This window comes from Lepus europaeus, chromosome 7, assembly GCF_033115175.1.
Source record: "Lepus europaeus isolate LE1 chromosome 7, mLepTim1.pri, whole genome shotgun sequence".
In the NCBI taxonomy this organism is placed as follows: Eukaryota; Metazoa; Chordata; class Mammalia; order Lagomorpha; family Leporidae; genus Lepus; species Lepus europaeus.
This window is the reverse complement of record NC_084833.1, coordinates 119,325,472-119,469,650: the sequence shown is the minus strand read 5'-3', so window position 1 is coordinate 119,469,650 and position 144,179 is coordinate 119,325,472.

Sequence of the window (144,179 nt, the reverse complement as noted above, 5' to 3'; positions counted from 1 at the left end):
TACACTGACTTTTTTTGACAGGCAGAGTGGACAGTGAAAGAGAGAGACAGAGAGAAAGGTCTTCCTTTGCCATTGGTTCACCCTCCAATGGCCGCTGCGGCCGGTGTGCTGCGGCCAGCATACCGCGCTGATCTGAAGCCAGGAGCCAGGTGCTTCTCCTGGTCTCCCATGGGGTGCAGGGCCCAAGCACTTGGGCCATCCTCCACTGCATTCCCAGGCCACAGCAGAGAGCTGGCCTGGAAGAGGGGCAATTGGGACAGAATCCGGCACCCTGACCAGAACTAGAACCTGGTGTGCTGGCGCCGCTAGGCAGAGGACTGACTTTTTAATAGAAGTAAGGAGCAGGTGCAAAGACATCCCTGCTCATGGAGCTCTTACCTACACTCCTGTTTTCTCTCCTAGAAAACAAAAACAAAAAGAGGAGCAGAACAGTTGTCAGATCACTGAACAAGGAAAAGCCTGCTCTAGGTGGTGGTGTGGGCAGGGGGGAGAAAATTAGAAGGAAAGTAACAGTGGAAGCATTAACACACCCCCCAGAGTCTAGCTATTTCCAGCTGCCTTTCAATCTCTGGTTGCCAAGGGAGGGGGGGAGGGAGGACTCCTATCCAGTCTCGGGCACTTCCTGCGGCTGAATTCCTTCACCAGGCGGCCTCCCCGGGCTTCTGAGCAACTCTGATAGGAACTGCTGCAAAGGGATGCTGGGTCTCAACCTAGTCCCAGAGTTTCAGGGGTAATTCTGTGTTAGGCTGACGGTGGAAAGTTCGCCTTCCAAATGTGTGCCGGGCTCCTGTCTCCCCCATGCTCCTGCAAGGTCTGAGGAGCCGGGAGATCTCTTCCCATGTTCTACAAAGTTCCACGCCTGGTCTTCTGCAGAAAGTTTGCCGTTCATTATCTTTGAGTATTTTTCTTTCTCTGTATTCTCTTTGGAACTGAGCAATGTAGGTTCCTTCCTGAAAAAAATTTTGTTTACTTATTTGAGAGGCAGCGATACACAGATGAGAGAGGGAAAGAGAATGCCTACCCACTGGCCCACTCCCCAGATGCCTGAAAGGGCTGCGGCTGGGCCAGGCCTAAGCTGGGAGCCAGGATCTCACACTGGGACTCTAATGTGGGCGGGAATTCGGTTACTGGAGTCACCTTCCAGGAGCCTGAAATCGAATCCAGGTGCTGTGATGTGGAATGTAGGCTTCCTAAACAGGCATTTTAGCCACCACACTAAATGCCTACCCCTTTACTTTCTTTTAGGAGTCCACCTACATCTCATTTTAAAAGAATTTTTAAAATAAGATTTATTTATTTAATTGAAAGGCCAAGGGAGACACACACACACACACACACACGGGGGTGGGGGGAGAGAGAAGCGATTTTCCACCTGCTGGTTCACTCCCCAAATTGTCACAATAGTCAAGGCTGGGCCAGGCAGAAGCCAGGAGCAGGAACTTCATGTGGGTCTCCCACGTGGGTGGTGAGGGCTCAGGGACTACTTTCCTGGGCCATTAGCAGGGAGCTGGATAGCAAGGGAACCCACCGTGCCACAACCCCGCCCATCACGTCTCATTTTTCAGTCTCAGGTTCTTTGTGTCTCTTTTTCACCACGTGGCCTCGGAAAGACCTTGTCCAGAGTTGACCAGACTGGATTGGATTGAGTCGGGAACGCTCACACTGTTCTGAGCCCAGGGCTTTCTGCACTCCTGAAATCTCAAACCTTTGCTAAAAGCAAAAAACCTCTGCAAAAGGCATTTTATGCATAAAAGTCTGGCTATCTAGCTCGTCCTGAAAAAACTGTCAGCTGTGGTCAGTCACCCAGGGGCTGTTCTCTGTCACCTGCGTGGCGGCCGTTCCCGTCGGGACTTGACACCCCAGGCCCACAACACACAGCGGGCGTCTCTGATCTGCAGTCTGTCTAGATTTTCTCTCTTTTGTCACCTTCCCGACCCCTTACCTCCAGTTTTATGCAGAACAGAAGCAAATTTCTCCAAAGGTTTGGGGTAAGGAATTATAATCCTTTTTGGACCAATGCCTGTACTTTTTGTGGCTGCCTAAACCCAGGTTTGGAATCTGCCAATGGTCACCTCCTTCAACCATTTGTGGTGAGCGCCTCCAGACACCAGGGACCCTAGGAATGAGGGAAACGCTGGTTGGCATTTCAGTTATTTTCAGTTTAATGCTGTGCCTTTCGTTCCATTTGCAAGGTCTTCAGTGACGAGGTGCGTTGGTATGTCAGACACTATAGACCAGCAAGCCCACTTTTTGTTGTTCTTGGAAGGAAGACATGTTTGCGGACACAGACTTGCTTCCCTGGAGTGCTGTTAGGAGAGAAGCAGACATTGCCCGAGACTGTGAGAGTTCAACACCTGAAACACCCAGGAATTAAAATAATCCTTCATTAAAACCATTGTTTTAGACGCACAAATCTGGAAGGAGCAGAAAGAAGCGATGGCAGTTCTCCAGGGAAGGAAGTGGGAAAGAAGTTTTAAAAGGAAAATGTTTACTGTGTGTGTGTGTGTGCACACGCGTATGCATTAGTTAACCTGTTTGCAGGAATGTGCCTGGATGAGGGATTGCTAAAAAGTTCCTGGGAAAATGAGTATTCAGCAAAAAAACTATGTGTGTGAATTTCATCCATTTTTTGCACCCAAATGAGCTTACCTTTTTTTTTTTAAAGATTTATTTATGTATTTGAAAGTCAGAGTTACACAGAGAGAGTAGGAGAGGCAGGGAGAGAGAGAGAGAGAGAGAGAGACAGAGAGAGAAACAGAGAGAGAGAGACACAGAGAGGTCTTCTGTCCAATGGTTCACTCCCCAGAGGGCCGCAATGGCCAGAGCTGTGCCGATCTGAAGCCAGGAGCCAGGAGCTTCTTCCAGGTCTCCCACTGCTGGTGCAGGGGCCCAAGGACTTGGCCATCTTCTACTGCTTTCCCAGGCCAAAGCAGAGAGCTGGATTGGAAGAGGAGCAGCAGGGACTAGAACCAGCACCCATATGGGATGCTGGCGCTTCAGGCCAGGGCTTTAACCCACTGCACCGCAGCGCCGGCCCCATAAGCTTAAATTTTAACTCAATTTCCCACCAAGTTTGTGAATACCCTTGCGTGAGCGCTTGTGTATGAGGAAGGGAGATTGTGTGTTTGGGTGCCATGGTCAGGAGACTTCTTTGCGTCCCCTGTTGGACATTTACAGGAGGTGGAATGGTGGATGAAGGACTTCCAACAGCGTCATCAGTCAAGTTTTGATTGTTCACTAAAGCACTGACCTGGTTTTTCCACTCAGTTCTCCATCGTTGTCCACTCAGGAAAGATTTACTCAATCAGAGTTTGTTGAGATCCTGTTATGTGCCTGGACTTTCTGTGCACACTGGAGCTGGCAAAGGCAGAGGCCCCCGACGAGAGCGAGCTTGGGAAGCGAGCTTGGGAAGGTTGGGAGTGGAAAGCCCAGGAGACTGGGGGGCGGACTAGAAGGCACATGGTGCAGTGCGAAGCCGTGGAAGCACTTTAAGCAGCAGTGACAGAACTGGATTTATGTCACTGCCCCTGTGGGGGTAGTCACAAGGGAGAGAAGGCGTATGGTACTTTTGTTTATGGGTTAGAAATTGAGACCCAAGAACTGAAAATGTGCTAGTTAAATAAGAATAAAAACAAGGTGATCGTTTAGCCTAGCATCTGATGCTTGCGTATCATGTTGGAGTACCTGGGTTCAATTCCCAGCTGTGGCTCCTCAATCTATTATTCTGTTAATGTGCGCTCTGGGAAGCAGTGGTGATGGCTGCAGTAATTGGGTTCCTGCCACCCACATGGAAGACCTAGATTGAATTTCCAAACTCCCAGCTTTGGACTGGCCCAGTTCTGGCTGTTGTGGGCATTTGGCAAGGGAATCAGCTGATGGAAGCTCTGTTTGTCTGTCTTTCTCTCTCTCTCTTCTCTGTCGCTCAAATAAATAAATATTTTAAAAATATATCAGAGGGCCGGCTAGGTTAATCCTCTGCCTGCAGTGCCAGCACCCCATATGGGCGGTGGTTCTAGTCTTGGTTGCTCCTCTTCCAGTCCAGCTCTCTGCTGTGGCCCGGGAGGGCAGTGGAGGATGGTCCAAGTCCTTGGGCTCCTGCACCCACATGGGAGACCAGGAGGAGGCACCTGGCTCCTGGCTCCTGGCTTCAGATCAGCGAAGCTCCAGCTGCAGAGGCCATTTGGGAAGTGAACCAATGGAAAGAAGAACTTTTTCTCTGTCTCTCTCCCTCTCACTGTCTGTAACTCTACCTGTCAAATAAATTAATAAACATCTTTAAATATATATATATATCAGCAAAAAAATCAGCAAAATTTATTATATGTTCCATAAATAAAAAGCTATATTTTCCAAAGACATTTTTTGTGAGGAAAGAAGCATTGTTCTACATTTTGAAACTCCTACTGATGTTTGACTTAGGATAAGACAATTGGGGTGGGTGTTCTGGTGCAGCAGGTTAAGCCACTGCTGGGGATGCCCATATCCTATATTGAGGGCTGGAGTGAGTCTCAATCCAGCTTCCAGCTAACTCTTCTGGGAGGTGGTGTATAATGGCTCAAGGGCTTATGCCCCTGCTACCCATGGGAGAGAACTGGATGGAGCTCCTGGCTTTGGCTTGGTGGAGGCCCGGCTGTTGCAGGCATTTGGGGAGTGAACCAGCAGATGGATGATATTTCTCTGTCTCTCCCTCTCTGTCACTCCTTTTCTGTCTGTCTGTCTGTCTCTCTCTGTCATTCTTTTAAATAAAATAAATGAGCTTGTTTCTTTCTGAATAAAGTGTGTTGGGATGTGTTGTTCCAGCTGAAATGTGTGGAGAAAATCTGACTTCATGCTTACATGTAGTTGGAAAGGGAGAAGTGTGTAGTAGATAATGGTGAATATTTTTCTACATGAAAGATCGACAGGGAGTAATTTCTCAAACGTTAGTTGCAGCATTGGGTCTCAAACCATGTCCATGAACTTCATGCTCTGTTACATAAAAGTCCCTTGGCCAGTCTTGCACTTGAATGAAACGTTTATGTATGAATGATTTTGTAACATCATGGATTGGTAATTTAGAAAATAATGACTCACTGAGTAATGTAGATCTTCCAAATGTTTACCAATTTCACTGTATAAGATGAAAACCATCACATTTGTTAGTAACGCCTCTGATCTCACTGGAGAAGTCTTTAAGGTGAGGGAGGTCAGGTTTATAGTGGTAGGAACAAGTTTTTCAAATTGTCATTTTTGCTGAAAGATCAAATTTTCTCATAAATGGTAAGTATTGCCAATTGTCTTTATTGAAATAGTAACCTCCATTTGTGTATCATTCATGGGTTCAATTCCCAGCTGTGGCTCCTCAATCTATTTTTCTGTTAATGTGCGCTCTGGGAAGCAGTGGTGATGGCTGCAGTAATTGGGTTCCTGCCACCCACATGGAAGGATTTGTGTATCTCTGTACAAATATCACTAACTATCCGTGAACAAATCAGCATCGTCAGCTTATTAGTCCCTTAGCTAAAAATAGTGTTCTAAGAAGAAGGAGACTAGTTTAGGTTGTAGTTCAAATCATCACACAATCTTGGCAGCTACTGTGCTATATGCAGCCACGTGCTTTGGTGAGGTTTGTGATTTTTTTAAAAGATAGATAAAAATAAAATTAATTCTTAACCATTTCATCAAGGACATTCTTAAGTGAAATTGCCTTGGCTTTTCCCTCCCTCCCTCCCTCCCTCCTTCCCTTCCTTTCTTCCTTCTTCCCTTCCTACCTTCCCTCCCTCAAGCCAGCCCTCTCTACAGGCTTGAAAAATTAACCAATTCTTCAGCATTTCCAATGTTTCTGGGAATCTAAGTTCCTTGGTGGGACAGAATTTAGTTTAGGGAAAGAGTCTGAATCTGAGCTTTGAGGGGATAAGGAAAAGTGACCATGGTAGGTTTTCATAGGGACAACAGTGGAGCAGGCAAAACAGTCCCATGAGGATTCCAGGCCAGGCATGAACCTGGGGCAGATGTTTGGCACAGCTGTTAAGATGCTTGGGTGGGAGTCCCAGCTCCACTTCCAACGCGAGCTTCCTACCAGTGTGCACTGTGGGACACAGCAGCTGATGATTCAGCGTTTGGATCCCTGCCATCTACGTGGGAAACTTCACTGAATTCAGGGCTCCTGGCTTTGGATTGGTCCAGCCCTGTTTGTGGGCATCTGGAGATGAACCAGCAGATGGAAGCTCTCTCCCTGTCTGTTTTTGAATCTCTACTGTTTTTTTTTTAAGATTTATTTTATTTATTTGAAAGACAGAGTTACGGTGAGAGGCACAGACAAAGAGAGAGGTCTTCCATCCACTGGTTCACTCCTCAGATGGCCGCAACAGCCAGAGCTGTGCTGATCCAAAGCCAGGAGCCAGGAGCTTCTTCCGGGTCTCCCACCCTGGGTACAGGGGCCCAAGGACTTGGGCCATCTTCTACTGCTTTTCCAGGCCACAGCAGAGAGCTAGATTGGAAGTGGAGCAGCCAGGACTTGAACTGGTGCCCATATGGGATGTTGGCACTGCAGGTGGTGGCTCTACCTGCTATGCCACAGTGCTGGCCCTCCCTAATCATCTCTTAAAGGTCACCCAGTCAGCACTTTTGCTGAGGGATTGAGTTTCCATCCTAGGAACCTTGGCAGACACGTTCAAACCGAGGCAACAAGTGTGGGGACGCCATTGCAGAAAGCTGCGGGTGGGGGGCGGTTAGAGGTAATGTCTAGGGGGATGGGAAGAAGTGAAATTGGCTGTTGGTTGAGATGGAGGAGTGGCTAAGGAGGGAGGCCGGGTGGTTGGGAGGGGCTGATGTTGTTCAGGAGCCTGACCTCAACCTTAAGGACCGAAGGCACTATTGGAAGGCTGCAGGGAAGGGATGGGGGGAAGAACGTTCCGGCTGCCGTGGGGAATGGAGCAGGGCCATAGGCAAGGACACCAGTCAGGAGTGGCTGTGCTCCTCCAGGGAGAGGTGATGTGGACTGTTGTGGTGTGAAGACAATCACAGGGAGCTGAAGGTCAAGTGTTCACGAGGAAGTACGACTGGAGTTTAGCCAAAGGACACAAGGGGTGTATTTTCCCAATCTATGGCTCTATTGGCAAACAAGCAAAATGAATGATGTGTGTTCCTTTCAAGCCACAGAGATAGGGTAGAGTGGGACTTGCTTCCACTGAGACCTCCTCCCCCTTTGAATCTGATTGCGCACCTGTGTGGACAGGTTGACTGGAGAGACCTGCCACTCTCCCTCCAGGGACTTGTTGCTTCCTAACACACTGTGGCACCTGCAGCCTTGCTGAAGAGAGCTGAACCTCCAGCTGGCCAGTTATCGCAGCCCTGGAATAACGCGATGATGTCAATTTCCAGGGAATGCCTGCAAGTCTCAACTCCAGCCGAGAAACATTCTCTTCTGTGATCTGTCGATTTTTTTGCAATCCAGCTGTTTCTTCTAGAGACAGTGACAGAGCCTTGAATTTTCAGATCTGGCTGTTCTCATCTCACAGCCCTGCCAGGTTCACGAGCTTCCACTGTGCGTTGGCTGCTGGGGCTGTCTCCCCTCTCCTTGCCTTCTTCCTGTCCGTTACCACTACATAGGAGTGACAGCGGTGCAAATGGCGCAAAGAAGTGTGCTTGTTGCTGAATGCCTTCTTGCCTTAGAACTGTACAGAATTTGCAGAGTTCATGTCTGAAAAACATTTGCCATAACCTCACCCATTGGTGACTTCCACAGAAATATTTGTTGAGGGCCTGCTGTGTGTCGGGCACTGTTCTAGGTTCATGGACTACCGGTTAATAACACAGGGGTTCCTTCTCTTAGTGTGGGAGATGGCAAATGAGCAAGAAATACATTATTTCAAGTCTTTTGGAGGACTTGGGTTCTGGATTCATACCACTCCATTGTAGCAAGAGAGCCAGGCCTTGTCGAGAGCGCTGCCTCCAGGAGCGGACGCGCTGTGGTAGAGACCCCCATTTTTTTGTTTGTTCGTTTTGTTTTTCTCCCAGAAACCTTTTATTTAAGGAATGCAAACTTCAACATTTCATAATTACAGCTTTAGTAACATGTCACTCTTCCCATCATACCTGCCTCCTACCCCCCTCACACCCATCTTTCTCCTCCCTCTCCTATTCTCATTCTTATTTTTTGCTAAGATCTATTTTCAATTAACTTTATACACGTACTATTAACTGCATGTTAAGTAAAGAGTTCAACAAATAGCATGGGAAAAAAACTTCCTCAACAGTGGAGACAAGGGCTGTTCCAAGTCACTGCAAGTGTCAATTACACTTCTATAGATTACCTTTTAGGTGCTCTATTAGTTATCTCAGGTTGAGGAGAACATATGGTATTTGTTTCTTTATCCAGTCTGCAGTTGACAGCATTTGAGTTGATTCCACATTCTAGCTATTGTGAATGGAGCTGCAATAAACATGGGGTACATGAGATAACTCTTTCATATGCTGATTTCATTTCTCTTGGGTAAACTCCCGAGAGAGGGATGGCTGAGACCCCCGTTCTGTTCATCACCCGAGTAGAAAGAAATCAGAGCCAATGGGCACATGGAGTAATGGATGCAGTGTGGGATGCAATATGAGGAAGATGGAAAACAGAGCAGAGGAACAGCAGAGTAGATATCAATCCGCGTCTCCAGTTATCTATAAAGTTTTATTAGAGGCCTTTCAGATTTGGTCCAGACAAGTGTGGCTCGGAGTTTAAGAGCTTGGATGATTGCCCCAAGGTTAGGCAGTGCTACTTGGAAAGGAAAGATGGAGAGGGTACCAGCTGAAGCGGTGCTTGGCTCTTCCAGGATTCAGGTCCCCTTATTTTTTGCTTCCCTGATTAAAAACCTAGGGAGAAGCTGTGAGGTCCTCCAGAGGAACTTCTAGAAGCCTCTAGAAAATTCTCAGGTAGAATGGGCTGAGCCTGGGCTGAGTCACGTGGGCAAAGTCCAGTGCGTCAGGTGGGTTCTTTGCGACCTGACCTTTTGCTTCCTGGGATGTCAATGCCTAGTTCATTGTCCATGAAGCCGGAGTCAGGGGCTCTTACTAAACCTCTCCCTGTGTTTGCTAATAGTTATCGCCCAGGTCATCATGGGCCTAGAAGTGCTCACACTTCCTTTAATTAATTTGTCCTGCATTAATGATTGGGTATTTTGTTTTATGCAGGTGATGACTAACCCAGCCCGGCAGGTTCAGAACTGCCGTGCTTGACTGACGAGGGCTTGGTCTCCCGGGCCAGCCCCATTCATTCAGGAGCATGCATCATTCTCTCTTGACACCAGGCGTGGCAAGGGGGCCCATGCTTGCCAGGGAACCTGGCCTCCCGGCAGAGAGCTTGTGGGAGCCGCTGTCAGGGAGGTCAGTTGTGTTCATGACCGGCAAGGTGGCGAGCAGGGCGGGGTGGGGGGAGCTGGGAGACCCTTAGGGGAGGGCTTTCAAGGTGAAGTGTGGGGTAACATGTAGGCTGGAGGCTGCTCTGACGCACCCCTCTAACACTCAATATAGGAGGGCCTGGAACATTCTGGAACAGAGCTGGAAGGTGCTCCATGGATTGTGAAGGACATTTATACTCAGTTTTTTTTTTTCTGTTTTTTTTTTTTTGGTGTGTTTTCCATTTGAGTCCTTTCCTCAAACTGCATTTTATCCTTTTGAGCCTCTCTCTCTCTCTCTCTCTCTCTCTCTCTCTCTCTCACACACACACACACACAGTTGCATTCCCCACTGCTCCTGGACTGTCTGTGTTTTTGTTCCCATCTTATTCTCAACTCCTACTTGAAATCCTATGGAGTCCAGGGTGGCTGAACTCAGTCCAGTGAGATGGACGCTGACCTTGTGCAATGCAGACGTGCAGGCCCCTCCTCCGCCCCTCCCGGCACAGCCGGCCTCCCCTGGCCCACGCTGCTGGGCACTGATCCCAGAGTCCAGTCTGGTGGTGTCACTGCCCTCCCTGAAGACCCCCCCCACTCCCCGCACCGTGGAGTCCCGCCACCTAACAGCAAACCTGCAGCTCTAGCTTGGGAACAGAGCTCTCTCTCCTCTTGGCCCCACCCCTCCTCCTCCTGCCTCAGCTCCTGCCACCCTCCCATTATTCCTGGTAATGGAGCCGTTTGGGGGAACTTTGGGAACACACGATGAGGTTTCGGCCCCACGCTTTGCACATTTTTCCCCCCACTCCCTGGGCTATCCGGTTCTCAAATCACCAGCTTCCTGAGGTCCTTTTGAGCTTGCGAAAATATTTCTGCCTCCATGAAGCCTTCCTGACTCACACCAGCCCCAGGTCATTCCAATTCATTTCCCCACATGCTGGCTCCTCGCTCTTGGATTGTGTCCCTTTTTTTTCCCTTTTCCTAAATTATCTTTTAAAACGATTATTTTTTTTTGTTTGTTTATTTGAAAATCAGAGTTACAGAGAGAGGAGGAGGAGAAGGGAGAGAGAGAGAGAGAGAGAGAGAGAGAGAGAGAGAGAGAGAGAGAATATCTTCCATCTGCTGGTTTAGTCCCCAAATAGCTGCAACTGCCAGGGCTGAGCCTGGCTGAAGCCAGGAGCCTAGAACTCCATCTGGGTCTCCCACATGGGTAGCAGGGGCCCAAGGACTTGGATCATTTTCCACTGCCCTCCTAGGCTCCTTAGCAAGAAGCGGGACAGCTGGGACTTGAACTGGTGTTCTGAAATGGGATGCTGGTGTTGCAAGCAGCGGCTTAACCCACTGCGCCACCACCCCAGCCCTGGATCACGCCCTTTTTGAGGCCAGGACCAGCATTATTTATTGTCATAATCCCAGGCCTCCCAAGAGCTTTGCACATAGGAGGAAATGAATGACAACTTCTGTTTTTTTTTTTTAAATCATTTTTTCTCTTTATTTTCTTTGTTCTTATTATTCATCTTATTATTTTTTTCCAAGATTTATTTAATCTATTTTCAAGTCACAGTTACAGAGAGAGAAAGCTAAATGGGGGTGAGGAGAGAGAGAGAGAGAGAGAGAGAGAGAGAGAGAGAGAGAGATCTTCCATTGGTTGAATGGTCGCAATGGCCAGGGCTGGGCTGGACTGAAGCCAGGAACCTGGAGCTTCTTCCAAGTCTCCCATGTAGGTGCAGGAGCCCAAGCACTTGGGCCATCTTCCGTTGCTTTCCCAGGCAGATTAGCAGGGAGCTAATTAGCAGGGAGCAAATTCCGCCACTTTCCCAGGCAGATTAGCAGGACTGGAAGTGGAGCAGTGGAGACTCGAACCAGCGCCCATATGGGATGCTGGCACTGCATGCAAGTGGAGGCTTTCCTGCTACACCACAGTGCCGGCCCCTGAGTGACTATTTCTTAAAGACCATCTTGACCATCTAAATGAACAGATGACGTAATGGCAAAAGCAGGAAATTCAATAATCCATTTTTTGTTCCGATAAAGATGTACCTTACCCAAGAACAATGTCTCAGTTTTTAAAACCTACAGCCTCTTTTGAAAAACGTGCCAATCTTTCTGGGCAGGCATTTGGTGCGGCAGTTAACATGCCACTTAGGACATCTGTATCCCACATCAGAGTGCCTGGGTTTGAATCCTGATTCTGCTTCCAGTTCCAGCTTGCTGCTAAGGTACACCCTGTGTAGCAGCAGTGATGGTCCAACTCCTTGAGTCCCTGCCATGCATGTGGGGAGACCTGGATGGAGTTCCCCATCTCCTGGCTTTGGCTAGGTATAACCCCAGCTGTGGAAGGCATTTGGGGAGTGAACTAGCAGATGAGAGATCTCTGTCTCCGTCTCTGCCTTTCAAGTAAATAAACAAATAAATTTGGAAATAAAAACCCTGGAGTGTAGGTAACAGCAGAATGTAATTACAGGGAAGGTTAGCACAGATTTTAAAAGTTAAAAAGAAAATCTTGGGGCCGGCGCTGTGGCGTGGTGGGTAAAGCTGCTGCCTGCAGTGCCAGCATCCCATGCGGGTGTTGGTTCAAGTCCTGGCTGCTCCACTTCTGATTCAGCTTTCTGCTACAGCCTGGGAAAGCAGTAGAAGATGGTCCAAGCCCTTGGGCCCCTGCACCCATGTGGGAGACTTGGAAGAAGCTCCTGGCTCCTGGCTTTGGATCGGCACAGCTCTGGCTGTTGCAGCCATCTGGGGAGTGAACCAGCACATGGAAGACCTCTCTCTCTCTCTCTCTCTGTGTGTGTGTGTGTGTGTAACTCTGACTTTCCAATAAATAAATAAATAAATAAATCTTTAAAAAAACTTTTCCCTGTTTTAATGCTATTGAAATTTCAAAATAAATCAAATATTGTTATTAAGCTGTCTGAAAAGGTGGAAGAAAACCCTCCTGCCCCAGACTGGTAGGAGTTCATGTGGGTGCAGGCAGCCTGTAGAGCGCCTCGCTTTCCACACTTGACCACATCCCAGTTATATGTGTGTGTGGGGCTGGGTTGGTGACGCAAGGTGTCCCATATGCCTGGGGTCATTTATTTATTTATTTAGTTGAGATTTATTTATTTATTTATTTGAAAGCCAGAGTAACACATGGAGAGAAGGAGAGGCAGAGAGAGAGAGAGAGAGAGAGAGAGAGAAAGAGAGAGAGAGAGAAAGAGAGAGAAAGAGAGGCAGAGAGAGAGAGAGAGAGAGAGAGGCCTTCCATCCCCTGGTTCACTCCCCAGTTGGCCACAAGGGAGCTGCACTGATCCAAAGCCAGGAGCCAGGAGCTTCTTCAGGGTCTCCCACGTGGATGCAGGGGCTCAAGGACTTGGGCCATCTTCTACTGCTTTCCCAGGCCATAGCAGAGAGCTGAATCAGAAGTGGAGCAGCCAGGACTCGAACCGGTGCCCACATGGGATTCCGGCACTGGAGGCAGAGGCTTTACTAGCTACCCCAGAGCGCTGCCCCCACGGGTCACTTTAAATGGACCAGATATGAAGTCGAGGGTGGGGAGAAGAGGGAGCGAGCTCTGAAATGGAAGCCGACAAGGTGAGTAGGATGGAAAGCACTGGGACTGGGCCACGAGGGGCAGCCTCGAGGCAGGTGGTGGCGGAGGAGGGGCTGAGCGTGGGGCTGACACTAAGCTGAGCCGAGATGAGCGGTGTTCTCACAGAACAGGTGGGAGAGATTCCTGCTCGGCAGAGGGCAGCCCCAGGTGGTGGGAATTTGGGGGAAGAGGGTGGGACATGTGGAAACGAGCCGCCGGGCCAGTCAGCATCGTGCAGCAGGCAGGGGCACTTCTGCAGAGGCACCTCTTCCAGAGCGGACCTGACGTTCCACACTCTTCATTTTCTAGAAAGTTCTTTCTGTCGGATCCTACCAAGACGCTCCCATCGTCCGTCCCCAGTGGCGTTGGAGAAGCCCTGGTCTTTGGGCAATATTTTGCACCCAGGCCCCCAGCTTTCATCCTTGCAGAACTCCTGGATCCAGCCACAAGCGCTGCCCCAGTCCTGCCGGGCCTCGACTTCCCCTTCTGCAACGTGGACCCCACGCTGGCTCGTCCCCTCTGGAGCTGCCCAGCAGATTCCCGCCCTGAGTTCAGAGGCAGGGCAGTGCCCTGCAGCTCTGCAGGGTGCATCAGCTCCAGTTTTACAACCTCACTCACCCTTCCCGTTCCCTCCCTCGCTACACGTATGGAGCCCTCCCCTCCGGCCCAGATGCACACCTGCAGGAGAGATTGGCATTGGCTGCTGCCCATCTGTCACCGCCTCCAACAGCTTGAGTGTGCTGATGACAGATAAAGTAATTGCAGAGAGAGCGAATGACTTAATATTTGATGTGTTAGAATAATTTTTTAATGCGCCGCATTTGTATAATTTATAGCTGGAATCCACCGTTTTCATCTTGCTTCCTGCCTCTCAATCTTCCGTCGGAGTGGCAGGCACTTGGCTCCGTGGACCCGTGTATTGTGCTTAGAGGGAATTCATAACAACAGCAATGACACCCATTGATTTCTAAATCTCCAGAGCTTCATTCAGTTCTTAGCTTGTTGAGGTGCTTACGACTATTCGATGAGTAGTTGGGGATTCATCCAGCAAATATTTACAGAGAGCTTGTGTGTGCCAGCCACCGTCCGGGCAATAGAACACCAGTGAGTGGGGCAGACAAGGCCCGTGCCCCTGAGCAGTTGGCAATGGACTGAGGAAGATGGGCAGTGAGTGAGGAGAGACAGGAAGGGGATGGCAAGAGTTTCAGCAGGAAGGTGACACGATCAGATGTTCCGAAAGGAAAGAAGATTCCTATGCTGACTCTCAGCGGCACGCCGATGGCCACGTGATGGGCGGTCTCGGAATGAGACCAGCATTAGGAGGTGGAGGGCTCCATCACTTTGACCTCCAGAGCTCCTCCTGGCTCCGGTGGTGGCTTGGCAGGGGACAGCAAGCCAATGGAAGAAATCAGGCTGCTCTCTTTACAACGGGTTCTGGAGCGAGGACAAATATTCTCAGCCAGCAAACTTTTGCCCCCGGCCCTTCCTCCTGACCTCTCTGACTTAAACGTCTTATCACCTACGTGTTTGGGATGCTTGCACCCATATCAGTGCCTGGGTTCGAGTCCCAGCTCTGCTCCCAGTTCTGGCTTCCTGTTGGTGCACACCGCAAGAAGTAGCAGATGATGGCTGAAGTAACTGGGTCGCTGTCACCCATGGGGAGACCTCAATGTAGTTCCTAGCTTCAGCGTGGCGTGGCCTCTGCTGTTGGGGGCATTTGGGACATGAATCGGTGGATGGGAGATCTCTGTCTCTGTCTCTCTGTCTCTCTTCCTTTCAAGGAAATAAAACCTAAATGAGACACAAAGCCAAAGAGTATGCTGTGGAACTTGGGCAGCCGCCTTATCTCTTTCCTGTTCATCGTATCTCTCCATTGCACCCGTTTCTCTTGTGCCTGGTTTAATCTCTTGTTGCTTTATCATGGGCATGAGATCAATAGATTTTAACATATATATACTCACCGTACAGTCTAGGTGTGTGTTAGGCTATGCCGTGTATGTTTGTGTAAATGTGGTTTATGATGTTTGCACAATAAAGAAATCCCCTGGCCATGTGTTTCTCAGATCGTGTCCCCACCCTCAGTGACACATGCCTGTGGTTTCGCTGATTTCTTTCCATTCTGGAAGGTGGTGGTGTGATGGGAGCATTCTGGATACAGGGGTCCAAGGCCTGGGCCTGGATAGTTGCTTTCCCCCTTCCCAGCCGTGCAACCTTGTCTTCCAAGTTCCATATTCCTTGTTTTCCAGTGGGGGTGGCGATGACGCCTGGCTGGGGCTGTTCTGAGGGTGGTGCATGGGAACTTCTAGTAGGCGTCACTTCCTCTTCATCCTGACCCTTCCTAGATCTTGAGTGAAGTCCATGTGTTTATAAGGGGACACACAATCCAAATTTGCCCACACTGACCTGGGAACAATGCCAAGGGCAAGATCCACATATCAACCTTGGTGATGGTCGAAGGAGAGTTGGCTGTCTTCAGTGCAGGAGGCTGTCTCGTGGTCTCTGAGAATGGTCTGAGCATGGAGGACTGCTCAGGACTGCATGGAAGATTGGGTGAGTATGACAGGACTGGTGTTTCCTTGTTGCTCTCTTGGCCCTTGCGTACCAACAGGATCACTTGTCCTGCAGGGGGCTGTCCTTTATAAGCTTTGACTGCAGAGGAAGAGGGAGTGCAATGGGCCTTACAACTCCCAAGCTAAGGAGTTGTTGCGGGCTTGTGGTCATCTCTAGCCCAGGTAAGGACTGACACATGCTCAGGGGTAGTATGGCCCCCTTGTCCCCAAAACCACCTCACCTGTCTTTCCTGGAGCAAATAGTTCATTTCTTAATGGGTTCTCAGAGTGTCACAAAGCAATGTATCATCAGAGAATGATAGGTGATGCCCTTTATCTTACTAGTTATCTTTTGCCACCCAGTGAGTGGATAAAAGTGGGAAAAGTGTCTCATGACAAGACTCCTAGGGGGCTGGCGCTGCAGTGTAATGGGTTAAAGCCCTGCCTGCAGCGCTGGCATCCCTTATGGGTGCCAGTTTGAGTCCTTGCTGGTGCACTTCTGATCCAGCTCTCTGTATGGCCTGGGAAAGCAGTAGAAGATGGCCCAAGCCCTTGGGCCCCTGCACCCACCTGGGAGACCTGGAAGAAGCTCCTGGTTCCTGGCTTTGGATCAGCCCAGCTCCGGCTGCTGCTGCCATTTGAGGAGTGAACCAGTGGATGGAAGATCTCTCTCTCTCTCTCTCTGTAACTCTGTTAAATAAATAAAATAAATCTTTAAAATAAAAAAAGACTCCTTGGCACTCTCATCCCAGACATCACTGCCATCCCTTATCTTGTTCCTTCTTGGTTTCCTTCCAAGACCCCCATTTTTCTTCTAGGACACCCATCCCCATGTGATGAAGTAGATTCTTGGTCTGCGGTGCCTGCATCACCGTTGTCAGCTGGATGACAGCATGGTCCTTGCCTACCTAAGCTCTGTAGGACTCAGAAGGGAGCCAGGGTGGGTAGGAGAGTGGTGGCTGGTCCGACCTCTTGGTGGGAGTTGCGTGAGGGAGGTAGGCATCTACACAGCCCTGAAAGAGCCAAACCAGACACAATGAGGGTAGATTCTGTTCTGACCGCTGCAAGGAAAGGTCAGAGGGCATGGGGGCAGAGAAAAGGGCGTGGTAGGACTGGGCAGCTGGGGGCATACAATCTTCCTGCAGGCAACAGGGGATGCAGGCAAGAAATCCACAGAGGAACACCAAGAGACAGCCAAGAGGTGAAAATATACCCAGCCTGACCTATAATCAAAAAATGCTGATTAAAATGGCATAACAAGAATGCTAAGATACTCATCTATGGAAAAACAGAAGTACAGCACGCAGCATGCACAAAGAAGTTTATTGCCGTGTTGTTTGCGGTAGCAAATTACCTGGAAGCACATGGACACCAGTCGGGGAATGAGCCGGTTTATTATGGTTCGTCTAGCCAACGAGTACTACAACAGACACAGAGCCTTACGTTTCCTGAAAAGGGAGAATGCTCTTGCTGTGTTAAAAAAGCAAAGTGCTGAAGAATTTGATAACTATGTCTCCGTGTGTATATAAGAACCCTAGGTGGAGGCCGGCACCATGGCTTAACAGGCTAATCCTCCGCCTTGCGGCACCGGCATACCGGGTTCTAGTCCCGGTTGGGGCGCCGGATTCTATCCCGGTTGCCCCTCTTCCAGGCCAGCTCTCTGCTATGGCCCGGGAGTGCAGTGGAGGATGGCCCAGGTCCTTGGGCCCTGCACCCCATGGGAGACCAGGAGAAGCACCTGGCTCCTGGCTTCAGATCAGCACGATGTGCCGGCCGCAGCGGCCATTGGAGGGTGAACCAACGGCAAAAAGGAAGACCTTTCTCTCTCTCTCTCTCTCACTATCCACTCTGCCTGTCAAAAAAAAAAAAAAAAAAAAAAAAAAACAAAAACAAAAACAAAAAACAAACAAAAAAAACCTAGGTGGAGTGGCGTGTGCACACGCATGTATGTGCAAGCGTGTAGAGTGGATGGAAACAGAGTGAGCGGCCATCAAGAGTGGGTCCATCTGGGCAGTGAGATTAAGGAGGAGAGTGTGGGGGCAGCTGTGAGCGCCTCCTAAGCGTGGGTTTCAAACTTCTTTTGCACCAAAATAAACTCACCTTTTAGTTCCATTTTCCACAAGCCTTATGAAGTACCCTGGTGTCCTGGAACATGGTCAGGCTGGGGCAGGTGGGAAAGAGTGTGTGGTCGGGACACAGGGCCTGCAGATCCTACCTGGCGAGGCGGAGCGTGACGTCAGCTGAGTTCCCCAGGGCGACCCAGCGTGGGGTCCAAGGGGTCTGTGAGAGGAGGCCCAGTCATCCCAAGGCCTAGGAAGGTGTGCAGTGGCACATGGAGGCCTTCGATCCCAGGGACAGTGTTCCCACCTGGCAACAGGTGCTTGTCTGTTTTTGAGGAAAGAATGAGAGAGGCCAAGACCAGATGCCAGTTTGAGGGGAACCAGGATTCCCTGGAGGAGCCAGTACATGAGGAGAGCGTGGAGAAAACGAGAGAGCACCAGGCCACAGCAGGACAGCAGGAGCAAGGCCCAGGGGCCCAGGCAGGCCACTGTCCACCATGACTGGAGCGAGGGTGACTCAGTCCTTCCCCCACTGGGCTCAGACGTTCCCCAGGGGCAGGGTTGGGAGCTCACCTTTAAGGAGGAGGCAGGTGGCCCCAGCTGTGGGGAGGCAGGGCTGCGGGGCCTGGGAGGAGGCAGAGCTACAGGTAATGACGGCCACAAGTGGACACTGGATGCCCTGTACCTCCTCGATCTGAGCTGCCTGGAGCTGGAGCCGGCCGGGCCCCCTTCTGAATGGGGTGCGTGCATGAAACCCATTCCCTTCGTCTGCAGACAGGCTCTGGGCAGGGCCTGGCCGGTGAGCCCTGCCCACTGGCTCCAGTGCTGGACACTACATACTGCACTGCCCGCGCTGGAGAACGTGACCCTGAGGCTGTGACCTCCAGGAGGCGGCTGCCAGCTCTGCCTCTTCTTCGCTGCCCTCTGCCCATTGTGTCCCAAGCCGCAGGCCTGCAGGAGTCAGCTGAGTGGAAAGTCAATAAAACAGGCTGGCCTTTCTGCCCCTGGTGCCCTGGGAACCCTTATCACAGGGACAGGACGGGGACAAGGTCCAGGAGACTCCGTCAGGAGTGGGCGCTCCTGCTGCTGGCCGCTGCCCAGTGTCCTGCCTCGCAAGTGCTGGCACCTGGCTGGGCGAGGCGGGAGGTGTGGGGGCTGCAGTGACAGGGGCGTCTCTGGGTGAGTCCCCTCCCTGCTCCAGCCCTCCACACAGCTGCTCTCTTCTCCCTGTCACGTGGAGCTGCAGAACAGGCAGGAGAGAGCACTGTGGGATGAGTCAGAAGACAGATTGGGTGTCTTGGTGTGGCTGCTGCCACCTGTGTGGCCCTGGGCAGGTCACTAACTTTTCTGATCCTCACTGTAAATGCAGACTGGAAGCCCATCTGTGTCTAGGGGTTGCTGGGAAGGGCGGCAGGGATCCCTGATGTTAGCTGATGCTTCTGGGGTGCGAGGCGTGGAGGCTGCACCTGCTGCGCTCAGCTCTGTTCACAGTATTCAGCACCTTGTCACTGTGGTTCAGCACGCTTTGTCTTTTTAAAAAGATTTTATTTATTTATTTGAGAGGCAGTGTTACAGACAGAGAGAGGGAGAGACAGAGAGAGAGGTCTTCCATCCACTGGTTTACTCCCCAAATGGCTGCAACGGCTGGTGCTGTGCCGATCCAAAACCAGGAGCCAGGAGCTTCTTGTGGGTCTCCCACGTGGGGGCCAAAGCTGGGAGCCAGGTGCTTCTCCTGGTCTCCCATGTGGGTGCAGGGCCCAAGCACTTGGGCCATCCTCCACTGTACTCCCGGGCCACAGCAGAGAGCTGGCCTGGAAGAGGGGCAACCGGGACAGAATCTGGCGCCCTGACTGGGACTAGAACCTGGTGTGCCGGTGCCGCAGGCAGAGGATTAGCCTATTGAGCCGTGGCGCCGGTGAGCCATCTTCTACTGCTTTTCCAGGCCATAGCAGGGAGCTGGATTGGAAGTAGAGTAGCCGGGACTCAAACCATTGCCCATTTGGGATGCCGGCACCTCAGGTGGAGGATTAACCTACTGAGCCACATTACTGGCTCCCACACATGTTTAATATCTCAGTTCTCTGTCTCCCCGACTGGAAAGTTTCATGAATACACTGCTTTGGGATAATTTATTCAGCACATCCAGAGTAGTTTCTGGCCTAGTGTAGACTCTCACAATGATTTGTCGAGTTGAGTGAATGAATGAATGAACGGGTGTCGGAGTTACCCCAAACCATCCTATGAGATGTGTGTCACCAGCATTTCCAGGGTATACCTGGGAAATCTGAGACTCACAGAAAGAATTGCACAAATTCATAGAAGGGCCGGTGGCCAGATGAGGCGTTTTAACTCCAGTATCTGAGCTATTCAGTGCTCTAGAGAGGACGCTGTGCCCGGACACGTTGCATCACTGCCAACAGCTGTAGAAATCCAAGTGTTAGAACTGCACTTTCAGGAGCCAGCATTGTGGCTCAGTGGGTTAATCTGCTGCCTGCGATTCCGGCATGGCATGTGAGCCTGGGCTTGAGTCCCTGCTGCTCCACTTCTGATCCAGCTCCCTGCTAATGCGCCTGGGAAAACAGTGGGAGACTGACTGCTTTGGCCCCTGACACCTTGTGGGAGACCTGGACCTGGATGGAGTTGCTGCTGTGGTCTTTGGGGCCCTTTGGAGAATGAACCAGCAGATGAAAGATCTCTCTTTTCCCCCCGTCTCTGTAATCTTGCCTTTCAAATAAATAAAATAAATCTTTACAAAATTAATTAATTGCACCTTCACTTACCCGGTGGTGCAGTGTCTTATAGCTTCCTCTCTCAGCCCTCTGCACCCCCCGTGCTGGGTGGCACAGGCAAATGTCAACTTCCTTGTATATTACCCATGGCCAATCTTTAATCCAAGGCTGATTTACTCAGACCACCCTGCACATTCTCTGCCACCTCCCTCCACCGTCAGCTGGTGGCGACTGTGCTCAGAAGGTTACCGCTGCACTTCAGCACCGGCCCAAAGTGAACTTTCTCAGGGGGTGGAGGTCCGGCCAGAAGCATGCTGGATTCCAAAGCCAAAGAGTTTTGTCTTGTTAACATTGTGTGTATTTAGGAGAGAGAGAGAGAGAGAGAGAGAGAGAGAGCAAGTGAGAGTGAGTGAGTGCAGGTGAGGGCAAGAGTGAGAGCGAGAGAGAGAGAGAATGAGAGAGAGAGAGTGAGAGAGCGAGAGCGAGAGAGAGAGAGAGAGCAAGTGAGAGTGAGTGAGTGCAGGTGAGAGCGAGAGCGAGAGAGAGAGAGAGTGAGAGCAAGTGAGAGTGAGTGAGTGCAGGCGAGAGTGAGAGCGAGAGTGAGAGAGAGAGAGAGCAAGTGAGAGTGAGTGAGTGCAGGCGAGAGTGAGAGCGAGAGTGAGAGAGTGAGAGAGAGAGAGAGAGAGAGAGAGAAACGCTGTCATTTTCTGGTTTATTCTCCATATGCTCGCAGTGGCTGGAAATGGAGCCCAGCCCTACATGGGTGGCAGGAGCTCAATTATTTGAGCCATCAACTGCTACCTCCCAGGGTCCACATTGGCAGGCAGCTGGAGTCAGGATCTGGAAGTGGGCATTGGACCCAGGTTCTCCAGTGTAGGATGTGGGCATCTCAACCAGTGTCTTGGCCACTAGACCAGAATTCCCACCCCCAGAGTTTTGAGGTTGCTGAAATATATAAGGTTGTTGCAAAAAGCTCATGGAAATTGAAATCAAGAGATATATTTATTTGGTGCCAGCAGCGTTTGAAATCCTTGCACTTTTTTTTATAGTATACATTCTCTACAAATTTTTTGAAGACCCTCCCCCACCCGGCCCCAGTCTCTCCTAATTATCGTTGAGAATGAGTTGGAAAATCTTTGAGACATGTTGCAAGGGGCCTCTGTTTTTGTCCCACTATTCACGTCCACTTGGCCTTGCCCTGTGTTTTCTCTCTCTGTGTCCCCAGGCTGCCCCTGTGTGTCTCTCACTGTCTCTGTGTCCCACACACAGCAGCCAGACATGGATGTCCTGGTTGGGAACAGTGGGGTTGAGGGAGGAGGGTTGGGTTGGGGGTGGTGGATCAGGAACCTGGGAGAACACACAGGAGGTAGAAGAGGCAAAGAGTGCGGCAGCTCCCTCCCTCCTGGTCAGAGAACAAGCCGCTGGTCAGAGAACAAGGCTTTTCCCCAGCTGAAGGACTCAGGTGGATGGCAGAGAGGGGTGCAGAACCAGAGTGCATCCTTCGTGCCAGAGTGTGGGTGTGTGGGAGCAGCCGAGCAGCCCTTGGGGGTCTGTGGCTTCTGAGATCAAGGAGGGAAGAGGAAAGGCGGGCCTAGGGAGCCAGCCTGGCTTTGAACGCCGACTCCATCGGCTCCCAGGTGCACGCTGTTGAGCCTCTGTTGCCGATCTGTAAAATCACCGTGCTCAGCTGTGCGGCTCGCAGGCTATGGCTCTCTGACAACGTGCGTTTGAAGGTATTCCACCTGTCACAAAATCTCCATTTAGTTTAGGTCTCAGAATTTCCCTTCGGAGGAGATAGCTGGTTGTTTTGGGGGAAAAGGCTTTAATCTGTGCCTTGGACCAGAAGCCGAAGGTTAAGGGCTGTGGCAGGGGTACACAGCGCAGGCAAGGGGAGGTTTGTCCTAACTGTGGAGTTGCATCCACTGAAGTGGGAATGGCTGTGGGGTACTTGAAGCGACTGTTGTACAGCAACTCCCCTGCGTTCAGTTTCTCTGCCTTCACAAGACACTTGCACGTTAAGTGTGTTTTTGGTGCTCATCAGGGGCCGGGAGATATCTGGGTTTTTAACAAAATTTATTTGAGAGATAGGTAGAGATGGAGAGACAGAGAGATTGATTTCCCATCCCTTGGTTCACTCCCAAAATGCCCACAAGGACAGGAGATGGGCCAAGCCAATACTGAGATGGAGGAACTCAACGCAGGTCTCCCACAGGGGAGGCAGGGACCCATCTTAAGTGCTAGGCCAAACGTCTGTCCTGGGTGACGTGTGGACTGATCCGGGCAGAGCAGAGGTAGCAAGCACGCACGTGTTACCTGAATGTGGGAACGTCATGAAGCAAGCACAGGAATTCAAAGGAAGTAGGGGAAGGAGCTGGGACTCAGATCAAGGTTAACCTAGGTTTTGTGAGTTAGAGAGTTCTAACAGGTATCGTGTAACTTCCCAGGCTGACACCACTGTCACCGGCATCCCCTTCTTCGGCACCTTGTTTTAGTAGGGAGAGAGAAGCAGGTTCGGATGGAGTGCTTTGCTCCGTCAAGGTCACATGGCACCAACAGGGAAAAAACTGGTTTTAAATTCCCTGTTGACTGCTTCTCCCGTCCATGGCTGCTCCTCTGAACCAGACCACCTGTCCATCATGGAAGGCTGTGGGCTAAGGTAACAGATGAAGAAATTAATCTGGAAGGGATTGCACAATCTGCCCAAGGTCACCCCTGAGCCTCATACAGGGTGCTCAGAGCAGGCAGGAGGTGCCAGCCGGGAGCAGGCCACTGGCGGGGACTTCAGGGCCAGGGGAGCTGTTTTCCTTTCAGACAAATTACATCGCTTATCTGGGATGATCACCCTTACTAATCCTGTCTGCTAATTGTACCAAAGTTTCCCCTCTCTGCGAGTGGATTAAGGAGTTGCAGTGACAGGACTGGGCACAGGACCCTGGAGTCCTGCCCTCACACCCTTGCGTTGACTTCGCTCGCTGCACCTGTTTCATTCTCGTGGCGCCTGGTTTCATCTGGTCACACTTCAAAGCATAAACTCACATAAAAAGGCTAAGTTTAGCCCTAATCGAATAATTGCTGCGTGCTAAATCGTCACGTGATCATTACCAGCTCCAATTATTGATGACTAAGGAGCAATGCCCTGGGAAGAGTGACCAGTTACATAATTGAAGCCTCATGGAGGTTTTAAGTGATAATCCTGTGTGTGTACAATTGCCTTCTTACTTCAGAGAGCTCAGCACCTGTGTCAGATGTCCCCTGAGAAGCCGTGGAAACCCCATTGGCCATGGAGATAAGCAGGCCGACCAGATTGGTTATGGGGAGCCGCATGTAATGAGGTCCTAGTACCAGGGTAGGGATTGTTCCTTGCCTTCTAGACCAGCATTTCTTTATCCAAATTATGCTGCCAAATGGTCACAAACTAAACAAGGGATGAGGAGGGAGAACACAATATGAGGAGGTCCTATTCAAAAGCTCCCTCTAAAGTGAGGTGAACAATAGAGGGGGAGGGAAGATGGCAGGGCAACAGTCTTGCTGGCAGGTGCATTTTTTGTAGAGAACTTGATGGCAAGCTTCTAGTGTGTTGATGGGAATGACTGACTGATTGCCAAATACCCACGTGCCTCCCTTAGCATCTTTGTCATTAAGACTGATGTCAGTCTGGTTGGGTTGGACCTGGGTTCCCTATTGGAGGCTGCTTGAGGTTTTCTTACTCTGCTATCAACCCTTAATACAGGAGTTTAAGAGAGTGACTGGAGGGTTTGTGGAGAACACCTAAGCCTGCTGTCTGTACTGAGTGTCTGCAGGCGGAGGTGAGCTGGAGTGGCTTACGGTCATTCACAGGAGCCCCCTGTGCACATCTCTTCCCAGCTCTGTATCTGGTGACACCGGCCATGGTGGCTTTAAAAGTTATTTCTATTTTCCCTAACTTTGTCACAGTATAAGAGACAAATTGTCTATCATTAAGGCGTTCAACATGGTGACTTGATGCCTGTATGTTTGATTGCCATAGTCAAGCTAATGATCACATCCTTCACCTTGCTTACTTTTCCTTTGTGACACACACACACACACACAGAGAGAGAGAGAGAGAGAGAGAGAGAGATCCTCCACTTGCTGGTTCACTCCCCAGATGGCTTCAGCAGCCAGATCTGGACCAGGCCAAAGCCAGGAGGAGGAGGTGCCCCCACCCTCTTCCCCCAGACACATTAGCAGGAAGCTGGACCAGAAGTGGAGTAGCTGGGACTCGAACTGGCACTCTGACATGAGATGCCTGCATTGTAGGCAGTGGCTTAACCCACTGCACCACAATACTGGCTCCAATAACCATAACTTTTTGATAGTAACGATAGTGAGAGGATACCGCATTATGGTATTAGTTTGTGTTTCCCTGATGGCTAGTGATACTGAGCATTTTTTCATATATTTGTAGGCCATTTGTATTTGTTTTTTTCTTTTTAAATAATTTTATTTAGTTATTTGAGAGGTAGAGTTAGAGAGAGAGAGAGAGAGAGAGAGAGAGAAAGTCTTTCATCCACTGGTTCACTCCCTAAGTGGCTGTAACAGCCAGAGCTGGGCTGACCTGAAGCCAGGAGCCAGGAGCTTCTTCCAGTTCTCCCACATGGGTACAGGGGCCCAAGCACTTGGGCCATCTTCTACTGCTTTCCCAGGCCATAGCAGAGAGCTGGGTTAGAAGAGGAGCAGCTGGGATTCAAACCGGCACCTATATGGGTTATGGGTGCTGCCGAAAGAGGCTTAGCTCACTAAGCCATGATGCCAGCCCCTGGTTCTTCTGAGAAATTTCTATTCAAAGCCTTTGAACCTGTGGATGGAAGCTTTCTCTATCTCTCCTTCCCCCTCTGTTACTCTGCCTTACAAAGCATGTATCAGCAAAACAATGATCTACCTTTGAACATCTATGAGTACGGCTAAAATCCAACACTGACGGCGATGTGGAGCCACAGGAACTCTTATCCCTGGCCCGTGGTAATACAAAATGATCTAGTCACTTTATTTTATTTTTTAAAAGATTTATTTATTTTATTTGAAAGTCAGAGTTACACAGAGAGAAGGAGAGGCAGAGAGAGAGAGAGAGAGAGCGCAAGCGAGCGAGCTTCCATCTGCTGGTTCACTCCCCAATTGGCTGCAGTGGCCAAACTGTGCTGATCAGAAGCCAGGAGCCGTGAACTTCTTCCGGGTCTCCTATGCAGGTGCGGGGACCCAAGGCCTTGGGCCATCTTCCGCTGCTTTGCCAGGCCGTAGCAGAGAGCTGGATCAGAAGTGGAGCAGCCGGGACTTGAACCAGCGCCCATATGGGATGGCGGCACTGCAACCCACGGCAGGCAGAGGTTTTACCCACTATGCCACAGCATCGGCTCCAGTCACTTTATTTTTAAAACTGAAATGGGGAGGAAGAGAGAGGGAGAAAGGGAGAGAGGGAGAGAAGGAGAGAAGGAGAGAGGGAGAGAGAGAGAGAGAGAGAGAGAGAGAGAGAGAGAGAGAGAAATCTTTCATCTATTAGTTCACTCCCCAAATGCCTACAACAGCCAGGACTCAACCCTCAAACCCAGGCAGTCCAATATGGAATGTGGCTATCCCAAGCAATGTCTTAATGGCTGTGCCAAGTGCCTGCCCTGGTACAGCCACTTTAGAAGATAACTGGACAGCATCTCACCAAAGTTACCATCTATGTGACCCAGCAATCATTCTCCTTGGTGTTTACTCTTAGGAGCTGAAAACTTGCATCCTGTGTACATGCAAATGTCTATAACAACCTCAATCCTAATGCTCCAGACTGGAAGTGTATAAAATGAACCTCAGTAGATGGGTGGATAAACAAACGAGGGTGCATCCACACAATGGAACAAGATTCAGAGACAAAAGGAAAGAAGCCACTGAGCCAGAGGGAGACATGGAGGAGCCTTAACTGCGACCTGCTGAGTGAAAGGAGCCCTTCTGAAAAAGACTACACACTGTGCGCATCTAAATAGGAGGGGATTTCAAGAAGGCTGTGGCAAAGCGGAATGGAGAGGCGTAAGTTAACACCTTAAGATCTTATATACACAGGGTTTTCAAAAAGTTCCTGGAAATGTGTTTTATGAAGAGACAAGGCATAAGCTTCAAAAATTGCACCAAAATAAATTCAACTTTTAATTCCTCATTTCTAAAAACTTTTTGAAGTGTTTATGGCATTCTGGAAAAAAGTGAAACTTTGGGAAAGTATGAGCATCAGAGGTAATGGATAATAAAATGAGCTCTCATTCTTGCAAAAATAAGAAGAATTTGGGGCCTGTATTGTGGCATAGCAGGTTAAACCACCACCCGCAATGCTTGCATCCCATATGGGTGCTGGTTTAAGTCCCAGTTGCCCTACTTCCAATCCAGCTCCCTGCTAATGGCCTAAGTGCTTGGGCCCCTGCACTCACATGGGGGATGCGGAAGAACCTCCTGGCTCCTGGCCCAGCCGCATCTATTGCAGCCATTTGGGGAGTGAACCAGCAAATGGAAGACCTCTCTCTCTCTCTCAAACCCTGCCTTTCAAATAAATAATTTTTTTTAAAATTCATGGAATAGTGGAATTAAAAGATACAATCATTCAAGAAAACAAAAACCTCCCTCTTGCCTCAACCTCTTTGAATATGCCCAGAATTTATTGTGACACAAGGTTCTGCTATTCCCATTGTGTGTTCTGCTGTCCCTAAGTAAGTAGCGTTATTCTTTAAAGAATCTACCTCTGGTTGCTTTCTTAAATTTCCGAGAAACTCAGAAACCTCTGAAGTGCAAGGCTGGTCAGCTCCTTGACTGCAGAGAAGGGACAGAGGCCAGACCACAGTGGACCCAGAGCATAAGAAACAGCCAGGAGCCAGGAGCAGGCTTCAGGGCAAAGGGAGCCAACAGGTGCTTGGTGCTGTGGGCAGGCTGCTCAGAGCTAGTGGGGAGGGTCATCCAGAGGGGCTGACTTGGACCCAGGAGCCCAGCAAAGAGACCCAAACCGGACACCTGCTCTCCCAGGGTCCCCAAAGCTTCCCTCCTCCAACTCTAGAGAAGCCACGCATAGAATTCTGAATAGAAAAAAAGGAAAGAAAATAGTTAGGATTCTACCCATAGCCCCCCTACCTCACTGTGGGTCACCCAGCCTGAGGAGGCAGAAAGCATTGAATCAGAAACTGACGCTTAGATCATTTAAAGGACTTGACTTTTGAGTGCCTCCAAGCAAGAGCTAACCAAGAGGATCCAAGAGCAATAAGTAGACTTATTAGGGGACTTCAAAAATCTTGCAGAAGCATAGAATTAAAAGATATTTTTATTTTGGTGAAAAAATTTGCAATTCATGCATGACTTTTTTCCTAAAGAAACCAAGAGCCAGGAGCTTCCTGTGGGTCCCCCGTGCCGGTACTGGAGCCCAAGGACTTGGGCCATCTTCCACTACTTTCCAGGCCATAGCAGAGAGCTGGATCAGAAGAGGAGCAGCCGGGACCAGAACAAGCATCCACATGGGAGGCTGGTGCTGTAAATGGAACATTAACCTACTACACCAGAGCGCTGGCCCCAATGACTCTTTCGTAATACAAATTTTCCATGAACTTCCCTAAGAGCTTTCAAGTATACAAGCCCCCAAATTTTTATACCAAAATATAACTAATTTTTTAACAACTTATTTATTTATTTGAAAGTCAGAGTTACACACAGAGAGGCAGAGAGAGAGAGAGAGAGAGAGAGACAGAGAGAGAGAGAGAGAGAGGTCTTCCATCCGCTGGTTTACTCCCCAGTTGACCGCAACAGCTGGAGCTGCGCCGATCGGAAGCCAGAAGCTCCAGGCTCAAGGACTTGAGCCATCTTCTACTGCTTTCCCAGGCCACAGCAGAGATATGGATCAGAAGTGGAGCAGTTGGGACTTGAACCAGCATCCATATGGGATGCTGGCACTGCAAGTGGTGGCTTTACCTGCAATACTACAGCGCCAGCCCCAGAACTAATCTTTTAATTCCATTTTTTTCCATGAACTTTTGGAAGTATCCCATAGTACTCAGATCTTAGTTTCTAAACACCATTCTCCACTGAAAGGAGCCAGGACACTTTGAATAAGTGACTGAGCCCATGGGTGTGGAGAGGAGAGCACCGGGAGATCCTGGAATATTGTGTCACATGATGAGTTGGGAAGTGCCAGGAGAATGATGGACGTGGGGTGGGCATTGCGATGCAGCAGGTTAACCCCCCGGCCCCCTGCTCGGATGTCTATGTCTCATCCATCAGAGTGCCGGGTGGAATCCCAGCACCTCTGCTTCTCAACTAGCTTCCTGCTAAAATGCATCCTGGGAGGCAGTGGATGATGGCCTGAATACCTGGGCCCCTGCCACCCACATGGGAGACCGGGAAAGAGTTCCAGGTTCCCGGCTTTGGTCTGGTTGTTGTGGGCTTTTGGGGAGTGAATCTGAGGATGGAAGACTCTCTCTCTCTCCTCTCATCATGCCTTTCATATAGATAATAGATAACAATAAATGTACATTTTAAAAAATGGTGGAGACATGTCTAAATGACACAAGGGCCAACTTGACGGGGTTCTCAGGAAACAAACCTGATACAATTTGAATATTAAAGTGAACACTGTTAGTAATGGATTCTACCCCACTAAATAAAATAGGATCCATGGGTCTGTGTCAATATAAATATGTAAGTGAATAAATAAATGAAGAGAACAGAAGGCTTTTCCTTACAGTAGAATGCCAATCCATAGACATGGAAGGAATGATGTATTAGAAATGGATTTAAAGATCACCATGGCAACCCTCATAGTAGATACTCCATCCAAGAAACATTAAGCAATGTTAGGATTGATGGGTGAATGAGTGATGAGGATTGGAGTATTTTCTTAGTCTCACACAGTCTCAGACCTACTAAGAGAAAAAGAGCAACTTCACAGTGGGGAGGTCTGGCAGACAGCCCCTCGGTCAAGTGCTCTGAGTTGACATCAGTGGGTATCAGGCACCCTGCGATGGTTGGTGGACCATGCAAATAGACAAGGCACCGTCACTAGCCAAATCATGAGGGAGCCTCTGACAAACACAAAGGAAGGAACATTCTACAAAGTCCCTGTTATATAACCCTCAGAGGCCCCTGGTCATGGGAGTCAGGGCCCAAGGGAGTTACTTCCGGATTAAAGGGGGCCGAGGAGAGGGGATAATCAGATGCAACATGGAGCCCTGGATGTTACTGGAACCATTAAACCTTGAATGGGCATGGGGGTTAGATGACAGTAATGTGAATTGGTTAAGTTCCTGATTTTTGTGTTGTTGTGTTACTATGGCAGGACACGCCCTTGCTTGTAGAAAAATACATATTAAGATATGAGTGATTAAAAAAAAAGATATGAGTGCTGTTGTTGGGATTGAACTTGACTTGATCCCCTCCTGTTTCTAGTCTCACAGCATCTCTGGCCCCCTAGAGGAAGCCTGGTCATCCATTCTCTACACAAGATTCTCTGCAGGTCCCTGGGTAAACGTCCCAACTCTAACGCAGGTGCCAATCAATATCTGAAGAACAGTGTGAGTAGGAAGTGAAGCAACTGAACTTTGTTCTATGCCTGGGACTTTCCCTATTCTTGCTGGGGTGTGGAAACCAGGAAACTGATTAATGATATCTGTAACACATCAACATATGCATCAATAGTAATGTTTCATGGGGAAATATTAATTTGTTAATCGTCGTTGGGACTTCCCCACTGCCACTTGGCAGGGTTGGAAGACGATTAAGGCTACAGTTTGCACATGCAAGTACTCAGTGAGCAGACCCTCACTTCTTAAAGCTGTCAAAAGCAAGTCCTCTCTGTTTGGTATTTATAAATTCTTTCATAATATTTAAAAAATAAGCACCCAGTATCCAATTCCATAAGCTGGAATATGCTGAGCCCTGCCTTCTCCACACAAGCCTCCCCCTTACTGCCCTGCACTTAACATTTATCACTTTTCCTCTATGAACAGCAGTGAACTTGGGGCTCTTAGAAAACAGTTTGGGCTCCACCATCCTAGTGTGTATGCTGTGCAGTCCAATCAGACTGACAGCCCTTTGCAAGCCTCCCTGGGGTTTTTAACTGGATGGGACTGGGACATTGTGGTGCTGTGTCCAGATCCTGGATGTGACCTGTTGCTTGGTGACAGAGCTGGGACTAGAACTCTTGGACTGATGTACATGCCACCGAATCACCCCTTCTGCCAGTGCCTATGGGGTGCCCCAGCCTGTTTCTCATCCTGTACGAGACGAAACTGTTTTCATTTCCAACCTTAGGAGGGCTCCCTACAGTCAAGGCTTTGTGAAAGATGATAATATATGCCTACTTAGCAAATCGCATGTCAAAAATCCCTCTTAATGAGCAAAAGCGGATGATGGTGAGGGTGACAGGCAAGAGGAGAGCCCAGCGCCCTGGGGCAGAGGACTAACCCCATCATTCAAGTGAGCTGATCCAGAGCCAAGAGAGATGAATTGGGGATTGTGCATCTCTCTGGCTGTGAACCCCTTTCTCCTCTCCTCCCCAGCCCCTCTCCCTATAAAAAGTGATTTGGGATAATTGCTGGTAAACAGCCCGTGTGTGTTTGGGTAGAGACATTTTTCATGACATAATGATTTTGGATACAATCCCGCCAAGTTGTTGCCCCGTGGCTGTTTTTTCCATTAAGGTATTTCGCAATCTGTGCTCCTCTTTGGGAGAAAGAAAGAAACTCAGTCCTGGGGCCCGCGAGGGGTGATGGATGGGAACTGAGTTTCTGTTCTCTTTCAGCACCTTAGATACTGGTTCCTCCTTCATCCAGGAGATCTTTGGCTTGGCTCTGCCATTTGGAGTAGGCCCGGGCTCTGAGCAAGGCAGTTCTGGATGTAAGACAAGAGAGATGTGTAACAGAAAGCAGAACCTTAGCAGTCTGGATAAGCCGTAGCTAAGCTGTTGCTATAGCACATGCCACTAGCTGAAGGGGTGGAAAACATGAAGTTCACTAGGCTCCCAGGGCTTTATTCAGCTGTTATGGTTTGGCTGTAAAGTATGACCAAGATCTTCCTCCTATCTTGAGGCTGGCCCTGGAGAGAGTGGGACCCCAGCAATATGGGCCAGGAGTCCCCTAGGAGGGCCTGAGATGTTTCTTCATGGTTGGCCTGGACACCACAGGGGTTGAAGGGAGAGGCCATCAGAGTGTCCCACGGGATAAAGAGGGAGTGGTCAACCTACAAAGAACAAGGGCCAGAGGACAGGGGAGACCTCTGCCTCCCTAACATGGTAACAATAGCTCAGGGTGCTTCCTTCGTGCATTGTGGTTGACAAAGCACTTTGGACATTGTGGCATCCACAAACTCCTAGTGAGGTAAGCAGGGCAGATGTAAGGATCTCTGGTTGGCAGATGAACTCGAGGTTCACAGACGCTAAGTGCTCTGTGTAAAGCCACCCAGTAAACAAGTGGCAGAGCCAGGGCTGGGTCTCGGCTGTCATGGCCCAGGGTTCTATGGAGTTGCTGTGTTTGGAGATCAAAAAAAGATTTATTTATGTATTTGAAAGTCATAGTTTCACAGAGAGAGAGGAGAGGTAGAGAGAGAGAGAGGAAGAGAGAGAGAGAGAGAGAGGTCTTCCATCTGCTGGTTCACTCTCCAATTGGTGGCAATGGCCGGAGCTGCGCTGATCTGAAGCCAGGAGCCAGGAGCTTCCTCTGGGTTTCCCATGTGGGTGCAGGGGCCCAAGGACTTGGCTCACCTTCTACTGCTTTCCTAGGCCATATCAGAGAGCTGGATCTGAAGAGGAGCAGCCGGGACTTGAACCGGCGCCTATATGGGATGCTGGTACTGCAGGTGGCGGCTTTACCCATTACGCCACAGCGCTGGCCCCGGACAAGATTGCTCTTTAGGACTGTGAGTAGGCCTGCCTGGACAGTGGGCTGCACCTCCACTGCCCTTTCGTGGAGCCACCATGGACTCCCTCTTTTGGGCTAAGGCACCGTCTGCAGCTAGGTCCCAATGAGAGGTAAAATGTTGGTATACGATTTGTCGATTTCATGAGTCTTTGGCTCATGGCTGAGGGATGTCAGTGCCGTCTATGCTCTGTTGTGGTGGCAGAGGAGCAAACACGTGTCTGCTCCCCAATTTCTTGATTCCTCACTGAATTCTCTCAAAGCTGCACATAGAAGTCCCATATGGTCCCTTGTTTTTTGGCCAACGTGGACTACCTACCCCATGCCTTTGTTGGAGCATTTTCTATTGCCTTCTTGAAACTCCATCTGGGTCTTCCTCATAGAGAGCAGGGGCTCAACTACTTGAACCCTCATGGTCTGCTTTCCCAGGCACTTCAGCAGGGAGCTGGATCAGAAGCAGAGCAGCTGGGATCCAAACCAGCACTCTGAAATTGGATGCAGGCATGGTAAGCAACACGGGTTCCGTGATGCACAATTTGTGCATTGTCTATGTTACCTACACTCCAACCTGTGATTCTGTGTGGTAGCCTGGAGCTGCTTCTGCCATGTTGGGGGTGTATCTGACATATAGTGAGCTCCAACAGCTGGTGGAAAAGGACAAGATATTGTCAGTGATTCCTTACAGGACGCTGCCAGGGTAATGTCAAGTTGCCATTTACCCTCCCTTCGTCCTGTCCCCTTCACTGAGAGCAAAGGTCTCATCTCCAGCACTGCAGACACTATAAAGTATCCACCATTTTCTAGAAAATTCTAAGCCACAACTCATGGGTGGTAGCCCATGTCAAGGGCTTAGCAGGGAGACTGGCACAAGGAAGTATTCAATCTAAATGCTATTAGGAAGGAGTCAGGGCTGTGGGGCAGAGGGGTACCGCACAGCCACATCTTGTGCACCAGCCGTCTTCCTGCCTACAAAGCGAGGAGGGGCTGACTTGTAGGGCTGGCCTTGACCTTGTGCTAGTCCATCACCAAACTGCCTTGAGAAGCCAGACTCAGGAAAGTGGATTCAGGCTGCGTCCCCAGCTGGGCACAGGAGGGGTGTCTCTGAAGACCGTTGTAGAGACAGAGGACCGCACAGACGGGGCAGCAACACACCCTCGTATCTACTCGGCGCTCTGCAGCTTGCAGCCATCGTCTGCGTTTGTCATCTCACGCAATCCCTGCCACAGCCCTGTGAGGGTTGGACGATGGGATCCTGAGACTGGAAGAGGTAGCAGGGCGGGGACTCAAGCCGGAGCCCCTGACGATGCCGGACGTCTGGAACCACGGCCTCTCTCATGGCTTTCCCAAGAGGGCCAGTTCCTAGCGCTGCCTGGTGCTGGTGTGCAGTCTCCTCTCACTGAGGTTCCCTGGCTGCCCCGCCGACAGCCCCCACCTCCCCTCCATTTGAGCCCCATGAATACACGGAGTCTTTACTGAAGGCCAAATGCGATTACTGACGAGTCGGGGCTTAAACTGGACACTAAGGGAACAAACTAGGCATCAACAGAACAACAGAAGAGCCACTAGAGGGCACTAAGGAGCAAGAGTAAGTCAGACACGGGGATGGGGGAGGGAATCGTCAGGCTGCTTTAATCTAGGAGAACTTCCTGGAGGAGGCAGTATGACTCACTTGTAATTCACAAGAGGGAAAAATGTAGTAGCTGAGGCTGGAAGAATCAAGACATCTAGGGAGCCTGCCCCCCCCCATCCTCCCCACCTTGCTTCCTGTAGATCTGATAGTCCTGCTCAGGTAAACTGAGGCACAGTTCAGTGTCAGAAGCCAGAAAGAGGTCCTTGGACACTTGATGTCCCTAGTTGGGGGCCGGGAGGAAGAGGGGGCTGTCCCCCCGCCCCCCGACTTCAGCACGCATCGCGTTCGACTACTCCTGCCAAATGGGGGTTGTGAGAATGAGTGTGTGCAGGTCCCCGAGCGCCGCAGAAGAAAGAGGCAGTGTGTGTGTGCAGCTCCCTGGAGCGCCTGCTGCTCAGCTGTGCACTGCCATTCATGCCCGGAACCTGGAGGTTGGGCATGACCGCCACGCCCCCCGAGCCTCCGCAGGGGCGTGCTGTGGCAGGGAGGTGGACCCGCGCCAACCACCTCCAGGTTACAGTGCAAGAGATGATGGAAGACCAATTAATTTTTTACAACGGGAGAAATAGCTAAAAGATTAACAAGCATTAATTATTTATTGAATGGCTGCCTGTGCAAAAAAAAAAAAAAAAAAAAGCAGTGGTGAGAGGGGGGAAATGGGGAAATGGTTCTGTATGGGGAAATTAACCTCTTCCGTCATCTCAGCTCTTGTTGCTATCTGCCTTTGCTTGGAGGTCAGGTCCACCGTCTGCAGGCCGTGCATGGCAGGACTGGAAGCAGGAAAGAACTTTCCTGTCTTTTCCAGAGTGACCAACAACGTGCTGAAGAATCCAGAGGTTTGCACTTCCTGTCCGTTCAGTTCCTCCCAGGTCTGACGTTCTGACCTCCACGAGGAGCTAGAGGAGACAACGCAGTGTGACTCCCCCGAGGAGCCCTGCAGCCAGCAAGCCCCGGGTGGGCTCCAGGTAGGGGCCGGGAGGCACGTGGGGTTCCTCTTTTGCCCCAGCACAAGCCTGTCGGTTGAGTGTCATACGTTGTGAAGAGCTCCAGCCTTGCCCCCTGCACTCACCCCTGCGTCTGTGCCTCTCCCACTCCCCTCTGCGGCACAGTTAGAAGCAGGGCTGCCCCGCCAGGCTAGAGTTTCTAAAGCATCCCTTTGCGTAGGAGGACTCACTGAGACAGGCAGGCGGAGTGGCGAGCTGGGTCTGTGACCTTCCTGGTCCGTGGCTGGGTGAATGAGGGCTCAGAAGGGGACAGGGCAGGAGGAGCAGATCGTGGCTTCCCGTGCCCTCCCCTCCTCCCCTCCTCCATCTCTGGGCTCTGAGTCTCTCAGGTGCCTCCTCCCCACTCCAGCCTCTCTGCCACGTGCTGTTTGCAACCTTCCTTGTCCCTTGCTTGGGCTGAGCCGATGCCGCCTGCCTCTGGATGAAGCTGGCAAAGAAATCCTCGGGAGTCAGGTACTCTGTTTACAACCCTGCCTGCACCTCCCAGCCTGGCCCCGCTTGGGATTCTGCAACCTACAGTGGAGCCTTTCTGGGGCCTGCATCCACTCTCCCACTCCCACGGGCCCCTGCTCCTGCTCCAACATCACAAACGCTGAAGCCTGCTGCTGCCCCTCCCTCCCTGCCCCAAGCTCTGATCTTTTTTTTTTCCAATTTATTTGAGAGGTAGAGTTATTGATAGTGAGAGGGAGAGACAGAGAGAAAGGTCTTCCTTCTGTTAGTTCACACCCCAGATGGCTGCAACAGCCGGAGCTGTGCCGATCTGAAGCCAGGAGCCAGATGCTTCTTCCAGGTCTCCCATGCAGATGCAGGGCCCAAGGACTTGGGCCATCTTCTACTGCTTTCCCAGGCCACAGAGAGAGCTGGACTGGAAGAGGAGCAGCCAGGACTAGAACCAGCGCCCATATGGGATGCCGGGGGCTGCAGGTGAGGATTAACCTACTGCACCAGGGCGTCAGCCCCCAAGCTCTGATCTTTCCTGCTGCTTCATATGCAGACATCTGCCCCTCCTCTCCAATGCCTGGAATTCTTACCTTCTCTCCAAGACTGCTCACCCCCTCCCCCTAGTCTTCTCTGACTTGCTAGGGTGTAAGCCATGGCTATCTTATCAGGTACTGCAATAAAACGTCTTATAACAGTGCATTTCAACAAGTGCAGTGATTACTCTATCTCCCCAACTTGACTGTGAACTGTGCATGAGAAGAGACAGCATTTCGTTCATCTCTGTGCCCCCAGTCCTACGTTGAGGGCCTGGCATCCACTCAGTCACTCCTTCATTCTGGTCGGCTATTCGCTGTTGACCTGTGCTCTCCCTAGGGGACGCAGACAATGAACAGTGCACACGCCCAGCCAGAGGGCCAGGGCTGCAGAGCCAGGGAGCCGTGGGTGCACCTGGGTGGGGCAGGAGCCGAGCTGCTGGGCTGGTGCTGACTGAGTCCTGGCCCAGGGCACTGCACACCTGTGGAGCTCTGAGCTGGCACCTGGCTGAAAAGCAAGTCCCCGCACTGCAGAGCCTACTGCTCTGCTGGTCCCTGCTGTGGCCCAGGGCCTGGGTCTCTCTTGAGGCTGAGGGGGGCTGGTGCAACAGAGCTGGGAGGCCTGAGCTGCAGTCCTGGGCCTGAGATTCGGAGTTAGGCGACTTCTGTGCATCCTTTCTAAAACTACATCCTGAGCCCAGATGCTGTGCTGCAGGCAGAGGTTTTATGCTACCCTAAAGTCTTTCTCCCTGGAGAGAGGAACTCTGCAGTGACTATGTAACCACGGCCGGGAAAGAGAAATAGCAGTGTTGCCACCCCTTGCAGCAGGAAGGCTCCAACAGTCTAGAGGCCAAATGAGCTCCTGCTTGGGGAGTCACATCAATTTGGGGTCCTTTAGGCCTGAGTTCAATTCCCTGGTGGGGAATCCTACTGCTTAAATTCTCAGATCCCACCATCTTGCAGAGAGCCCCTGTGACCACAAGGGGGCCTGTGTGAGACTTGCCTGCCCCCACCACCCCCCCCCTCCGGCACCTCCCTCCTAAGAAAATTTGCAACGTGCTTGCTTTTCTTCTGCAGCGTCCAGGAGCCAACCCTGGCCCCAGAGGTCAAAACCATCTTGAGGATACAGGGCACCGGGCACTCTGCAGATGGGGAGCAGGGAGCGGGCAGTCCTCAATGTGTTCGCGGAGCCTCTGCTATGTCTGCATCCCACTGGGGTTGCTCGCTGCTTCCTTTAGTTCCCCTTGCGAGCCCCTAGGGAGCTGTTTTCCCACAGGCTGGGTCTGAAGGTGCAAAGTGAGGTAGAACTGGAACTCTCTGGGGCTCCATTTCAAGCTACTCACCCCAGCACCAAAGCCCCGAGGGATAGTCCATCCCCCCTCTCAGGCCGCCGTGCCGTCCCCTTCCCCGTGGCCACACAGAAAGCCCCTATGTCCACGGTGGGCCAGGGAAGAACAGAACGGAGAAGGTTCCATCCAAACCCGCTCTCAGCTGTTGGCAAAGTGGGTGATTTGAGAAACACTCAGGAGGTTCAGCAGAACCGAGGTCCCTGCCTTACCCGGATCCAATCGCACCCCAGTCTCCGTGGTTGGAAATTTATCAAGTCAGCCGAGGCCAGGGAGTCCCCGCTCTCCAAGGCACGCTTGCCTTGCCGCTCTGCAGAGCCGATTTCTCTTCCCCTGGAAATGGAAATGACTTGCATAAGCTTATCGGTCCAGGCTGCCCGCCTCTCGGTTCAATGTCCCCTCCCTCATCTTGTGACTTGTACTGTGCAGGTGCCCTGATAGAGAATGAATTTGAGCCATGCAGCACGAGACAAGTGGCCAGTCCACTGGGGGGGACAGGGGTGGGCGTTGAGGGTCTGAAGATGAGAAAGCACACGTTGGAAGGGAGCCCAGGTGTTGGAGACAACCCTCCAATCTCAGGATGTGTGTGTGTGCATGCATGCACATGAACGCTGTCTGTAGTGTGTGCACCAAGGGTCCCTGTGTTGGAGACTTGGTCCTCAGTGTGGCGACGTAGGGAGGTGGGGACCTTTGGTAGGTGGGGCTACCGGGAGTTGTTAGGTCATTGGAGGCACTGCCCTGGGGAGGGACTCAGATGGTTCTCGTGGGACGTGAGTTAGTTCCCACGAGACTGAGTTGTGATAAAAGCCCTGGGCTCTAGCTTCCTGTCCTGCTCTGTGATTCTTCCTCTTGAACGTGCTGCTGCCATGACGTTGCTAGTACCAGGGAACACGGTCAGACCCCAGCCCTCGCAATGTCTGGGCCTTGCTATTTGCACTTTCGGCAAAACCAAATAAACCTGTTTTCTTTGTAAGTCCCTCAGCTCAGGTATTTCATTATTGTAGCAGAAACAGACAAGTACAATAAGTTGTCACACGTTGTGGTTCTGTGAATGTGACAAAGGGCAGCCACGTTTCCAATGCTTTCTGGGGCCACAGCCTGTGAGCCGTGGTCTGTTACCTTGTTTAGCGAGGTTGGGGTGATGTCTGATGCCCATCGGGCTGGGATGCCCAGCTGTCTGTCCTCAGCTTCAGAGAGTACACGCACTGTCTTCTTTTCACTCTGAGCAATGATGCTGGCTCCCCGATGCACCGTGGGGTGTTTCTAGGATTCCTAAGTAGGGGTGAAGGAGTCATTGTACTCCCAGCCTATACCATGGAGGTCGGAGGGAGCAGCCTCTGGTTTGGAACAGCTGGCACCTTGCAGACGCCTTTGGTGCAGAGACTGCCCAGAAGGGGTGGGGATGGGCTGAGTGCTGTCAGATCTCCAACAAGGCCCAGGCCCCGCCCTCCAGGAGGTCATGATGTCCGAGGGTCCTAGTGACATTGCTGGCCCTCCCTGGGCCTCTCTGCCCCGGACGGTGGCACTGTTCACTGTGACAATGAGGCAGTGACTCTCTTTATTTAGGGAGGGTAAGAGGATGGCTTGGCGGGGGGCGGTCACAAGACTTGCATCCAGTCCCTGATCCAACACGAAGGCAGTGTGTGATCTTGGGCACGTGTTCTGGCCTCAGTAAGTCTCGGTTTTCTTAACTGAGAAATAGACAGGATAACACCACGCTCAAGTTTGTTCTGAGGTTGAAGTGAGAAAGCATTCTGAGGATCACGGAAAGCAGTGCCTCCCTTCTTTCTCCACTTGCTCCTTTCCGGTGTGTGCTGCCAGGGCCCAGCGTGTGTCTATCCTGTGACCCAGGGAGGCCTGGCCCCTGCATTGTGACCTGCCCTTTACCCTTCTCTCTCTTGAAACCCACCTGTTCTCTGCTTAAGTCTTTTAGATTCTGTGCCTTTCATTATTCATCCTTGTAGCAAATGCTTAATGAGTGCCTTGCAGAAAGAATATGACCTTGAATCTTTTGCCTTATCCTCTACTAGCAGTGTTACCCTAGGCAAGCCTTCTGAGGTTCAGTTACCTAAAATATCAAATGGAGAGGACACCTGGTTTACCAGGATAATGCCTGAAGCAACCACTTATAAGGGAGGGGGTTTATTTCCATTCACAGTTTTGGTGGTTCACAGGCTGAGATCTGGCCAGCCCTACTGGTTCAGCCATCTGCTGATGGTAGCAGCTGAGTTTATGCAGAGGAGTGATTCCATGGTGATCATGTGGTGAGCCAGGAAAGAGAGAGAGGGAGGGAGAGAGGGAGGGAAAAGGAGGGAAGGAGAGAGGAAGGGAAAGAGGGAGAGAGGGGGAGAGGGAGAGAGAGAGGAAGAGAGGGAGAGAAGGGGAGAGGGAGAGAGGGAGTGAGGGAATGAGGGAGGGGGGAGGGAGAGAGAGAGAGGAAGAGAGACAGAGAGAGGAAGCGTGATCCGACTTAACTTTTACAAGCAACCACTCCTGAGAACTACTCTCCAAGGGCGTGCTTCCCCTCCATAACTCAAGGACCTGCCACCAGGCCCATCTCCCAAACATCATAGTTGGATTGTTGGATACTGTATCCACCCTCAATACCGTTAACTGATGGCTTTAGGGACTAAACATTCGTATGACCTTGAGAGCCTTATCCTATTCATATTACAGCCGCAGAGTTGTTAGGAGAATGATGAGGTGTGAACTACACAAAAACGAAAGCTACAGTGCCCAGGCCTGCCTGCTTGCTGCCAATCAAACTGCCAATCAAACTGACCAACTAACAAGGAGCAATGGGACGACAGGGACTTACTGTGTTTTTCTTACACACACACATACACCAGAGGGAGACATGTATAGAGTTCCAGGTTCCCGGCTTCTGGCTGACCCAGCCCTGGCCATTGTGGTCATTTGGGGAGTGCATTCGCAGATGGAAAAATCTATTTCTCTAACTGTCATTCTGCCTTTCAAATAAGATAGGTAGATAGATAGATAGATAGATAGATAGGTAGGTAGGTAGATAGACAGACCTTAACAAAAAGGTTCAAGTGAGGGAGGCACTGGCCACTTGAGACTCAGGCACATACAACCTTAATTGCTGAGTTAGATGTTTGCCCTGTTCCTTTTTTTTTTTTTTTTGACAGGCAGAGTGGAGAGCGAGAGAGAGAGAGACAGAGAGAAAGGTCTTCCTTGGCCGGCGCTGTGGCTCACTAGGCTAATCCTCCGCCTTGCGGCGCCGGCACACCTGGTTCTAGTCCTGGTCGGGGCACCGGATTCTGTCCCGGTTGCCCCTCTTCCAGGCGCTCTCTGCTGTGGCCAGGGAGTGCAGTGGAGGATGGCCCAAGTGCTTGGGCCCTGCACCCCATGGGAGAGCAGGAGAAGCACCTGGCTCCTGCCATCGGATCAGCACGGTACGCTGGCCTCAGCGCGCCAACCACGGCGGCCATTGGACGGTGAACCAAGAGCAAAAGGAAGACCTTTCTCTCTGTCTCTCTCTCTCACTGTCCACTCTGCCTGTCAAAAAAAAAAAAAAAAAAGAAAGGTCTTCCGTTTTGCCATTGGTTCACCCTCCAATGGCCGCTGCAGCCGGCACATCTCGCTGATCCGAAGCCAGGAGCCAGGTGCTTCTCCTGGTCTCCCATGTGGGTGCAGGGCCCAAGGACTTGGGCCATCCTCCACTGCCTTCCCGGGCCACAGCAGAGAGCTGGCCTGGAAGAGGGGCAACCGGGACAGAATCCGGCGCCCCAACCGGGACTAGAACCCGGTGTGCCGGCGCCGCAAGGCGGAGGATTAGCCTATTAAGCCACGGCGCCGGCTGTTTGCCCTGTTCTTATCAACACCAATGCTGTGATGTGAAGCCCTTTCCAACTTGAAAGACAAATCCTCTTCATCCAGCAGGGGTCCAGGATGGGGACCTTCGGAGCCTGGGAGGGGTCTAGGTTTAGACACCCTATTTTCCTGGGGAGGGGGTAAATTTCCAAAGTGCATGCGTCATCATTCGGTCCATTTCCTGCCGCTCTGGGAGTGGGATCTAGAAAGATGAGAAAGCCTACAGCACATGTGCACATTGAAGAGGTTCCTTTAGCCAGGGATTCAGCAAACAGTGAAGTCCGGTCCCCTCTGGATGCTGGGATACATCAGTGAACAAAACAGACCACATCTGTGTCCTTGTGGTGCTGGATGGGTGGAAGAGGCAGGTCATAAACAGGACAACACATGGCAAAGGAGCAAGTTAAAGAGTAAGTCAACAGGTGGGAAGTGTTAGATTTAAATAACTAGGGGTTCTGGCTTTTTGTAGCCCCCCAAAAGGAGACAGAAGAAAGATTTGGCTTGGCTTTATTGAAGCAAAGAGGTGGCAGCAGTCTCCAAACCAGAGACTTCTCACGGGGTGTATGGAGGGCTGGGTTTTTACCTGGCCTGGTTGCCCAGGAACTTGCCACCAGGGGCTCTCCAGAAGCCAGATTGTCCCTTGGGAAGTACTGAGAGGGAACGACAGTGGAGCTGGGGACAGTGGGTAGGGCGTCAGCAGGTGAGGCTGGTGGGCTAAGTATCTGCAGGATGGTCGGAGCCACTGAGACTGAGGAGGAGAGGGGGCTAGTGACACTGATGTTGGGGCAGGGACCTGCAGTGTGGTGGAGGGGAGGGGCATTGAGAGAAGGAAGGGAGCTGGGACAGGTTCTGGGGTGGTGGGAGGCGGATCATGCAGCACCTTGCTTTCGCTGAGAAAAAAGTGGTTTTTGAGGACAGGTGGGATTTGCCAGGGGGAACTGTCCCAGTCCCGGCTCCGCTGGGCACTGACTGTGAGGCTTCATGCAAATCAGGTCCCCTGGCTGCACTGCCCTTGCCTTAGGGCGGAGGTGAGAGGCTTGGCTTGGTTATTCCAAAGGTGCAGTCTAAACCCTGGGTGCTAGGTGCTGACCAAGGCAGGCAGACAGGCTGTCTGTTTCCCCATCTACTGAAGACAGCACTGGGCTCCTTGGCAAGCCATCTCTTTCCCTGGCTGTCCTTTCCCGGTTTGCCGCACAGGCAAACCCAGGTCATCAGGTGCATCTGGAAGCGAGAGGCAGTGGCACCAGTCAAGGCAGCGGCATTCCTGGCCACTCCCCTGGGAGCTGAGTGCAGCTCTTTCCAAGGCAATTAATTCTCCTGGCTGGCACCGACGGCAGCGCAGCTTCCCACGGCAAGGCGAGCCCATGGCCTCCCCCCAGCAGCCCTGCTGGGCTGGGGGATTAGGATAGGGAGAAGGAAAGCAGGGACAAGCTGGGACGGGTCCCTCTGCGAGGGGAACAGGAGGTGACAGGCGCTGTCCTGTGCAGCTCCAGTGGTGGCTGTGAGAGGAAGGCTGGGGCCAGGCCTGCCTCTTTGCAGAACGGCTCGCATTCTGTCACACACCAGCCCCTCGGCCAGGAGAGAGGGCGACCTCCACGCCGGATTGCAGGAAGCAGCTGCCAAACGCTCTTTTGATGCAGGGCTGTCTGGAAAGATTGTACAACTGTCACCACCGTCTATTTCCAAACCTTTCATCACTCAAACAGAAGCTCTGTGCCCATTAAGCAATAACTCCCCGGTCCACCTCCCCACAACTCGTGGGTGCTTCTACTCTACTCTCTGTCTCTATGGATTCGCATTTTAGAGAGTCCATGTAGGTGGGATGGTGGAGTGTTTGTCCTTTTGTTCGGGTTATTTCATTTAGCAGAAAGTTTATGCTGTTTATCCATATTGTAGCATGCATCAGAACTTCATTCCTTTTTGTGGTTGAATAATGTTCTATAGCTTGTATCTCACATATCTTCTTTATTCAGTCATCCATTGGTGGATATTTAAGCCTGTTCCAACTTTTGGCTAAGAACATTGCATACAATTATTTGTTTGAGTCTTTTTTTTTTTTTTTTAATTATATTGAGTGTTACTACCAGGTTATGTGGCAATCCTATGTTTAACTTTTTAAAGTTAAAAAAATTATTTATTTAGTTATTTTATTCATTCAAAAGGCAGAGAGACAGAAGGAAAGATCCAGCAAGCAGGAGCTATAGAAAGACAGAGAGAGAGAGAGGGAGAGAGAGAGGGAGAGGGAGAGGGAGAGGGAGAGGGAGAGGGAGAGGGAGTGGGAGAGGGAGAGGGAGAGGGAGGGAGGGAGAGAGATACACACAGGCACACACTGGGAGATTTTCCATCTTCTGGTTCACTCCCTTGATGCCACAATAGCCAGGCCTGGGCAGACTGAAGCCAGGAGCCAGGAACCCAATCCAGAGCTCCCAGTAGTTGGCTCCTTGCCAACTACTTGAACCATCATCGCCTGCTGGTCTGCGGATGCTCATCAGCAGGAAGTTGGAATCTGGAGTGGAGCCAGGCAGGACTCCAACCCAGGGACTCCAACCCAGCATGTGGGCATCCCAAGTGACATCCTCACTGCGGGGCCAAGCCCCCCCCCCCCCCCCCCCGCCCTGTGTTTAACTTCTATACTGGTCCCATTGCAGAGGCACCATTTTTCTCATAAAAGCAGGGCACTGGATCTCCAGTTTCTAATCATCCCTCACAATAATTGTTACTTTACATTAAAAAAATGTTTTAGCGACTAGGCATGAAGTGGTATCTCATTGTGTTTTCTGATCGCATCCTGCTGAATAATCTAATGATGCTGAATATCCTTACCACCTACCTACCTCTTTTTTTTTTTTTTTTTTAGAAGCACTTATTTAAGTTGTTAGCTCATTTTTGAATTAGGCATTTTTTTGGGCTGTTATTGAATTGCAATTCTTTTTATGTTATGGACATTAAATTCTAATCACATATGTGATTTGTAAATATCTTCCCCTACTCTATTGATTGTGCTTTCAGTCTCTTGATAGTGTCCTTTAGTGCACAAAAGTTTTTAATTTTGATGGAATCTGCTTTGCTATCTTCTTTTCCTCATGTAGTGTGGGCTTTGGATGCCATTTCCAGAAAACATGGTGTTTTTTCTCCCTATGTTTTCCTCTGAGAGATTTATCACTTAAGTTGTTACGTTTAGGACTTTGATCCATTTTGAGTTAGCTTTTTTATATGGTGATAGGCAACGATCCAATTTCATTCTTTTTATGTTTATATACAGTTTCCCTAGAACCATTTCTTGGAAATGGTCTTGGCACCCTTGTTGAGAATCATTTTGCCAAATACATAAAGGTTTATTTTTGGGCTCTCTGTTTATTCCATTGGTCCATGTATCTATCTCTTTGTGCCAGTACTACACTGTTCTCATTACCACAGCTTTGAGTTTTGAAATCAGGAAGTGGGAAACCTTTAATTTTATTCTTACTTTTCAAGATTGTTTTGGCTATTTGAGGTCCCTTGAGATTATACATGAGTTTTAGATGATTTTTTTTACAACTGAATAAACATTGAGATTTTGATAGAGATTTCATTGAACCTGTGGACTGTACAATACAGTCTGGAGCAGTGGGGTACGGTTATGGGCCCCCAGGTCCCATGAGGTGAACTCAGGTAGCTCTGTAGAATGATGCTCCTACAGTCCCAGTTTCAGAACTGTAGAACTTACCTATGTCCCACAGGTTGATCACAGGTGGTTGGAGATTGTGTACTAGCAGGTGCAAAAGTGAATCTGTGAGATGCTGACGGGGCCATCCCCAGGCCCCAAGGATGAGCACAGATGTCCCTGGGACTTCTAGAACTAAGAGTCCCATTTCCAGAGCTGCAGGATGTAGTAGGGTCCTTATGCAGGTCTTCTGGATCACCCAGGGTAAGGGAGCATGGCTCCAGGGCTTTTCCCAGCAGTCCCACAGCTGTAGGAGACAGAGGGGCCTGGGTCGGGGTACCTTCTGGTGTTGACTGGCTTCCTGTTGCACCCTGATGCAGAACAGAGTTTCACAGCAGCTGAGCTGCATCAGCTCAGGTCTGGGGCTTTGGAGTTGGGGAGAGGCAGTGTAGGTTCCTTTTTAGGAGTAAAGTAACTACTAGGACCCCAGTCAGCTTTCTAGACTGAATTTAAAGCCAGAGAGGACTCTGTGGATCTCCTGTGGTCAGGGCTGTGTGCAACACTGGTGGGGTCACAGATCTTCCCATGTACTTTTTCCAAGCACAGTAGAGTCCTCCTTGCTGAGAATCTGGAGTGGTAGCTGTGGCGTGCTTTCCCCCTCTCCTCTTGCTAGCTTTCTGCATCTGTGTGCTGTTTAGAGTTCCTGTGACTTCTTTACTAAAGTCTTGCCCTGGTCAGTCATCTGCAAACATTGTCATTCCTTTGTTGTTCTGGCTCTTTGTGTCAGAGGCAAGTGTAGGGCTCACTTATTCAGTCATCTTTGGGCTCTCTCTCCCTGTATTCTTTGAGAGTTTTTATCTGGAAGGAATATTGCTTTATTAAAGGCTGTTTTCTGCATCTATTGAGATGATCATATGATTTTGTCTTTTAATCCATTAATGTGCGGTATCATGTTTATTCATTTACGTACGTTGAACCATCCTTGCATCCTGGGATAAATCCCACTTGATCTTTTTGATGGAGGCTGGTATTTTTTTAACTTTTATTTAATAAATATAAATTTCCAAAGTACAACTTTTGGATTATAGCAGCTTTTTCCCCTCATAACCTCCCTCCCACCTGCAACCATCCCATCTCCCACTCCCTCTCCCATCCCATTCACATCAAGATTCATTTTCAATTATCTTTATATACAGAATATCAATTTAGTATATACTAAGTAAAGATTTCAACAGTTTGCACCCACACAGAAACACAAAGTATAAAGTACTGTTTGAGTACTAGTTATAGCATTAATTCACATAGTACAACATATTAAGGACAGAGATCCTACATGGGGAGTAGGTGCACAGTGACTCCTATTGTTGACTTAACAAATTGACACTCTTATTTATGACGTCAGTAATCACCCTAGGCTCTTGTCATGAGCTGCCAAGGCTATGAAAGCCTCTTGAGTTCACAAATTTCGACCTTATTTAGACAAGGCCATAGTCAAAGTGGAAGTTCTCTCCTCCCTTCAGAGAAAGGTACCTCCTTCTTTGATGGCCCATTCTTTCTGCTGGGATCTCACTCACAGAGATCTTTCATTTAGGTCATTTTTTTTTTCTTTGCCAGAGTGTCTTGGCTTTCCATGCCTAAAATACTCTCATGGGCTCTTCAGCCATATCTGAATGCCTTAAGGGCTGATTCTGAGGCCAGAGTGATGTTTAGGACATCTGCCAATCTATGAGTCTGCTGTGTATCCCGCTTCCCATGTTGGATTGTTCTCTCCTTTTTAATTCTATCAGTTAGTATTAGCAGACACTAGTCTTGTTTATGTGATCCCTTTGACTCTTAGACCTATTATCATGATCAATTATGAACTGAAACTGATCACTTTGACTAGTGAGATGGCATTGGTACATGCCACCTTGATGGGATTGAATTGGAATCCCCTGGCACATTTCTAACTCTACCATTAAGGGTAAGTTCGATTGAACATGTCCCAAATTGTACATCTCCTCCCTCTCTTATTCCCACTCTTATATTTAATGGGGATCACTTTTCAGTTAAATTTAAACACCTAAGAATAATTGTGTGTTAATTAAAGAGTTCAACCAATGGTATTAAGTAGAACAAAAATACTAAAGGGAATAAAGTAGTATGTTGTTCCTCGACAGTCAGGACAAGGGCTGTTCAAGTCATTGTTTCTCACAGTGTCAGTTTCACTTCAACAGGTTTCCTTTTTGGTGCTCAGTTAGTTGTCACAGATCAGGGAGAACATGTGATATTTGTCCCTTTGGGACTGGCTTATTTCACTCAGCATGATGTTTTCCAGATTCCTTCATTTTGTTGCAAATGACCGGATTTCATTTTTTCCCCTGCTGTGTAGTATTCTATAGAGTACATACCCCATAATTTCTTTATCCAATCTTCTGTTGATGGGCATGTCTTAGCTATTGTGAATTGAGCTGCAATAAACATTGAGGTGAGGACAGCTCTTTTATTTGCAATTTAATTTTCTTTGGGTAAATTCCCAGGAGTGGCATGGCTGGATAGTGTGGTAGGGTTATATTCAGGTTTCTGAGGACTCTCCAAACTGACTTCCATAGTGGCTTTACCAGTTTGCATTCCCACCAACAGTGGGTTAGTGTACCTTTTTGCCTACATCCTTGCCGGCATCTGTTGTTGGTAGATTTCTGTACATAAGCCATTCTAACCGGGGTGAGGTGAAACCTCATTGTGGTTTTGATTTGCTTTTCCCTGATTGCTAGTGATCCTGAACATTTTTTCATGTGTCTGTTGACCATTTGGATTTCCTCTTTTGAAAAATGTCTATTGAGGTCTTTGGCCCATCTCTTAAGTGGGTTGTTTGTTTTGTTGTTGTGGAGTTTCTTGATCTCTTTGATTTTTTCTTTGACTATTGATAATCCAAGAGCATGTTGTTTAGTCTCCAAGTATTGGACAATTTCTAAAATTCTGCTTGTTGCTGATTTCTTGTCTTATCCATTGTGAGCAGGGAAGATACATAATAAGATTTTGATTTTATTGAATTTGTTGAGACTTGTTTGGTGGACTAACATGCGGTCTTTCCTGGAGAATGACCCATGTGGTGATGAGAAGAATGTGAATTCAGCAGGCATTGGGTGAAATGTTCTGTACATGTGTGTTAGGTGCATTTGGTCTATAGTATGCTGTAGCTATTTACAGTAGAGTTGGGTTTGTGAGGTTGCAACCATTCGTTCAAGGGTGGAATGATTGTAGGGCTCCAGAGATGGGAAGACGCAGAGGCTTCTGTCCCCTGGGGTAGTGTGTGTTCCAACAGACGCTCTGTTCTCAAGGTGGCACTGTGCCTTAGCAGCTTGGGCTCTAGGAGGGTAACGGGGGCAGTAATGTGTGAGCTCCTCCTCTGACTCTGGACAGCTACCGTCACTGTGCTCTGAGCCATGATGACCGTGGGACTCTCCTATAGCTAGTGTTGCCAGTCGCGACAGTGACGAAGTCCACTGGGACTCTCCCACTCAGCCCTTACCCCACAGTTGGGAATCCCTCTGACCAGGGTGCCGGGCTACAGTTGCTGTGCACTTCACTCCTCTCCCTGCGCCGCTTCCTCAAGTCTCCATGTCTTAGGATTCCCACCTCTCCCTTGCTGAGTCCCAGTGCTCCTCCTCAGTCCCTTACCCTAGAACACAGTTCATTCATTTGTGGCTTTGATTCTTGTTTACAGAGGAGGTGAGTGTTGGGTGCTTCTGTGTGGGCATCTTGAAACCCAGCTGTGTAATTCTTTTAATATACAACTGTGTTTGGTTTGCTAGTATTTTGTTGAGGACAATGATCTTTAGTTTTATTTTTATATAGTGTCTTTGTCAGGCTCTGGAATCTGGCAAATCTGATCTAATAGAATGAGTTAGAAAGCATTCTCTTTTCAATTTTTTGGTAAGAGTTTTAGAAAAATTGATGTTAGTTTTCCTTCCTTCCTTCCTTCCTTCCTTCCTTCCTTCCTTCCTTCCTTCCTCCCTTTCTTTCTTTCTTTCTTTCTTTCTTTCTTTCTTTCTTTCTTTCTTTCTTTCTTTCTTTTTCTTTTTGACAGGCATAGTTAGATAGAGAGAGAGACAGAGAGAAAGGTCTTCCTTTTTCCGTTGGTTCACCCCCCAAGTGGCTGCTACGGCCGGCGCGCTGCGCTGATCTGAAGTCAGAAGCCAGCTGCTTCCTCCTGGTCTCCTATGCAGGTGCAGGGCCCAAGGACCCTCCCGGGCCACAGCAGAGAGCTGGACTGGAAGAGGAGCAACCAGAACAGAATCTGGTGCTCCGACCGGGACTAGAACCCGGGGTGCCGGTGCCGCAGGCGGAGCATTAGCCTAGTGAGCCGCGGCGCTGTCGATGTTAGTTTTTCTTGACTGTTTGGTGTAATTCACCAGAGACACCATTAGGATTTGGTATGCTGTGTTTCTCCTTTCATTTTTTTCTGAAGTTATTTTCTAATTTTCCTGTGATTTCTTTTCTGATCCATTGTTACTTCTGTTATGGGTTTCTGATGCATTACATTATGATTGGAAAACCTATTTTGTATGATCTTGATCTTTTAACAGTTAACAGTAGGAGCTGGCATGGTGGCATAGCAAGTAAAGCCACTGCCTGCAGCACTGGCATCCCATATGGGCACTGATTCGAGTCCTGGCTGCTCCACTTCCGATCCAGCTCTCTGCTATGGCCTGGGAAAGCGGTAGAAGATGGCCCAAGTCCTTGGGCCCCTGCACCCATATGGGAGATGTGGAAGAAGCTCCTGGCTTCTGGCTTTGGATTGGCCTTGCTCCAGCCATTGTGGTCATTTGGGGAGTGAACCAATGGATGGAGGTCCTCAATCTCTCTCTCTCTCTGTGCCTCTGCCTCTCTGTAACTCTGCCTTTCAAATAAGTAAGTAAATCTTCTTTTTAAAGTTAATAGTAGTTGTTTGTGGCCTAAATAAATCAATCCTGGAGAATGTTTCATGCACATTTGAGAAAAATGTGTATTATGCTGTGTTGGTTGGCTTATTCTATGTCTGTTAGGTTTAATTAATGTGTGGTGCTATTCAAGTTCTTGATTTTCACATTGATTATCTGTTTTATTCATTATTGAAAGTATAATTTTTAAAAGATTTTATTCTTATTTATTTGAAAGGCAGAGTCTCTCTCTCTCTCTTTCTCTCTCTCTCTCTCTGTCTCTCTCATACACACACACAGAGAGAGAGAGAGAGAGCGAGCTATCTTCCATCTATAGGTTTATTCCCTAGATGGTCCCATCAGCTGTTGCTGTGCTAGTTTTAAGCCAGAAGCCAGAAACTTCATACGGGTCTCCCATGTGGGTGTCAGGAACTCAAGTACTTGAGCCATCATCCATTGCTTCCCAGGTGCATTAGCAGGGAACTGGATCAAGAAGTGCAGTAGCCAAGTTGGCCATATTGGATGTGGGCATCCCAAGCCACAGCGCTTCCACTGCAGTACTGGCTTTTATCACTACTATGTAGGTACCTTCACCAGCATTCTATTTTTAAAAATTTATTTATGGCTGTGAGTTGCTGCCTAATGTCCTTTCATTTCAGCCTGAGGAACTCTCTTTGGTGCATCTATTAGTAACCAATCTCCTAAACTTTTGTTTATCTGGGAATGCCTTGAGTTATCTTCTATTTTTGAAGGATAGTTTTGACAGATATGAAATTCCTGTTTGACATTTGTTTTTGTTTTTTCAGTTTTATAAATATGTCATCTCACTACCTTCTGGCCTCCCTGGTTTTTGATAAGAAATCATCTGTTAACTTTATGAGGGTAACTATGTGATGAGCTACTTTTCTCCTGTTGTTTTCCAGATTGTCTCTATCACTTTTGTTTAAACAGTTGGACCATAGTGTGTCTTATTGTGTAGCTCTTTGAGTTTGTCCTATGTGTAGTCCACCTAGCTTCTTGGGTGTGTATTTTTTTCATGTCTCTTATCGTTTGGGGGAGTTTTTGACCCTTATTTCTGCAAACAACATCTCAACTCCTTTGTTCCTCTCTCTGCCTCTTGGACTGCCATGACACACATATTGATGTGGTTGAGGTGTCTCACTGGTCCCTCAGATTCTTTTATTTTTATTTACTCTTTTACCTACGCAGGTTGAATAATTTAAATTGCCTTAATTTCATATTTGTGATTCTTTTTCCTGTCTGCTCAGAATATGCTGTTAAGTAACCTTAGTGAGTTTTTAATTTCATTTATTATACTTTCCAGCTCCAGAATTATTTGATCCATTTTAATAATGTCTGTCTCTTTATTGGCATTCCCTATTTGCTTATATGTTGTTTTCCCGATTTCCTTTAGTTTCCTTTTTGTCTATGGTTTCCTTTAGCCTCTGAGCATATATTTAACACTGTTCACTTAACATCCTTAACCAGTAATTCCAGTGTCTGGCCTTCTACAGAATAGTGGCTGCTAAGTAAGTCCCACCCTCCCTTCCTTCCTTCTTTCCTCCCTCCCTCCCTCCCTCCTTTCTTTCTTTCTTTCTTTCTCTCTTTTATTTTGAATGAGCCATATTTTTCTGTCTTTTATGTTTTGTAATTTTCTTATTGTTGATACTGAATTTTTTAATAATATAATGTGAAACTATAGAAATCTGATTCCCCATTCTCTGGGATTGATTTTGAAGCTGCAGTCACTCATTTGTCTAGTGACTTTTCCAACCTATTTCTGAAAATCTCTTTTTCTTTTGTGTGGCCACTGCAATTTCCAGTCCCTTAGCTCTGAAGTTTGCCTGTCCTGGTAGAGATTATCTTTATATAAGAGGAATTAATAAGTCAAGAATGTAATTATAAGTCAAGAGAATGAAGTATTTCCAATTTTCCTTCTAAACTCTTTAACCAATTTAGTTTTCTTCCAGTAGGCTACCAATACTCATTTTCCCATCCCAATGCCAAGTACTATTTTATTTAAAAATTTAAATGATATTTTATTGTTTTAATTTTGTTATTTGTTCAATAGTAAGTTATATTGTATTCTTTGGTCTCTGGAATTCCTTTATTGCTAATAATTGCTAATTCATGTCTTTGCCCAGTTTGGGTCTCCCTCTCTCTCTTTTCTCCCTCTATTTAGTTATTTGTGAATAATAGGTTATTTATTAACAACAGTATTGGGAAGACCCACATTCCCTATGGCAAATGATTGATTTTAATTCTTATTTTAAGTCATATAGAAACCTAAAGCTTCTATATGGGATAAATGACTAAGTGGAAATGATCTAACTACAAAGACAATGAAAGAAAATCTAAAAGAATACCATTATATCATTTCAATGCTGAGGTGGAGGAAGGAGTCCTAGGGCAGTACATAAAGGGGACAACTGATTTATTTGAATATATTAACATGAAAGAGCTTGCCCAACAAAGGATGGCCTGACACAGTGACAGGAACCTGATAAACCAGAGGATATTTGCAATGACCATGAGCACTAACCAGGATTACTATCTGGCATGTCAGCAAGCAAAAAATTAACCCCCAAGAGGAAAGTGGGTAAGGGATGTAAGGAGGCATTGCACAGGAAAGAAAACATGACTGGCTAATAGGTATATGGAAATATACTTAATATTACTAATAATCCAAGAAATGAAAGCTTTTACAAAAAGGTTTGATTGATACTTAGCACCAATCTGATTGTCAAAAATCTAAGAAGCCCATAACATTAAGTGCTGGCAAGGATGGGAGAAACGGGAGCCACCATGCACTGCTGGGAGGAGAGTTCACTGGTGCAGGCACTTCGGGAGGTTGACTTTATTGGACCCAATCTCTGCCTACCCGCTAGGACAAGCAATTGCACAGCAGACATCAAAAACACACGAATTACAGCACTGACTGTGGCAGCAAAGGGATGGAAGTGTCTTAGCGGCCTATCGTCAGGGAACCTGGTAGTGGTGAAACGGATTATACACAAGTTATGGAATACTGTCCAGCATCTGTAAGGCATAAATTTGAGATATATATAATCATATGAGTAGGTCTCAAAATTGTACCTTCAAATAAACAAAGGATGGAATGAGACAAAATGAGGTCTCCCATAATCAGTGATGGCAGTACTGCAAAAAGAAAGAATATGATTTGCTTTAAAGAATGCACTAGAGGGGAAATAGACAATTTGGACAGAAATACATACGTATGAATAGTGGAGTTGGAGATGCTGGTGCGAGTGTGTATGGTGGGTGTTTGTGTTAGCCTGACATCAGATTGAGGGGAAGATGAGGAAGGTTTTACATGCTAGAGATTCATACAATGTCAGATGGCATATTTGACACCTCCGTACTCAAAGGATCATTTTGCTGACTAGCCATTTGGAGATTCATGCAAATAAGTTACTGTCTTAAAAGCTCTCTTATCGCCTTGCACAGTGTAGTAGGTTGAATCACAGTCTCACTGTAGAAACTGGGAATGCGACCTAGTTTGGGAAAAGAGTCTTCGAGATGTAATTAAGTTAAGGATCCTTAGATAAAATCATCCTAGGTTTAGAGCCCAAAATTCAGTGAGACTTATCTTTCTATGGGGCACATAGAGGAGCTGGCATTGTAGCATAGTGGGTTAATCACCCCCTGTGACTCCAGCATCCCGTATGGGTGCTGGTTAGAATCCCAGCTGCTCCACTTCTCATCCAGCTCCCTGCTAATGCACCCAGGAAAGCAGCAGAAGATGCCCCAAGTTCTTGGGTCCCTGCACCCATGTGGGAAACCCAGATGGAGTTCCAGGCCAATATGGCCATTTGGAGAGTGAACCAGCAGATGAAAGATTCTCTCTCTCTCTCTCTCTCTCTCTCTCTCTGTCTCCTCTTTCTTTCTCTCTCTCTTTTGGATAAACAAATCAATAATAAATACTTGAATATTTAGAAAGAAAAATAAGAGGCACGCAGAGCAGAGACAAGGAAGAAACTGACAAAGGCCGTGTCGATGCCTGCATATCAGGATGACTGAGCTTGGAGCCCGCAGCAGGTGGAGGGGACGAGGAAGGCTTCTGCGGCAGAGACGCTGGGGGAGCACAGGCCTGCCAATATCTCAGTGTTTGGGCTTCCGCTCCCCAGAACTGTGTGAGAATAACTTTCTCTTATTTAAAGCCTGGTTGGGATGATTTATTACAGTGACGCTAGGACACTGGTACACCCATTCTCCTCTTCTCTCTCTATAACTTCTCATCGCTCTCTCGGGACGAGCAAGCTCAGTTCAGTCTTAGTGTCCCGCGCAGAGGCTTTTCCATTTGTTGTGTGTACAGGGCCTCCCTCCGTTTCAGTCCATTCATGCTGCTAGAACTGCTATAAGCCGAAGGCTGGGTGGCTTATACACAGCAGAATTTGTCCTTATTGTCCTGAAGGGGGAAAGTCCCAGATCAAAGGCCCAGCAGATCTGGTGTCCTGGTGTACGGATGGGCTCTTCTTGCTGCACCCTCACACGCTGGGAGTGCTGAGGGAGCTTTCTTGTTCTCTTTTACCCGGGCACTAATGTCACTCATGAGGACTCCAGCCTGCATTGCACCTAATCACCTGCCAGGGGCCCCACCTCCTAACACCAGCACACTGGGTGTGAGCGGTTTTTTTTTTTTTTTTTTTTACTTTTTTAAAAAATTTATTTGACAGAGTTATAGACAGTGAGCGAGAGAGAGACACCCCCCAAATGGCCACTACAGCCGGCGCTGTGCCGATCCGAAGCCAGGAGCCAGGTGCTTCCTCCTGGTCTCCCGTGTGGGTGCAGGGGCCCAAGCACTTGGGCCATCCTCCACTGTACTCCCGGACCACAGCAGAGAGCTGGCCTGGAAGAGGAGCAACTGGGACTAGAACGGGTGCCCATATGGGATGCCAGCGCCTCAGGCGGAGCATTAACCAAGTGAGCCATGGCGCTGGCCCCGGGTGTTAGGGTTTTAACATACAAATTGGGAGCTGGAGGGCATAAGGATGTGGTCTACAGCATTTAAAGAGAGATATTTGTGGTGATGCAAGGACACAACTTTAAATTAAGTCAGATCACACAATACACTCCACTAGTAAAGTTAACTAGTCAAACATAAGGACTTTTTGTTTTGTGAGAGAAGCAATATAACATCGAACACTTACCAATCTCCTTTTTTTTATTTGAAAGGCAGAGCTACATAGAGGTAGAGGCAGAGGCAGAGAGAGAAAGAGAGAGAGAGAGACAGAGACAGAGAGAGAGAGAGAGAGAGAGAGAGAGAGGTCTTCCATCTGCTGGTTTGCTCCCCAAATGGCTGCAATGGCTGGAGCAGAACCAATCTGAAGCCAGGAGCCAGGAGCTTCTTCTGGGTCTCCCATGTTGGTGCAGAGGCCCAAGGACTTGGGCCATCTTCTACTGCTTTCTCAGGTCATAGCAGAGAGCAAGATCAGAAGTGGAGCAGCCGGACTCAAACTGGCGCCCATATGGGATGTCGGCACTGCAGGCAGCAGCTTTACCTGCTACCACACAGCGCCAGCCCTGCCAATCTCCTTTTTAATGAAAGACAAAGAAGGCTTTAGCCTTGGCTCTCTAAACATTAGCAACAGTATCTGTAAGATATTAATAACATTATTTTGGTTTCACTGAATTTATTTTTATACTTAGTAGTTTCCTTTTTATTGTAAGTGATGCCAATTTTTTCTTTTAGGCTTACGATAGCAAGATTTCTTTTTAAGCCAATGAATCTGAATTAAAAGATGAGTTATTTTAAGGATACAAATTAAATAAATAATAGTAGAGATAATATAAAGATACGGAGAAGTTGGTGAAGGTAGGAAACACTATCCTACACCCAGAAGTTCATCAGAGTATTTTTAAATGTTTATTTATTTTCATCTACTTGAAAGGCAAAGAGAGAGAGAACACTCTTGCATCTGCTGCTTTACACCCCCAAATGCCTGAAACAGCCAAAGCCCGGAGCTGGAACTCCATCAGGGTCTCCCACTTGGGCCATCACCTGCTCTCTCCCAGGATGTGTTAGCAGGAAGTTGATTCAGAAGCAGGGGAACCAGCACTGGAACTGGTGCTCATACGGGATGTCCGTGTCCCAAGCTGCAGCTTTGTCTGCTGTACTACAATGCTCACTCCCTCTAATTTTTGCAAATTTTTATTTTATTTGAAAGGTAAAGACACAGAGATGAGAGAGAGAGAGAGAGAGAGAGAGAGAGAGAGAGAGATTCCATCCACCGATTCACTCCTCAAAAATCCACAACAGCCAGGATGAGCCAGGCCAAAGCCAGGAGCCCAAAACTCAATTTGGTTTTTCCATGTTAGTGGCAGCAACCCAAGTACCAGAGCCACCGCTTGCTGTCTCATAGGGGTGTACATTAGCAGAAAGCTGGGTAAGAAGCAGAAGAGTTGGGACTCAAACCATTATGTGAGGAGACAGGCACTTGAATCCATATAGGATGCAGGCATGTGGTCCAATCTGATACATGTTGTGTGTTATCAGCAGGTGTATCCTATAAATGTCATTTAGGTCAAGTTAGTTGGTAGTGCTGTACAAATCTATATTCTTCCTGATTTTATACTTGTTCTAGCAGTTATTGGAAAGAGGTGCTGAAATCACCAAGTATAATTGTAGGTTTGCCGGTTTCTCTTAAGACTTAATCCTTTTTTTTTCCTCCTGATTTTGAAGCTGTTGTTAGGGCATAAACATTTAGGATTTCATATAATTTTTATGAAGTAGCCCCCCCCCTTACTACTTTGAAATGATCCTTTGAAATCTATTTTGTCTGATATAATATAGCCACTTTATTTTGATTAGTGTCAGCTTGGCATATTGTTTGTTATTATTTACTTCTGACTCATTAATATCTTTACATTTAAAGTAGATTTATTTTTTTAAAAAAAGGTTTAGTTATTTATTTGAAAGTCAGAGAGAGAGAGAGAGAGAGAGAGAGAGAAAGAGAGAGAGGGAGAGAGAGAGAAATATCTTCCATCTGCTGGTTCACTCCCCAGATGGCTACCATAGCCCGGGCTGAGCCAGTTTGAAGCCAGGAGCCAGGAGCTTCATCCAGTTCTCCCACATGGGTCCTGCGGTCCAAACACTTGAGCCATCTTCCACAGCTTTCCCCAGGTCATTAGCAGGGAGCTGGATTGGAAGTGTAGCAGCTGGGACGTGAACTGGTGCCCATATGGGATGCAAGCATCGCAGACGGTGGCTTTACCTGCTGTGCCGTTATGCTGGCCCCTAACGTAGACATCTTGTGAACAGCATATGCTCGGATGTGCCTTTTTCATTCAACTACCTCTGTCTTCTAATGGTTGTTTAGACTACTTACATTTTATGTATTGATTTTGATGTGGTTGGGTTGAAACCTGTCATATTACTATTTGTTTTCTTTTTCTTTTTTTAAACACTTATTTAATTTATTTGAAAGAGTTAAAGAGAGAAGTGGAGACAGAGAGAGAGGTCTTTCATCCACTGGTTTACTCCCCAGATGGCTGCAATGGCCGGAGCTGCGTGGATCCAAAGCCAGGAGCCAGGAGCTTCTTCCGGGTCTTCCACATGGGTGCAGGGGCCCTAGGGCTGGAACCATCTTCCACTGCTTTCCTAGGCCATAGCAGAGAGCTGGATCAGAGGAGGAGCAGCCGGGACTAGAACCGGCACCCATATAGGATGCTGAAGCTTCAGGCCAGGGCTTTAACCTGCTGCGCCACAGCGCCAGCCCCTATTTGTTTTCTATTCATCCATTTCTTGTTTCCACTTTATTTTTGTCTTCTTATGGATTACTATATGACTCCATTTTATTTCTTTGTTGGCTTATTAGCTATAACTATTTGTTGTATTATTGAATTTCCTAGTTCTCAGCAAATACATATTCAGAATTCAACTTCTTCTCCATTCCCTTTATTCTTTTAAAAAAATTTTTTTTTTTTTTAATTTTTGACAGACAGAGTGGACAGTGAGAGAGAGACAGACAGAAAGGTCTTCCTTTGCCGTTGGTTCACCCTCCAATGGCCGCCGCGGTAGGCGCGCTGCGGCCGGCGCACCGCGCTGATCGGATGGCAGGAGCCAGGTGCTTCTCCTGGTCTCCCATGGGGTGCAGGGCCCAAGGACTTGGGCCATCCTCCACTGCCTTTCCGGGCCACAGCAGAGAACTGGCCTGGAAGAGGGCAACCGGGACAGGATCGGTGCCCCGACCGGGACTAGAACCGGGTGTGCCGGCGCCGCAAGGCAGAGGATTAGCCTAGTGAGCCGCGGCGCCGGCCCATTCCCTTATTTTTTCCTTCTGGGATCCAGAGGCGGTAAAGTGCATGTTTCCGGCAGCACTGTGAAGTGCATTGTTTCGTCCAGCTGACCCTATTTTGTTAACCAAGACAGTCTTGATAAAAGAAGCAAGGCATTGTTTTAAATTCTGCACAAGGCTGGCGCCGTGGCTCACTAGGCTAATCCTCCGCCTTGCGGTGCCGGCACACCTGGTTCTAGTCCCGGTCGGGGCACCGATCCTGTCCCGGTTGCCCCTCTTCCAGGCCAGCTCTCTGCTGTGGCCAGGGAGTGCAGTGGAGGATGGCCCAAGTGCTTGGGCCCTGCACCCCATGGGAGACCAGGAGAAGCACCTGGCTCCGGCCTTCGGATCAGCGCCTCCGCGCCGGCCGCAGCGCGCCTACCGCGGCGGCCATTGGAGGGTGAACCAACGGCAAAGGAAGACCTTTCTGTCTGTCTCTCTCTCACTGTCCACTCTGCCTGTCAAAAAATAAAATAAATAAATAAATAAAAAAATTAAAAAAAAAATAAAAATAAATTCTGCACAAGTCCCTTAGCTCATGGTGGACTGGTGCTTTGTGCTCTACAATTTTAGATGTCACAGAAGTAGGCACAGGATATGGTTCTGTTTTGGCAGGGCCAGCAAAGCCTGCTGTCCCACTTAGGCTGAGCCCTCAAACACGGCTGGCTGCCTATTGGGTAGGTGGCATAGAGTTTTACATTTCTGGCGGTCAGGTTCCTTGTCTTATTCTTCTTGACATCCTCAGGACAACACCTGTCACATAATGAGAACTCAGTGAACTCTGGTAGAGTTGAGCAGAACACACTGGGGAGTAATACGTCGAAGTGTCAAAGTAAGAGATCCAGGTGTCCCCTGGGGACTGCAAGTATGGCCTGAAAGATGGGGCCAGAGAAAGTATTTGGAATCAGATGGGAAAGGCCTTGTTAGACCTGGTCCTAAAAATCACAGAGAGACATTTGAAGGCTTTCAAGTATGGTATTATCAGACTGATATTTTGGAAGCTTGCTCCAAGCACACTGGAAAGGGTGGATCGCAGTGTGCTATCCCGAAGGCAGACAGACAGACAGGAGGCTTTTGCACTAGCCCCCAGGGAATGTGATGGGACCCTGAGCTAAGATCAGGCCATCACCACGGAGCAGTCATTTCTGTCTCCAGGCATTGACTCAGTGGGGGATTCTTTAGCTCTGCTCCCCACAGGGACACTCAAGGGTATGAGGTAGCATCCAGTGCGTTTCTCCTCCCAGACCCAGGGAGTGCATGCCTGCCTAGTCTTGGATGTTTGCCCCTGGAGAGTGAACGTGCTCGAATCTGGGCATAGAGGAGGAGATGGCATCAGCTCACCACGCCCTACTGCCATTCCCGCTGCTGGGAATCAGAGCCCAAGACAGTGCTCCAGACAAAAGAAAGACTGCTCCCAGACAAAATGAAAGACAGCCAGCACTTCCCCTTCCCAGAGTTCTTTCTGGGCACAGAAGTTATCCTGTCCCCAAACACCTCAGCAGAGAATTAGAAGCCGTTCTTCCTTCTCTACACCCTGGAGAACCCCTCACTCCTCATTCCCTACTCTCAACTTTCACAGAACTGCAAGAGGCAAATCTCATGAACAAATCCCCTTGCTACAATGCCTGTTATTTCTTTATTACTGTCATGGCAAGTAAATAACACCATTTTGTTAGTTTCTTTTCAATACTCTATTGTAAAAAAATCATTAAAATTCTTTCAAGGGTGCTGAAAAATCATTAAATTATAAGTGTTCACTTAAAATAGAATCAATGTAATTTATACCAGCTATTACCATCTGTTGATAGTTATATTTTTCTTCAAAAGAACACGTTTTTCATTCTAAAAAGACGTGATCACTTCAATGAGTTTACTTCCATTGCTGTTCATGAGATTTAAACCATTTATTTTATTATTTATTTATTTATTTATTTATTTTGACAGGCAGAGTAGACAGTGAGAGAGACCGAGAGAAAGGTCTTCCTTTTCCGTTGGTTCATCCTCCAACCATTTGTTAACAAATATTCGATTAAGTAGACCAACTCATTTATACTGAACAAAGATCAACCAAAAGCAGAGATAAGCCAAACCCCCACAATGTACTTACACCAAACAAAGATAAACCATGAAACAAAAGGAAGGCAAAACCCTCCAATGCAAAGCAAGGTCTGACGTGAAGGTGGTGACAGCTCTCAACGTGGAACCAGCTGACTTTGTTTCCACTCTGGGAGAACATGCTGCCTTCTGAAGCAGCCGGAAGGAAGATGAACAACAGTCTGTTCACAGAGCTCACAGGAGACAGCAAGTGAAGGGCAAATTGTACCAACAGGGATAGTAACAGTGAAAAAGACAGCAGGCAGGAGGAAAGTTGCCTAACATCAATATATAACAGCGAAATGTGTGTGTGCGTGTGTAGCTTTAGTGACACACAGGTGGGGAAGCTATAGATACACACAGATGGTGCAATGCCTCATCTAGCTGAATAAATGACTCCCGGGCAAATTTCCCCATCATGGATAACAAACAAATCCAAATTTACGTGAAGTCCTCTGATAGCACCATCTTCCCGAAGTTCTTCTGAGATTTAAGAAAGATAGAGACAGAAATAGAGAGGCATGGGATGGAGGCGGGGAAGAGCGTCATTAATCTTGTCCTGGTAGATATGCATTTCCGGCTCACTAGGCTAATCCTCCGCCTGTGACGCTGGCACTCCGGGTTCTAGTCCCGGTTGGGGCGCCGGATTCTATCCCGGTTGCCCCTCTTCCAGGCCAGCTCTCTGCTGTGGCCCAGGAAGGCAGTAGAGGATGGCCCAAGTGCTTGGGCCCTGCACTCGCATGGGAGACCAGGAAGCACCTGGCTCCTGGCTTCGGATCGGCGCAGCACGCAGGCCATGGCAGCCATTTGGGGGTGAACCAGCGGAAGGAAGACCTTTCTCTCTGTCTCTCTCTCTCACTGTCTAACTCTGCCTGTCAAAAAAAAATGCCAAAAAAAAAATTCTAGCACAGATTTTCAGTTGGCTAGCTGAAGTTGCCTCATGTGATGGGTTTCCAGTTACAAGGTAATCCCCCTTGATAAATGAATTGACTATTATATTCAAATAACATTAAATTTTCCCACTGTAGAGAATGGTACCATCCAATAGAAACAGAAAACAAGCCTTATTCATAATTTAAATATTTCTGGCACCCTCATTAAAAGAGTAAAAGGAAAAATTAATTTTAATGCCATATTTTGTTTAACACAATATTAGAAGCTATGTCAACATGTAATAACTTAAAATTATACAATTAAATTATAAGACAATTGATATATTTTATACTAATAAATCTGGTGTGTATTTTGTGTTTATAGCACATCTCAAGTAGGACTGGCCACACTCCAGGGCTTTAACAGACGCATCTGGAGAGCAGCTACCATATTGGAAAGTGCAACTCTACGGTTTCTCTGTTATTTAACTTCTTCCAGGAGTCCTTTGTTGTGAACTGGGGAACCAGAGCCTACTCTACTAGGGCTGTTTTCAGTATGTACACACACACTTCTAGTGGGGCAAGGGCAGGGAAAAGGCAAGACGAAAAAAGGTGGTAGGGATACTGAGCCTAATGCATCCATTACCCAGTGATGTGCTGGTGTCAGCTGCAAACTACCCTGATGAGTTCCTGTTGTCGCAAGTGCCACTGAGCTGCTGAGCTAAGATCATTAGGAAAAGGAAGCCTGGGTCGCAATGGGCCAATGAGGCCGAATTACAGTCCCTCTCAGGTGAATGCTTCCTGCACGTTGTCTGTAATGTCCTTAAGAAGAATGAACAGCCCCATAGATGCCGAGAGCGAGGAGGGGCTTTAGAGGGGTTTGATGGCATTTGGAGAGCTAGAGTCTCCAAAGCTTGCCAGGATGCCCATAGCCGGATAGAAGTTGAGGTCTCTCAGCCTTGTGAATTCCAGGCTGACGTCCTTTCTCCGCACCAGACAGAAACAAGTATGTGCTCAGCTGGAGCAATCTACGACAAATGCCCTCAGGGCTTCGTCTTCTTTTTTCCATGTTTTTATTCTAAGTCCTGTGTTCTAACCGAGCTGGAGAACAATGTGGAGTGATTTAAAGAAATCATCTTTTAACGTTTTTTTCCTTGATTCCTTTATTTAAGTGAATAATTCTTCACAAGTAGCTACCAACTTCAGCTCTTCCATTTTCTTTCTTTCTTTCTTTCTTTTTTTTTTATTTTGACAGGCAGAGCGGACAGTGAGAGAGAGACAGAGAGAAAGGTCTTCCTTTGCTGTTGGTTCACCTTCCAATGGCCGCCGCGGCCAGCGTGCCGCGCTAAACTGAAGCCAGGAGCCAGGTGCTTCTCCTGGTCTCCCATGTGGGTGCAGGGCCCAAGCACTTGAGCCATCCTCTACTGCACTCCCTGGCCACAGCAGAGAGCTGGCCTGGAAGAGGGGCAACCGGGATAGAATCCGGCGCCCCAACCGGGACTAGAACCTGGTGTGCCGGCGCCGCAAGGTGGAGGATTAGCCTATTGAGCCGCGGCGCTGGCCCATTTTCTTTTTAAAAATTTATATAAGATGAAAACATTTCATGTATTTCATAGATACAGATTTAATAGCACAATGATTCTTCTCAGCCTACCTTCCCTCACACTCATGATCCCACCCTCCCTCCTCTTCCTTTCTTATACTTTAAAAATTTTTTTACAATAACATGATTTCAGGTAAGTTTATAATCATAAGCTTAACACTCCACTAAGTAAATAATTCAACAAATAGTAAGAAGAAGAAAAAAACACTGTTCCTCAACAGTAGAGACAATAATCAAATCTCAAAATGTCAATTTTACTCACACATTACATTTTTTTGTCCTGTGTTAGTTACCACAAATCAGGGAAAATACACGATATTTGTCTTTTTGGGACTGGCTTACTTCACTAAGTATAATGATTTCCAGTTGCATCCATTTTGTTGCAAAGATAGGATTTCATTCCTGTTTATGGCTGTGTAGTCTTCCATAGTATATATACTACATTTTCTTTTTATTTATTTATTTATGTATGTATTTATTTATTTTTATTTATTTTTTGGATAGGCAGAGTTACACAGTGAGAGAGAGAGAGAGAGACAGAGAGAAAGGTCTTCCTTTTTCCGTTGGTTCACCCCCAAGTGGCCTCTACGGCTGGCGCCTTGCAGCTGCCGTGTTGCACCAATCCGAATCCAGGAGCCAGGTGCTTCCTTCTGGTCTCCCATGCGGGTGCAGGGCCCAAGGACCTGGGCCATCCTCCACTGCACTCCCAGGCCACAGCAGAGAGCTGGACTGGAAGAGGAGCAACAGGGACAGAATCCAGCGCCCCAACCAGTACTAGAACCCGGAGTGCCAGCGCCACAGGCAAAGGATTAGCCTAGTGAGCCGCGGCGCTGACCATATACCACATTTTCATTATGCAATCATTGTTGGTTGGATATATAAGTTGATTCCATATCTTAGTTATTGCAAACTAGCTGCAATAAACATGAAGGTACAGATAACTCTTTCATGTGCTGATTTGACTTCATTGGATAAGTTCCCAGGATTGAGATGGCTGGGTCAAATAGTAGATCTATTTTCAGATTTCTGAGGAATCTCCATACTGCATTCCACAATGATTGTACAAGTTTACATTCCCATCAACAGTATCTTAGGGTACCGTTTCTCCATTTCCTTACCAATATTTATTGTTTTTTTTTTTAATTTCTACACGATACCCATTTTAACTGGGGTGCAGTATAATCTCATTGTTGTTATTATTTGCATTTCTATGTTGTCTAGTGATCCAGCATTTCAAATACTGGCCATTTTAATATCAGCTTTTGAAAAGTGTGTTCAAGTCCTTTGCCCATTTCTTAACTGGGTTGTTTGTTATTGTTGAGTTTCTTGAGCTCTTTATATATTATGGATATTAATTATTTATCAGCAGCATAGTTTGCAAGAATTTTCTACTATTCTGTAAGTTGCCTCTTCACTTTGCTTAGTATTTCTTTTGCAGTGCAAAAGCTTCTCAGCTTGATGTAATTACATTTGTCTATTTTTGCATTTATTGCCTTTCAACTGGGACTTTTCCAAGAAGTCTTTGCCTATGCCAGTGTCTTGCAGAGTTTCCACAGTATTCTCTAGTAATTTGATGATATAAGGTCATAGATTTAGATCCTTGATCCATTTTGAGTTGATTTTTGTATAAGATATAAGATAGGGGTCTTGTTTCATATTTCTGAACGCAGAAATCCAATTTTTCCAGCACCATTTTGTTGAAATTATCCTTTCTCCAGGGATTGATTTTAGTTCCTTTGTCAAATATTAGTTGGTTGCATTTGTGTGGATTGGTTTCCAGGGATTCTATTCTGTTCCATTGGTCTACATGTCTATTTTTGTGCCAGTATCAGTTTTGATTATAACTGCCCTGTAGTATGTCTTGAAATCTGGTACTGTGATGCCTCCAGCTTTGCTTTTGTTGTTTAAGATTGCTTTAGCTATTTGGGTCTGCTCTGTTTCCATATGAATTTTAGTATCATTTATTCTAGATCTGTGAGGAGGAGTGTCATTGGTATTTTGATTGGGATTGCATTGAATCTGTAATTTGCTTTAGATAGTATGGATGTTTTGATGATATCAATTCTTACAGTCCATGAACATGGAAGATTCCTCCATTTTTGTGTGTGTCTTCTATTTCTTTCTTTAATGTTTTATAACATTCATTGTAGAGATCTTTCACAGCCTTGGTTAAATTTATTCCAAGGTATTTAAAATTTTTGGTATCTATTGTGAATTAGACTGATCTTAGAAATCCTTTCTCAGCCATTGTCTGTGTATACAAAGGCTATTGACTTTTGTGTGTTGATTTTATATCCTGCCACTTTATCAAACTCTCTCGAGTTCCAATAGTCTCTTGGTGGAGGCTTTTGGTTCCCATACATATAGAATCATGTCATCTGCAAAGAAGGATAATTTGACATCCTCTTTTCCAATTTGTATGCCTTTGATTTCTTTATCTTGCCTAATGGCTCTGACTAAACCTTCCAAGACTATGTTGAATAGCAATAGTGAGAGTGGGCATCCTAGTCTGGTTTCTGATCATATTGAAAATGCTTCCAACTTTTCCTATTCAAAATGAGGCTAGCTGTGGGTTTGTGTATATTGGCTTGATTGTGTTGAGGGATGTTCCTTCTATACCCAGTGTTCCTAAGGTTTTTACCATGAAAGGTTGTTATATTTTATCAAATGCTTTCTCTGAATCTATTGAGATAATGATATGGTTTATAGTCTTCAAGTTGTTATTGTGATGCATCACTTTCATTGATATATGTATGTTGAACCATCCCTGGGTACCAGGGATAAATCCCACTTGTTCTGGGAGAATGATCATTCTGATGTGTTGTTGGGTTTAATTAGCTACTATTTTGTTGAGGATTTTTGCAACTATGTTCATCAGTAATATTGATCTACAGTTCTCTTTATTTGTTGTAACTTTTTCTGGTTTTGGAATTAAGGTGATGCTGGCCTCATATAAGGAGTTTGGGAGGATTTCCTCCCTTTCAATTGTTTTGAATATTTGGAAAAGAATTTGAATTAGCTTTCCTTTAAAGGTCTGGAAGCATTCAATAGTGAAGCCATCATACCTGGGCTTTTCTTTGTTGGGAGGGTTTTTATTACTAATTCTATCTCCTTCTTGGTTATTGGTCTGTTTAGATTTTCAGTGTCTTCATGTCTCAATTTTGGTAGATTGTATGTGTCCAGGAATCTATTGATTTCTTCTAGATTTTCCAACTTGTTGGCATATAACTGTTTGTAGTAACTCCTGATGATTCAGTATATTTCTGTGGTACCCTTTGTTTCATTTCCTTTTTCATCTCTATCTCTTTTTATTGATTTATTAATTTTTATTTGTTTGGTTGGTTATTTGGGTCTATGGTGTATCAACTTTGTTTATTGTTTTCAAAAAACCAGCTCTTCATTTCACTGATCTTTTGTATTTCTCTGCTTCAATTTTGTTTATTTCTTCTCTAATTTTAATTATTTATCTCCTCCCCCTAATTTTGGATTTGGTTTATTCTTGTTTTTCTAGGTCCTTGAGATGTATGGATAGCTCATTTATTTGGTCCTTTTCCAATTTCTTCATGTAGGCACCAATTACTATAAACTTTCCTCTTAACACTGTTTTTGTTGCATCCCATAAGTTTTGATATGTTGTATTGTCATCTTAATTTGATTCCAGAAATTTTTTGAGTTCTCTTTTGATTTCTCCTATGACCCACTGTTCATTTAAGAGCATGTTGTTCAATCTCCATGTGTTTGCATATGTTCTTGAGGTTCTTAAGTTGTTGATTTCCAACTTTATTCCATTGTGGTCTTAGAAAGTGCATGGTATGATTTCGATTTTTTTGAATTTGCTGAGACTTGTTTTATGGCCTAGCATGTGGTCTATCCTGGAGAAAGTTCCATGTACTAATGACAAGAATGTGTATTTTGCAACTGAGGGATGAAAGGTTCTGTAGATATCAGTTAGGTCCATTTAGTCCATAGTGTAGATTAGTTCTGTTGTTTGTTGATTTTCTGTCTAGTTGATCTGTCCATTGGTTAAACTGGAGTGTTGAGGTCCCCCATGACTACTGTTTGGAGTCTTTTGATTCATTAGCATTTCTCTTACGTAGCCAGGCACCCTGGCATTGGATGCAAATGCATTTATTTAGTCACACCATCTTGCTGAATTGATCCTTGGTCATTACATAATCCCCTTCTTTGTCTATTTTAACAGTGTTTGTGTTAAAGTCTATTTTGTCTGATACTAAAATGGCTACACCTGCTTATTTTTGCTTTCTGTTACCATGGGCTATATTTTTCATACTTTCACTGTTAGTCTACATATGTCTTTGTTGGTGAGATGTGCTTTTTGCAGGCAGCAAATAGATGGGTCTTGTCTTTAATTCATTCATCCAGTCTATGTCTTTTAAATGGAGAATTTAGACTATTTATGACCAAGGTTGGTATTGATAATTTGGTCCTATCATTTTTCCATAAATATTCCTATTGTTAAATTTGGATTTCCTTTGTACTTTCGCTAGGAGATCTTATGCCTTCATGTTTTTTTTTTTTAATGTGTTACTTTTTAAAAAAACCTTTTATTTAAGAAATATAAATTTCCAAAGTACAGCTTTTGGATTACAGTGGCTTCCCCCCACCATAACTTCCCTCCCACCCGCAACCCTCCCATCTTTCACTCCCTCTCCCATTCCATTCACATCAAGATTCATTTTCAATTATCTTTATATACAGAAGATCAACTTAGTATATACTAAGTAAAGCTTTCAACAGTTTGCACCCACACAGAAACACATGTGCACATGTAAGTGCACAGTGACTCCTGTTGTTGACTTCACAAATTGACACTCTTTTTTATGACGTCAGTATCACCCGAGGCTCTTGTCATGAGCTGCCAAGGCTATGGAAGCCTCTTGAGTTCGACAACTCTGATCTTATTTAGACAAGGCCATAGTCAAAGTGGAAGTTCTCTAGTCCCTTCAGAGAAAGGTACCTCCTTCTTTGATAGCCCATTCTTTCCACTGGTATCTCACTCGCAGAGATCTTTCATTGAGGTTTTTTTTTTTTTTTTTTTTTTTTTGCTAGAGTGTCTTAGCTTTCCATGCCTACAATACTCTCAAGGGCTCTTCAGCCAGATCTGAATGCCTTAAGGGATGATTCTGAGGCTGGAGTGCTGTTTAGGACATCTACCATTCTATGAGTCTGCTGTGTATCCTGCCTCCCATGTTGGATCATTCTCTCATTTTTAATTCTATCAGTTAGTATTAGCAGACACTAGTCTTGTTTATGTGATCCCTTTGACTCTTAAACCTATTATTATGATCAATTGTGACCTGAAACTGATCACTTGGACTAGTGAGATGGCATTGGTACATGCCACCTTGATGGGATTGAATTGGAATCCCCTGGCACGTTTCTAACTCTACCATTTGGGGCAAGTCCGATTGAGCATGTCCCAAATTGTACATCTCCTCTGTCTCTTATTTTCACTCTTATATTTAACAGGGATCACTTTTCAGTTAAATTTAAACACCTAAGAATAATTGTGTGTTAATTAAATGCCTTCATGTTTTTTTTAATAATGATGACTAAGATTCTCTGTTTCTGTGTATAGCACATCCTTAAGAATCATTTGTAAGGCTGGACAAGTGGTGACAAATTCTTTCCATTTCTGTTTGTTTTGAAATGTCTTTACTTCACTGTCATTCATAAATGATAGCTTTGCAGAGTACAGTATTATGGGTTGACAGTTTCTTTCTTTTAGGACTTGTACTGTGTCTCTCCATTCTCTCCTGGTCTCTAGGGTTTCTGATGAGAAAGCAGCCATTAGTTTGATTGGGGTTCCTCCAAAAGTAATCTGATGTTTCTCTTGTACACATTTTAGCATCTTTTCTTTATGTTTTACTGTTGAAATTTGGACTATAATGTGTCATGGTAAAGATCTTTTCTGATCACATCTGTTAGGAGTTCTATGTGCTTCTTGTAGTTAGTTGTCCCTTTCTCCAAGTTAGGAAGTTTTCTTCTATTGTTTTGCTGAATAGGCCTTCTAATCCATTCTCTCTTTCCACACCTTATGAACACATATGTTTGGTCATTTGATAGTATCCCATAAATCTTGGACACTATTTTCAGTTTTTCTAATTTTTCTTGTTTTTTTTTTTTCTTGCTATTTCCAAGGATTTGTCTTCTAGCTTGGATATTCTTCCTTCTATCTCATCAAGTGTGTTTTTGAGACTTCTGCTGTATTTTCTATTTGACATATTGATTTCTTCATTTCTTTTTTTTTTTCTAATAGTTCTGTTTGATTTCTCTTCAATGCCTCAATCTCTTGGCAATTTTTTCATCAGCATTGTTTATGGATTTCTTTATCTCATCAATTTGTTTATCTGTTTTTTTCCATAATTTTATGATCATTCTTTTGAATTTCTTTTCAGACATTTCATGAATCTCTTTGTCTTCACATTATTTTATTTTATTTTATTTTATTTTTGACAGGCAGAGTGGACAGTGAGAGAGAGAGACAGAGAGAAAGGTCTTCCTTTTTGCCGTTGGTTCACCCTCCAATGGCCGCCGCGGTCGGCGTGCTGTGGCTGGCGCACCGTGCTGATCCGATGGCAGGAGCCAGGTGCTTCTCCTGGTCTCCCATGGGGTGCAGGGCCCAAGCAACTGGGCCATCCTCCACTGCACTCCCTGGCCACAGAGGAGAGCTGGCCTGGAAGAGGGGCAACCGGGACAGAATCCGGCGCCCCGACCGGGACTAGAACCCGGTGTGCCGGTGCCGCAAGGTGGAGGATTAGCTTAGTGAACCGCGGCGCTGGCCTGTTTTCACATTCTAATACTGTGGTTTTGTTGTGTTCCTTTTGGGGAGATATGTTGTCTTACTTGTTCTTGTTGTATTTCTGCATTTGTTTTTGGCATTTATGTAAACACCTGTTGGTTTTCTCCTATGACGGGTTTTATCTTTGAAGTATGCCTCTGTGGCTTAGTGGAGTGTCGACTCCTTCATTGGATATCCTCAGATGTGTGCTGGGTAGGGTCATGGAGCTCTGCTCAGTGCTCAAGGGTGCGGTGAGAATCCAGGGTGACACCCAAGTTAGTTGTGGTAGATCTCCTCTATTGTCAGCAAGGGAAAGGATATGATCATGGCTTTTGAGTAACCATACCCCACTTCCCCTCTTCCAAGGTGATCAATGCCCAGGGTCAGCCAACAATGGGTACAACCCACACCCATACAGGTGCATGGACCACACAGATCCATGAACCCTCTGCCATGACCCACCCTAGACAGTCAGGGAGCTCTGAGACTCTGATGCCAGACAAAGTGATTGCCCAGAGATCCAGCTACACCCTATGCCCTGTTGTGCAGTCAGAATTCCCACAGTCACAGCATGCAAGGTTCTTTCTCAACCCTGTGAGCCTGCCCTGTCCATGGAGAGAGCAGAGACATTCCCAGAGCCAGCTGCCAGTGGGTTCTCTATTGTGATAGGTTGAGAGGATGAAATCACTTCGCAGTAATAAGTGCTAGGTGCCCAGCACCTGCCAAACTCAAAGTCAGTGGAGAATGTGGTTATTTTCCTGGCAAAATCCCCTGGTCACATGTTCACGCTGGAGCCACTGCAGACTCTATTGGCATCAAGATGGTGCCTTCCCCCACCTGATTGCCAGGTATACTTGTAGGGGTGCTGGGAGAAAGAAATGTGTTTTTCCTTCACTGGATTTAGCAGGTATCCTGTCCCCTGCTGGGGCTGCAGGCTGGACTCAATATCAGGGTGATCTGCAAGGTGCTCCCTCAGGCAATGTTACCAGCGACATGGGCTGGCATAGTCTGCTCTCACCTCACTGTCAGAAGTTGGTGTCTCCCCCACCCCCAGCTGTGGCAGTCATGGGTAGTGTCCCACTCACAGCTATGCATCCACACTTTCTCACTGCTTCACAGTGTCCCTCTTCCTTTTGTAGAATTTTCACTACAAACTTCTTTCCAACTATCCCCTTTGATTGCACCTCCTCTGTTTTTCTTCTGCCATCTTCCCCTGGCCAAAGTCAGCAAGTCTGTTCCCTACTCAGCCATTTTGGAATCTCCTCTCTCTAGGGCTTCTAAGGCCCAGTGTATCCAGGAAAAGAAACACCAGTCCTTAGTGCAGGTGAGATACATACATTTAGAGAAATTTTGAGGGTAAAAAGCAGGTTCTATGAACACTGATGTGGCAACCAAGAAGATGAGCCAGTATGGGGAAAAAGCGACTTTCACTGTCTTTTATCCATGGCCCACTGGCCAAAGGTCTGAACAGCATAAATAAAAGGCAAGTTGTGAGACTTCTTAAAATAGTAAGACTTGGACTGGTATTTTTGGGTAGTGGATAAAGCCACTGACTCTGAGGCTAGCATCATATATGGGCACCAGTTCAAGTCCTGGCTGCTCCACTTCCTGTCCAATTCCCTGCTGATGCACCTAGGAAAGCAGTGGAAGATGACTCAAGTGCTTGGGCCCCTGCATCCACATGGGAGACCCAGAAGAAGCTCCTGGGTCCTGGTCCTGGCTTCAGCCTGGCCTAGCTCTTGTTGCTCTGGCCATTTATAGAGTGAGCCAGAGGATGGAAGAATCTGTCTCTCCCTCTCTCTCTGTAACTCTGCCTTTCAAATAAATAAAATAAATATAATACAAATATAATTAAACTAAGATTAAAAGTAAAAAGATTGGAAAATATATACCATGCAAATACTAATCATTAGAGTCCTGGATGGCTATATTAATAACAGAAAAAGTAAATTTCAGGACAGGAATATGATTAGGGATGGAAAGATATATTTCATATTATTAATGGAGTAAGTTAATCAAAATGAACAATTCTAAATGTTGATGCACAGTTTCTAAATGCATTAGGCAAAAACCTGAGAGACAAAAAAGAGAAATAGATTAACGTATTATTATGGTTGGAAATTGAAAAAATCCTCTCTTGGTAACTAAGAGAATGAGTAAACAGAAAAATCACTAAAAATTAGAGAAGTCCTGAAAACATTATTTTTTTTTTTAGTTTAGTTTTCTTTTTTTTTTTTTAACTTTTATTTAATGAATAGAAATTTCCAAAGTATAGCCCATGGGTTACAATGGCTTCCCCCCTCCCATAACTTCCCTCCCGCCCGCAATCCTCCCCCTTCCCGCTCCCTTTCCCCTTCCATTCATGTAAAGATTCATTTTCAATTCTCTTTGTATACAGAAGATCAGTTTAGTATATATTAGGTAAAGATTTCAACATTTTGCCCATATAGCAACATAAAGTGAAAAAACTACCATTGGATTACTAATTATAGCATTAAATAGCAATGTACAGCACATTAAAGACAGAGATCCTACATAATTTTTTTTTCAAATTAATTAATTTTCTATGCCATTTCCATTTTAACACCAGGTTGTTTTTTTTTCATTTCCAATTCCCTTTATATACAGAAGATCACTTCAGTATATAATTAGTAAAGACCTCATCAGTTTGTGCCCACACAGAAACGCAAAGTATAAAAATACTGTTTCAGTACTAGTTATAGCATCACTTGGCTTTAGACGACACATTAGGGACAGATCCCACATGGGGTGTAAGTACACAGTGACTCCTGTTGCTGATTTAACAATTTGACACTCCTGTTCATGGCGTCAGTAATCTCCCTAGGCTCTAGTCATGAGTTGCAAGGGCTATGGAAGCCTTTAGAGTTCGCTGACTTTGATCTTATTCCGATAGGGTCATAGTCAAAGTGGAAGTTCTCTCCTCCCTTCGGAGAAGGGTACCTCCTTCTCTGATGGCCCCGTTCTTTCCACTGGGATCTCACTCACAGAGATCATTCATTTAGGTCTTTTTTTTTTTTTTCCATGATATCTTGGCTTTCCATGCCTGCTATACTCTCATGGGCTCTTCAGCCAGATCCGAATGCCTTGAGGGCTGATTCTGAGGCCAGAGTGTTGTTTAGGACATCTGCCATCCTATGAGTCTGCTGTGTATCCCACTTCCCATGTTGGATCTTTCTCTCCCTTTTTGATTCTATCAGTTAGTATTAGCAGATACTTGTCTTGTTTGTGTGATCTCTTTGACTCTTAGACCTATCAGAACTATCAATTGTGAGCTGAAATTGATCACTTGGACTAGTGCGATGGCATTGGTACATGCCATCTTGATGGGATTGTGTTGGAATCCCCTGGCACATTTCTAACTCCACCATTTGCGGCCAGTCCGATTGAGCATGTTCCAAATTGTTCGTCTCCTCCCTCTCTTTTTCCACTCTTAGATTTAACAGGGATCACTTTTCAGTTAAAATGTAAACACCTAAGAATAATTGTGTGTTAATTACTGAGTTCAACCAATAGTACTAGAACCACAACAACAACAACAAATACTAAAAAGGATAAAGTATTACATTGTACATCTAAAGTCAGGACAGGAGCTGATCAGTTCATTGTTGCTTATAGTGTCCATTTCACTTAACAGGTTTCCCCTTTGGCGCTCAGTTGTCACCGATCAGGGAATACAAATGATATTTTTCTCTTTGGGACTGGCTTAATTCACTCAGCATGATGTTTTCCAGATTGCTCCATCTTGTTGCAAATGACTGGGTTTCGTTGTTTCTTACTGCTGTATAGTATTCTATGGAGTACATGTCCCATAATTTCTTTATCCAGTCTACTGTTGATGGGCATTTGGGTTGGTTCCAGGTCTTAGCTATTGTGAATTGAGCTGCAATAAACATTAATGTGCAGATGGCTTTTTTATTTGCCAAATTAATTTCCTTTGGGTAAATTCCAAGGAGTGGAATGGCTGGGTTGTATGGTAGGGTTATGTTCAGGTTTCTGAGGAATCTCCAGACTGACTTCCATAGTGGCTTAACCAGTTTGCATTCCCACCAACAGTGGGTTAGTGTCCCTTTTTCCCCACATCCTCTCCAGCATTTGTTGTTGGTCGATTTCTGAATGTGAGCCATTCTCACCGGGGTGAGATGGAACCTCATTGTGGTTTTGATTTGCATTTCTCTGATTGCTAGTGATTTTGAACATTTTTTCATGTGTCTGTTGGCCATTTGGATTTCCTCTTTCGAAAAATGTCTGTTGAGGTCCTTGGCCCATCTCTTAAGTGGGTTGTTTGTTTTGTTGTTGTGGATTTTCTTGATTTCTTTGTAGATTCTGGTTATCAATCCTTTATCTGTAGTATAGTTTGCGAATATTTTTTCCCATTCTGTTGGTTGCCTCTTCACTTTCCTGACTGTTTCTTTTGAAGTACAGAAACTTCTCAATCTGATGCAATCCCAAATGTTAATTTTGGTTTTGACTGCCTGTGCTGTTGGAGTATTTTCCAGGAAGTCTTTGCCTGTGCCTATATCTTGCAGGGTTTCTCCAATGCTCTCTAATAATTTGATGGTTTCGGGTCGTAGATTTAAGTCTTTAATCCATGTTGAGTGAATTTTTGTGTAAGGAATAACCAAGACAGATTATATGCTGTACAATAAAATAATTCTGGGTACATCTCAAAGGACTCAAATTGTATATCTGGCTTTTGTATGATTAGAATTTAAATTCAATAATGAAAAGGCTTTTGGAAAATTCTTCTAATATTTAAAAATTAAATAACATACTCATAAATAATCCATAGGTTAAAAAAAGGAAAAGAGGAAATTAAATTGGCAAGTAAAAGAGCTATCTGCACCTCAATGTTTATTGCAGCTCAATTCACAAAAGCTAAGACCTGGAATCAACCTAAATGTCCATCAACAGTAGACTGGATAAAGAAATTACGGGACATGTACTCTATAGAATACTATACAGCAGTTAAAAAAAAAGAAATCTGGTCATTTGCAACAAAATGGATGACTCTGGAAAACATCATGCTGAGTGAAATAAGCCAGTCCCAAGGGGAGAAATATCATATGTTCTGCCTGATCAGTGACAACTAACTGAGCACCTAAAAGGAAATCTGTAGAAGTGAAATGGACACTATGAGAAACAGTGACTTGATCAGCCCTTGTCCTGACTGTTGAGGAATAACTTACTACTTTATTCCTTTTAGAATTTTTTGGTTCTACTTAATACCATTGGTTGAACTCTTTAATTAACACACAATTATTCTTAGACATTTAAAATTAACTGAAAAGTGATCCCCGTTAAATATAAGAGTGGGAATAAGAGAGGGAGGAGATGTACAGTTCGGTACATGCTCACTCGGACTTACCCCTAATGGTAGAGCTAGAAATGTGCCAAGCGATTCCAATTCAATTCCATCAAAGTGGCATGTACCAATGCCATCTTACTTCTTAAAGTGATCAGTTCATAATTGATCAAAAAGATAGGATTAAGTGTCAAAGGGATTACATAATTAAGACCAGTGTCTGCAAATAATTATTGATTGAATTAAAAAGGAGAGCATGATCCTACATGGGAAGCAGGATACACAGCAGACTCATAGAATGGCAGATGTCCTAAACAGCACTCTGGCCTCAGAATCAGACTTTAAGGCATTTAGATCTGGCTAAAAAGCCCACGAAAGTTTCGCAGGCAGACCTATATGAAATATCTCTGCGAGTGAAATCCCAGTGGAAAGAATGGCCATCAAAGAAGGAGGTACCTTTCTCTGAAAGGAGGAGAAAACTTCCACTTTGACTATGACCTTGTCTAAATAAAATCAGAGTTGGCGAACTCAAGAGGCTTCCATAGCCTCGGCAACTCATGACAAGAGCCTCAGGTGATTACTGACGCCATAAACAAGAGTGTCAATTGTTAAATCAACAACAGGAGTCACTGTGCACCTACTCCCCATGTAGGATCTCTGTTCTTAATGTGTTGTACTATGCAAATTAGCAGTAAAACTATTACTCAAACAGTACTCTATACTTTGTGTGTCTGCAGTCTGTTGAAATCTTTACATAGTATGTACTAAGTTGATCTTCTGTATATAAAGATAATTGAAAATGAATGTTAATGAAGAATGGGATGGGAGAGGGAGTGGGAGATGGGATGGTTGCAGGTGGGAGGGAGGTTATGGGGGAAAAGCCACTATAATTTAAAAGTTGTACTTTGGAAATTTATATTTATTAAATAAATGTTGAAAAAAAATAAAAAATAAAATAAATGGACAAAAAAGTCACAAGGAAAATTAGAATTTTTTTCACTAAGCTAAAATAAAAATACAGCATGTAAGATTTTGTGGGGTGTCAGTGCAGCACTGCTTCCAAATGCACCATTGCTGTGTATGTTGTATTAGGGAAAAATGTATAAAATGACTAAATCATTCAACTTCAGATGGGAATTAGACCAGGTACTGCGATACAGCATGTGGGCATCCTGAGTGGTGGCTTAACCAGCTGCTACAATACCGGCCTCTCAACCTCAATTACCTGTCAGCTCACTAATGGTGTCTTTAGCTGTGTGTGATCAACTACATATTTTTAAAAACTCAGGTATGAAGAGTTAGACTGACATTAACAGTTGGTCCATTATAATTTTTCATTAATTCATGCATAGCTTTTTAAAAAATTTCTTCATAAATATTATGTATTCACTAGTAACAAAAAATATGAAGAGCTGGATTATTAATAATTTATGTCTACCTATATCTTCTCCTTCTTATTCCAATGCTTCTTCCTTTTTTAAAAAAAATTTATTTATTTTAGAGGCAGAGTTACAGACTGAGAGAGGGAGAGACAGAGAGAGAGGTCTTCCATCTGCTGGTTCACTCCCCAAATGGCCACAATGATCGGAGCTGGGCTGATCCAAAGCCAGGAGCCTGGAATTTCTTTCAGGTCTCAGACATGGGTTCAGGGATCAAGCACTTGGGCCATCTTCCACTGCTTTCCCAGGCCATAGCAGAGAGCTGGATGTGAAGAGGAGCAGCCGGGACTAGAACCAGCGCCCGTATGGGATGCTGGTGCTGCAGGGACAGGTTTAACCTATTGCGCCACTGTGCCAGCTCCATGAATGCTCAGTTTTTCTTCCTTCCTTCCTTCCTTCCTTCCTTCCTTCCTTCCTTCCTTCCTTCCTTCCTTCCTTCCTTCCTTCCCTCCCTCCCCCCCTCCCTCCCTCCCTCCCTCCCCCCCTCCCTCCCTCCCTCCTTCTTTCTTTCTTTCTTTCTTTCTTTCTTTCTTTCTTTCTTTCTTTCTTTCTTTCTTTCCTTCTTTCCTTCTTTCCTTCTTAACTTTTATTTAATGAATATAAATTTCCAAAGTACAGCTTATGGATTACAGTGGCTTTTTCCCCCCCATAACTTCCCTCCCACTCACACCCTCCCCTTCCCACTCCCTCTCCCTTTCCATTCACATCAAGATTCATTTTCAATTCTCTTTATATACAGAAGATCAATTTAGTATATATTAAGTAAAGATTTCATCAGTTTGCACCCACACAGAAACACAAAGTGTAAAGTACTGCTTGAGTACTAGTTATAGCATTAATTCACACACACAGTGACTCCTGTTGTTGACGTAACAATTGGCAATCTTGTTTATGGCATCAGTGATCACCCGAGGCTCTTGTCATGAGCTGCCAAGGCTATGAAAGCCTTTTGAATTCACCAACTCCAATCTTATTTTGACAAGATCATAGTCAAAGTGGAAGTTCTCTCCTCCCTTCAGAGAAAGGTACCTCCTTCTTTGATGGCCTGTTCTTTCCACTGGGATCTCACTCGCAGAGATCTTTCATTTAGGTCTTTTTTTTTGCCAGAGTGTCTTGGCTTTCCATTCTTAGAATACCCTCATGGGATCCTCACCCAGATCTGAATGCTTTAAGGGCTGATTCTGAGGCCAGAGTGCTATTTAGGACGTCTGCCATTCTATGAGTCTACTGTATATCCCGCTTCCCATGTTGGATCGTTCTCTCCTTTTTAATTCTATCAGTTAGTATTAGCAGACAGTAGTCTTGTTTATGTGATCTTTTTGACTCTTTTTTTTTAACTTTTATTTAATGAATACAAATTTCCAAAGTACAGATCATGGATTACAATGGCTTTTCCCCCATTAACTTCCCTCCCACATGCAACCATCCCCCTCCCACTCCCTCTCCCTTTCCATTCACATCAAGATTCATTTTCAATTCTCTTTATATACAGAAGATCAATTTAGCATATATTAAGTAAAGATTTCATCAGTTTGCACCCACACAGAAACACAAAGTGTAAAGTACTGCTTGAGTACTAGTTATAGCATTAATTCACACACACAGTGACTCCTGTTGTTGACGTAACAATTGGCAATCTTGTTTATGGCATCAGTGATCACCCGAGGCTCTTGTCATGAGCTGCCAAGGCTATGAAAGCCTTTTGAATTCACCAACTCCAATCTTATTTTGACAAGATCATAGTCAAAGTGGAAGTTCTCTCCTCCCTTCAGAGAAAGGTACCTCCTTCTTTGATGGCCTGTTCTTTCCACTGGGATCTCACTCGCAGAGATCTTTCATTTAGGTCTTTTTTTTTGCCAGAGTGTCTTGGCTTTCCATGCTTAGAATACCCTCATGGGATCCTCACCCAGATCTGAATGCTTTAAGGGCTGATTCTGAGGCCAGAGTGCTATTTAGGACGTCTGCCATTCTATGAGTCTACTGTATATCCCGCTTCCCATGTTGGATCGTTCTCTCCTTTTTAATTCTATCAGTTAGTATTAGCAGACAGTAGCCTTGTTTATGTGATCTTTTTGACTCTTTTTTTTTAACTTTTATTTAATGAATACAAATTTCCAAAGTACAGATCATGGATTACAATGGCTTTTCCCCCATTAACTTCCCTCCCACATGCAACCATCCCCCTCCCACTCCCTCTCCCTTTCCATTCACATCAAGATTCATTTTCAATTCTCTTTATATACAGAAGATCAATTTAGCACATATTAAGTAAAGATTTCATCAGTTTGCACCCACACAGAAACACAAAGTGTAAAATACTGTTTGAGTACTAGTTATAACATTAAATCACAATGTACAGCACATTTAGGACAGAGATCCTACATGAGGAGTAAGTACACAGTGACTCCTGTTGTTGACTTAACAAACTGACACTCTTGTTTATGGCATCAGTAATCACCCAAGGCTCTTGTCATGAGTTGCCAAGGCTATGGAGGCCTTTTGAGTTCGCCAACTCTGATCTTATTTAGACAAGGCCACAGTCAAAGTGGAAGTTCTCTAGTCCCTTCAGAGAAAGGTACCTCCTTCTTTGATGACCTGTTCTTTCCACTGGGATCTCACTTGCAGAGATCTTTCATTTAGGTTTTTTTTTTCCCCAGAGTGTCTTGGCTTTCCATGCCTAAAATACTCTCAAGGGCTCTTCAGCCAGATCTGAATGCCTCAAGGGCTGACTGAGGCCAGAGTGCTGTTTAGGACATCTGCCATTCTATGAGTCTGCTGTGTATCCCGCTTCCCATGTTGGATCATTTTCTCCCTTTTTTATTCTATCAGTTAGTATTTGAGAAACTAGTCTTGTTTATGTGATGCCTTTGACTCTTAGACCTATCATTATGATCAATTGTGACCTGAAATTGATCACTTGGACTAGTGAGATGGCATTAGTACATGCCACCTTGATGGGATTGAATTGGAATCACCTGGCACGTTTCTAACTCTGCCGTTTGGGGCAAGTCCGATTGAGCATGTCCCAAATTGTACATCTCCTCCCTCTCTTTTTCCCACTCTTATATTTAACAGGGACCACTTTTCAGTTAAGTTTCAACACTTAAGAATAATTGTGTATTAATTACAGAGTTCAATCAATAGTACTAAGTAGAACAAAAAAATACTAAAAGGGATAAAGTATTAAGTTGTTCATCAACATTCAGGACAAGGGCTGATCATAGTGTCCATTTCACTTCAACAGGTTTCCCCTTTGGTGCTCAGTTAGTTGTCGCCGATCAGGGAGAACATATGATATTTGTCCCCTTGGGACTGGCTTATTTCACTCAGCATGATGTTTTCCAGATTCTTCCATTTTGTTGCAAATGACCAGATTTCTTTTTTTTAACTGCTGTATAGTATTCTATAGAGTACATGTCCCATAATTTCTTTATCCAGTCTACTGTTGATGGGCATTTAGGTTGATTCCAGGTCTTAGCTATTGTGAATTGAGCTGCAATAAACATTAAGGTGCAGACCGCTTTTTTGCCAATTTAATTTCCTTTGGGTAAATTCCAAGGAGTGGGATGGCTGGGTTGTATGGTAGGGTTGTATTCAGGTTTCTGAGGAATCTCCAGACTGACTTCCACAGTGGAACGCTCAGCTTTTCAAGAACGGTGTTGCCCTCTCATCCTAACGCACCTGCCCACCCAGTTAAACGGTCAGTGACCGTGCTTCTCACTGGTAAACGTGTTATGTCGCTGCTTAGCCAGTTTGCTTCTACTTTTCTCAAGTGCCTTCTTTTGTCATTGTAGTTTCACTTCCTTTATTCTGTTTACATTTTCATAACAGTTCTCAGATTGTGTAAATATCTCCAGTTCTCAAGGTACTTGTTCGGTTTGTTACCTCTGCTTAATTCCAAGGTACTCTCTCCTACCCATGGTTGTTTTTTCGTGTGGTTTATATTTTTTGATTGTGAGTTTATCTTCAGTATAACCTTTTTTGCTTTGGGGAATTCTGGGTCCTCTAAGCACTTTGGGCAAGTTACTTTTCAATTGCCTCTGCTTCAGCCACAGGGACGTCAATGGTTTTAGGATGTGAGTTGATTTAGTAGTCTTGGTTTGGGGTTCCTGTATGTATATACAGCATACATGTGGAACCCACACCTTCACAAAGTATAGGCCTAGAGATTTGCCTTTTCATAATGGCTTTTCTTTTCTGTCTTTTTAAAAAAGGTTTAATTAATTTATTTGAAAGCCTGAGTTACAGAGAGAGGGGCGGGGGAAGATAGAGAGATCTTCCATCCACTGGTCCATTCCTCAAATAGCTGCAATGGCCAGGGCTGGGCCAGGCTGGATCCAGAAACCAGGAGTTTAATCCAAGTCTCCCACATGGGTTTAGGAGTCCAAGCACCTGGGTCATCTTCCGCTGCTTTCCCAGGCTATGAGCAGGGAGCTGTATAGGAAGTGGAGCAACTGGGATATGAACTGGTGCCCATACAGGATGCTGGCATTGTAGGTGGCGGCTTAACCTGTTATGTCATGACACTAGCTCCAGACTTTTATCTTGTTTTAACTTCATCAAAGCCTCAAGTGGATGTCAAGACTCCTTTCCACTTCCATAAGCTGGAGGATGAAGTTATCTGAATTCGTTTTCTGGGGACTCAGAATCTCCTCCACGGATCTCTGGGCTTTATGAAGAACATTTAACCACAGTTTCCAAATTTATGCATGCCGCAAAGCAGTTATTCTAAGATGACCCTTAGTTAATTTTTAAAAAAAATATTTATTTTCCTTTTATTGAAAGGAAGAAAGAGAATGATAAAGAGGAAGAGAGTGAGAGTGAGTAAGAGTGAGTGAGAGATCATTTATACATTTTTTCTTTACTCCTTTTTAATGGTTTACAAAATACATTTACAATTCATCCAAGTCCCCTTTCAAGTAAGACTATGTTGTTTCATAGATATTATGTGTTCCTTATGATAACAAAATAATCCTTTTATAAAAGATTCATTTATTTATTTGAAAGTAGAAGTTATACAGAGGAGAAGCAGAGAGAGAGAGAGAGGTCTTCCATCCACTGGTCCACTCTCCAGTTGGTCGCAATGGCTGGAGCTGTGCTGATCTGAAGCCAGGAGCCTCTTCCAGGTCTCCCATGTGGGTGCAGGGGCCCAAGCACCTGGGCCATCCTCCACTGCTTTCCCAGACCACAGCAGAGAACTGGATTGGAAGTGGAGCAGCCAGGACTCGAACCGGTGCCCAAATGGGATGCCGGCACTGCAGGTGGGAGCTTTACTCGCTATGCAACAGCGCCAGGCCTGACAAAACATTCTTAATGCCTCTTTCCTGTCCCTTGTACCATTGCTGTCATTCATTTCACTCCTGTATAGGGATACACAAGCATACATGTAGACACACAGCCCACACACACACACACATAAGCATGCACAATCAGACACCTTGCTGCTGTTATTGTGAACAAACTGTAATCTGTTGGATCAGTTGTGAACAAGAATAAGAAAGTTTATTTAACCTGCATTTATTCTTTCTTTGAGGCCTTCCCTTCATTACATAGCTTCTGAGTTCCTGACCTATTTTGATGCTTTTCTCTCTAAGGAATTCTGTGAGCATTTCCTGCAAGGCAGGCCCGTGGGCAACACATTTCCCTTTGAAGGTTAAATTTTCAGGGTACAGAATTCTGGGTTGGTGGCTCTCCCTACCCTGATACTTTAAGTAACTTTCACTTCCTCTCTCTCTACTTGCTTGCTTATTTTTGTTCCTCTGTAGGTAAGGTGCTTTTTCCCCCCTCTGGCTTCTTTCAGGATTTTACTTTTTTTTTTTTTTTATGTTTTTGTGGTTTCATGATAGGATGCCTAGGTTTAGGCTCTTGCTTGTTCTGCATTTATCCTGGCCCTGTTCTCTGAGCTCCTGAATTCGTGGTTTGGTGTCTGATATGAGCTTGAGGGAAATTATCAGTCACTATTATTATTTCAAGTATATCTTATGCTCCTTTCTCTCCTTGTCTTCCCTCCGGTGTGCTCATAATCTGTACATTACCTGCTCTTTCGTTGTCCTCCAGTTCTTGGTACTCTGTTCTGTTTCAGTCTTTCTTTCTGTTTGACTTTCAGATTTTTGGAAGTGTGCATTGAGACATCCTCAATCTCAGAGATCCTTTGCTCAAGGTGACAGGTCTACCAGTGAGCCTATCAAGCCATTCCTCATTTCTGCTACAGTGCTTTTGATCTGCAGAATCTGTTTGGTTCTTTCTTAGGATTTCTACCTCTTTGCTTATGCTGCCCACTTGTTCTTTTATTTATTTCTTTATTTTTTAAAAAAATTTTGGTCTTAATCTTTTTTTTTATTTAGTAAATATAAATTTCCAAAGTACAGTTTATGGATTACAATGGCTTCCCCCCCCCATAATTTCCCTCCCACTCACACCCTTCCCATCTCCCGCTCCCTCTCCCATTCCACATCAAGATTCATTTTCAATTATCTTTATATACAGAAGATCAATTTAGTATATATTAAGTAAAGATTTCAACAGTCTGCACCCACACAGAAACACAAAGTGTAAAATACTGTTTGAGTACTAGTTTTAGCATTACTTCACATTGGACAACACATTAAGGACAGATCCCACATGAGAAGTAAGTACACAGTGACTCCTGTTGTTGACTTAACAAACTGACACTCTTGTTTATGGCGTCAGTAGTCTCCCTAGGCTCTAGTCATGAGTTGCCAAGGCTATGGAAGCCTTTAGGGTTCGCCGACTTCGATCTTATTCTGACAGGGTCATAGTCAAAGTGGAAGTTCTCTCCTCCCTTCAGAGAAAGGTACTTCCTTCTTTGATGGCCTGTTCTTTCCACTGGGATCTCACTTGCAGAGATCTTTCATTTAGGTCATTTTTTTTTTTTTTGGCCAGAATGTCTTGGCTTTCCATGCCTACAATACTCTCATGGGCTCTTCAGCCAGATCCGAATGCCTTAAGGGCTGATTCTGAGGCCAGAGTGCTATTTAGGACATCTGCCATTCTATGAGTCTGCTGTGTATCCCACTTCCCATGTTGGATCTTTCTCTCCCTTTTTTGATTCTATCAGTTAGTATTAGCAGACACTAGTCTTGTTTATGTGATCCCTTTGACTCTTAGACCTATCAGTGTGATCAATTGTGAACTGAAATTGATCAGTTGGACTAGTGAGATGGCATTGGTACATGCCACCTTGATGGGATTGTATTGGAATCCCCTGGCACATTTCTAACTCCACCATTTGGGGCAAGTCCGATTGAGCATGTCCCAAATTGTACATCTCCTCCCTCTCTTATTCCACTCTTATATTTAACAGGGATCACTTTTCAGTTAAAATTTAAACACCTAAGAATAATTGTGTGTTAATTACAGAGTTCAACCAAAAGTACTAGAACAAAACAAAACAAAACAAAAAAATACTAAAATGGATAAAGTATTACATTGTACATCAACAGTCAGGACAAGAACTGATCAAGTCACTGTTTCTCATAGTGTCCATTTCACGATTTCTTTATTTTTAAGAATTATTTATCTATTTGAGAGATAGAGTTTCAGACACAGACAGAGAGGTCTTCTATCTGCTGTTTCACTCCCCAAATGGCCACGATGTCTGGAGATGGGCCTATCTGAAGCCAGGAGATTCTTTTACGGATCTCCCACATGGGTAAAGGGGTCCAAAGACTTGGGCCATCTTGCAATGCTTTCCCAGGCGCATTAGCAGGGAGCTGGATTGGAAGTGGAGCAGCCAGGACTTGAGCTGGCACCAATATGAGATGCTGGCCCCACAGGCAGAGGCTTAACCTACTATGCCACAGTGCCTTCCCTGCCCATCTGTGTTCTTACATGCTGCCTGCTTTCTCTACTAGATCCCTTTAGTATTCATCACAGTTGTTTTAAACTGCCACTGTGATAATTCCAACATCCCTGTCTAATGTTGCCCATGTTTTGTTCTTTGCTACCTGTGCCTCTTCACATTGTGGGTTTTTTTTTTTCTTCTAGAATGCCTTATGATTTTTTCTCATTGGCTAGACATGATGTACTGAGTTTAGAAGGAACTGTGACAAACAGGAGGAGAAGTGTTCTACAGTCCCTCGATCAGGTCTCAGTTCTTTGTGAGCCTGCGCCCTGGACGGTGAGCCTTGGCGGCCGGTGCTTCTCCATGGTCCCACCCCAGCCTTTATGGCCAGCAGAGCTGGGGTTGGAGATTTCTCTGTATTTCCGGCAATTAGGCTCTGATAGAACTCTGGCCGATTAGGCTCTGCTTAAATGGTTTCTCCCAAGGGAAGGGCTTGGTAAACTGAACGGAAAGCTCTGGTGCGTTTCAAAGTGGTCCTTTCCCCTCCTACCGTTAGAAACTGCTGGATGTAAAAGTCACAAAAGCGCCACCCCTGCCAGGACTGGGTTTTCCTGGAGATTTTAACTCTCAGACTTACCTGTGGTCAGCCTCTAGCAGTTCATCCATTACAGCCCAGGCTTTCCTGTGCAGCCTCCGATTTCCACGGTGGTTTCAACTCTTGGGTTTCTGCTCTGGGGAATTGTGATTCTCTGTTTCTGCCTGTTCATCTCTCTAATTGTGAGGATAGTAGTTTTACCTGGGACTTCCCTTCTCTTACAGATGTAAGAAGAGATGTTGAATTTTTGGTTTGTTCAACTTCTTTTGTTTGTTGCTAGGAAAGAGTGGCAGTTTCTGAGCACCTGCTGTGCATAACTGAAAATAAGAACCTTGATATGTTTTTTTAACTCAGAGAGAGAGAGAGAGAGAGAGAGAGAGAGAGAGAGAGGGAGAGGGAGAGGGAGAGGGAGAGGAAGAGACAGAGAGAGAGAGCGCACACAGGGAGTGCTCTCATCTACTGACTATACCCCCAAATGCTTACAATAACCTGACAGACTGGAGCCAGGAGCCAGGAACTCAGTCCAAGTTTCCCACATGGATGGCAGGGACCCAGTTACTTGAGCCATCACTTGCTGCCTCCCAGGGTTCGCATGGAAGCCAGAATTGGGAGCTGGAGCTGGGAATCAAACCCAGGCACTCCTATATGGGATGCGGGCATCCCAAGTAGCATCTTAATAACTAAGGCAAATGTCTGCTCCTGATAATTTTTATGGCAGAGTTTATGCCAGTCTTCCTTGAATTTCTGTTCACTTATTTTCTGAAGTCTCTCACACTGAGGGCAAACTCCTTGACATCAGGCACATTTTATGCATCTTTGTCTCCTGTGCGTACATGACTTTTGCATCAACTTATTAACACACAATAGGCATCCAAATACAGTTGTGAAATGCCAACATAATAAATGAATAAATTAGTGAGTGAATGCAACCTCACATTTTCCAAGTTCACTTTACAGCAAAACCCCATTTCTATGTTTTGTTGAAAGAATTCCCAGTCTATAGAGAGTTAGGGGCTTGTTCAGAGTCATAGTGGACCAGCCAGGGAGCTGGGCAGAGACGTTGGGAATCTTGAGCGGAAGCTATTTGGTGACTACGTCTCCTCTGTTCTCCAGAATGTGAGCCGACGGCAGCTCCCACCTGGAGACCGTGTGCTGGATATTTTGTAGGCTTTTGTACAGTCACTGTTTTGTGTTGAATTGAGTGAGCCAAGGCTGGGGACATTTCAGGAGTGAGAGCATCTTCCAGGAAGTGGCAGAACACAGGCAACCCTTGTGCAAATACTCCCACTCTCAGTGCTGGCCGAGCCTCTCTGCTGCACCTGAAATATTCCTGCTATTCCGGTCATGAATGGAGATATACAGCCACACACAGCTTGTGCTCTGGAGTGTATGTGTGTGTGTGTGTGTGTGTTACCACCTGTGTCCTGGGAGAGGAAAAACAGCACTCTGGCCATCACTCTGCCTTAGCACTCCGTGACCATTGTTACTGAAGCCCGCGTGTGTCTGTCTTCCCTACTACATCAGGCTTCTGGAAGCTGGGTCCCTCAGTGCCAACAGCCAGCATCTGCTGGACCAGGGTGTCCAAGATGAAGCAGGGAGCAAGAGTCCTGCAAGCAGCCCGGCCGCTGTGTCTCAGTCAGCGCCCGTCTCCGACAAGGAGGCATCTTCCCGACAAGAAGGGCAGGCACCAAACCACTGTCTCTCTCTTCGCTGGCTTCCTTCCCTCCAGCTCGGTCTACATGGATTTAAGCAGACCTGCTCCCACCTTTGAGAGCCAGCTTGAGGCTTCTTCATGAAGTGTGTGGCAATGGTGTCCCCAAATAGCTTGGGGTGATGAAAGAAATCGGCTTGGGAGAGACACCTCCCTGTTTGTCTTCTCAGCCTTGGGAGTGGGCCCCAGTACGGCTTTGCCCCAACCCTGGCCTCTCTCTCTGCCCAGGGCTATGAGGTGCTCAGTGTTGTTGCATTCTGAGTGTGTGAAAAGAGCAAAGGGAATATGAGTCAGAGAAATAATTCCTAGGGCCAACCTCACCCTAGAATTGTCTCATCAAAATGGGAAGCGGGGTGGGGGGAGGGGAAGGAGGCCTTTGCCAAAGTCTTCGCACTGTTCCAACTTGCCTGGGACTTGAGGACTGAGCAACACTGACACGGGGCTGACAGACCAAGACGGGCTTGATTTACAGAGCACTCCCCGGCCCCGGGAAGAAAGCAAATGCTGTAAATCACCAGGGAATGGCGAGATTCTAAAGCGTTCACAGCCAACAGGAGCTGGCTGTGCCCTCTCTCTCTGCTGAGTAGGAGGGAGAATAGAGAAAAGCGTCACCTGCAGAGATGGCATTAGGTGGGACGATGGAGTGCAGTCCGTTGCCTTCGTCTTCCAGGCAGGACTCTTGAGTTCCTTGGGGGGATTTCCTAACCATTCCTGTGCTGTCATCCGGGCTTTGGGGGGCTTCCATTGGTTCTAGGGCTTCCACTGTTTATGGGATGAGAGGGGGAAAGGCAACTCCAGTTTTTTCAGCCTGGCCTTAATGGCAGCGACACCTGAGTTGCCACAATTTTTTTTCCCCCAGACATTCTGCACAATAATTATTCCCTAGAATACTGGAATGTCCCACATGATTTTCTTACAATGATAACTCTAGAATTTCAATAGAAGAGGGTCCTAGTGGCTCCAATATTGGAAGTAATTTTGTCTTAAAGTTGGGCTTTATGGGGCTGGTGCTGTGGCGTAGCAGGTAAAGCTGCTGCCTGCAGTGCCAGAATCCCATATGAGCGCTGGTTTGAGTCCCGGCTGCTCCACTTCCAATCCAGCTCTCTGCTATGGCATGAGTAAGCAGTAGAAGATGGCCCAAGGACTTGGGCCCCTGCACCCACGTGGGAGACCCAGAGAGAGCTCCTGGTTCCTGGCTCCTGGCTTCGGATCAGTGTAGCTCTGGCCATTATGGTTCCAATTGGAGAGTGAACCAGCAGATGGAAGACCTCCCTCCCCCGCCGCCTGCCTCTCCCTCTCTCTCTGTGTAACTCTGACTTTCAAATAAATAAGTAAATAAGTCATTAAAAAAAGCTGGGCTTTCATGAATCATGTGATCAGCTGGCTAGAAAGAAAATAAGCATACAAGCATGATTAAAGAAATATGTAATATATATAATTTATATCAATGAGAAATTCATCTTGGTTTTTTAATGTTTATTTTTATTTATTTGAAAGGTAGAGGGACAGAGAAACAGATAAAGAAAGAGATCTTCCATCTACTAGTTCCTCCCCAAATGCTCACAGTGCCAAGAACCAGGGATTCTATCTGGGTCTCCCACATAGGTGGCCGGGACTCAGTTACTTGAGCCATTGCCTGCTGCTTCTGAGGGTGTGCGTTAGCAAGAGGCAGGAAGTGATCTCAGGCACTCCAGGACAGATGAGGGCATCCCAAGTAGTGGCTTAACCCACTGCACCACAATGCCTGCCTCTCATTCGGGTTTTATGGCCATGAAATCCAGGGTTTTTCTTCTCTCTTATGGTGAGTCACTTCTTCTAGTTGTATTTTACGGCATTTTCTTTTGCTTAGTTTTTTCCTTCTGGGTTATTCTGTGACCTCATCTTTCTTTAAATACATACCACATGATTTATTCAACTAAATTTTACTTAATTTTGGGGGGACTTTGGTTGATTGATATGCATACAGGGTAGATAATAATAGCCCTGCCAGTTGTTCCTTGATTCCTTGGGACTTTGGAGCGGGTGCTGTTTTCCTAAAATTAACCAATCTATATCCCTAAGAGAAACATAAAGGAAACATAAAGGATCATACTGAATCCAGTGAGACTCCTAATGGCCTAAGAAAGCAAGTTACTACTTCTCTCTGTATTCCGATTTACCATAAAATGAAGGGGTTGGCCTCAATGATTAAGGTCTTTTTCTAGTGACTCAGTCTATCCTTCTATCCTAGCAGGTTGGCTGATGGGGCCTGTTGCTTCAGGTTATTTTTATCTCTCCTATCTATAATATCAGAGTGAGTTCATTGGTACCTCCCTAGCCTCCTGACTTCCAGTTGCAGAATAGGGACCTTCCCACTGGCCTCTTTCTACTTGCAAGCAATCAACCCTAGCATCTCATATAGGAAAGGTGATTCAGTCCATCCCTTCCCAAAGGATCTCAAAGCACAGCAAAATCTACGTTGGAAGAGCCACACAATTAAGGCGGACACGTCTGCTTTTAGAAGGAAGAAAATGGAGTAGAAAAGAAGGACCAGCCAGGACAACCTGGACCATCGGCCCATAGCCCTGAGCAGTGGCTCACTCAACCGTTCCCATGGGGCTCTGGTCACACTCACATTTACAGAATGTTACAGCACAACTGTACTGGAGGTCATCTGACAACCATAGTGCTGGCAGATGTCGTGAGCTGTGATCTACTTTTACTAAGCCCGAAGTCGTGTTTTTCTTTTAATAGTTAATGCAAAGACAACATGTTAAGTACAAAAATCTGGAGCCAGATCACATGAAACACATGGATGCTGTTCCTTCCCCCTAAGAGCTTGTAATCTAAATTAAATAGCGTGAACTCACAGAGGTGAAACAGATCCTGGACAGCCTTTCTGAGAAGGGAATCAGATGTTGAAGTGCGTCCTGGCTCAGGTTAGGGGTTTTGATGTTCTCAAGATTGATGGAAGATCGTGGAACCTGGGCAGTGCTCTCTCTGTCTCTCTGCCAGTTGGTTAGGAAAGGGTCCATGCTGGAGGGAATCCCAGGAAGTCAACATGGGAGAAGCGTGACCTCTTGGGAAGCGACAAGAGGTGCAGGGAGGAAGGCAAAGACAGGTGGGAAGAGCTCACATACAGAGCACCAGCATTCCCCAGGCTGTACAGTGCTTGACCCCTTGAATTGAGAGGCTGCCAAGTCGACTGTCTTTCATGATTAAGGTGTCTCTGGCAATTCCACTTCTTCTGCAAGAACTTCCTTTTATGTAGCCAATTAGACCCGGTCTTTTTACCTTTGACTGTACTGTCAGAATTCAAACGGATTTGTTAAATTCGTTCTGACCTTAATTTGCACAGGCCCTCTGGCACCTATTTCTATTTTAGCAGTTTAGTTAATTAGACTTAGTGTGTTCTTTCAGCAAGTAGATAATATATGTCAAGGAGCCATAGAATGTTAGAGAAGAACAGAGGTTAGGTACTCCCAGCCACTCATCTCACGGATGAGAACGCTGAAGTTAGCAGACACTTGGTGAAACTTGCTTAGTTGGTGACCGGGGATACAGCCATCATGTTTCTGAACGTCGTGCTCTGTTACCCACAGCCCAGGGTCTGCCTTCCCCGTCCCCCTACTTCCTGGCACTCACCCCCACCGTTGCAGGACCTCTCCTGTTTGCCTCTAGCGCTAAGACAGCAGAGCAGAAGGAAAAACTGGACTTCAGCAGAGGATGTGGAGGGGAGGAGAGACTGGGAGGAAGAAAAGGCTCAGGAAAATGAAGACGGTCCTGTAAGATGGATGACATGGACCTACTAGATTACGCTGTTTCTAAAGGCAGTTCACAAAGCGTTATTCCAGACATGTTCAGAGAAATGCAACAACTTTTGAAGATTATGAATTCGGATCTCTATGTTCTAGTTTGCTTATGGGAGAAAAAATGCAGTTTTTTTAACTTACAAGTATTCTTTCAAAAATTATTTGTTTTCTTTATTTGAAAGGCAGAGAGACAGACACAGAGAGAAAGCCAGAGACGGAGATAGTGAGAGCTCCCATATCTGTTGGCTCACTCCCCAGATGGCTTCAAGTGCCTGGACTGGGTCAGGCTGAAGCTGGGAGGTGGGAATTTGGCGCAGGTCTGACATGTGAGTGGCAGGGATCCAGCTACTAGAGCCATTACCTGGGGCCTCTCTGGGTGCACATTTGCTGGATTAGGGAGTCGAGCCAGGACTTTCTGAACCAAGGCACTCAGCTATGACACAAGGTGGTCCAAGCGTGTATTAACCACTGCACCCCAGACCTTCTCCCTTATAAGTATTAAACTAGTCGCCCTTTCAGAATCTCCCCCACCCCACACCATCTCACAATGGGAAGTACATCTCTCCATTAGAGGATCTGATCACTAGAGTTGCAAAGGGATTAGTTAAGGAGCCAGGATCCACCTAATGATGTATATTAGTGAGTCTGACTAGTATTCGAGGCCAGCAACTGAGAGCTCTTGACATTCTTGACAGAATTGAAGTGCAAATGAAGGCCAAGTTGTTATTTATGTATTTAAGATTTAGTTCATTTATTTGAAAGGCAGTGTTACAGAGAGAGAAGAAGAGAGAGAGAGAGACAGACAGAGAAAGAGGTCTTTTATCCGCTGGTTCATTCCCCAAATGGCCACAACAGCCAGGGCTGGGCCAGGCCAAAGCCAGGAGTCAGGAGCTTCTTCCAGGTCTTCCATGTCGGGGCAGGGGCCCAAGGACTTGGGCTGTCCTCCTCTGCTTTCCCAAGCACATTAACAGGGAGCTGGATTGGAAGTGGAGCAGCCTGAACTTAAACCGGCGCCCATATGCATTGGCTTAACTTGCTGTGCAACCACACTGGCCCCTAAGTTGTGTATTTTAAAACCACTTTTTTTTTTTTTAGGAAAGTATAAGGTATGTTTATGAGCCAGCAGTTCAGAGAGCAAAAAACAGACTTTAAATACCAAATGACCAATTATTTGTTGCTTTGTATATTTGTTGGCTATAAGCAGACTTAACACTGACAAGTGTGCATCTGTGAATTTCTCAAAAATTACCGTAAATCTCTAAATTATACTCAAAGGTCTAATAAAAAATTCCTACCAGGATCTACTCAAAGATTCCATGAACAAATGCACTCTCACTTTCCACTCAGTGTAGTAAATAAAACAAAAGCCACCCAAAGGTGTTAGATGAGTTAGTTATACGCTTCAGTGGTTGGCCTCTATATTGCCTGTTTGGTGTCTATGTTTTGTAAATCTTACATGGATTTGTTTATGGCTATATGATTTGCCAGTTGGGGCATTCGTGGTCATTTTCTATAAAAGTTGGCCTTTAGGCTGTTGGTAATGCATGTGGCTTAGTTGCTACTGGAAAGTCTGATTCAGTTTCCATTATTTGGATTTATGACATCTTTGCCAGGAATGAAATCTAAGAGAAAGTGCAAGATTGCCCTGTGTTTTTCTCAGGTGTGTAGATGCCTGTTGCTTTTAATGGGTTATGTGCAGGCCATAAGCATGTGAGTCATCAACGTGCTTAACAGTCATAGAAGAGTCATGCCAATAGCCCAGCATCCGTGCAGTTCTCATTGTATGGATTTGTGAGTGCATTACCTCTTAGTCTTGTGATTTTACAGGAAAACGGGCATTGATGCCTGGTGAACAAACAAATCCTCAATTATGCATAAAAGTCCTGAGTGGCATTAACAACTGAGCGTTTAGGTCAAGTGCACTGCACTATTCATTGTCACTGGACATCGCTGTCACCCTTTCGCCTGTCTCCATACTTTGCAGAAGAGAAGCAGGAAGTTGCGCTTCACAGAATCCTCTTCTCTATGAGGGTCCAGGTGAGAGCATCCAAGAAGAGTGTCCACACGAGGACGGAGGAAGAGATGGCTAGGCCAGCATTCTCCAGAGGCAGATGTCGGCAGATCTATGGCCATGGAAGGCTCACAGCAGCCATCAGGTGAGGTTCCTGAGAAGGGCCTCTGCTGAGCTTTGGGATGACATAGGTGGTGGGAGCATCTTAGAGACTGGTGAGCCATGCAGTGTCCCAGGTGAGCTCTTGGGAGTCACCTGCTTCCAAGCCCCAGGCTGAGGGCGTGAGCGATGGCTTCCTTGCCCTTTGCTGCCCTGTCATTGCAGCAGTCCCACTTTCCTATTTATTTTTTTTTAATTTTTATTTTTTTTCCCGGGGACGTCCACAGGTGTGCTCCTGAGGCCGGCCGCTGCCTCTAGCTAGCACCTGGGGCCAGTTGGCAGCGCCGGCTGGGCAGCCTCCTAGAGCCAGGGGTCTGGCAGGCTCCGCGGGAGAATGGCATACCCCACTTTCCTATTTAAACCTTCATAGGTGAAAGACAGGAAGTGGCTTCTATTTCCCTGATAAAACAATAAGCAATTATTGAAAAATGAACACAAATTTAGAAAACACAACAGGTCAATCATAGGTTAAAATAAACTGCCACTGGGCTACACCTGCTACAATAATGACAGTGAAAGGTGAATCAGTTAGAGAAATGAAAAAGCACACATCAATCAACCGATTATAAAACAATCGACTAAATGAATGCATACTTATGTTTATATAATTATGATTATTTTATGTACTCGTTACACATGGAAATAAATGAAATATGTAAACAATATAGTTTATGTAAGTATACCCAGAAATACATATTACAGATATGAAATTATTTTTTATTAAATATTTACTATATTTATAAGGATTGTACCATGATGCTACTGCAAAATTTAGGCAAGAGATATTGTTTTGCTGAGGGCCATAGTTAAAAATATTCAGACCACAGTTATAGCCTGGAGTTTGTAGTAACAACACCAGACTGTCAAATATGGAAACAACTAGAAATCCAGATGAGTATCATATGCTCAGTAGTTGCAAGAAGCACAAGCAGCAAGAAGGTCAGGGTGAGAGACCACACCAAGGCTGAAAACACAGGAAGTAAGATATTTGAGTAATTTATTCATAACACATATTTCTGAGCATTTACCCTTCACCAAGTACTTGGTGGTGAGGGTGGGTGCAACATTGGAAAAATAAACATAAGAGCTGCTCTGAAGTTCCTTGCAGTCTTGTTGGGGATATAGACAAGTTAACAACCAATTATATGGCCGGCGCTGCGGCTCAATAGGCAAATCCTCCGCCTGCGGCACCAGCACACCGAGTTCTAGTCCCGGTCGGGGCACCGGATTCTGTCCTGGTTGCCCCTCTTCCAGGCCAGCTCTCTGCTATGGCCCGGGAAGGCAGTGGAGGATGGCCCAAGTGCTTGGGCCCTGCACCCATTGGGGGTCCAGGAGAAGCACCTGGCTCCTGGCGGCTCCTGGCCTCAGATCAGCGCAGTGCACTGGCCACAGTGCACCGGCTGCGGCAGCCATTGGAGGGTGAACCAACGGCAAAAAGGAAGACCTTTCTCTCTATCTCTCTCTCTCACTATCCACTCTGCCTGTCAAAAAAAAAAAAAAACAAAAAAACAATTATAACTGAGTGGGATGCGTGCGATGCTGAGAAAAATACACTGTGTTATATGAACACCAATGGATGGAACCTTGGAACCTTAGAATTAGTAATGCGGGAAGAGGGACTTCCTTAGGAAGTGGCCTCTAGGGGCTGGCATTGTGGTGTAGTGGGTATGGTTGCCTCCAGTTTGAGTTCTGGCTGCTCTACTTCTGATCAAGCTCCCTGCTGTGGCCTGTGAAAGCAGCAGAAGATGGCCCAGGTCCTTGGGCCCCTGCACCCATGTAGAAGATCCAGAAGAAGCTCCTGGCTCCTGTCTTTGGACCAGCCTACCTCCAGCCTTTGCAGCCATTAGGGGAGTGAACCAACAGATGAAAGATCTCTCTCTCTCTCTCTCTCTCTCTCCTTCTCCCACTCCCTCTTCCTCTGACTCTCTCTATATATAACTCTGCCATCCAAATAGGTAAGTAAATCTTAAAAAACTGTGGCTAAGCTGAGACCTGAAAAATAAAGGAAGTTAGGTGCTCAAAGTCCATTGAGTAGGGGAGACAGAGGTAGGTCTTCAATTTGTACCAAGATCCAGAGGCCAGAAGGTGCTCAGAGAGTGTTCTGGAAGGTACCCATGGTGGTGTGTGTGTGACAAACTTAAGGGCAACGGGGAGATATTGCAGGGTTCTATGCTGTTGGGTGACATGATCAGGTTTAGAATCAAGAATGGATTGGAAGAGAGCAAGACTGATTTGGGGAGACCAACTAGGAGGTTGCTGTAATGGTCATTACAAGACATGGTCACAGCCTGGGCCTAGATCCTGGTGAAGGGAATGGAGAGAAGTTAGCAGACACAAGGAATGTTTAGTCTAAGACTGGCAGAGGGTTAGAGAATAGGAGAAGCCAAAGATGACTCATTTTACATACACGGAAACTGAAGCTTAGAGGGATTACATAGCTCACCTAAGGTCACATAGCTTGGAAGCAGTGGAGTCAGGATTCAAGCTTTGTCTTACTCTGGAGCCTTGGCCTTTAAGTCCAAGTTCTGTAGCACGCAGGTCAGAACATGGCCACAGATGTTTCAATTCTTTCAGTTCAATTTACAATGTGGTCCTTGTGTCCCATAAGTTTACCATTTTGCATGAGGGCATCAGTGTGGTTTTGATGGGCCCTCAAATTCTCTTATTGATGCTGTATTATTTTCCCAGTTGGTTTAACTTTTCATGTTTTTCTTCTAAACAATTTGTGTTGAAATTAAAGGAAAATAGAGAAAGAAGATGATCCCCCCCCCCCCATACACCACTAAAATACTATTCTCTATTTAAAGTAAAACCAAAAGGCATTTCTCCTTTACTTTCTCAGGCACAAAATCTGTGCCTCTAGAAGTTCTCAAGGCTAAAAGCCATCACCAGCTGTCACATTTTCGTTGCCAAATGACTAAGAGAATGGGTAAGGCTGAGAAAGCTGTAAAATAATTATCCCAGATGGCCCCCAAACACCCATCTCTTCTGTCATACACAAGATGTACAGAACAAGTCCCAAACAGTTGGGAACAAATGCTGACATGCCCGTGATCCTGACTCTAGCTGTCTGCAGATGAGCACGAAGCTCCCCTCTCCGGAACAAACCCTTTCCTGGCCTCCAGGCACTGGAAGACATCGCCAGCCGAATGACCCAGTCTTGTGAACTTTATATGTTCTGACAATCTCAGCTACACTCGGTAGGAGCCCTCATCACTCCACACTTCCGCACGCCTGTATCAACCAAGTCAACAAAACCAGATATCCAGAAGTTGTTCTAGATTCTTCTTTCTCTCTTACACCTCCCATTTAATCAGCCACTAACTCCCGATGACTATACCTCTTCCATTTTTTTCTTTCTTCTTCATATCCACTATGACTGCCTTACTATAAGCCAGTGTTCTAAGTTCCTGACATATTAATTTTTGTGATTCACAAATTAGAAATTGGAATTGCCAAAGTCATAACTGACTCTCTTATTTTTCAAACACTGTGCTTATATCTTTTGGAAAATAAAAATTGGCATAATAATAAAAAACAATGAGTAATTTTTCTGCAATAGGGTCACACTAAAATTTTGAGAGGTTTTCTTTAAGAAAAAAGATGTAATAATAAATATTTGACTATTATGACTATGAGCCATAATACTGTGACAAAATTAAATATTTGAGAATGGCCTCTATTTGGTGTAGACATTTGATGATAGCAAACATAGAAGGGAACATTAACACAAAATTAATGTCAACTAAAGACCATTTAAAAATTGAAAAGCAATATATTGCAAATATTTAAACTTTTTCTTAAAAGAAGTTGATAAAGTACATAAGCCTGAATCTCATTGTCCAGTAATTGATCTTTGGGAATAAATATTCCAGATATAGAAAAAGTTCTTTTATCTTGTGTTGATATTAGTTGATATGTTAAGGGTATGTTCAGAAACATCTCCAAATTGGTGCTTCAAATAAGATTTTTTTAAATTAATGAACATATTTGCTTGCCCTCATTTTCATTTTGTCATTATAACAGATATTGCTTTTGTTAATTCAGACATTGATCAGTTTCTTGTGCCTTATTAGAACATTATAACGGCTGGTGCCACGGCTCAATAGGCTAATCCTCCACCTGCCGCGCTGGCACACCGGGTTCTAGTCCCGGTCGGGGCGCCGGATTCTATTCCGGTTGCTCCTCTTCCAGGCCAGCTCTCTGCTGTGGCCCAGGAGTGCAGTGGAGGATGGCCCAAGTCCTTGGGTCCTGCACCCGCATGGGAGACCAGGAGAAGCACCTGGCTCCTGGCTTCGGATCAGCGCAGTATGCCGGCTGCAGCATGCTGGCTGCAGCGCGCCGGCCTCAGAGGCCATTGGAGGGTGAACCAACGGTAAAGGAAGACCTTTCTCTCTGTCTCTCTCTCACTGTCCACTCTGCCTGTCAAAAAAAAAAAAACATTATAACAACATTAATTTATTATGTTTGCATGTTTTCATAAGAATACTTAAAAACTATAGAATTTATTGGATAAACACTAGAAAAAAAAAAAACAAAAAAACAGGGGCCAGCATTGTGGCACAGTGGGTTAAAGCCCTGGCCTGAAGTGCCGGCATCCCATGTGGGCACCAGTTCTAGTCCTGGCTGCTCCTCTTCCAATCCATCTATCTGCTATGGCCTGGGAAAGCAGTAGAAGATGGCCCAAGTCCTTGGGTCCCTGTACCCATGTGGGAGACCCGGAGGAAGCTCCTGGCTCCTGGCTTCGGACTGGCACAGCTCCAGCCATTGCGGCCATCTAGGGAGTGAGCCAGCAGATGGAAGACCTCTCTCTCTGTCTCTACCTCTCTAACTCTGTTTTTCAAATAAATAAAATAAATCTTTTTTTTAAAAAAAGAAAAAACCAACAAATGTTAGGTAATAATCAATAATGTAATGTAATTTATATCAAGATTAACCATTCTCCATAGATTTGCAAGCCACAATATCTATTTAATAATCTTTTAAATATAATTAATTAATTAATTTGAAGTTTAGAGTTACACAGAGAGAGAAGGAGAGGCAGATAGATAGAGATAGAGATAGAGAGAGAGAGAGAGAGAGAGAGAGAGTTCTTCCATCTGCTGGTTCATTCCCCAAATGACTGCAACAGTGGGAGCTGCGCCGATCTGAAGCCAGGAGCCAGGAGCTTCTTCCAGGTCTCCCACGCAGGTACAGGGGCCCAAGGACTTGGGCCATCTTCTACTGCTTTCCCAGGCCATAGCAGAGCTGGATTGGAAATGGAGCAGCTGGGTCTCAAACCGATGCCCATATGGGATGCTTGCACTGCAGGCCGTGGCATTACCTGCTATGCCACAGTGCTGGCCCCCACAATAGTCCATTTAGAGATTTATTTTGCTTCCAAAACTTACCTCTTGCACACTACTCATAGGACTTTGGCAACATGTACCATATCTATAAACTTTTTAATATTTATTTCATTTGCAAAAATGGCTTCTCATTGTCAGCAGACAGGGCAGTGCCAAAGCTACAAGCAGTGCCTGCTTCTACTCCATTGTCAGAAACATTAACCTTAATACTCAACCCTGTGGCCCAGTGGTCCTGCTCTTTCTTTCTTTTTTTTTTTCTTTTTTTTTCTTTTTTCTTTTTAAAGATCTATTTGGAAGGCAGAGAGACAGAGAAATAAGGAGAGAGAATTTTGGGTTTACTCCTCAAATAGCTACAATGGCTGAGGCTCAGTCAGGCTGAAGCAAGGATCCAGGTACTTCATCTGGGTCTCCCATGTTGGTGACAGAGGCCCAAGTACTTGGGTCATTTTCCTCTGCTTTCCCAGATGCATTAACAGATCTGGGAGACTGGAGTTGCAGGCAGAGGCTTAATCTACTGTGTCACAATGCCAGCCCCATTTTTTTTCTAACTTGATGTTAGTAGATTCCTTCAAGCCAGAAGTCTCTATATTGTTAGTTTTAATTCTTGCAGGAGAACGATAGTCCTGCATTTTTTAAAATTATGATTTCTTGTCTTCATTTAAATCAAGATTTAGAAAAAAACCCATATAAATTTATCAGGAAATGTCAAGGAGAAATGCCCATCTGTAAACAGTAGCACAGACTCCCATAACGTCTCAACCAAATCATGTCGCTGGCCTCTGGCCTCTTGCTCTGTATCCTTCAAATCCATCCTCTGCACTGCTTATTCTACAAAATGGAAATGCACTGACCAAACTGCATCATAATCTAAAATCGTACCTATGATTCCCACTTGATGGTGCATTTCTTTAAAGCAGGGTCTTGGTCTTAGTCAGCTCTTGATCTCCAGTGTCTCGAAATGAATTGGTACCCTTAGAGGCTCAATAAATGCTTAATAAGTAGAGATGAATTGAATTGAATTAAAACAGAAAGACGATGAGGGCTTCTGGTTCTGGGAACCTGGTAAGTGGAGGTAACAGACGCCTCTCCTACTACAAATTTTTGGAAATTCTAGATAACATACAAAGGAGCTTCAGCATGTTCAAGGGCACATGGAACTAGAAGGTGATGTGCATTTGCCATGGACTGTTAGAATCTTTGTTTGTATAACTAAAAAGAGAGGCGAGCTCAGAAGGAAAATGAGTCTCTAGGTAGCACAAACAAAGCTGGAGCTATAAACACTGAAGCTGACATTGCAGCTGCAGGGGTGGGGCAGGAGGGGTGGGATGGTGAGAAGCCTGCAGGGCCGGTACAAGTTCAGACCAGGAGTTAAGCAGAGGTTTCTACAGCCATACGAAGGCAGAGGACATCTGTGAGTACGTGTCACTGTGCCTTTCCAGGGGAGTCTACGCCATCCTGACTGGGACCACCCTTTGCACTCTTCCCATAGGCCTCTTGCCTAGTCTTCCTCCTGTTGATGCTATGGGAAAGGCAGAGGTGGGCTCCACGTTGAAAAAGACCACATCCCAGAGCTGCAATGATCATGCCCTAAAACGTTCAAGACGTGGTGAGAAAAAGTGCTGTTTTGTGTTTACTGTTAGATTCTGAAGGGTAAATTCCACATAAGCAGAAAACAAATTATCAGTCATATCCTGCGTACTCCAGAAAAACTTGCACTGTGGTCACCACGAATGGTGCACAATGACTATTGAATCACTAAATGCCCATATCCATGATGCAATATTGTGAATAACGATATAGCCAGAATTAGATAATACATGATTTAGGGAATGGCAGAGGCAAGTTGATCTATGCTGTTTCAATATAAATTGGTTTCAAAGAGTTGTGCCTATGTTATATGTTACTCCAACTCACCTCTCATGTCCTTGTGAGTCTTACAATAGAGTAATAAATTAAATTGTTTATGGAGACAACATATCTGCCCAGGACCCTGCAAACCCTAGGGTAGCTCTGCCTCTGGCTTTTCTGCCAGATCATATTTTAATGTGTTTGTTTCCCTGTAGGCAGAATGAATGGGGGTGGATTCTGAGGGTGTGAGACCAAGAAAGGTAGAATATGAGAGTAGATCATGCTGAACTTACCAATATTCAGTCAGTCATCTGGGAGTCTAATATATTGATCCAGACACGAATATTTAACCAAATATTTGCCTACAGCAAAGTTAAATGTACAGAAGAACCACCTGATGATCTTGTTAAAATGTAGATTCTGGTTCCATAGGTTTAGGGTGGGGCTGGGATTATGCATTTCAAACAAGTTCTAATCCATGGGTCACACTGAAATAGCAAAACCAACAACTCATAATGTAGACAAAGGGGAATAAATATTCAGAAGATGGGACCCATGGAACAGACTTAAAATGACCAACCTTCTCAGCCGCTGTTGACTAACCTTCCTGGAAGTCCTAGGGGACATCTTCATTAAGGTATGAAAACTGTATCATTCAGGAAAGTACCAGAATTATTGAAAGAAATGTTGTGGCTACCTGCTGGAGGTCAGAGATTGTGGCAACAGATGCTGTGCTGAAACTTGGTTTTCTGATCTCAGTGGAACTAATGGATTATGGCTTGGTGGAGGCCTGGTGGTATTAGCTGCCAAAGACATGCTAGGCAGAATAACTGCTATAAGCTGATGGAACAGAGGGTGCTATGGTCTGAATGTTGAAATCTAACTCCCAGAGTGATAGCATTAGGTGATGTGGTCTTTGGGAATTGATTGAGTCATGCGGCTCAAGGCATCATGAATGCTGATAGTGCTTTTATCAAAGAGGACCCGGAAGCTCTCCTCCTTCTGACATGTATGTACATAGCTGTCCATACATGTGCTGTCCATACATGTGCTGTCCAGGAAGGAAGAGGGCCTTCATCAGGCATTGAATTTGGCATCATCTTTGCCTTAGTTTCCCTAGCCTCTAGAATTGTGAGAAACACGTTTCTATTGTTTATAAGTCACCCAGTATAGCACATTTTGTTATAGTAGCCACATGGACTAAGTCACAGGGTAACCCATATTTGTACTCACATGGCTCTATATGTTGTCCAGTTGACCAAAGTCTCAGAGGTACGGAATGGATAGGCAGTCCACTAGAGTGCTAAGTGAATTGTGTAAGTGGAAGTATTCTAGGTCTAGTGGCAAAATGTGACTCAAGGCACAGTGATCCTTTCTAATAGGCTTTTATCCAATTGTAAGACATAAATAAGTGCAGAAAGAGTTTTTTTTTTTAATTATTTATTTGAAAGGCAGAGTGACAGAGAGAGAGGGAGAGATTCCATCCACTGGTTCACTCCCCAATTGGCTGCGATGGTCAGGCCTGAGCCAGCTTGAAGCCAAGAGCTAGGAACTCCAATCTGACCTCCTATGGGTGGCAGAGGTCAAAGTAATTGGCCCATCTTCCTCTGTTTTCCTAGGTGCATTAGCAGGGAGCTGGGTCAGGAGTGGAGCAGCCGGGACTCACACTGGCGCTCCCATATGAGATGCCAGAGTCACAGGTGGCAGCTTAACCCACTGGGCCACAATGTGGGGCCCCAAGATAAAGAGTCTTGATAGAGAACATAGCTGAATCCTTTTGAGGAAGAACCTTCCTTCCTTCCTTCCTTCCTTTCTTCCTTCCTTCCTTTCTTTCTTTCTTTCTTTCTTTCTTTCTTTCTTTCTTTCTTTCTTTCTTTCTTTCTTTCTCTCTCTCTCTCTCTTTCTTTCTTTCTTTCTTTCTTTCTTTCTTTCTTTCTTTCTTTCTTTCTCTTTCTTTCTTTCTTTCTTTCTTTCTTTCTTTCTTTCTTTCTTTCTTTCTTTCTTGACAGGTAGAGCTATAGACAGTGAGAAAGAGACAGAGAGAAAGGTCTTACTTCTGTTGGTTTACTCCCCAAATGGCTGCTATGGCCGGCACTGTGCCAGTCTGAAGCCAGGAGCCAGGTGCTTGAGGAAGAACCTTTCTATGTCATCACACATAGACACATGAATATTTCTCCAAATATTTTCCTGGAAAACTAGTACCTATTTACCTGGGCGGCTGAGCACTAATAAAGAGACATAACACTTGGACGTGATATATACTGGTTTTGAACTGATTCTAATCACTAGAGTTCCAAGATGTCTCCAGAGTTCGCTGGTAAGAGAAGGAGCTCTTACTAGTATTAGTTAATAATGGACTCCTGGCTCAAACTCATTTTACTGCCGCTCTAGTGAAATGAGGAGCCTGACCTACAGCAATGTATCCATCCCGGACTTGGTAGTGGAACTTAGACGTGCTTAGTAACCAGCTGAAGCTCCACATTGGTTCTCTGATCTGTGCAGTAAAAGCTACTACGTTAGGATGGCCCAAAATGAAGGCCCTTGGAACTGATCTTTTTTTTTTTTTTTTGACAGGCAGAGTGGACAGTGAGAGAGAGACAGAGAGAAAGGTCTTCCTTTTGCCGTTGGTTCACCCTCCAATGGCCGCCACGGTAGTGTGCTGCGGCCGGCGCACCGCGCTGATCTGAAGGCAGGAGCCAGGTGCTTCTCCTGGTCTCCCATGGGGTGCAGGGCCCAAGGACTTGGGCCATCCTCCACTGCACTCCCTGGCCACAGCAGAGAGCTGGCCTGGAAGAGGGGCAACCGGGACAGGATCGGTGCCCCGACCGGGACTAGAACCCGGGTTGCCGGCTCCGCAAAGCGGAGGATTAGCCTAGTGAGCCGCGGCGCCGGCCCGGAACTGATCTTTCATAAGAGAATTTCAGAAGTAGTTTCCCCATCAAGGACTTTTTTTTTTCATTTCATAAATGTGAATTTACAAAGTGTAACTTTTGTATTGTTGTGGCTTCCCCCCCAACCTCCCTCCCTCCTGTGGCCCTCCCCTCTCCCTCTCCCATCCTGCCCTTTATCGAGTTTCATTTTTAATTACCTTCATATACTGAAGATCAACTTAGTATATACTAAGCAAGGATTTCAACAGGCTGCCCTCACACAACCGCACAAGGTATAGGGTATTGTTCGACTAACACATTAAGGGCAGAGATCCTACATGGGGAGCATGTACCCAGTGACTCCCGTTGTTGATTTAACAATTGGCACTCTTATTTATGACATCAGCAATCACCCAAGACTCTTGCTATGAGCTGTCTAGGCTATGGAAGTCCCTTGAGTTCATCGACTCTGAACTTGTTTAGTCAAGGCCGTATCACAGTGGAGGTTCCTTCCTCCCTTCAGAGAAAGGCGCCTCTCTCCTTGATGGCCTGTTCTTCTGCTGGGGTCTTGTTCACCAGGGTCTTTCATTTAGATTGTTTTTTGCCACCGTGTCATGGCTTTCCATGCCTGTGAGACTCTCATGGACCTTTTAGCCAGATCCGAATGTCCCGAGGGTTGATTCTGAGGCAGGAGTGCTGTTTTGGGCATTTGCCATTCTATGAGTCTGCTGTGTGTCCTGCTTCCCCCGCAGGATCATTCTCTCCCTTTTAATTCTATCCTTCATTATTTGCTTACACTGGTCTTATTTGTGAAATCTCTTCGACACATCTTCGACACCCTATCTCTTCGACACCCTATCTTTTTGATCAGTTGTGTATTTATACTTATCACTTTACCAAGTGCGCTGGCATTGGTACCTGCCTCCTCCCATCAAGGACTTTTAAAAGGCAGATGGTGGTGATTCCTCTGATATTCCCCTTTAATTAACAGGCTTTGCTGATGAAAAAGCTATGTGGGACTTTGAGAATGACCAGGGATTATCTCAAACTTAATCATGCAGTAACTCTAGGCTGAACTGTTCTGGACAGCGTATATTTACTGGTGAAACTCAACATATATCCTGGCACCTGTAGGTAGCTATAGACCTAGCAAACGTCTTTTATTCTGTTTCTGTCGGTAAAGTTCATCAGAAGCAGTTTGCTTTCCTGTGTCAGGGTCAGCAGTACACTTGCACTGTCTTTCCTCAGAGTCTTGTCAGTTTCTTGCCATCTTTCATGATTCATGAAACCACGAACACCCTGATATTCCACAGAACAGTCATTATTCTGATCATTACAATGAAAGCATTATGCTAATCAGATCTGATGAGCAGGAAGTATCACATACCTTAAATGCCTCAATATAAGACACGTGCATGCCAGAAGCTGGGACATAAGTCTCATACAGAGAGATCAGTAAAGAAGGCCACATGCGGGGCTGGCGCCAGGGCACAGTAGATTAATCTTCCACCTACGGCACTGGCATCCCATATGGGCGGCAGTTCTAATCCCGTCTGCCCCTCTTCCAATCCAGCTCTCTGCTATGGCTCGGGAAAGCAGTAGAAGATGGCCCAAGTGCTTGGGCCCCTGCACCTGCATAGGAGACCATGAAGAAGCATCTTCTGGCTTCGGATTGGCACAGCTCTGGCTGTTGCGGCCACTTGGGGAGTGAATCAATGGAAGGAAGACCTCTCTGTCTCTCCCTCTCACTGTCTGTAACTCTACCTCAAATAAATAAATAAAATCTTTAAAAAAAGAAGCCCACGCACTTACATCATGGCAGGATATCCTCTCATAAAGCAAGAGACAAATCTCTGCACCTTGGACTCCCACCCTGAAGAAAGAGATACAATGCTTGATGAGCCTCTTTAGGATTTGGAGACAAACATACTCAATTGTGTTACACTCTGGTCTATTTACCAGGCAATTTATAAAGCTGTCAGTTTTGAGTGAGTCCTGGAGTGAGAAACTCAAAACATATCCAGACCACTGTGTGAGCTACTCTGCCATTTGGCCTCATGACCTGGGAGCTGCATTGGTAACTGCATTGTCTCAGGTAGACAGGGATGCTCCGTGGAGCCTCCAGGAGACCCACAGGGCTTTGGAATGAGGCTATCCATCTTCTTTTATTCACTCCCAAAAGCAGTTCTTGGCAGGCTCTGATAGAAACTGAATGCCTGACCGAGAGACAGCAAGTGTCTGTGTTCTGAAATGTATTCTGAAATGCTCACCATATGCTTGAAATTCTCTGAGCCCTTAAATCATCAAACTGGACATATGCAGTATGTTAAATAGGTGTGGTCATTCCAGAATGTGCAAATACATTGCACAAGTAGGTGGTTTAGACTCCCCTGGTATCTGCTCCTACTACTTTGCCACCACACCCTCAACCCATAGCTACAATCCCATGGAGTGTGTTTTATGATCAATTAACAGAAGAGAAATAACCACAGGCTCCGTGTTAAATTGGGCCTCCACAGTACAGCTGGTGCTGGCTAAACGTGATGGCTCCCACGAGGCAGTACAGTCCCACTCAGAAATACACTGAGCACCTGTGCTGACGGGAATCACCCCAGTGGGCAGACCATCAGGAAAGACGCCTGGTTTCTTCTTCGCATGGAAGGAATGGTGGCTTGCGGGAATGGCTCCGTACTGAGTTACAGACAGTTATCAACAGGTTGGCCAGTTCACCAGTGCATTGGAAGGAACAAGACTGGGAGATTGATAGCAGGGTGATCTGGGAAAGAGGAAGATGGGTGGATATTTTGTAACAGGCAGAGTACTCGATAGTCATTTGGAGCAGGTAATCCATCCTGCGAGTGTCAGGCAGCCTTTCTATTCAGCCACTGTGGTGCTTGACCAATAGACCCAAAAGGAAAACAATTACCTTAGTGGCAAGATGGAGGGTGTTCATGGGTACAGCCGCATACACCCCTCCTCACCCAGGATGCCCTGGCTAGCACCACTGCTGAACAATGCCTACTGACAGCAAAGAGCAACACTGAGTCCCCCAAATATCAGATTATCCAGGGACAGAAGCCGGCTACCTGATGGCAGGTTGGTTACCCTAGACACCTCCTATCACCGTGGGGCTTGTTTTCATAAGAATGGTTATGTATTTCAGAGATAGGATTTAGCTTTCTCTGCCAGTAAAGTCGGTGCCAGAATCCCCTTTTGTAGACTTACAGACAACCTAATTTATTGTGATGTTCCACACAGCATCATATCCAACCAGAGAAACCACGTTACAGTGAAGGGAGAGTGGCGATAGGACACGGCCTTGGGTTTCATGGGCATTACCTCATGCCTCATTACCTATAAGCAATTTTTTAAATAGATGAAAGATCTGAATAGACACTTCACTTCACATGAATGGCCAATAAACACAGGAGAAGTTACTCAACCCCATTACTCACCATGGGAATGCAAATTAAAACCACAATTAGATATCACTATAAACCCATTAGAAAGTCTAAAAGGAAAAAGGCTGAGAGTGTCGAGTATTGGCATAGACATAGAGCAACTAGAACTTCCACATACTCCTTCTGAGGATGTAAATGGCACATTCACATTGAAAAAGCTTGCAGATTCTGAAAAATTTAAACACATACCTTCCACATGACCCAGCCATTCCACCCTATGGCATTTTCCCAAGAGAAATAAAAACATACATTGAGACAAAGACTTGTATAAGAATACTCATAGTAGCTTTATTTTTCATAGCCCCAAACCAGCAACAAGCCAAATACTCATCCACAAGTAAATGAATAAACAAATTACAGTGTACTCATACAGTGGAATAGTACCCAGCAATAGACAGCAACATGGATGAATAATCTCAAAATCCTTATGCTGAGTGGAAGAAGCCAGGTACAAGGGAGGGTCTGGTGTATGATTCCATGTATGTGTAATTCCAGAAAATGATAGCACATCTATAGGTTCAGAAAGCAGACGGCTTCCTGGGGTTGGGAGTGATGGGCTTACTTGCATCTTCTTTGTGGTGGTGGTTTCAAGGTGTATACTTAGGCCACAAGTCATCAGATTATAACTTTAAATATGTGCAATCTGCGGTGTGGAAAGTGATGCCTCAATAAAGTTCCAGGGAGGGGAGGCAGAAAGGAAATATTGGAGGTTGAGAAGGAAGGAGGCAAGAGGGAAGAAAAGAGTGGGAGAGGGTGATAGATGGAGGAGGGCAAGACATGGAGAAAGGACTGGGGGAGGGGAGAGAAAGTTGGGCAAGACTTACACAATGGATGTTTAGCCTGGCATTAAGAGGGCACTGATTAAGATATCAGTGTGTGGCACAGCAGTTAAACTGCTGTTGGGATGTCCATGTCCATTCTGCTGTGCTTGGGTTTGGGTCCTGCCTCCACTTCTTTTTTAAGATTTTTAAAATAAATGTGTTTATTTATGTATTAATTTATTTCTGTATTTGAAAGGCAGAGTTACAGAGAGAGAGAAGAAGGGTGAGAACTTCCAACCACTAGTTCACTCCCCAAATGGCTGCAATGGCCAGGGTTGGGTCAGGCTGATGCCCAGGAGCCAGGAGCTTCTGGGTCTCCCACACAGGTGACAGGGGCCCAAACATATGGGCCATCCTCTGCTGCCTTTCCAGGCACACCAGTAGGGACCTGGATCAGAAGTGGAGCAACCAGGACATAAACTGGCACCCACATGGGATGCAGGTGCCGCAGGAAGCAGCTAACCCCTGTGCCACAGCTTCGGCCCCTCCACCTCCACTTCTGATCCAGCTTCCTGCTAATGTGCAGCTGGCAAGGCTGTGGGTGATGACTCAAGTCATCCCGGCTTTAGTCTGACCCAGTCTTGGCTGCTGTTGGCGTCTGAGGAGTGAACCAGCAGATGGAGGGTCTGTCTCTGTCTCTGTCTCTGTCTCTGTGTTGCTCTGCTTTCCAAATAAATATAACTTTAAGACACCAGTATCCCACATCAAAGTGCCTGGGTTCGATACCCGGCTCTGGCTCCTACCTCCAGCTTCTTGCCATTGTGGACCCTGGGAGGCAGCAATGATGGCTCAAATACTTGGGTTTTTGCTACCCAGGAGGGAGATCTGTATTGAGTTCCCAGCTCCCAGCTTTGCCCAGCCCAGACCCAGCCTTTGGGGAGTGAACCATTGGATGGAAGCTCTGTTTGTCTCTTTCTTCTGTTTCTTCCTTACCCCTCCCCCAAATAAATAAATAATTTTTAAAAGATTTATTTATTTATTTGAAAGGCAGAGTTACAGAGAGGCAGAGGCAGAGAGAGTCTTCCATCTGCTGGTTCACTCTCCAGATGGCTGCAACAGCTAGAGCTGTGCCTGTCCAAAGCCAAGAGCAAGGAGCTTCTTCTGCATCTACCACGTGGGTGCAGGGGCCCAGAGACTTGGGCTATCTTCTACTGCTTTCCCAGGCCATGATGGAAAGCTGTATTGGAAGTGGAGCTGCTGGAACTCAAACCGGTGTCCATCTGAGATGCCAACACTGTAGCCTGTGGCTTTACCAACTACACCACAGTGCTAGTCCCTAATAAATAAATTTTAAAAGGAATTGAAGTGGGGTCTGCGCTGTGGCGCAATGGGTTAAAGCCCTGGCCTGAAGCGCCAGCATCCCATATGGGTGACAGTTCTAATCCCGGTTGCTCCTCTTCTGATCCAGCTCTCTGCTATGGCATGGGAAAGCATGGGAGACCCACATGTGAGACCCAGAGGAAGCTCCTGGCTCCTGGCTTTGGATCAGCGCAGCTCCGGCTGTTGTGGTCAACTGGGGAGTCAACCAGCGGATGGAAGACTTCTCTCTCTCTGTCTCTACCTCTCTGTAACTCTGTCTTTCAAATAAATAAAATAAATCTTAACAAAGAAAAGGAAGTGAAGTACTGGTTAGTTAATATAGTTAAAGATATAATGGCTTTCACTGCATAGGTTTAAACATTTTCAAAAGAAGAAATGTAAACAAAATTATTAAATAATTCCACTTATACAACTTCAACCCAGCAATTAGAGACCATATATTCTTTCAAGCATTCTGGAATTTTTAAGAAAAATCTTACCATGTATTAGGTCACAAAGCAAGTTTCTGAAAGATACCAAAACAACCAGTTTGTATAATTAGACCAGACTCTCTAAGCACAATGCAATTAAACATGAATTTGTAACCTCCCCCTACCAAAAAAAAAAAAAAAAAAAAAAGACAAACCTCTATAGCCTCTTGTATTTGACAATTTAAGCACCCTTCCAAATAATCTCTAGTTCAAACAAGAAACTGTGCTAGAAGTTAGAAGGTTTTGTGGAGCATTTTGATACCTACTTTGTTGAGAAAGTATTTATAACAATCACAATGAAAATAGAAGCAACCAAACCTATGACACATAGCTAAGACAACGGCCAAGAAAAAAAAAGAGGAAAAACAAGAAATGAGAAAAAGATTGGGAAAAAAGTCAATGTTCTACTTCACAAGGTTAGAAAAGCAAATCAAAGAAATTGCCCTTCCTTAAATCAGAGGTTTTCAAGGAATTTCTAAGGTGATCGTATTTATTGGGAAGGATGAAGGCCAAGGAGAGCATTGACAAATTTAAAGCAAAGCCAGGAAGGGAGATAAAGTTTACCAAATAGGAAGATTTATTATAAATTTACATATAATTACAACATTAATATTGGTGCCAGAATAGATAAATGGATGAGGGGCCACCAAACAATGCCATAGTCTGGTGCTGGTCCACAGCCTGTTTTGTAAATAATGTTTTATTGGTAACAGCCATTCTTGGATGCTTTCACATTACAACAGCAGAGTTGAGTGTTTGTGACAGATACTGTATGGCCTACAAATCACAGAACAGTTATTGACTAAGCTTTTATAGAGACCAGCAAGAAAATAAACCAGTAGAATAAAACACAAGGCCCAGGACTGACCAATGAAAATGTGGAAACAAATGGCATCTCAAATAAATTGGAAAATGATGAAATATTCAATTAGCATATTTGGTCCAATTGATTGACAGATAGGAAAAGATAAAAATATGTATCCTCTTATAATTCATCAAAAATAAATTCAGAAAGATTAAATACATAAGTGTGAAAAGATTCAACATTTTAGACAAAAATACACATGATATCTTATGAACTTGGGATGAGAAAGAATCAGCTAATCAATACACAAAAAGCTAAAAGAGTAAAGGGAAAAGACTGCTAAAATCTATTAAAATTAAATTTTAAATTTCTATTCTAGAAGGTTCCATAGACCAAGTTAAGAGACCAGCCACACTGGGGAGATTTACAATATGAAGAGCAAGGGAAAGGTTGGTATACAGAATACATAAAGAATGACAAGTCAGTAAGAAAAATAGAAAAACAGCCAAGAGAAAAACAGACAGAAGGATATTTCTGAACAGGCAAGTCACATAAAAGGAAAACTGAGTGAGTTCTAGATTTCCACCTTGTTCATAATTAGGAAAATGAACATTCAAATTTCACTGCTAATTGGTTTAGCAAAAAACCTTAGTCTGACTATAGTAAATGTTGGCAAGAACTTGAAGGAAATCAGAAGACTTTATTCACTGCTGCTGGTGGGATACTTCAGTACAGCCAGGGAGAAGGACAGCTCAGCGATCCTTGGTGAAGGTAAAGACACACAAACGTGTGACCCTCTGGGATTCTCCTCCTGAGAACCTCTTGCACAAGCATCCAAAGAGACATGCACAACCATGTCCAAAGCAGCTTTGTGAATGACAATAAAAAGTTAGAAACAATCCATCCACCTATCATGAGGGCAATGCCCACCATTTTGCTCTTGATAAGGCCTGGAGGTCCAAAAGCAGAGCCAGCATTGACGTGTGGCAGGTGCTTGGAGAGGAGTGTGGAAGGGGACACAAAGGAGGGTAAATCAAGCCCTCTGGAGGGAGAGAGGTAGGGCTTGTCCTTTGAAAAAGATGACAACAGTCGTGTTTTGAAGTATGAAGAGGTGGTTGAAAGGTAGAGAAAAAAAAAGACAAAACAAAATACAGAAACAACAGTCTTCAGAGGGTGAGCAAAGGCACGGGTCCTGGAGTCTGTCTGGTGTCTGTGGAAGCTGGCAGTGCGGCTGGCACAGCAGCACAGGGGTTGCAATGGTAGGGTAGTGGCAGCAGTACTGAGAGCTGAATGACCTCATAAATTGTACACAGATGTTGGCATCTTAATCTTGCTGGTCAGCAGTTTGCAAAGATTTTGGCTTTTAGACTCCTTTCTATGATTAAAAATTGTTGAGGAGCCAACTGATTTTTGTGTTTATGTGGATTATATCTATTGATAATTACTATATTCAAGATCTAAACTAGGAATATTTAACATGTTGTTAATCGTTTGGGAAAAATAGTGAGGAAATGACATGTTAATGTTGTGAGAGAAGTCTCATTTCATTGAAGATAGTTGGATTTTCTCATACCTGAATTTAGTTTTTTTGCACTAGGTTGCTTTAGTTGAAGTATAGGAGAAAAATTTGCCTCGTACAGCTATGTAGTTGGCAAAGGGAGACAGCCTTTTAAATAATTATAGGTATTCTTTGATATTACACTAAAATTAGATACATAGTTTCTTAAACGTTAGTTGCAATGTGAATCCTGAAGCCCTATTAATGAATATTTCAAATTCTGTTAGAATTTATTGCTCCATTTTGCACCTGAATAGATTTTTTTATGCATGCATGATTTTGTAACATTCAACATTGGTCATTTGGAAAATATTAGCTTACTGAGTTATATAATTCTTCCCCATGTTAGCACATCTCATTATACAAAACCCAAAACAAACACCACATATTTGTTAATGTCACCACCAATTTCACCAAAACAACACCCGCATCATTAAGTGTTGGGATGGTGTCATGTGGATAGTGAAAGATGTTCCCCAAAATTCTAAATTTTAGCTTTAAATATCACATTTAGCGCTGGTAACACATGCTGCCCATTGTTTTCTCTGAAATGACAAATTCACTTCATCAACTTGAGAGTATGACCACAAAATACCCAAGTCTGAATAACCATAGTGGGACTATCAGTCACGCTTGTCAAGGAAAAATGGTGTTAGGTAGGGGGAAAAGCTGGTTTAGCTTGCACTCAAATGATCACACACCTCTCTCTCCTGAGATAATCATCGAACTTTGGCTTAGAGCAGAATTGCTGTATGAGTACTTTGCATTTTGACACACATAACATTAGAAAGATGTTCACTTGAGGCTTTAGCCTTAATCGGTAGTATTTTTTTTTGCTACTTCATAGTGGCATTATTATGTGAAGTTGGCATTTTCTCCCCTTGTGAGTACATGGGATGAAGAATACAAATATTAGGACATGGTACAGTTTGATTCCATGCTTTAATTTGTGTGAAGGCTTCCGCTGTCTTACCCATGTTTGCTTTTGTGCTTTCTGTGCAAGACACCAACACAACGACAAGGGTAAAATAATGTCTTACTCTGGTTACAAACATGGTCCCAACCGGGTGGACACCTTATAGCATAGTGGATGAGTTGGATGAGACCATTCTGGAGGCAAGAACTCCAGGAGACATGATGGGGGCCCTCAACTAGGATGGGACAATGGACAAAGGGAGCACATGGATAAGAAAAGTGACTCCCAGCTTGCATGATTGCTGCCTTGCAGGATTCACGGAGATGGGGACTCAGGAGGAGGACCAGGTGGGGACAAAGTCATAGAGCTCCACTCGGGTTATGTTACCATAGAGGTGCTGCCCAAGCGGGAGAGGCAGTTGATTTTATGGAGACTGAGATACATATTTGAGAACAGAAGTCAGAGGAAATACAAACTCTTGGAGGGATAGATTCTGGAACACAAGCTGCTGATTATAAGGATTTAATGAATAAGTCAGAGAAGAAGAATCTGCAATGGAGATGGAGAGGAAATAATAAAAAAGAAGGAACCACAGGAGACTGGGGTCATGGAATGCAAGTGTGTGGTGGAAAGCTCAATGATGACAAATGCTGCAAAGAGACGTAAGAATTAAAACGAATCCACAAAAACATAGTTGCAAGGGAAACTTTCCACCACTATGAGGGCTGAAAAAAAATGCTATTTATTTTGGTGCAAAATTTTTTGAAATCTACACAGAGATTTTTTTTTTTTTTTGACAGGCAGAGTGGACAGTGAGAGAGAGACAGAGAGAAAGGTCTTCCTTTACCGTTGGTTCAGCCTCCAATGGCCGCTGCGGCCAGTGCACTGCGACTGGCGTACCGCGCTGATCTGAAGGCAGGAGCCAGGAGCTTCTCCTGGTCTCCCATGGGGTGCAGGGCCCAAGCACTTGGGCCATCCTCCACTGCACTCCCAGGCCACAGCTGAGAGCTGGCCTGGAAGAGGGGCAACCGGGACAGAATCCAGCGCCCGAACCGGGACTAGAACCCGGTGTGCCGGCGCCGCAGGCGGAGGATTAGCTTATGGAGCCATGGCTCCGGCCAGAGATTTTTCTTAATACTCACTTTCCATGAAGTTTATGAAGACTCCACATATATCCCCATGCCTGGAACAGCGCCCGCTTCAGAGCAGACGCACAGTGCATCCTGGAGAATGGATATGGGCAGGGAGGGCACTGATAGCCTTTGTCACAGTGGTTCTGTGGGGTGGAGGCGCAGCTGTACAGCTGGAGGTGGAAAATGAGTGAAAGGAGTGCTGAATATGCTTCTTCTCTTTTTGAGGGACTTGGTTATCAAAGGAAGGAAAGAGGTAAAGAGAGAACTCGCCAGTGCAGCAGGGTGCAGGAGAGATGACATTTAATTAGGCTTTGTTGAGAGTGGAGACTTTTAAATCTTTTTTTTTTTTTTTTGACAGGCAGAGTGGACAGTGAGAGAGACATAGAGAAAGGTCTTCCTTTTCCGTTGGTTCACCCCCCAAATGGCTGCTACGGCCGGCACGCTGTGCCGATCCGAAGCCAGGAGCCAGGTGCTTCTCCTGGTCTCCCATGTGGGTGCAGGGCCCAAGCACTTGGGCCATCCTCCACTGCACTCCCTGGCCATAGCAGAGAGCTGGACTGGAAGAGGAGCAACTGGGACAGAATCCGGTGCCCCAACTGGGACTAGAACCTGGGGTGCCGCCGCCGCCGCAGGTGGAGGATTAGCCTAGTGAGCCGCGGCGCCGGCCTTAAATCTATTTTAAAAGTTCTGGGGAAGGAGCAGGTAGAGAGGGGAAGGTTGACAATTATGCTGATTCCTAATCCTTTTATTTGGAGCTCCCTATCGTCCTCACCACCTTAGTCCCCAGAGCCACAGATTTCAGGAAAGGAGTCTCCCTGACACAAAGTATACTTCGCGCACACTGTCCTGGTTACCCACGAGGAAGGCACTAGTGAGAAATGAAGCCCCTGCCGCCTACCGTCCTCACCCCCGGCTGGCATGTACCTTGACCTTTGGTGCATGAGTGGACTCCGAGGGAGTCACACCAGTCAAGACGCAGCACTCAGTCCCTTTGCATTGGGTTGACAATTCCCGTCCCTCACCTTCTTGCTCCATTAGGCTAGGCGCTCTGTGAAGGGCGGTACCCAGGTCTTGTTTGCTGCGCATCTGCAATAGCTGACACGTAGTAAAGTTTACTACATGCGGGTTGCATGAACGCATGAACAATGGGTGGATTCCAAATCTGCTTCCATCCTGAATCTCTTCACGGAGAAAGACAACACAGGCAGAGCAAGAACCTCGGAAAAGGAAGCTGGAGTGCTGCTGTAGGGTATATACACTTCCTTCTGAAGACTAATTTTCTTTAAGCTGCGGACTGAGGTTGCAAGCCGCCCGCAGCCTTGGAGGCAGTGAAGGCTACATCATAATAACCATCTATTAAACTTCAAAGGAAAAAAAATTAAAAGCATGAGTGGAGCTAATTGCTGGCTGCCACAAATTGGTTCCTGGGCATTAAATAAATGGTTTACTAGTTGGTCTAGATACCATTGCGATAGGTCGGTGCCGTATATAAGTATAACCACGGAGAGATGCGGAGATAACTGAGACAGGCTGTGACCTCACCAAGTCACAGCTCCTTAGCCCAGAGGAAAGAATTTTACTTGGACTGCGTGTTTGGCGTAATTATCTGTAACGTAGTAGCCCCAAATGACTCTCATTTAACAATTATATTACCTAAAGACATGGAGTCTAGGGGAAACAAAGCCAACGGCTTCTTTTTTTTTAAGATTTATTTATTTATTTGAAAGTCAGAGTCATAGTTACATAGAGAGAGAAGGAGACACACACACAGAGAGAGAGAGAGAGAGAGAGAAAGACAGACAGACAGACAGACAGAGAGGTCTTCCATCTGATGGTTCACTCACCAATTGGCCGCACTGGCTGGAGCTGCGCCGATCCAAAGCCAGGAGCCAGGAGCCTCTTCCAGGTCTCCCACGTGGATGCAGGGGCCCAAGGACTTGGGCCATCCTCCACTGCTTCCCCAGGCCATAGCAGAGAGCTGGATCGGACGTGGAGCAGCCGGGACTAGAAGCAGCACCCATATGGGATGTTGGCACTGCAGGCGGTGGGTTTACCCACTATGCCACAGCGCTGGCCCCCCAATGGCTTCTTAACATCCTGAGTGAGGAGCTGGGATGCCTGGGGCCAGATCAGACCCTGAAGGCAGCAGCTGTGGTGTGCACAGCCCAGTTACATCTCTATTGCTCTGTGAGGAGCACTATAATATATGGGTCAAACACTCACTCAATTATTCAGTGCATATCGATTAAATACCTACCATATTCCTAGCACAGTGCGAGGCACTGGGCATAATGAGAGGAATAACACAATGTCCCTGACCTTGAGATTACAGTCCACCGTAAGGGTTACACAAAAATCCCAACGTGGCAATGATGTCGAGTTTTGCACAAGTGCTGCAGGGGGACAGAGAATGAGTAGCGAGACTCAACCGGGACCAGTGAAATCTCAAGACAGAGAGATCTTGTGGGTCCAGCTTTAAATCAGAACCAGGAGTTTGCAGAGAAGGAAATGTTATGCAAAACAGCAGGGGCAGGTATCAAGGTTCATGCAAAAGAAATGGGAAGGTGTGTGTGTTTAGACTCTAAGGGTCCGTTGGTGAGGTCTGGGCGATGTAGGCCATGTTCTTGGAGGCAACGAGGCAGCCATACACAGGCTCGAGCCTGTGCCACGTTGCATGGAGGACTGGTTCACATACAGGTTGCTGGCCCCATCTCCAGAGCTTCTGATTCAGCAGGTGTGGGGAGGCCTGAGGATCTGCATCTGTAATAGGTTCCCAATGGATGCTGCCAGTCCTGGGACTACACTCAGGGGCCCACGTCCTGGGGGGTGGGGCTTCCCTTCTCACACTGGTGTGGCCAGGTTTGTTGAGGCAAGCAGTAGGCACCGCAGAGAGCAGATTGGAAGGGGACAGGCTGCAGACAGGCATCCTGGAGGCTTGTAGATGTTCCTAGAGGAAAACTCCTGCCAATTTTTGAAACTCTGGAGACCTCGGTTTACCTTAAGCCTTTGTTTGTTTTGTTTATTTAGTCTGTTACTGATGCCCTATTTTTTTAACCATTCAGGCTTTCTTCATCTGAATTCTGAAGTTTCCTGTTTGAATGCAAATAACTTTTGAGAAGGGACAGCACCTGTTATCAGTGATTTACTATGGAATATTAATTTGATTATGAGATTTCTTTCATGCAGAGCCAAAGGAGGCTACAGTCATTTTTAAATAACCTGGGAGGGTAGGCTCAACTCTGGCATGCCACACCCTGGCGGCACGAAACTACCCATGTCACTTCGTGGCCAGAGTCTCCCTGTCAGCACCCTCCTTGGTGAAACTGGGGATAATAGCAACACTCGCCACACAGCGCTGCCGTTGTTTTAGGACTGCGTGGACAGGATGTGTGTAAGAGCTCTTGCAATCTATCACATGCTAACCAGAAGTGCTAAAATATTTGCACACACACACACACAATCACATCTCTTTGAATCCTGTTTTTAGCCTACTTAAGAGTCCAGAAGACTCTTAATAAACATAAGAGGTTCATCAAGACCGTGGAGTTGTTGCTAGGAGAGGGAAGAAAGAAAGCAGTGTGACAGAAAATGGAGGTACTTCAAACACTTTGTGAAAACACTTGAATTTAAAGATATGTTTATTTTGGTATGAAAAATTCTTGAAATCCACGCCATAGTTTTTCGTAATATGCCTTGTCCATGAAATGTTTGAAAGCAACTCCTATGTCAGAGGAGGAGGCTGGCATTAATTTCAGTTTTACCATTTTGGGCTTTTGGTCTTGTTTCCAGTAACTGTCGGAAGATTTCTCAATTAAAACAGATAAGAATTTAGAAATACTACAGTAAAGGATGTGTCCTTGTGATCAAAGATCCCTCCCAGCCCTTAACGACTTCCTAGCCTGCAGAATGCTGGCTGCCCTGTTTTTGCACAAGCCCCCAAGCAGGCTGTATTGATCGGGCTCACACAGAACGCAGCTGATCCCTTTAAACCAATCCCTGCCCAGCCTGTCCTAAGAAGCCTTTCTTAACCTTGGTATAATTCTGTCTACAAGAGAGACAGGCCATGGGTAACGGGCTCCTTTAACCAAGTTTGATGAAGTTTCCGTTTCATCTGGAAGGGCCTCAGAGAGGGTGTAACATGTTGCTCTCGAGTGCCTGCAGAGCCAGCCATCAGTTTACCCACAACTGGGCGGCCTCGTTCATCACTTCACAGTCACAAAAGAAAACCAGCATTCCTTCCACGTTGTCCCAAGGAAAGGAAAGGACAGCCGCCCAGTTTGAGAATCGTTTCCTAACTTCCCCATGAACTTGACTATTTCTGGTGGGGCCTTAACTCGGGTGGCGCGGGGTGGAATCGGATCCTTCCTTTCCTCAAGAAAAACGTATTGACAGCGTTAGGTGTTCAGGGTCTCCCCCTAGAGTCGGAGGAAGCATTTGCTAATCACCACAAACGAGCCCCCCAGAAGGCAGCTGGTGTGTGCACAAGGTCCCCCGGGGCGAAGGTCAGGGCTGGTGGTCTTCAGGTGGGTCACAAAGCGATCGGCTCACTGCTCGGAGCCAGTCCCTGCTGAGCAGGACACGTGAGTCACAGCACATTAACTTCTCAATGTTTTAGAACTCACGCTTGCTTCAAATTTCAATAACCAAGAAGTGCCTGGAAGACCATCAAGGAAAAACGCACACGCACGTATACAGCACGCGCATACATGAGCACGCGCTGCCCAGGCACTGGGGACTTTCTCCAGAGAGAGCGCTGGGTGCAGGGCCGCCCGATGGTGACGATGCCCCTTTGGGAAAGAAAGGAGGCTGCATGCTGCGGCCCCCCCCCCCCCCCACGCAGGCTCCCGGCAGGTCGCACCCTCGCTGCATTTCCGCCTCCCAGGCGCGCCCGAGGTTCCCCTCCCAGAGCCGGCCTCGCTGGCCGCCAGTTCCTCCCTCGTCTAAGTATTTGTGAGGCCCCGCCTGAAGGGAGGAGAGGGCGAACGTGGCCTGTGCGCCCAGCAGTGGTATTTGGGCAAGGCACAGGTGGAAAACAATTACCGAGCTCTGTGGAAACAGCCTCAGCCCCGGGTCTGTGGCAGAAACTTGGACTCGGTGGCCTGAAACCAGGCTGAGGAGCACGGTCGGACCTGCCCCTCGGGGGCTGATTGATTAGATGCTCCTTCCTCCTAAAGCATTTGCAGTGGCTTGTTTGTTGTCGCCAACCCTAGCAACCGCCTACTGCCATTCTCAGAGGCAACCAAGGGCAGCAGGCTCACTGCTGCCTCAGGCTGGGGCCCCTCCTACCAGGCCACCTGTGCGCCCTTGAGCGCCCTTTTGAGAATCGGCCATTCCCACCTCTCTGACCTTTCAAGGCTGGGGAGGGGTCCGGTCTTGCCCTTCCATGGACCGGGTGAGACCATTCCGAAAGCTCTGTAGGCCGTGGAGTTGGAGATTTTTTGTTTTTTTATTTTAAATTGTATATTTAGTGTTTCTAGTGGTTATTTTGGTCTACTTGAAAGGCAGAGCGAAAGGGCTGAGAGAGTGCGAGAGAGAGAGAGAGAGAGAGAGAGAGAGGCAGACGGACAGGTCTTCCATACACTGGCTTATGCCCCCAAGTGCTGGCAACAGCTAGGGCTGGGCCGGCCTGAAGCCAGGAGCCCGGAAGTTAATCTGGGTCTCCCTCATGGGTGGCAAGAATCCAAATACTTGAGCCATCACTGCTGCCTTCAAGGGTGTGCGATGAAACTGGGAAGAATCCAGGCATTCCCACGTGGGATGTGAGTGGCCCACGCGGCTCCGTCAGATGTCTGCCCTAGGAAGGCATGTATTAGGGTTCACAAGAGAACTCTTCTCCCTCTGCCTAAAACTTAGTTGAAAAGGTCGAGGGGCAAAGCAGGACTCAACCCTCTTAGGGAGGGGAGCCGGACCCTGACTGCTGGGAGAGTCGGGGGACATTTCTTCTCTGTGGGAACCTGAGCGGGAGGCAGGGGTGGGAAAGGGGCTTCATCAGCTCTCTGTTGGCACGTGCCCTGGGAGCCTGCACAGACAAGGAGTCCCAGAAACGTTCACGGAGATGCTTATAGGAAAAAATAAACTGCGTGGATTTCAAATTTTTTTTTTTATTTCAAAAATTTTTGTGCTAACAAGCTTATCTTTTTTTTTTTATTTGACAGGTAGAGTTATAGACAGTGAGAGAGAGAGAGACAGAGAGAAAGGTCTTCCTTTCGTTGGTTCACTTCCCAAATGGCGGCCATGGCCGGCGCTGCACCAATCCAAAGCCAGGAGCCAGGTACTTCTTCCTGGTCTCCCATGCAGGTGCAGGGCCCAAGCACTTGGGCCATCCTCCACTGCCCTCCTGGGCCACAGCAGAGAGCTGGACTGGAAGAGGTGCAACCGGGACTAGAACCCGGCACCCATATGGGATGCTGGTGCCGCAGGCGGAGGATTGGCCAAGTGAGCCACGGTGCCGGCCCCCATGAACTTAACTTTTAATCTCATTTTCCACAGTGTTTTGAAGGACTGCATATCATCCCTTGATTCCTGCAGTGATTCTACTACACTTGCATTGCTGTTCCCATTTTATTGTGAGCACGCTGTGCTTCCGGGAGGTGCCACAGTGCCTGTCTAACTGTACGTGTGGAGGGAAGAAGCGATGGACCAGAACACCTTCAGCTGGTTTTATTTGCTAAGAGTTCATTCTTCTGCTTCTTGCAAAGCACCTGGATGAGGTTGGGAATTAGGATCTTACCACAGGTTTGCCCTATAAACACTCCTGGTCTCTTTTGCCTTCTATATTTACACAGTCTCCCCAACTTGGAATGCCCCCTCCAGCAGTGCGACACCTGCACCTCCATTATGAGCTGACTAACAAACCTCTTCCCACACCAAGCTTTTCCTTCCTCAATTTCATCTATCTTCTTCAACTCTCTAACACGTATGTTCTATGCCATAAAATCAAACTCATCATTCCATGACTGTCTTTTAGGATTCTCATGTTTGTTTCTGTATTGTTGGTTTCATCCCATCAGTCATTCTGATCTCTGTAAGGACAGGGGCTATACACAGATACACGTCTTAGATACCCCATATTTCCAGCATGGTGCTAGGCGTATGATTGCCCTTAGTACCTCTCGTTTGGTTGATTGATCATACACCTTCTAAATCTGGCCAAGGAGCTCTTGCTGGGAGATAGTAAGGGGTGGCATATAGTAGGCTTTCAGTCATCAATGGGTGGCAGCACCCCCTTCTTTGTACGACTTACCTGCTTGACCCCTCCAATTGGAGAAGGATTGCTCTGAAATTTAGATGAGGACAAGAGACAAAGCTTAATTGTATTCTCACAAAAACAGAGAGGGAACAACAGTAGCAACAATAGCAATGTCAACAAAATGTTGGAGTTCATTTCACTCCTACATGGACTTGACACTGTGCTATGGATTTCATGTATTTAGCCTGGTTTATTCCTTGGCACTTTACCGACGAAGAAACTGAGGCATTGAGAGTGATGATTTCAGACCCTATGAACTGTGAAGTGGAAAACATGGACTTGAACTAGGTCTTTTAACCTTCAACCTGGCAGGGAGAGGACGGCTTCCCAGGTCCCCTTGCCTCATGCCTGTGACTGTGTCCAATGCTTGTTGAACTCAATATCAGGGAACCCCTCTGCCACGCTGGCCAGTGGGAAAGCCAGGGCATGGAGATAACACAAGACCACCGAGATGGCTTAAGTGCTCACCCTGCAGCTTGCCAGCTGGGTGTGGCCATGGTCACTCACTTAACCTCTCCAGGACCAAATTTCTTTATGCAATTAGGAATGATGGTCCCAAAATACCCAACAGGGACAGTGTCAGGGTCCAATAAAGACAAACACTAAAGCGCTTGTAACAACATTTCCCCCTTCTTTGCTTTTCCGTGCAGCATCACCTGGTGGGCACAGGGTTGATTGTGTTGAATGAGTGTAGTTTTCCAGTGGGCCACATTCCCAACATCATGAGACAGGGAGTCTTGCAAGGAACATTGACTCCTCAGACCACCTGGGAGAAGAGGGAAACTGGAACTCAATAAGCCTGAGAGACAGCACTCTGGCCCCCAGCCTCCTGCCTTCCCACATGGCTCTTGGGGACTCTAGACAGGTTGGAGGGTGTCCCTTGGGGATGGGTAGGCTGAACTAAGAGCCCCCTTGATGTGGGCCACATGGTGCACAAGTAAACCCCTGGGCTACCTGTGTGGTGCTGGCTGGCTCTGCTCCCCGCGTGAGCTACATCTTGTTTAAGAGCTGCATCCTGGGCTCAGCCATGCCACTGAGGACAAACAGGATCCAAATCTGGGCCATGCCAGTCCCTGTGGCATGGTGCCAGCAGCGTAGGTGGGAAAGTCCCCAAGCTAGGGGGAGCCAAGAGCAGCTTACGAGAGATGGCACCGAGTGACACTCCTCACTCCCTAGCAGGGTTCGGAGACTGCACTCCAGGTCTGACTGGGGGCGGGGGGGGGGGGTGCGCCGTTCTTGAGCCATGAGAGCTCCCTTGAGAGGCAGGCGATGCAGGGCACGAGTAAGGAAGCCACCATGGAACACTTCCCCTACACCAGACAAGGCTGAGAGCTCTGTGGTGGGCATTTTCTCACCTACCCTCGACAGTAACCTCCAAGGTGGGGGCCATGACCTCCCCCCACCCTGGGGAAACTTGCCCTCCCTCTAGAGGCCCAGCTAGCATGTGGCTGAGCCAGGACACAAAGCCAGGTCTGCAGGGGTCGCCTGCCCAGGCTGCTCCCACACACACTGTACCGCGTGCAGGAGATGGTGTTTCCCTTTGAGAGAAAGGAGGCATTGGCTGGGGTGGTGAGATCTTTATCGCCCTCCCAAAGCATGGATTAAATCTCTAGTTGTGCATGGCGTTGAGTACCGCAATGAATTATTTTGTACACAGAAATCATTAAGACAGGGTCTCTGCCCTCTGGGAACACAGGATCGCCTGCCCATGAAGGTGGCCCTAAGCACTACACGTTAAGGCAAGGCCATGATGCCATTCTCCAGAGACCCCATCACAGGCACACACTGCACCCCTGTCCTTAGCAAAGGTGTGTCCTGGACATGGAGGTGGTGGGGTGGCGGGGTCTTCCCAAATCCATTCCCGCGGCTGGGGAGTGCCTCTGAAGGGTGCAGACATTGCGGGCGATGGGGGCAGCTGGTTGGGAGCCGTCTTGGGACTTCTGAGGCCTTGGAGAAGGTCCTTACTCCGGACCTGGAGGAAGAGCAATGCCATCTCAGAGGCCTGTAGCGTGTGTGCAGTGAGCTCACCTATAGAAAGTGCCAGCAAGGTCTCGATAGCTGATGGCTGTTATTACCCAGTGGGGAGGTGGCCTGTACCTTTAATGGCTCTGGGGATAAGGGGAAGGCTTGTGCTGAGAGTGCTGGGAAGAGGACTTCCACCTGCAGGGGATGGTGGGGGTGTGGCAGGAGGGGGGGCGGTGGGTGGGTGGGACCCTCCATGTTGTGGCTGTAGCAATGCCACCCTTGGTTTTCCTACACCCCTCATTCTCCTGAGGTCACCGGGGCTTGGAGCGCTCTCTCCCAGGCAGCTGCTTTTCCGCTGGTCGTTGGCTCTGTATGGTGGTGAGACATGTGGCTATCTTGAAGCAGAGGACTTGAACTGGGCGTGAAGGGAGCTGCACACAGCAGGAACTCAATTACTGCAGACTAACTAGGTTTCCCAAGGCCGGATCTCCCAGACCTATGGAGCAGGCTGCTGCCCTTCCATCCCTCCATGGAGGATTTTTTTTTGACAGGCAGAGTGGACAGTGAGAGAGAGAGACAGAGAGAAAGGTCTTCCTTTTCCGTTGGTTCACCCCCTAATGGCCGCTGCAGCCGGCGCACCACACCGATCCGAAACCAGGAGCCAGGTGCTTCTCCTGGTCTCCCATCCTCCACTGTCCTCCTGGGCCACAGCAGAGAGCTGGCCTGGAAGAGGGGCAACCGGGACAGAATCCAGCGCCCTGACCGGGACTAGAACCCGGTGTGCGGGCGCCGCAGGCAGAGGATTAGTCTAGTGAACCACAGCACCGGCCCCCATGGAGGATTTTGAAGGGCAGAGACATCAACCACAGATGCCAACGGCAGGTTCCCAGGCGCCCCACCACCACCCTGGGGGGCCGTAAAGGCCGTCTTCAGGCTCACCCAGAGCCAGCCAGGGCACGGCCCAGGAGCCCCATTAATCCAAGGATACCCACTCTGGAAAAATTGCTTTTGTTTCTCCTTGGCAGAGGCCCTCGAGAATGCAGGCTTCATGCTTCATGGCCTGTCAGGGGAAAATCCGCAGAACCAGGGAGGAAAAAGATTAAACTAATAATAAAACCCAACCCAAAGCTCGCGGCCCGCCCGCCCCTCCACCCCCAGCCCTGACTTTACACCGGGAGCTGTCTTCCAGCCAGTTTCCCTCCGGGGCAAATAATATTTATTCCATTAGGCCCTGACACACCGGCCCTGAACAAGACAATGCTTGATTGTTTCTTCCCCCGCCCTGCGGCAAACCCGAGCGCATGCAAGCCGGGGAGAGGGACGGGCCATGGCGGTGGTGGCTGCGGTGGCTGTGGCTACCCTTCTCGTGGGACCCGCTCCCAGCGCTGTCAAAACAAGCCTGCGATGCACTGGGGAGGGCTGCGGGGAGGGGGTGGGGCGTGGAGGTTAGTGCCGCTACTGCCCAACCTGCTCGGAAAGTCTCTCTCAGCTAACTTCCTGGCAGCTGTGACCACTTAAGAGGCTTTGGCTTCCATTACCAGGGGAGTCATTAAGTCCTGGAGCTTTAGTGTAGCTCCGGAGGGCCCTCTGTGGACACGCCCGTCCATTGCTGGGGAGCAAAACCCCTGGAGATGCTGGAAGTTTCTCCAGCATCAGGGCTTGACCCCGGTGTGACCCCATGCTTAAGAATGGTCCTGGGGGAGTCAGATGTCAGTATTTCACATGTGATGAGATGATGGGAGCGGTGACCACATGGCGAGATTGGGTTCGAGCTCCCCCCAGGTTTTCGGCTGTGGTTTGTGTCAGGTGCCTGTTGAAGGCTGAGACAGTGTTGTCCCCATCAAAGCTGTCCCTTGCTGGGCCTGACATGACCATCACGGGCTACGGCTAGGGAGTCCGGTCTTCTTTCCCTCCTTGAAACCAGGGGTTAAAAGCTCCTTTCTTCTTGGCACAGCGCCTAGCACCCTGTCTGTAGAATACTTACAGAAAGGTCAGGGACAAGCCCAGGACTCCCGCTCAGTTCCCTGCAGACAGGGGTCAGAAGTGTGAGCGCAGCAGCAGCAGCGCGGCTCACAGGAGGACCGACTTCTGGAGAGTACGCGGAAGCTTCTCAAAGCGTGTGTTGGCATTGAGCTTGTAAGTAGGTGAGGTGAGCGGGTGTGTGTATGTGTGTGTGTGTTTGCAGCCTGATTTGACAGATGCAGGCACCAAGGTTCAGGAAGGTTAAGTGACACCAAAGCCAGTATCTAAAACCCTAGGACTTTTGTTGCCTAGTCTGGAGCTCTTCCTAAGTCAACCCTACACGCTCTTTTATGGGTGGCTGTTGAACTCAAGCACTTCACTTTCAGCACGGTCTCTGTGCACCTTGCCAGCTCCCCCTCTTTCCCTTGGCCGGATCCAGCCAGGCTGCCTCCCTCGCTGGCACTGGGAAGCAATCAATACAGAGGATGTGACCCACAAGCCCATCTCCAACCCATTTCACTGAGGCTAGGAGGCAGTCAGGACGGGGCTGATCCCTTTCTCAACAAGAGAGACTTTTCTACCTTGAGCCGACTCATCAGCGTTTTCACTCTCTCCTGGGGCTGCATGGGGAGGGAGAGAAGGTGAATGGCTGCACCTGCACAGAACCGTCTGTGCGAAGCCCGTGGGAACTGGGATGGGACGTTTGCCAAGGGGAAGGCCTCAGGAATACTTGACTGTAACTCCAGTGGGTGCATGGGCAGGCTCTCTGCTGCCCGGGGCGTGGCCAGTGTTGCTGGGAATGCCACTTCTTACAGGAATTCTGCTGGGTTCCATCATCCAGGACTGTAGAGCCTGTACCCTGGCTGGAAAACCTGGGGTAACTCACAGTCTCCCTTATCCCCTGTGGGATTACTCAGCCCATAAAATAACTTATTTGTTAAGGGAGGGGCAGATCCATATCCCATCTGCTGGCACCTGGGCTGCACAGGAGGGGAGCCTGCACCGCCCCGCCTAGCCCAGCTCCCTGGCTGGGGCACTCCCTGCCTTGCCGATGTGCTTTATGGGAAGAACACCTGGTGGGTGAGAGCTGGCAGCTGCTACCTCTGCCGAGAGCCATGACCGTCACTCAGTGGAATGGAAGGCCAGGCAAGAACACGGTTCCCAACACGTTTCCCTCCAACACGTGCCCTGCGTGGGCTTGGCCGTGTCAGCGAAACCCAGATCCCCAGCCTCTCGGAGGTTTCTGTGGGATCCCCACCACTTCTTTCCATGGCTGTGTTAGTTTTGGCTGCGAGGTGGAATGAGTAGAAGATTCAGGAGTCTTCAGGTGCAGGTCTGAGCAGGGCACACGCTCCCTTTGACCGTGGTGTCTTCATGCCGGTTCAGTGCAGGGGGCAGGGGAGTGCAGAGCGGCAGCTCCGTGATGTCTTAGTGGGACCGATTTATTGTTTCAAGGTGATGTCGATGGACAGGGAGTGATTGTGAGAGCCACTGGCATTGGGGAAGAACACAGCATCAGTACTTAGGGTGCATGGGTTCCAATCCTCCCTCCTACATGAACCAACTAGGAGCAACCAAGTAGGTCTTTCTGAGTCTATTCATTTTCTCACCAGGAAGCAAAAGAAGTGGGATTAATGCCCTACAGGGCCCCTTCCTGTCCAGCACTTTATGACTGTAGAAGTACTCATCTCAGTCCTGATGTCTTTACAAAGAGAAGGCCACTGGTGCACCTCAGTTAGGACACCTGCCTTGAGTCCTTTGTGACTGCTGTGCTGGGATTCTCTGTGCTCCCCCTCCTGCCTGCCCGTCACCTCTGCCCACCTCAGTTCCCATCAGGAAAGCCAGCCCCATGGTCTCTGTGTCCTCTGGAGCCCTTCAGAGGGTGCCATCCAATGGCCACCATGGGGTTGGGCAAGGTGGGAGTCTCAATTTCCACTTCAGGAATTGACTTGCTGAGTGGCTGCAGGCAAGATACAGCTTCTCTGAGCCTTATCCAACCAAATGGGATAAAGTAATCCTGGGAGAGCACTTTGGGATGCTTCAGTGGGAGAAGCAAGAGCAGCATGAAGCAGCCCCATTGTGGAGGCTGAGTATTTAAATCCGGAGCCTCTGGGAGCCCGTGGCCCTTTCCTGATGGGCTGCACACCCAGCGGAACTTTGTTGCTTTCCCAATTGACGGCCTCCTGGCGGATGGGTGACTCACATGCGTTGCGAAGTTGGATCAAGATGCCCTCCCGTTGGATTAGTCCTGAGCCTGGTTTTAAAGCATTTTGCTGGGACAGCGAGTGGTTTTGCAATGCGTTTCAGCAAGCTCTGTACAGCCTCGCTCAACTGGCCTTGGGGATCTGTGCTTACTTTAACCCACCCAGCTTGGGTGCCATGCTGGAGGCCGCTGAATCACACAGGCAAGGGGCCCGTTACCTGCCAAACATGGTGTCGTGGATCTGCCTTTCCGGGGTGATGAGCCTACGGGATTAATCTGAGTGCTCCCCCCCCAACTTCTGTCTTCATTCCCCCACTTCCCATGTGCCTCACCCTGGAGCCTTTGATTCTCAGGTGGGCGCAGGTGACGTGGGGAGGAAAGAGCAATTAGCCCTCTCAGACTTTAAGAGTTCCTCCCTGAATAGGCAATGGTTTGATGGCCTGGGGAGGGAAGGCGCCCCACTTTGCAAGAGACCCTGGAGTGCACATGGGGATGAGCAGAGAGGGCCCTCGAGAACCATTCACAAACGTAAGGGTTACTGAATCTCTGAGGTCTCATGGCCTTGAGTTGCCCTTTATTCTGGCCCAAATCCTCTACCATCCCCCCATTCCCACCTCCGTGGTTACTTTTTTTTTTTTTTAGCTATTGTGAATTTTTTATAGAACGCTTTTATTTAATAAATATAAATTTTGTAAGTACAACTTTCGGATTATAGCGGTTCTTCCCCCATACCCGCCCTCCCACCCCTAAACCATCCCACTTCCTACTCCCTCTCCCAACCCATTCTTCATTAACATTCATTTTCAATTATTTTTATATACAGAAGATCAACTCTGTACTAAGTAAAGATTTCAACAGTTCACACCCACACAGTACTGTTTGAGTAGTAGTTTTGCCATTAATTCTCATAGTACAACACATTAAGGACAGAGATCTTATAAGGGGAGCAAGTGCACAGTGACTCCTGTTGTTGATTTAACAATTGACACTCTTATTTATGACATCAGTAATCACCCGAGGCTCTTGTCATGAGCTGCCAAGGCTATGGAAGCCTCTTGAGTCCACAAACTCCAAGCTTATTTAGACAAGGCCATAATCAAAGTGGAAGTTCTCTCCTCCCTTCAGAGAAAGTTACCTCTTTCTTTGATGGCCCCTTCTTTCCATCCCTGGTTACTTCTTAGCAGTTCTTTAAGATTTGGCTCCTCCAGTTATTTGGTCATTATTTATGAAGCACCTACTATACAGCAGCAGCTATTCTATTGGCTAGGATCCAACAGTGAACTAAACAACCCCAAATTCCAAGCTTTCAGGATTACCATGAGAGGGGACAGACTGCACAATATATATAAATGTATAAGATACCAGATGGGATGGTAACCCTGGCCATGAAAAAAGTAATCCCAGTTGAAGAATGGAGAGGAAAGGAGTAGTGTTTGGGTCTCCCCGTGGCAAGTCTCCCCGTGGCAGCAACATTTAAGTAGCAACATTAAGCATTTTAATTAAAATTTAAATTGAATTTTATTCAATTTAGAGAGTGAGCCACATGGAGCTCCAAATGCTTCAGGTAAAAGAAACAGTAAGTTCAAAGGCCCTGAGGCAGATAAGGGATTGTGTGTTGAGGGCTATAAACAAGGCCAGTGGAGCTGGCGATGGATGAGAGAAGGAAACAGTGGAAGGTATAAGGTCAGAGAGGTAACAGGGAAACAAGATCACATAGGACCTTATAGGTCTAAAGGCGGTGACTTTCATTGGGAAATCACTGGATGTTTTTAACATGGGAATGACGTAACCACTGAGCCTTCAGGTCCTGTTAGGATCCATCTTGGCTGCCTTACAAAGAACAGACTGTAGAGAGCAAGGGTGGAAGTGGGAGGCCAGGCAATGTCAGCTACCCAGGCTCAAGAAAATGAGGGCTTGGATGAGGGCAGTAGCCACAGAGATGAAGAGCGGTAAAAATCTGGAAATAATTTGAAGATGAAGTACACAGAATTTCCTAAAAGATGCGGGGAAATTTGAGGAGTCAAGGATGGCAGCAAGGCATTTGGTCAGAGCAATCCAGAGAATGGATTTGCATCTGCTGAGACAAGGAAGACTGTGTGTGAAGAGGGTTTAGGGTGTTGATCAGGAGTTTTTTGTTTTTTTGTTTTTTGTTTTTTTTTGACAGGCAGAGTGGACAGTGAGAGAGAGAGACAGAGAGAAAGGTCTTCCTTTGCTGTTGGTTCACCCTCCAATGGCCGCTGCGGCCGGCGCACCGTGCTGATCCGATGGCAGAAGCCAGGTGCTTCTCCTGGTCTCCCATGGGGTGCAGGGCCCAAGCACTTGGGCCATCCTCCACTGCAGTCCCGGGCCACAGCAGAGAGCTGGCCTGGAAGAGGGGCAACCGGGACAGAATCTGGCACCCTGACCGGGACTAGAACCCCGTGTGCCGGCACTGCAAGGTGGAGGATTAGCCTATTGAGCCACGGCGCCGGCCCAGGAGTTGAGTTTTAAACTGATTGAGCTGGAAATGTCTATGAGACATCCGACTGGAGAAGCAGAGTAGGCAGTAGGCAATGCTAATGTAAGAGGTGGTCAGACCTGGAGATGTGATTGGGGTTGTTGATGCATCGATTGTATTTTCAAAAGGAAGGATTGGATATGCTGGGCTAGAGAAGAGCATTCCAAAGACTAAAACTTGGGAGTCTCCAGCATTTAGAGGACAAGGATAGTAAGGGGATGCTGAGAGGGAGACAGGGGGATCAGCATGTAAGAGCAAGACTGGCTGTCAAGTGTGGCTAACAAGCCAAGCACCAGGGAACTGTCTAGTGCCTGCAGCACAGAGGGCACTGATGACCTCATCGAGAGAAGTTTCAAAGGTTCCAGAGAGAACCAGAGGAGAGAAGTGGGAAATAGTTCCCAGAAACAGCTCTTGAGAAATGTTGCTGGAAAGGCGATTAGAGATGGAGGACATATGAGTCAGGTCAGATTTAAAAAAAAAAAAAATGGAATGCACTCATTAATTACCTAAGGGAACTATGGAGCTAATTCCATGTATTTTGAGAATCTAGCCTAGAACTAGGCAAGGGTATTGGGAAAAGATTATTAATTTCATCTTCTCCCCAGTAGCCCTTGTCCATGGACTCTCATCCCAGTTCTGCCTTCCATCCTCCCCTAACTGGGGAGCGATGTGGTCATTTGCATTTCCGTGTCTGACTTCTGTCTGGCACTCAGCAGACTAAGGAGACTACCTGCTATTTCACCTTGGATGCCTATTTACCTGACCATGCCAGCTCTTTTCTAGAAGACTGAAATTTGGCTATCTATCATTATCATTGATTTTGCCTGATTCATATGTTATGAGGTAATCTTGTAATGATGTGGTGAACTGACTTACCATTTCCATTGAAGCCACAATATGGTTCATAACCTTTTACAATAATTGGTCAGTAAGGATGTTGCATCAAAGAACTACTTAGTCTTTAGGTCTTTGGAGATTAGGACTAGGTTCTTGATCTTTCTATGAATATTCCAACGATGGCTAATGCTTTTCTAAGTATGATAGATGAGACAGAAGATGACTTCTGCTCTTAGGAGAGATGAAGTACCACTCCTAATACTACACATAAACCAGAGAGAAGCCCTAGTCTGGCCATGGAGTACAAAGTTTAGATAAATCCTGGTGGAACAAGATAGTAGCCAATAACACCAATGCCATAAATAATAATATTGAAATGGAAAAGGTTGACTTTTGTTGGAGTTAATTTGGAGTCAGTTTTTCCCCATATCTAGGCACTTTAGGAACTTTTACTTATGAGACAAAAATAAATATTCTCCCCCATTACATCTTGGTAGTATATAGTAAAAGAAAAAAAAAAGAGTGAGCTTTGTGATCAGACTATCTATATTAAAATCCCTACTTTGTTGCTTAACTATGAGCAATTATGTAACTCCCAATGCTGCCCTGTAAGATTTAGTTTCCTTATCTATAAAATAAAAATGCAAATAGCTATTTGCTGGCGTTATTGTGAAGTTAAATATGAATGTAAATGGCCTGACATAGAACAGCAATTAATGATAGTGGTTATCATAATTAGCAGTATTAGTTGTAGTAGCAGTGGTGTTGGTCTTGGAAGTGTTAGACGGGATGGATTTTCTAGCAGTAAAGAATAAGAGGGCCTGACCTTGAGTCCTCTCTCCTCACCATACATCCTCCCATCAAATGGAACAAGTCTACATTCATCCATATTGGTTTTCATGCAGTTATTTAAAAGTTTATTAAGAGTCTTGTTAAGTGCCACTCAAGGAAAATCTCTGCCATCTTGGAGCTTATGTTCTAGAGAGTTTTGGAAACAATTTGGGTTTCCTAGATTTTATTAGCTATTTCACATCTCCCATCTTTATTGCTTTAGGTTACTGTCCAATTGCCCAACTTGCTCCAGGTAAAAATAAACTAAGGCAGCTTAAGTCCTTCATAGTATGATTTTTCTCCTATTGTCAAGGACTAGCCAACTTCTAAAGTTCATTTTGCCCCCCTAGGGCTGTTTTACATTTCCCTGATTGAGCTAAGAATCACTTTGTTCTAAAGTTGCCATAGAATTCTAAGTCTTATTTTGCTCTTTTACCTGGGGGAGGGGCAAGTGGGTAGGAGGAATGGGGATGGGGAATGGAATCCTAGGTGTTCAGAAAAGAAGAAAACTCTGGAAGCCCTTGTGTACATGATGGAAGTGAGGTCAGAGGACAAGGTAGCTTCCTAAAGCCCGGGCTCCACTTGAAGTCCCTGGAAATAGGTCATAGCTATTTAAGAAGAATAAGCTGTATAGTTGCAGGTGGTCATAGCCAGGTGTTCCTTTCTTCAGGTCTCAAACATGCATAGTTTCCCTCACCTGTCAGTGTGAGTGCAGTGCAAACTGTGCTCTTGTCAAGTGTGGACAGTGATGAGATGGGCAGACTAGTTTGGCACTACTGTGAACCCTTCACCTAAAACTCAACTCAACCCCCGGGATTTCTGAGCTGTCTAAGAAAGTTTGATGACTTTCCTTGCTTAATCAGGCCCTGCTAAGCTTCCCTGAGGCTAGATAGGGAAGAAGGGGCCATGAATTTTATGCCATTCTGAGTGAGAATGTGTAATTTTCAAAAACAACAACCCTTCCTCTGAATAAACGTGCAATAATAATTTTAAAAAACCCACAGTATTCTCTGCTTTATAAAACTACAGAAGTCTTCTCCCGAGTGCCCTCTTCCAACAAAACCACTGACCCCTCCTTAGTAAAATTCTAGAATCTCTGTGGCCAGAGCAGAAATATATATGACAGATTTAAATAGAGGGTACTTCAAAAATTTGTTAGAAAATAGAATTAAAAGATAAAATTATTTTGATGCAAACATTATGAAATTCATGCATGGAGAGGTCTTTAAAAGTTCACAGAAAATGTGTGTTATGGAAAACCTTTGCATGGATTTCAAGCCCCATGTATGTGTTCAACTAAACTGAGTTAGGCTGACCTGTCCCCCCACCCCCCCATTTCTTTGATATCCGCCATCTATTGCCAGTATTCAGTGATAACTGCTAACCCACTCAGAGAAAGCCTGTCCCAATACCCACAAAACAGCAGCTCTTGTCTCCCTCACTTGATAGCTACAGGTACATCGGACAAGGCAGGTGCACCCTCAACTGAATACCAATAATTAAGGACTTAGTGAGCTCTTTATGTTTTACTAACCCTTAAGTCAACAGTCTGCTACTCATTCATTGGCACAATTTCTGTTGTGTGATAATTGCTACTCTTCCTACAGGTAAATTTTTCCAGAAAAAAAAAGTTCAATGCTAGATAACTTGAGCAAGGCTAAGAATGCCTCAAAGTCTCAACTCTATTAGATTCCACTGGAGACTGTGAAGTAGTCTCATCAGAACAACAACAACAACAAATTGCACAAAAAAATTATGTAATCGCCATCCCTCTCTAAAAAAAAATAAAAAGAATCAAGCCAGGAAACATCCTCTGGGGATGACTAAGATCCTGGACTCTGGAGTCAGGCAGGTCTGGGTGGGGCTTTCTGCTTTGCACTAGTGACTACCCATGTGATCTTGACCAAGTTGCTTGCTTCTTTGTATCCATTTCCTAGGGTGTAGTTCAGACACATGTGATACTGCAGTGTCTAGATGACAGACCGTGTGCAGTCCCTTAAAATAATTATCTTGGTGGTCTTGGTTGCAGTGCGCGTTAATACGGGGAGCTGAGCTTCGGCTTTACACTGCTCTACTCTAAGAATCTCTGCTATAGGAAGATAACAAAAATAGGAGCTCCCATGGTGAGAGACCACATATGGAATGATCCTCTTCACATGAAATGTCCAGAATAGGCAAATCTATAGAGACAGGACATAGACTTGTGGGTGTGGCATGGGGGAACATGGATAGTGACTACTGATGGGTGCAGAGTTTCTCTTTGGATGATGAAAATGTGCCCACACTGAATGGGATACTGGTTACACAACTCGGGGAATGTGCCAGAGACCACTGAATTATACACTTTAAATAAGAGAATTGTGTGGGATGTGAATTATATCTCAACAGAATTGCTGTAAAACTATAAGCTCTCATTTTGTGCTCAATCAATCAAATAGCCCATGGATTTTTTTCCCCCACATAGTTAAAACAAAACAAAACAAAACAAAACCTGAAATCTGATTTGTTAAGCAACTTAATATGGCCTGTAAAATCAGGATGTGATGGGGCCAGGATTTTTAAATTATTAACTGACTGGGTTTTAGTTTCATAGAACTGAATTAATCAGAATCATTGGTTCATGGCACATTATCCCCATGGATCCATTTGAGGCTATTTTTTATTTAATGTAGTGTGTACACTAAATAACACAATAAACTCTTTTGAACTCATGGCTCAAACCAATACAAGAATATTTCTATAACATATATGGGTACTTCAAAAATTTCATGGGAAATGGAATTAAAAGATAAGTTTATTTTAGTGCAAAAAATTTTGAGATCCATGCATTCCAGGAGTCTTCAACAAGTTCATAAAAAGTGCATATTATAAAGAGACTTGTGCATGAATTTTGAAACCTCTCAAAAATATTATACTTAGCATTTCTTTGTGTCTTTTAAAAAGTTTTTCTCACAGCACTATGTGTGCCTAAATGGTATATTAGTTATCTTTGCTTAGTTTTCAAATTTTAAAAAAAGTATATCATATTGTGTGCTGTTAGCTGGGTTTTTTTTTCTCATTCAACTTGATGCTATATAAATTCATCCACATGAGTCCAGCCATAGCTCTTCTGTTCTCATGCTATTTAGGTATGTTTATGTTATTATAAATTTACATAGTTTATTAATTTTATGTAATGTATATTAAATATATAATTAATATGTTACCTAAATTTATAATATAGATATTATATTTATAGTGTATTTTATATTATGAATATACTATTATTTGTGCATGCAGTCTTTTCAATTGGTGTTTAGATTGGTTCCAGATTCTTGCTATTTTGTTGAGTCCAACTATGATTATTCTTTGTGTATATGTCTCCTGGTATATATGTACTAAGTTTTCTCTTGAGTAACTACTTCAGAGAAACAGCAAATATACTTAATAGATTTGCTGGGTATATAAGCATTCAACTTTGGAATAAAATGCTAAATTTTTTTCCCAATTCCTCCTAGCACCGTGTATAAGATCCTGTGCTCTCCAACATTTGGTATTGTCAGATTGCTTAGACTTGTCAATCAAATGGGTGTAGGTTGATAAATCATGATAATGACAAGTTATCTGTATTCCTGGTTATTGGTGAGATGAGCGTCTTTTCTAGATTTATTGGTTATGTGTGTTTCTTGTTCTATGCAATGCTTGTTTATGGCTTTTGCCCATTTTTCTGTTGAGTGTTTCTTATTTGTAGAAATACTTTTGTGTATTTTTATGTATAAAAATCTTTCTTGCTCTATTAGTTCAAATATTTTCTCTAAGTTTCCAGTTTGAATTTTTACTTTACTAAAGGAATTATTTTAATACAGCCAATTAAATGTATATTTGCTCTTCTAATTAGGTATTTTGCATCTTGCTCAAGAACTTCTGGGGCAGACGTTTGATCTAGCAGTTAAGGTGGTGATTAAGGGGCCAGCACTGTGGCATAGCAGGTAAAGCCACCGCCTGCAGTGCCGGCATCCCATGTGGGCTACAGTTCGAGTCCCGGCTGCTCCACTTCTGATCTAGCTCTCTTGCTATGGCCTGGGAAAGCAGTAGAAGATGGCCCAAGGCCTTGGTCCCCTGCACCCATGTGGGAGACCTGGAAGAAGCTCCTGACTCTTGGCTTTGGATCGGTGTAGCTCTGGCCACTGTGGCCAATTGTGGAGTGAACCAGCAGATTTAAGACCTTTCTCTCTCTCTCTCTGCCTTTCCTCTCTCTGTGTAACTCTGACTGTCAAATAAATAGATAAACCTTTAAAGAAAGTTCATGGAAAATAAAATTAAAACAAGTTTATTTTGGTGCTAACATTTTTTGAAATTCACACATAGTTTTTTTTTTTAATAATACTTTTCATGAATTTATGGAAGAATCTCCTATGGGTATGGATTTCATTTTTTTCCCACAAAAGTACACTACTTTTTTAAAAAATAAGTATTTATTTGGGGCCAATGCTGTGGCATAGCAGGTAAAGCTGCTGCTTTCAGTGCCAGGATCCCATATGGGTGCTGGTTCGAGTCCCAGCAGCTCCACTTCTGATCCAGCTCTCTGCTATGGCCTGGGAAAGCAGTGGAAGATGGCCCAAGTCCTTGGGCCCCTGCACCTACATGGGATGACCTGGAGGAAGGTCCTGGCTCCTGGCTCCAGATCGGTGCAGCTCTGGCTCTTGCGGCCAATTGGGGAGTGAACCAGCGGATGGAAGACCTTTCTCTCTGCCTCTCCTTCTCTCTCTGTGTAACTCTGACTTTCAAATAAATAAAATAATAAAAAAGTATTTATTTTTTAGGCAGAGTGACGAGGAGGGGGAAGAAAGAGATTTATCTTCCATCCACTGCATCACTCCAAATGCCTGCAACACCTAGGGCTAGGCCAGCTCAAAGCCAGGAGCCAAGATTTCCATCCACATCTCCCACATGGGTGACAGAAATCCAGTACTTGGGCATCATTTGCATTAGCAGGATCAGAAACACCGAGTAGTGGGGACTCAAACCACATACTCCAGTAGACATGGATGTCCCAAGCAGTGGCTTAACCTGCTACACCCCAATACCTACCCCTAAAATTATCTTTTAATTCCATTTTCTACAAACTCTTTGACCTTGTATGTCTTCAGAAGGTTTTTTTTTTTTTAAGATTTATTTTATTTATTTGAAAGACAGAGTTACAGAGAGAGGTAGAGACAGAGAGAGAGGTCTTCCATCCACTGGTTTACTTCCCAGATGGCTGCAATGGCTGGAGCTGCGCTGATCTGAAGCCAGGAGCCAGGAGCTTCTTCCAAGTCTCCCATGTGGGTGCAGGGGCCCAAGGACTCGGGCCATCTTCCACTGCCTTTCCAGGCCACAGCAGAGAGCTGGTTCAGAAGTGAAGCAGCTGGGACTAGAACCGGCACCCATATGGGATACTGGCGCCTCAGGCCAGGGCTTTAACCTGCTGAGCCACAGCACTGGTCCCCTTCAGAAGGTTCTGAAGTATGTTCTGACATATGGATTCTTTATCCATTTGGAATAGATTTTTGATGGTGTGAGATAGGGATCCATTTTCAATCATTTCCATGTAAAAATCCATCTTCTCCAGTGAAGGCAAAATTGAAGCCTAAATCTACCAACTTGAAAGCCCATGCTCTTAAGTCACTACGCTGTCCCAGGGAAGTAATGGCATGGCATGGGACTGGGTAGTGAGCAAGTGCTAGGCAGTAGAGAGTTTAAGAAGACACAGAGTCTGGCCAGCGCCAAGGCTCACTAGACTAATCCTCCGCCTGCGGCGCTGGTACACCGGGTTCTAGTCCCGGTCCAGGCACCAAATTCTGTCCCGGTTGCCCCTCTTCCAGGCCAGCTCTCCGCTGTGGCCCGGGAGTGCAGTGGAGGATGGCCCAAGTGCTTGGGCCTTGCACCCACATGGGAGACCAGGAGAAGCACCTGGCTCCCAGCTTCGGATCAGCGTGGTGCGCTGGCCGCAGTGCCGGTGAACCAATGGTAAAGGAAGACTTTTCTCTCTGTCTCTCTCTCTCTCACTGTCCACTCTGCCTGTCAAAAATAAAAAATTAAGAAAAAAAGAAGGTACAGTGTCTACCCTCAGTCACTTGCCCATTGGCACGGGCTGAGGGTGAGATTGGGTCCTTCCTCTCAAATGACTTCTCTTCCATCTGAGTTTCCTGATAACCTGTTGCGGTCATCTTTGACACTGGCAATTCCTACGGTGAGCTCTGTGCCCCACCTCTTTATTTCTTATTTCCTGAATTATGTGATTATTGCAAAAAAGAACAAAGCCTAAGGCTCAGTTCTAACCATAGCAATCTTGGAGAAACTGAACCCTTTCTGTACCTTAGTTTCCAATAGGATGGAAATAATAATTCTTACCTCACAGAGTTGTTGGGAGCCTTACCTATAAGGCAACACAGAGAGTTCCTGAACAAATATGAGTTATCCCTTTTTTCTCTCCTGACACTGTCCCTTGCCGACAAGTTACTAAGTGATGCCACGTCATCCATTATCTCTCACTGATCTACACCTACCATTCTACTTCCTGCCTCTTCCTAGCTCGGCTTTCCTTACCATATCCCCTTTTGTGACCTTCCAAACTCTGGCACAGAGACCAGAACCTGGCCATAAAATCTGGAGTGATTGGCAGTGTCTAATCAGTGTCTTATAACATCAATGCTCCCTCAAGCATCATTTATGGATTGTCACCAAGCCTATGTCTGACAAGTGGAGGTCAGAACTTGGTAGCCTGCCCCTAAATTTATGTGACTTGCTCTCCGTTTTTGGATTTTCCTGTATTCTTTCCACCTACTGTAATAAAGCCAGCAGGGCCATTGAGTCACCAGATTCTTCAGTACTTAAAAATGTCAACATTGGGTAGGCATTTATATCACTTAAGGTACCTCTTGGGAAGCCTGCATCCCATATTGGAGTGCCTGGGTTCGAGTCCTAGCTCCTCTGCTTCCAATCTAGTTGCCGGGTAATGCGCACCCTGGGAGGAAGCAGATGATGGCTCAAGTTCTTGGGTCCCTGGGACCCATGTGGGAGACCTGGATTGGGTTCCTGGCTCCTGGCTTCAACCTGACCCAACCCTGGCAGTTGCAGGCATTTATAGATGGAAGACCCCCCTCTCTCTCTCTCGCAAATAAAATGAAAAAAAAAAAAAAAAAAAGTAAAAACCTTCCAAAAAAAAAAAAAAAAAAGAATGTCAACATTAGCTTGCACTACTACCGCCCCCCCCCCCCCCATTTTTGCTCCCTGTTACTTTTCCAATTCCTTTAGAAGCAGTTTGGTGCCCTGAGAATCACTACAAATCAACTCTGAATGATAACATGTTATACATAGGAAGCACTTTCATAGCTACTATCTCCTGGAATCTTGAGGAAGGACACATATGGGTATTACTGCCCCCACTTCATAAATTGGGCTCAGAGAATGGCCCAAAGTGGGATGTGCTACCATAGGCAAGAAACAGAGACAGGGTTTTAACTCAGAGCTCCTAGAGTAGAGGGATTTGGTGACCAGTCCAACCATGACCTCTGCACTGGGGCAGGTGGTTCCTCAAAAGAGCTGACAAAGATGGCAAATGTCTAACACCAACCCTAAGGATATTGTCTTGCCTTGTCATTTCCCCTTTGTGTGAACTGAGGGTCTCACCACTCCAGCTGGATTGGGCGTCTTTGATGAACAGCCCCCTGAAATCATCTTCTTCCAGGGATCTCACACACAGTGCTGGGTCCACAGGAAATAGGGCCGGCGCCGTGGCTCAATAGGCTAATCCTCCGCCTGCGTCGCCGGCATATCGGGTTCTATTCTAGTCCCGGTCGGGGCACCAGATTCTATCCCGGTTGCCCCTCTTCCAGGCCAGTTCTCTGCTGTGGCCCGGGAGTGCAGTGGAGGATGGCCCAAGTGCTTGGGCCCTGCACCCGCATGGGAGACCAGCAGAGGCATCTGGCTCCTGGCTTCAGATCAGCACAGTGCGCCAGCCATTGGAGGGTAAACCAATGGAAAAAGGAAGACCTTTCTCTCTGTCTCTCTCTCTCTCACTGTCCACTCTGCCTGTCAAAAAAAAAAAAAAAAAAAGAAGAAGACTTCATATAGGATCTGTGAACACCTACATGAGGGAAAGAGGGTGCGTTCTCAGGGCCCTGGACAGCAAGCCTGTTGGTTTTGTTTGAATTCAAAACAAAAACATCAGGACCGGCACTGTGGCACAGTGGGTTAATGCCTTGGCCTGAAGCGCCAGCATCCCATATGGGCGCCGGTTCTAGTCCCGGCTGCTCCACTTCCAATCCAGCTCTCTGCTATGGCCTCAGAAAGCAGTGGAAGATGGCCCAAGTCCTTGGTCCCCTGCACCTGCATGGGAGACTTGGAAGAAGCTCCTGGCTCCTGGCTTTGGATCGGTGCAGCTCCGACTGCTGTGGCCATCTAGGGAGTGGACCAGTGGATAGAAGACCTTTCTCTCTCTCTGCCTCTCCTTCCTCTGTGTAACTCTGACTTGCAAATAAATATACAAATCTTTTTTTTTTTTAATCATCAAACCAGAGAGAAAGGCCTTTCTTCACATGCTTTCCCTGGTGCCCAGAACTGGCTTTGGAATGCTTGAGTGAGACAGGTGCACTCCCACTAACTGACCACCGCCACCTGGCCGTGACGTTTAGTGCTGTTGCCTCTTCCCCCTTGCTGGAGAGGAGTACAAGGGGAAAATGGGCCCACAACACACATGCAGAACCACCTCTAAGTGCACGGCTGCTGGAGTTCTATATATAGCCTGACCATTCACCACCAAGAGTGGAGGTGCAGGTACGTCACTAAGTCCTGTCCTTGCCCAGGGCGCTTTGCTTGATCACCGCGTGTGTTCCTTATCCGAGCTAAATACAGTGTTGGGTGGTGCTGTCTCCTGCGATTTATAGGCCCCTGGGATTTGTCCTTAGTCCGAAGGACTATAGAGGGAACACTGACCTCAGTAATTTCTGCAGTGAGGCTGCAGGGGGCGCTACGAGGACCGCCTGAGCTCAGGAAACTGAACCTAAGGCCACTGAGTATTTTAAAATATGAATAGGGTTAGCAGGGGGGGTGGGGGACGACAGGAAGGAGGAATCTGGTTCAACTAAATGTAAGCCTCATTTGAAAGTTTTTTTGGTAAGGTTCCAATTATGCTTCTCAACAGAGCAAATTTTTACAATGTTCCAAAGGTAGAAGTTGGAAAGAGCCTACAAATGAAAACAATCTGTTGACATCCAAAGCCCAAAATGATCTTAATTATTTAACTTACCTCAGGCTAAGTGGGGTTTAAGTGACCTGCAAACCAGAACCTAAATCAACCTTCCTCTCACAGACTCACAGAAAATTCTAGAACATGACATTAGGAAAGGAGAGCCAACAGCTCAGTTGCACCATCTCCTAATTACACGGTCCTGACTCGGCCCGTCGGTGGCTGGCTGTGATCATCTGTGCAGTGAGGATAAAAAGGTTAACCCTGGCTCTCTGAAATTCTTGTTTAGAGATTCGGAACGAGGTGAGGTGGACGCGAGCTCTCTGGGAAGCACTGGATGCTCATCTCTTGCAGGTGTTCACCATGGCCGTATCCTTTTCTCTTCATGGCCTTTATTTTATGACTTCCTCAAACATCCTCAAACATCCTCCTCGTCACCCATATGCTTCTTTTTGAGATACCTTTCCCCCAATTCCAGGCCCTGGTTAAGATTTCCCAAAGGCATTTCATGGATCACTAGTCCCCCAGTGGCCCTCAATAAGAGGGGATTCTAAGAATAAATCCCCTTGAGAAATAGTGAGCACCATTACTCCATTTTAGAAAGCCAGAGTGTCCACGGAGCTCTGGGACATCCTGCAGGAAGGCAGCCTCTCCCCCTGTGCTCCTTCATTGGTTAGCAATTTCCTAGTTAATGTGTCTGCAGAATCCACTTTTCAAATATTGCCTATTAATGCTGACCTCGACCAACCCAGCTTGGGAAGCATCCTAGGTGGTGAAGATGATGATGGTGATGATGATGACAATGATGATGAGGAGGCTCATTGATCAAACGCTTTCTATAAGTCAGGCACGAGCCCTGAACTCCCAAACAGCTCCATGGGATGGGTGGCATTCCTCATAGCTGGACAATGAATCTGTGATTAAAACCCAAGTCTGGCTATTTATAAATAAGGGGAATGAGACTCCAGAATGGTAAGTATTCGGCCCTGAGTCCTCATAGCTCATAAGTGGTAGAGCTGGCCATGAACTCAGGTCTTAAGCCCGGGTCTGTCTGACTTAACGGGCTTCACTTCTAATCAGTGCATGTGGATGCCTGTGGCCTGGGGGCCTTTCCCCAGAGCCTTTGCACTGGAGAGGTTGCTGGGGGCATAGTCTCCACTGTAGACACACCAGAGGGCAGCCAACATCGCGTACGGCCCACAGCTGCCCATGCCATGGGACAGAATAAAAAGCTCCAACTCAAGAGACGGAATGGTCTTGGCCAGTGTGGCCTGCACGAGCCCTAGTATGGCAGCTGCATTGAAGGCTGGAGCATCCCAGCATCTGTCCTTTCCACACCAGCTCCAGTGCTTAGCTCCACAGTCACAGTCAAAGCTGCCCGGGCTGCCTGGCTGCTTCTCACAAATTGAAACCTGTTGTGGTGCCTGTTGCTATAAACACATTGCCAATTTGCATAAGTATGTGACATTATAAAAGTTCCTGAAAGATCTTATCCGCATCGCTGGCACAGGGCCCAAGTGAAAAGCCAGGTAGAAAGACAATGTGTGTGTTATTTAAAAAATAAATAAATAAAAGGGGTGGAGGAAAAAAAAAACTGTTTTTGTTCCTCGTGCAGGTGAACAGGGCAAGAAATGGAAAGCGTATCCTATCCAGAGGCGGCGAGCATAGCTTGCTCTGTTTTCTTTTGCAATTATTTGAGAGTTATTTTTCTTGTACCTCCTAAGCTGCCTGTCACATTTGAAAAGCACATAATGGGACTGTTATGATTATATAAATGGATTTGGGGTTTGGAACAGCCGGTTCTGAGCGCTGGAGACTCAGTCACCACGGCCAGAGGTCTCGTTTTCTACACGTGGAGACTGAGGGCCCGGACCTGAACCAGAAGCCGTGGTCTGGGATGTGGAGCCTGGGACTCTTGACTTCCATGCCAGGGCTCTCTTGCCTTTTCCAGAATGTTCTAGAGTCAACCCAACTGCTCACTGTCATGTTCAATGCAGTCAAATGCACTTAGATGCAACAAGACATCATTGAGTCCCCTCCAAACCTCGGAGCTGAGCTTCCGGGGGCCCCCATCCTCCCTTGGCTTCTGATCACCCCACCCCCAGTACTAACCAATCCTCATGGACCGCCAAGCCGGAGCCAGCAGTCTCTCTAAACCTCTGACCTCCTCTATGACCTGGGTATCAGTGGCCTTGCTTCTCAGGCATGGACAGGAGGGCCCAGCAGAGTTAATAACAAGAGTCCGTTCCACAGCTGACGAGGGGGACGGCGACGAAGACTGAGGCAGTGGGAGCTCTGGTTCCATCAGCTTCAACGGGTTGTTGGAAAGATTGAGCAAACAGCACACAGGAAGTGTGATACTGTGCCTGGCACACACCCGGGACTTTAAAAACATTGAGCCCGTCCCCTGATCTGCCCCAGGTTCTCTACCACCTGTACTAAATCCATAGCAGAATCCACAACATGCAGATTCATTAAATCCTTGTTCATCTAAAATGAACTTTTTTTTTATTTCCCTAGAGGGATTTGCAAACACTGTTAATTCACTTCAGTAGCCCCCAAACACTGAATTCCAGATGTGCTCAAACTTGTTAACACTCGAGGGGTTGGCTGGTGGTTTGCAACCGAGCAGGTTGCCATTCAAGAGGCCAAGAAGCTGTGAAATTAAACACTTACAATTAAGGGAGGAGCGTTCAAGCTCTCCCACCTCTTAGCCAGGTGTTAAGAATTCTGCCCATCTTAGCAACCCAGCTGGAGCAATATTCTTGGCACAGTGACTCAGCCACCACCAACCCATCTCCCTCTGCATATCCAACTGGACATGCAACAGCCCAACTCACTCTGTAGGGCAGATTGGGGAAAGAGGGTGCAAAAGGAATAAGAGCTTGGGACAGGGAGAAAGGGTCAGGAAGTTTCCACTCACTCTCTGTGGGGCTTCCCACACTTCCCTGTGAGCAGGGGTGCGAATTTGCTCTGCCACAATGCTCTCCAGGGCCAAATGAGAATGGCACCAATCTATCGGGAAAGCCGGTATCTTCTTCCCTCCTGCCAATGCTCTCCTCGCAATTACCTCCCGGGCAGGATACCCCTGCCTGGAAGACCGGTGTCCAGTGGCATAGGAGACCTCCACTGGCGGTATGGGGATGGGACATGCATCTGTAGGACCGGAGAGGTGATTTAGGCTATTGGAAGGATGGAGATGACGGGAAGGAGATGGGAGTAGTATTTACTGAGTGCATACTATGTGCCAAGAACTTGACATCTATAATCTGATTTAATCCCCGACAGAAATTCTGTGAGGTAGGAGCCATTATCCCTTTTGTACCAATGAGAACACAGAGGGTCAGCCAGGTTAGGTAACCTGCCTGAGGTCACATGACTACTGGGGTGGAGCCAGAAATTGAATGCTTGTCTTTTGATTCCAAATCCTGCATTCTTTCCACGAGTACTGGCACCCTACGAGATCAGTCCCGGAGTGCTGACTCTCACTTGTGCACGTTACCTTATGAACCTGAGCAAGCTGCTTTCCTTCTCGCATTCTTCCTGCAAAATGGGATAAACGTAGAACCTTGCCCGTAAAGTTGATGCAAAGATTAAATGAGATAGGCGTGAAGCCATTGTATTTTATTTTTTAAAAAAATATTTATTTAATTGTTTGAACAAGAAAGAGAATCTTTCATCTGCTGGTTCATTCCCCAAATGGCTGCAGTGGCGGGGCTGGGCCAGGCTACAACCAGGAGCCAGGAATTCCATTCCTGGTCTCCCACGTGGAGGCAGAGGCACAAATACTTGGACCATCAACTGCTGTCCTCCCAGGTGCAAACAGGAAGCTGGATTGGAAGAAGGGCAGCTGACACTCAACCCAGAGATCTGATATGGGATGACAGCGTCGCAAGTGGCAGCTTAACCTGCCGTGCCACAATGCTGGCCCCGGTCAGCGGCTGCTATTCTCTTTAGGACGCCACTGCTGGTCCTATTGCCTTGGGAAAGTTGCTCTGCTCTCTGGGCCTCAGTCTTCTCACCTGTAAAATGAGTAGGTTGGACTGGATGATGCGTAACTTTTCCAGCAATTAAAAGCCTATCATTCTCCTTGGCATTTCGTTCAGTTTGTTGCGTGGGGTGCCTTAGTTTATGACTCGCTTCTGCCACGGCGTAACTCCTCCAAGCCTGCACTCCCACTCTCTGGCTTTCTTGCTTATCCATGCTGCCCTCTGCCAATGTGAACTCTACACTTCTTTCAGAGCCTGATGAAAACTCAACTCTTCCATGAAACCACCCCTGGCAAGCCCCACCCTGAGATGGCTTCCCCTTCGTCTTAAATTCCCTCAGCTATTATGCCCGCCGAGTGAGTCACCCTGCTCCCAAATGCCTCGCATTGTCTCTGGGAAGCCTGTTTGATTTACTCAAGTCCCTAAAAGTAAACTCCCCCAGGGCAGGCACCTTGTTTTCCATTTTGGTGCAGCCGTGGTGAGGCCCGTGCAGTGCCGGGCACATGCATGGTGGGTGAGGGGGCTGTGGTGTTAGCCATTCTCTTTCCCTGGAGGGCTGAGCGCACCTGTGGGGAGGAGCTTGCTGTGGGCTCTTAGGACTGGGGTAAGAGAACAGGGAATGAGCCCGGAAAGAGGGAGCCGTGGGCGTGTCACTGGCTGCAACACACTCTGATGAGAATCCCCCGATCCTGAAGCACAGAGGAGGGTCCCTCTGCCTGGCGGGGAGGATAGGGTTTCTACAGACGGAAGCCCAGGGGTGAGAAGGAGGCCAGGAGAGGAAGCAGCAGGCAGAGAGTGGAAAGGCGCAGCCGGCCTTGGTGTACACAGATGGACTAAGGTACCGTTTAGGAAGGGGTGCAGATCAGAGTCAGGGGAGGGAAAGGAAGCTGGAAACACAGCTTTTAGCTAAT